The sequence below is a fragment of the Opisthocomus hoazin genome, chromosome 2 (assembly GCF_030867145.1).
Source record: "Opisthocomus hoazin isolate bOpiHoa1 chromosome 2, bOpiHoa1.hap1, whole genome shotgun sequence".
Classification (NCBI taxonomy): Eukaryota; Metazoa; Chordata; class Aves; order Opisthocomiformes; family Opisthocomidae; genus Opisthocomus; species Opisthocomus hoazin.
Window position 1 is genome coordinate 54,723,548 of NC_134415.1, and position 134,268 is coordinate 54,857,815.

General features: G+C 43.7%; 3 protein-coding genes across 5 annotated transcripts; 2 read left to right on the forward strand and 1 right to left on the reverse strand.

The window, feature by feature from the left end:
• Positions 1-6,198: 6,198 nt before the first annotated feature.
• LOC104334698 (plasminogen) lies at positions 6,199-38,374 on the forward strand. The gene is made up of 19 exons (XM_075413712.1): positions 6,199-6,298; positions 9,078-9,213; positions 9,859-9,965; positions 18,929-19,043; positions 20,133-20,296; positions 20,841-20,970; positions 21,091-21,209; positions 22,702-22,864; positions 23,772-23,893; positions 24,781-24,940; positions 25,280-25,470; positions 26,477-26,625; positions 27,068-27,161; positions 29,117-29,234; positions 30,674-30,748; positions 31,300-31,440; positions 34,852-34,958; positions 36,823-36,968; positions 38,073-38,374. Exons 1-19 carry the CDS (start codon positions 6,250-6,252, stop codon positions 38,229-38,231), a joined length of 2,445 nt encoding a protein of 814 aa, XP_075269827.1. The 5' UTR covers positions 6,199-6,249; the 3' UTR covers positions 38,232-38,374.
• Positions 38,375-48,120: 9,746 nt separating this feature from the next.
• LOC104334699 (plasminogen) lies at positions 48,121-74,496 on the forward strand. The gene is made up of 19 exons (XM_009940359.2): positions 48,121-48,233; positions 51,528-51,663; positions 53,820-53,926; positions 58,331-58,445; positions 59,318-59,457; positions 61,084-61,204; positions 61,329-61,447; positions 62,275-62,437; positions 63,036-63,166; positions 63,920-64,085; positions 64,822-64,988; positions 65,898-66,046; positions 67,516-67,609; positions 69,141-69,261; positions 70,008-70,082; positions 70,446-70,586; positions 71,740-71,846; positions 72,734-72,879; positions 74,102-74,496. The coding sequence occupies exons 1-19, from the start codon at positions 48,185-48,187 to the stop codon at positions 74,261-74,263; spliced, it is 2,409 nt and encodes an 802-aa protein (XP_009938661.1). The 5' UTR covers positions 48,121-48,184; the 3' UTR covers positions 74,264-74,496.
• A 307-nt stretch (positions 74,497-74,803) lies between these two features.
• On the reverse strand, positions 74,804-110,328 carry SLC22A3 (solute carrier family 22 member 3). Of its 3 annotated transcripts, XM_075413714.1 has the most exons (12): positions 110,096-110,328; positions 109,700-110,000; positions 97,073-97,176; positions 94,914-95,068; positions 91,711-91,876; positions 90,741-90,858; positions 85,384-85,481; positions 85,024-85,238; positions 81,845-81,953; positions 81,487-81,599; positions 80,011-80,110; positions 74,804-79,244 (listed from the first exon to the last, which is right to left on the reverse strand). In XM_075413714.1, the coding sequence occupies exons 1-12, from the start codon at positions 110,098-110,100 to the stop codon at positions 79,187-79,189; spliced, it is 1,542 nt and encodes a 513-aa protein (XP_075269829.1). In that variant the 5' UTR covers positions 110,101-110,328; the 3' UTR covers positions 74,804-79,186. The 3 variants fall into 3 exon arrangements, 2 of the variants coding, with proteins under 2 accessions (XP_075269829.1, XP_075269828.1); XM_075413713.1 differs by having other exon boundaries at positions 109,700-110,328; XR_012763148.1 differs by lacking the exon at positions 74,804-79,244 and having other exon boundaries at positions 80,024-80,110; positions 81,190-81,599; positions 109,700-110,328.
• Positions 110,329-134,268: the final 23,940 nt, after the last annotated feature.

Here is a 134,268-nt window from a genome sequence, read left to right on the forward strand (position 1 = left end):
CCACTCATGACCAGCTGCCAACTGGATTTAACCCCGTTCACCACCACTCTCTGCACTTGGCCATTCAGCCATTTCTTCATCCAGTGAAGAGTACACCCATCCAAACCACGGGCAGCTAGTTTCTCCAGGAGGATGCTGTGGGGAGCAGTGTCAAAGGCTTTACTAAAGTCCAGGTAGATGACATCCACAACCTTTCCCTCATCCACTAGGTGGGTCACCTACTCATAGAAGGAGATCAGGTTGGTCAAGAAGGACCTGCCTTTCATGAACCTGTGCTGGCTGGGCCTGATCCCCTGGTTGTCCTTCACATGGCCCAGTGAGCGCACTCAGGATGAATTGCTCCATAATCTTCCCTGGCACAGAGGTCAGGCTGACAGACCTGTAGTTCCCAGGATCCTCCTTCTGGCCCTTCTTGTAGATGGTTGTTACACTAGCGATCCTCCAGTCATGTGAGACCTCCCCTGTTAGCCAGGACTGCTGATAGATGATGCGGAGTGGCTTGGCCAGCTCCTCTGCCAGTTCCCTCAGCACTCTTGGGTGGATCCCATCTGGCCCCATAGACTTGTAAGCATCCAGGTGGCACAGCAGGTCATTAACTTCTTCCTCCTGGACTATGGGAGGTTTGTTCTGCTCTCCTTCCCTATCTTCCCTCACTGGGGGCTGACTATCCTGGGAATAACCAGTCTGACTATTAAAGACTGAGGCAAAGAAGGCATTAAGTACCTCAGCCTTCTCCTCATCCTTGTTGGCAATATTCCCCCCCACATCCAATAAGGGATGGAGATTCTCCTTGACCTTCTTTTTGTTGTTGATATATTTGTAAAAACATTTTTGTTGTCCCTTACAGCAGTGGCCAGCCTGAGTTCTAGCTGGGCTTTTGCCTTTCTAATTTCCTCTCTGCATGACCTAACGAGACCCCTGTACTCCTCTTGAGTCGCCTGCCCTTTCTTCCACAGGTGGTAGACCCTCCTTTTTTTCCTGAGTCCCAGCAAGAGCTCCCTGTTCAGCCAGGCTGGTCGTCTTCCCTGATGGTTTGTCTTGCAGCACATGGGGACAGCCTGCTCCTGTGCCTGTAAGACTTCCTCCTTGAAGACCGTGCAGCCTTTCTGGACCCCTTTGCCCTTCAGGACTCTCTCCCAGGGGACCCTCTCAACCAGCATCCTGAACAGGCCAAAGTCTGCCCTCCAAAAGTCCATGGTGGTGGTTTTGCTGGCCCCTCTCTTAACTTCACCGTGAACCGAGAACTCTATCATTTCATGGTCACTAAGCCCAAGACGGCCTCTGGCCACCACATCTCCCACCAGTCCTTCTCTGTTAGTAAACAATAGGTCTAGCGAGGCACCTCCCCAGGTAGGCTCACTTACCAGCTGTGTCAGGAAGTTATCTTCCACAGACTCCAGCAACCTCCTAGGCTGTTTCCTCTCTGCTGTGTTGTATTTCCAGCAGATGTCCGGTAAGTGAAAGTCCCCCATATATATGCACACACATACCTACATACATACATACGTTATAATAGACATATTTATATGTCTGTATTTGAAGATTATTCTTGTGTATTCCTCTAGTAACATAATCTCTAACCAAAACAACCCGCTTCTGTTCATTCTGTCTCATTTTCTCTGACCAACCCCACGCAGCTTACTAGCAAGTTCTGTCTGACTTGCTGTTCTTTAACTTGGGAGGAGTAAAATGCTTCTCTGTCAGACAGCCTCACTTGATTTTTCAGGTGTATGGATGAGGCCTCAAGTCAGAATTATTTATGAGATTTCAATATTTACCTATAGATTTTCAACCATACCTGACTCACAGCCTGAGAAAAGGATTATGCTTAGCACTTATGCCATCTTTTCCTTTCGACACCAAAATAAGCCTGAATTTACTAACCTCACAGAAGACAGGCACTGAAATATTTGCTGCCCTTGTTTTATAAATAGGAAACTTGCTGCAGTGTTTTGTCCAGGCGACGCTGCCGATGGGACAGGCGTTAACACGCAGGTGCCTCAGAAACGGTCCTGAGCTCCTGTTACATGTTAAGCAGACCCATTGCTCCAGGTGGGGGAGGCATTAGCTTCTTGCCTTCTTCTCACCTACTTTCTCACAGACACTCCCTCTGCTAGCTAGAAGTGAAAGCAATAGGCTGTTGTGTATGAAGCCAAGAGCTCATGTGCACCGATTTCTGAAGTGGGCAGGGCCAATGTGGATTTCTGACCAAGCCACTGCCTTGGCCATGCCATTTCACTTCTTCACCCCTTGTGTACTACCAAAGTAATCCTTTTAGGATTGAGAAAGTCTAATGTCTATCTTGAGCACCTAGTGCTTGGACTCTGATTTCAGCTGGAGGCTCTGATATTAACAGTAATCATCATCATCAGTGGCATCCTCTGGAAAAAATGTAAGCATCCATGAGAACAAGCAAATCATCAGTAATGGAGCCCCCAAAAACGAGGTACTGAAATTTATAAAAATGGTTTTCGCATGATGCTGATGAATGGAGCTAGGTCCTGCTCTGCACCCAGTGTATCTGAACGATGCCCTAATAGCTTACCCGATTCAGGTTTGTGTCAATGGACAAAATCTACCATAAAGTGGGAAGTCATTAGAGAGTTAGAAGACACTGTGCTCATTCCCCTTGGAAACTAGCTTGGGGTTTGGAATTCTGTGACTAAACATGGAAAAGTATGAAACTGAGAAATTAACAAATTGGCCAACTAATACAAAATCTGTACCACCTTACACCATCCACTCTATTACTTCTGGTGGCTGATCTCTCACTTGCTACTCCTTTCAATGTGTCTTTAACAGCAAAGGAAAAATAGGGATTAGAGAAAGTAAGAAGTACTTTAGAAACTGGTTCTTCAGAACATATTTGCATCTGATGAGGAAACAATAACTAATTTATGTTTCATGGAGCTTCTGACTCACATTGTTCAGCTCAGGAAAGTATAGAGAGATGGGTTTCAGAGGAATTTTTCTATTATTCTTTACTTGCAGAAGGAACTGTCCTTGAGGGATATTTGATTTCTCACTCACTTGTTTAGAGATGCATTCATTTGCTGTTCTATTCCTAGATTTGTTTTCCTCCCAAGAGTCTTTAACTTGATTTTAAGAATTAAAATTTGTACAAAGTCTGCCTAAAAACCCTCTGAAGTCAGTGGAGTGTTAATATTCCACTGAAAAAATATACTGAATCAGTGGCTGAAAGTATCTCCTTGATTAACTGAGAAGTCTCCTGCTCGTCACTTAAAGAAAATACACACTCCAAGCCAGTGCAGCAGAGCTGCTTGATGTTCCCTAGTGAAGATGTAGATTGAGCAAGTGTGTACAAATCTCTCTTTCTCCAAGCTGAAAACCTAATTGAAGTATTTTATAATTTGATGCTTGACATTCAAATTCTTTTTTGTTTTCATTACTGTGCAGCTCTATGCTTTTCCAAATTAATTTAAGAACATGAGTTTGAGCTCACAACTCATTTACTCATTTCATCCACATTTATTTTCATTTTCGAGGGAGTTGTTTCTTCTCCTTCTCATTTTTCTAACTTTGATGAAATCTGCACTATGCTTTCATAAAATTTTGGGTTTTTTTGTTCCAAATGAGTGCCTCTATTTTTCACTGCCTCATAACCTTTATTATGTTTTTCAGTATCTTACAGTGACAATGTTACACTTGGCTTTTTTCCCTCACTCTTTCTCACTCTATTTTTTCTCGGTTTCATGTTTGCATGCTTTCTGTCTTTCCTACATGGAATATTGCTATGAGAAAATAAAGCTTTTGAAACTATAAATATTATGTAAGTTCAAACCAATCACCTTTAAGCCTCTTGTATTGTGGTGGAAAGGAAAAGGGGGAACTGAGAAAGAAAAGCATTATGTATAAGACAAATCTTCTTATAAGCTAGTGCTGTGATATGAGCAATGAAATAATAAATCGCTTGGGAGTTTTTCACGTTTATGGACAGACATGTCCTGCCAATGTATCATAAGTGCTTACTGACACCTTTGCTTATGCTGGGGGTTTCATGTCACCTCCTTTGTCAAAAAAGTATCATCTGCTGCACCCTTCTGGGCATTACCAGGACAGCACATTCTCCAGAAAATCCCAGACAAAATCAGGTAGGATTACAGCATAATTTTAATGAGAAAAGATGTAACTTCCATTGTTTCTAATAGAAAATGGGCATAAACATCTCTTTGCTTTAGATTGGTCTAAGATTTAAGTCAGATCCAAGAGAAACAACTTTTGTATGCTATTTACTGGCTGATCTAGAGTGGCTTCAGACTTTTGCATCTATGGTCTATGGCATTTGCTATCTGAGGCCAGAGCAAGTAATGCCATTGGTGGCAGAACAAGGGAGACTTGACTCCGCATAGTTCATATCCCTGCTCATCATGTCCGCCTGCATCTCTTGGTGACCCCACCTCTCTCCTATATCAAACTGGGAAATCTTCAGGTTGTGCATGCTGTCCTCACTCCCAAATGGTCCGCTAATCCTGCTTTTTACCATTCACGTCCCCATAATCTCTCTGTGAGGTACTCCTGGATTCCATTAGGACAGCTTGTCTCTTCCATGTCCATGTGTACAAAGTGGATGTTTCTGAGATTCATTTATGCGTGTGCTGACATGCTGATTGGAGGGTACAGACCTGCTGACTGGCCAAGCAGAAGGGAAGGGTGTTTGCTTCCACCATGAGCGTCCTTATGGAAAACAAATTTTGGTTTGTTTTCTCTGTCAACCACTGATTTTCTGAAGACTTGTAGGAATAGGCTGCCCAGCAAAGCAGTGGAGTCACCATTCCTGGAGGTGTTCAAAAAATGTGTAGATCTGGCACTTTGGGACATGGTTTAGCTGTCATGGTGGTGTTGGGTTGACGGTTGGACTTGATGATCTTAGAGGTCTTTTCTAACCTTAATGGTTCTATGATTCTATGATTCCAATATCAGAGCTCCATCTCTCTGCCAGGTGTGGTGGAGTTTGAACAATATGCTCAAAAAGTGACTGTGGAGGTAGGGATGCAGACAAGCTGTGGATGTGATGGTACAGGGACACAAATGACCACAAAACAGTTACAAGGACCAACCATCTGTTTTCTTTCTGGCATAATTTCTTCTGCCCATCCTGACTGCAGGCTACACACTGGCTCCCTACTGAGAACCCTCTGTAGTGTTGCAGAGCTGAGGCAGAAAGGCCACTTCCCCACCACCTCCCCACCAGCCCAAGGTGCATTTCCCGTCAGTGCCCTGGAGGCATGTACCTTCTGACCACTGCTTTTACCCCAGGTGAGTCATCTAGTCATCAGTGCTCACAGTGATGTGGCTGCTGCACGTGGCCTTTCCAGAACTCTCATTATCCCAGCATAGAGGGGAATATGTGGGATTCCCACCTTGCTCTTAACTGTTGTTCTCCTGTACCCCACCAACCCCATCTGAGGGCCACACCAACTTGCCAGGCAAACCAGTTGAAACTCCTGAGGGCACTCTGGCTGGGAATGCCTAGCTGAGCCCCATGGGAGTGATGGAGGTAGTGTTGCTGAAATGTGTGGGCACCCTGCATGCACTCTGAGGTCTGGGCAGACCCAGGGTATCAGGTCTGAGAGATCAGGATCTTTGCCTACAGGGCGAGGACACATTATACACTGAACCAAAGTGAACACTGCCTCTCAAGTCATGAACAGAAAAAACCAACCCAGAAATGTGAAACAACTCACGGAAGGAAGCTTCTTTCCCCCAGGAAGGGCACTGGAGATAGCAGAAAGAAATTCTGATCAGAGGTAGCATTATCAGGGTCTGATTTTGGGGACTGGCTTACACAAAAGCATAAATTAGAAGCAGTTCCAAGCTAAGCAGTGTAAGTCTGTGGCTGAAAATTACACTGGGACCTAAAGGTGAATATACAGGACTGTGTAGAATTAGATTGTGCCTGGGTTCCCATACTTTCCATCCCCGTGATCCTCATCTTTACCTTAGCAAAGTGAGGCCAAGTAGTCTGAGAACAAAAACATGCCCTGCAAAACAAGAGATGCCTTCACATTTCCCAGCATCCAGTACGAATGACTGAGTCTGATTTGGCAATCCATCCAATTCAAGGTTGTTTGAATGGCCACGGCACGGCAAAGGGGGTCACAGCACGGGAGAATGATTAACTTCGCCTACCTGCCTTGTTTGTTTGATGCTGCCTTGCTCCAGTGTGAGTCAATAAAACTTTGTGCACCGAAACACACACAACTTCCAGCACCCTCCAGCTGGGCCAAAATGGGGACTAGCAAAGCCGCCTTCCTCTTTCTTTTCTTGCTCAGCTCAGGTAAGAGTCCTTTGCCTTCCACTTGCCTAGGTGAGATGGGGACCAAATGTTAGTAAGCTCCGTTTGTTGAAGGCAGGTCCCCAAATCTCTGTGTCGCCACTTACCTGGATGACGATGGATTTGAGTCTTGCTGGCCAGCGAGAGCTGCGGTCGAACAAAGTGAGAGCTGTGGAGGCTCCAGTGTCTGTGTAGGGAACAAATGGCTCCCTGCAAACATGCCTCATGGCCAGAAATGGGGGCATCCTGCTACAGAACCCATAGCAGTCAGTGCTCTGGTTTCAGCAGGCTTTGGATCATACGCTAAAGCTGTTCTTACTGCCAAGCTTTGATAAGCACAGTGATCCTAATTTTCATTCTTTATGACGGGAGTTTCAAAGGTTTTAAATGAAATATTTAGAACAAAATTAAAAATTAAAATGCTCCTTTATATTCCAACAATGTCACATTTTCTGTTGTCAAACACTTAAAAGAAAATGTCCCTTATTTTTCTGCGGATAGTAGGTAGAAATTTAGTCTTCAGTAACCCAGATCAACTTTTCCAGGAATAGATCTAGAATTGTTTTTTACAACTCCAAATGAAGATAGTGTTCCACTGAAGTTAATATATGAATTTCAAGCTCATCTACAAATTATATAAATGAATATTCCACATGTAATATACATTTCAGTCAGATTTCAATCATATATCATATTCTCTAGTACTTTAACATTGCATATCATTGTATGGCCCTTAAATGACCTTTGAAAAGTACAGTTAAAAACATCAGTACAGTTTGTATGATTTTCTAATAGCTCAGAAATTTTAAAATGACTGAATAACAGGGATGTATCATTGTATCATTGTGCTGGGTTAAAAAAGATAGCTGATAAAGTTATTTTTATTTGTGCATTGTTATCAGCCCTAACTCAGTTTCTCTGAAGTGGTGGTCCACAGAGCTGCCTTGAAAGTACTTTTTATGTCTTCTGGATTAGTAATGGTCGAGTCTGGAAAGATACATATGTAAAAGAAGATATGTTTATGTATGTATGTTTGCTCACATATATGTGAATATTCTGTTCAATTGTCATGTGTCATGTCTGGGTTTATAAAGACTTGGACTTTAGCCAGAATAATACATTCCCTGCTGCATTTTTTAATCTGTTGTGTCCTTTTTTAATGTTTACACTTTGTAGTGTTTTTCAGGCAACTAACATCACATTATTTTTTCTTTTATCTAAACTTCTGCCAATCTGTGCTGCTTTTTAGCTTATGCACGTCATCCAAAATCTCAAGTGTTCATTCTTAAACCAAGCAAAATAATTTTTTTTTTAATGGTCACTGAAAAGGCATGGTGTCTATAGTAGAGCTCTTTGAACAAACATATGGTTCTAAGATGAACCAACAAAGGTTGGAAAGTAATGTTTTCCTATTATGGTCCCCTCCAATTCTGAAACAGTGATCTCAGTTAGCTTAGGAAAACAGCCAGGAGAGGAATCACCTGTTTGCTGAGTCCATCAGGAGAAATAGGTAGGCTGTTGGTGCTCCACATAGTCCGACTGTAACAGAAAGATTTGATACTGGAGGCCTCAGTGTCAGAGATTTCTTAAGATATGCGGATTTTACAGCACTGCGCCAACTCTGCAAACAGGGGTGGAAGATGGCCCTCAGGCAGTTAATCATCTTACTTTCATTAGTGACCCAAATGTATTTTATTTTATATGTATACGTGTCAAGTGGAGGTAGGTGATGGATGACCTATATGTCATGGGAGTTAATTACACTGGAGTGATGTTGCTGTGAATTGAGACTAATATGGGTGTTTGCATAAAAGAAAGATTCATAATGTTACGTGTGAGAATGCTGTACAAGATTATGAATTCCCTATGGCTGTCAATAATAATCTATCTTGACAAGTGAAATAATTAAACCACATCACTTCTGTAACTTTGTAACCTGATGATGGATACAGAAATAAACTTTTGTAGGAATTATGAACAGAAACATAGAATCTTTATAGGCATAAAAGGAAAAAAGTAAATTAGATGGCAAATTCCATTGTGAGCAACAACATTTTCGAGCTGTTAAATGTGTTAGCATGTACACCATATACATCTTATGCACATGTAGCTTTCACATATAATAATATAACTGATTTATTAATTTAAAATCTTGGGTTAATTTGTTGCAACAGAGATGCAGCCTGACAGATTGATTAGTAAGTCTGCTCAACCCATTACAACAAAAACAATGGTGGTCATTGTAGAGGACTATATAGTCGTCTTACAATTGAGGTTTCTTGCTCCAGGGCAAGACATCTTAGGACAAACAACTATTTAGTGACCAGTAAAACTGTAGTGATTGCACCATCCACATAGGAAGTCATAATCTCACGTCCTCCCAATTCATGCTCCTCCAAAACTTTAATACTGATGTATCACTTTCCTTCTTTCTCTGATTGGTGCGTTTGATACCATTTAGTCCCTCTCTCGGGTCCCTCTCACTCTTGTTTCACATTTCTTGTTCTCAGATTCAAACCCATACATAACTCCATTTGGTTTTGCTTCTCTATGTCTCTCTTCTACTGGTTTTTCCTATGATGTGTTCCAGTCATTCAGCTGTGACTGATAGTGTCAGAAGACAGAAATTTCCTCAGAATTTATCATGTTTTACCCAGAATTACAGAAAATAAATGGTGCCTTCACCTGTCAATGCTGCATGAAAAATGGGACTCAAAGTCACAGATCTTCGTAACTGCAGCATTCTCATTTTTAATGTCTGATTCCTTTCCTTCCCTTGTAGTGAAAGGAGATATACTGGATGACTATTTAAGAACAGATGGTGTTTGGATACTTACTCGAAATAAACAGTCTTACAAGACAATTAATGAACAAGAATGTGCAAAGAAATGTGAAGCAGAAAGAAATTTTAATTGCAGGTAATTTCTGTTGTATCTTAAAACTATGTCATTGTGGGTGTCTGTGTATCAATGGCATTTTCCTACTCTTTCTCAGAACCAACATCCCCATGCTGCTGCAGCTCTGCCTGCAGCAGTGTCACCCATGCCTGTGCTTTTATCTTGTGGCTGATCTCCACTCATAAGTTATCACAAGGTCAAGTAAGGGATGGATTTACTACATATTACTCATTCTATAGTCTGTGTTCAAGTTCCTGCTCTTATCCAATGTCATGCGGAGAGCTGCTTACGCCTCTTTAGCTGGATGCTGTCTTGTTTCACAAAAGAAGGGTGAGATGTTTCTAATTCATTGTAGGGAAAAGCGCTAACCTGAGCAGCTAGGATGCTGTTGATAGCTTTTTGCCAGTGCAGTAACTAGCTTCCCACGCAGTAACTTCTTTGCGTAGTCATACATCCTGAAAAAGTCAGCCACTTCAGAGCAGTAGAAAATGTCAGTCTCTTACCTGGTGTCTCAAATACTGAGTGTAGTATCTGAAAGATAAATGAATACAAGATAGTGCTACTAAATTAATAATTTATAGAAAAATAATTGCAAGTTGAATAATTTGAATTGAATTAAAAATATCGCTTCCTATGTTAATATTGCTTCCTTCTCAATTTCAACAGGGCCTTCTTGTTCACCAGGAAAAAGCTACAGTGTTTAACGCTGGCTGAAAATGCCAAAATGACAGTGACGTTCAACAGCACGGATGCAGTTCTTTATGAGAAGAAAAGTATGTATATAGTAACACGGTACACATTTGCAGGTTAGGCCTGTTTTAACTGCATCATTGCATTCTCTGCTGCAGTGCTGGAGCAAACCACTGCAGATGGTGACAGTTTCAGTGAGGCGGGCCTGCACTCATGAACTGGGCTGAAACTGCCAGAGAATTTCGCGTATAGCATCAAGGTTCCTTAAATATGAACTTGTATTTCACTCCTTTAGTCATGTATTCTTGGAATCAGGCAGAATAAACATACTCCAAAGCAAAAACCATGCATTACTCTGCCCTTTAAGTATTTACAGTCCTCTCCTTCGTGGAGCTTGTGGAGTTCTTGGTCATACACGTGTTCAAGACTACAGGATTATCTACTTCTGTGTACCCAGTTCTGCAATGTTCTTTGTAATAATTCAGTCAAGAATTATTTGACTGAAATATTGTATTGACTTATAATTGTTTTTTGTTTTTTAAATTATAATCAATGTTCATGTTTGGTAAGCTGTTTTCTTTACACTTAATTCTTGTTTTATGCCAGGCTCAGATAAATGGTTTGGGTTTAAGATTATTTTTGGAATTAATTAATTAATGCTTTTCTAAGTTTTGAATTGATGCTATATAGCTGGAAAAATAAATATTTTTTCAACTAGATTATCTTCATAAGTTTTGTGGGAACATAGACAATGCAGTCACAAACACTTCAATGAGTCCTCTGGGAAAAAGAAAGCTATTACGAACTGATATGCAACATGAATACTGAATATTTCTTGTAAGAATGTTTCAGTTTGTTTGAAAAGACAATGATTTTCAGTCTTTACAATGCTGAAGCATTTGAAAGGTATACAGAAAACGGAAACTGCATGAACAATCATGTGCAGGTCTGCCTGGCCATGTCAAATTTTTAAAGAGAAAGCATTCATGTCCAAATTCCCAGCTAGTATAAACTGATACAATTCTGATTAATTTATTGATGTCTGCTGGAGATATGGCCCAAACATAGCAAAAAGCTAGAAGGTTAACATTTAAATGCTGTATCCTAATTCTTCTACTACTGGACTGGATAATGGGTTGCCAGGTTCACAGCACCAGGTGCAACTTGGTTTCTAACAGTTATCTTCAGTAAGTATCAGCTTACCCTCTAGCTGATTATTAGGCAGGAGCATTTTGTTCTTATGGTGCGATATGTGGTCCTTGGTGTCTTCTTCCTATGCTAATGAGAAGTGGATTTTCTCACTGATTTTCCTGAACTTGCAGTTTACGTTTAGCTCAGATGAATAACTGAAGCCTTAAAAGATAGAATTTGAAGCATACTGCTTGATTCTTCAGTGTTGTTATGGTCAGATTCCTTCCTGTTTTAACAGGCAAAACCACTGTTACAGTTGTTTTGATCGAAAGACTTTAGCTCTACAGTCATGTCCCCTCCTGTCCCAGTATCAGATCTCAAAAGACTAAAGCCTATGGAAAGCTGTTCTCCGCTTTTATTTTTCACACTTTCCTCATAGACCACCAATGTGTGAGTCACCAGTACAGAAGAATATTGGAGCAGGTTCAGCCAAATAATTTCTGGCACAAGTGAAACATCTGTAGAAATAATGAGTGTAGCCAATGAATGCCTCAACATTTAAAATGTGATTTTCTTTTACTGAAGTCAAAATTGATTGGAGTTTTCCTTTGAGGTTAGAACAGAATAAAGGACGAGTATGTATTCTGTAAAATCTTCTGCATATGTTGAAAGCAAGTAGACACATGCACAAGTCATTAATTATTGAACTGAAATTAGCCCTTCTAAGTGAATAAATAATTCTCATTGACCGTGATTATGTGCTGTCACAGAGGGCCAGACAATAACTCAGGCTTAAATTGGTAGAAATCAAGACAATATCCCTAACTTCATCAGGGCCCGTTTACATTGCTTGCCATTGTCCAAGCTCTTCCAAAACTGAAACACCTGAACAGACACATCTGATCCTTGTATCAGCAGTAAAAGACCTGATTTTATATCCAAGAGCCTTGGCCTTGCGGCAAAAGGAGAGAGCGCTGCTTGGCTTTTCTCCTTTCTTGTCCGCCTCCTCCAAAGCTATTGCCTGGAAGACAGGCCTCGTGCCTCCAGCCTCAGTGTTCATCCCAGTGACCTCCCTGAACACATTTAATCTCATAATTTAGTCAGAGCCTTCGGCTCTGCTGCTCATACCCCCACTGGAGCCACCTTTTCCTGCAGAAAAAAACGCCTAGCTTGGCACCTTCTCATGCTTCAGCATGATTTTGTCTTATTTACTTTTTAGCTTTAACTGAAACTGTAGGGAGAGATATGGGTCTGCTCCCCTCTCTCCTCATCCTCTTGGAAGAGAAGCTTTTCCTTTCTGGCCATGACCAGAACTGAAGGAAGTATTACCACATGAGTAAGTCTGCTGCAGGAGGAGACACTGTCTGGTTCCTCAAACTGAGGGACCACCACATCAGCCTGTAGGTGCCTGTCATGGCAGGGGGTCCCACATGAATGGAGACACTTGTCAGGGTGCCAGGCCCAGGACAGAGACATGTTAACCTGCTGTCCTCCTGCAGGATGAAACTAAGCGTCCCACCTGGGCATGGCGGGCAGCCATCTCTCTTGCCTTCATTGCCATCACTGTGTGGGCTGTCAGAGCAGACACATTCATCTGCAGCCCTTCTGCAGAGTTAGCAGTCCTTTGAAGTGACTGGGAGACCTTTTCTGATCATTTTAAAGCAGAGGCTGGCTCTTCTCAGCTCCCATTGCAGACTGAGCAGAAATCAAGTCTCCATCATATTTAGCATCTATTAATGTCACTGAAAGCTGCAATCAGGCACTGCCATAGCTTGAACAGTAGGTCATGGATACCAAATCCCTTCATGCTGGATCTGTTTCCTCTTTCCCTATTTTATCTTTGTGCTAATGTTGGTGGTTCTTGGAAACGATCCGACCCAGATACGTGAGCCTTAAGGCAGCTAGATACTAGTGGGGAAAAAACCATCTGCCTGACAGACTCTTCATTTTCATCTAATGGGTTATCAGGCATCATTTGCTCATCATCCAGCATTCTTGTGATCTGCACCAATTTGGGGACTGCCTACCTTAGCTTCATCTCCTGCCACCTTCTGCACTCTAGGAGACCCACCTTTGACACCTGGGACACACATTGCCTCCCGTGGCTATACCATTCAGCTCCTACGCTGCCGCTATGCAACACACTACCTCTGTCTTCTTAGGGATCACAGAATCAAAGAATCACAGAATGTTCGGGGTTGGAAGGGACCTCTGTGGGTCATCTAGTCCAAACACCTTGCCGAAGCAGGGTCACCTACAGCAGGCTGCACAGGACTGCGTCTAGGTGGGTCTTGAGTATCTCCAGAGAAGGAGACTCCACAACCTCCCTGGGCAACCTGTTCCAGGGCTCTGTCACCCTCAGAGGGAAGGATTTCTTCCTCATGTTCAGATGGAACTTCCTGTGCTTCATTTTGTGCCCGTTGCCCCTTGTCCTGTCGCTGGGCACCACTGAAAAGAGTCTGGCCCCATCCTCCTGACACCCACCCTTCAGATATTTATAAGCATTTATTAGGTCCCCTCTCAGCCTTCTCTTCTTCAGGCTGAACAGGCCCAGCTCACTCAGCCTTTCCTCATAGGACAGATGCTCCAGTCTCCTCATCATCCTCGTAGCCCTCCGCTGGAATCTCTCCAGTAGCTCCTCATCTTTCTTGAACTGGGGAGCCCAGAACTGGACACAGGACTCCAGATGGGGCCTCACCAGGCCAGTGTAGAGGGGAAGGACAACCTCCCTCGACCTACTGGCCACACTCTTCTTAATGCATCCCAGGATCCCATTGTCCTTCTTGGCAGCCAGGGCACACTGCTGGCTCATGGTTAGCTTGTCATCCACCAGCACTCCCAGGTCCCTCTCCACAGAGCTGCTCTCCAGCAGGTCCTCCCCAAGCCTGTACTGGTGCATGGGGTTGTTCCTCCCCAGGTGTAGGACCCTGCATTTGCCCTTGTTGAACTTCATCAGGTTCCTCTCTGCCCAACTTTCTAGCCTGTCCAGGTCTCACTGAATGGCAGCACAGCCTTCTGGTGTATCCACCACTCCTCCCAGTTTTGTGTCATCAGCAAACTTGCTGAGGGTACATTCTAACTCTTCATCCAGGTCATTGATGAAGAAGTTGAACAAGACTGGGCCCAGTACTGACCCCTGGGGAACACCACTAGTTACAGGCCTCCAACTAGACTCAGCGCCGCTGATGACAACCCTCTGAATTCGGCCATCAAGCCCACACTTCCTGAGCTTCCCTAGGAGGATGTTATGGGAGTCAGTGTCAAAAGCCTTGCTGACGTCGAGGCAGACAACATCCACTGCTCTCCCCTCATCTACCCAGCCAGTCATGCCATCGTAGAAATCTATCAGAGTGGTCAAGCATGATTTCCCCTTGGTGAATGCATGCTGACTACTCCTGATAACCTTCTTTTCCTCCACTTGCTTGTTGATGACCTCCAGGATAAGCTGCTCCATCACCTTTCCCAGGATGGAGGTGAGGCTGACTGGCATGTAGTTCCCTGGGTAAATCCTTCTTGCCCTTTTTGAAGACGGGAGTCACACTGGCTTTTCTCCAGTCCTTGGGCACCTCTCAAGTCCTCCAGGACCTTTCAAAGATGATGGAGAGTGGCTTAGCAATGACATCCGCCAGCTCCCTCAGCACTCGTGGGTGCATTCCATCAGGGCCCATGGATTTATGGGCATCCAGATTGCTTAAATGACCCCTCACGCAGTCCTCCTCGACCAAGCGAAAGTCATCCTCTCTGTAGGCTTCCTCTCTTACCTCCAGGGCCTGGGATTCCTGAGGGCCTGCCTTGGCACTGAAGAGTGAAGCAAAGAAGGCATTCAGTAACTCTGCCTTCTCTGCATCCTCCGTCACCAGGACACCCGCCTCATTCAGCAGTGGCTCCACATTGTCCCTAGTCTTCCTTTTGCTGCTGATGTAGTTGAAGAAGCCCTTCTTGTTGTTTTTGACATCGCTTGCCAGATTCAGTTCCAGGTGGGTCTTGGTCTTCCTCGTCGCATCCCTGCATGCTCTGACCACATTCCTGTACTCTTCCCAAGTGGCCTGTCCCTCTTTGCACATTTCATGGACCTTTCTCTTCCACCTGAGATTCGCTAGAAGCTCCTTGTTCAACCATGCTGGTTAAACCACCCCAATGCTGGTCTGCTGCCTCTTTTTCTAGATTTCTTTCTCAGGGGGATGCACTGCTCCTGAGCATGGAGGAAGTGCTGTTTAAACAGCGACCAGCACTCTTGGACCCCGCTGCCTTCGAGAGCCCTGGCCCATGGGATTCCTCCAATTAGCTCATTGAAGAGGCCAAAGTTAGCTCTCCTGAAGTCCAAGGTTTTGATCCTACTTATCGCCCTGCTTCCTCCACGCAGGATCCTGAACTCCACCATTTTATGGTCGCTGCAGCCAAGTCTACCTCCAACCTTCACATCCTCAACAAGTCCCTCCTTGTTTGTTAGTACAAGGTCCAGCAGAGCGCCTTTCCTTGTTGGTTCCTCCACCACTTGCATCAGAAAGTTATCATCAATGCTCTGCAGGAACCTCCTGGATTGCGCCTGCCTAGCTCTGTGGTCTTCCCAGCTGATGTCAGGGTGGTTGAAGTCCCCTGTGAGAACCAGGGCCTGTGACTGTGAGGCTGCTTGCAGCTGCCTGTAGAAGGCCTCAAGCAGCTGCCTGTAGAAGGCCTCATCAACTTCCTCCTCCTGGTCAGCTGGCCTGTAGTACACACCCACCATAATGTCACCTGTGTGAGCCTGTCCCTTAATTCTAACCCTTAAGCTCTCGACTCCTTCTTCATCTGCCCCCAGGCAAAGCTCAATGCATTCCAGTTTCTCCCTCACATACAGAGCAACTCCACCACCTCTCCTTGTTGGCCTGTCTTTCCTGAAGAGTCTGTAGCCATCCATGACAGCATGCCAGTCATGCGAGCTGTCCCACCACAGTTCTGTGATGGTGACTAAGTCATAGCCATACTGCTGTACAATGGCTTCCAGCTCCTCCTGTTTATTTCCCATGCTACATGCGTTGGTATAGACACACTTGAGCTGGGCTGTCAATCTCATCCCTGACCCTGGCATGCCACACCTGGGCTCATCCCTAGTGAGCTGGGCGAAGTCCCCTTCCCTCTTCGAACCTAGTTTAAAGCCCTCTCAATGAGCCCCGCCAGCTCGTGGCCAAGAATCCTTTTTCCTCTTTGAGATAGCTGGACTCCGTCTATTGCCAGCAGGCCCGGTGCCATGTATACCTCCCCATGATCAAAGAAACCAAAATTTGACTGACGGCACCAGTCTCTGAGCCACTTGTTAGCCAGGTGAGATTTCCTGCCCCTTTCAGTGCTCTTCCCTGCCACTGATGGGATTGAGGAAAACACCACCTGTGCCCCAATATCTCTTCATGAGAGCCAGCTTCAGCAGGAAGTGCCTTTACCTCTAGCAGCCAGAGAATTTGTTCCTTTGTTTTTTCAGGGGGAAGTTTTGCAGTGCGTGTTTTTTCAAAGAGAGGATGTAGAGTCATCTTGCTTTTATTTTTCACTAGCAGGAATACAAGACTACCTCATTCCTTCTGAAACTCACAGCTACCACTGCCAACATCTTTGTGAAGTCTCTGCATAATCCAAACGACAGCATTTTGTACCTGTAATAGCCCAAATCTCTGAAACCAGAGATATTTCTCATAGGGCTGTTAAAGTGCATTGTAAAACTGAGACTCACCTTCCTAGAAGCATCCTGATTTTCACAGCCAGCATCACCCAGCCTGAAGCTGAATTTGCAAATAAAGACATCTAGTGTTTCCTTAAGCCTCAGAAAGGTTTTCTGTCCTCACCATGACTCCTCAGCACCAGGAAACAGCTGCTGTAAAACTCCTTTCTGCTGAGATAGGATGGAATATGTTCTGCTTTGAGAAAGCAGACATTTTGTGACTCTGCCACTCCCTTAGGTTCATGGTGACTGTACAATCTCACCTATGCCTCACTCAGACCTTGGAGTTTGTAGGGAGCTGCTCTGGCATCAGTCTTTTCCAGAGCTTCCCTGGGATTGAATTAAAAATATCTGTACAAAACATCTACTTTAAAACCAAAAGTTTCATCCCTCTGTGAGCTTGTCTGGCTGTGCTGGACCACACAATGTTGTGCACTCACGTGTTACCCCACCACAGACACTTTGGGATCTGTATGCAGACCATACTCTGGATTGTCTATAGCTACGAAGGAAACTCCACGAGCAGAAGTCTGGCAGTTGCAGTTTTACTTTTCTTGTGTTAATGTCAAAACTCTGTATGAGGAATCCTCTTTTGATTACAATCTCCTTTTTAATAGTAGGAATAATCCACAAGGCACAGGTACATAGCTTTTGTGGTCTACGCTTACTACATTACGCTGAGTCAGATTTCTTCCCACTCACATCTCCAAGAGTGCCATTTTCTTTGGTTCTAATTGGCCTCTCAGAGTTTAAGAACCACGGCATTTTTACCAGCTCAGTGGCCATCTAGGACACTTGCCCTCTTGCAGGGGTAATAATTAAAGTTTTGGCACTTGGTCTCCAAAACATTTCTTAAAACTTGATTAGAGATTTCTCCTTCTTTACAGAGCAGTTTCCCCAGTCAAATCTTAATTTTGTCTTGACATATAGTTGGGCTTTTGATCCCATTCTTCTTTTGAGGAACACAGTCTATCAGGGCCTCTATCAGAGGACACCACACCAAACTCCTGTACAGGACAGAAAAGTGAAAGAGACTTTGGGTGTCAAGCAGAAAGAAGGTATGTTAGTAGAAATGCTTTTTAAGAGGGATCAAATACCAAGGCCTAATTCCATGGTGGTCTCCATGTGCAATTTGAACTGGGAAGTTACTTGCTTGTCTTCATTCCTGACCCACCTATACAGAGCCCCGCCCCTCCCCCCAGGTGTCAGATGTGTCCAGCTTTTTTATTTAGACAGGCTAGTATCCTTTAGGAAGAACCTGGCAACATCAGAAAGTCCAAGGGCAAGGCTACTGACCAGTGATGGTCGTGCTGGGACCTGCTGCTGGAATATCAGCATTGAAGCAGCAGTGACAAGACTTTCGGGCACTACAGTAGTACCCTGACAACTAGGCAGCAACTCCCACAAAAGCCCCTTTTGGTAAGACATGCAGCACAGATGTTTGTGGTCCCAGTCACACACTGTGATGGCAGTAACTATTGCAAGGGGTCCAAACAAGGCTCAGCTTTTCATATCACATTGGTCTCCTGTGCTTGCTCTAACATCTCTATTTTATATATGAGGACTCAGAGGGATTCTTGTGCAAAAAAATTGCTGGAAGGGGAAATGAGGGTCACCACCCCTCATAAATAACTGGAAATTTTTCAGTGCCTGTTGCCAATAAAAGCATCATCAACATGCTTTGCATTCTCTCTGCCTCAGAATCCCATTAGAAAGTACCTGAGAGTCTGAGGCTAAGAGGAATCAAAGGTGTGGGGGCCACCTATGTGACAAATGTATTCTGATAACTGAAAATTCTCTGGCTTGAAGGGGTAGTTGTATGATACCCATGCTGCGAATGTGTTTATGAACAATATATTTCAAAGAATCTCCAGGTGTTGGTGAAAGGTCTTCCTTTTTATTCTAGTAGTATGATAGTATAAGCATGATTTTTATACATGTCAAAAACAATTGTAACTTGTTATACCTATTTTATCTACTTGGTTTTATTAGCTTTATAAAAATGCTTCAAGAATTTTCCTCTGTAGTTGTTTAATAGTTGCTAACTAATTTGTCTTAAAATACCTCATGGAATCACATCGCTCTGCATGAACAAGAGGTGCAAAACATCAATAAAACATGGTTCATCCTGAACTGATGAACTTCAGAGTTATCTCTGCAGATTCTCAGTTTTGAGAGAGGCAATGTTTTTACACCATTGAATTAACAAAGCCAATTCCATTTCAGTTTATCTTCTACAGTGTAAAAGAGGGATTGGGAAGGACTACAGAGGAATGGAAGCCAAAACTTGGAGGGGTATTCCATGCCAGAAGTGGGCAGAAAAGACACCCCACAAACCGAAGTATGGCCTTATTTATATTTGTCTTTGTGTTGTTCTGAATCTTTTCCCAGCTTCCCCAACTTCATGTGTATAAACTACTTTATCGTGCACATTACCAAAGTCAGTTGTCAGGTGACTTTTTAAGACAGCTTTATCTTCGTTAGTTTTGTTACTTTTGACTCTACTCGCACAGAACTGCAGTGGTCTGAAGAAGGAAAGGGTGCATTGGCAGCTAGAGAAGTCGTGTCTAAGTGCTGGGCCTCTTAAGAGGACGAAATGCTCCTTCTATCAAGATGTGATGAAAATCTTGCTATCGGTGACACTATCAGGGCTATAATTTCTTTCCTCTGTGTGAGGTGTAAAAAAAAAACACCCAGTGGTATCTGTTCAGCTCTGTGATCTCCTGCCTGTCACCCAGAGACAGTCAAGAAGAAACATCCAACAAAGCATCGAAATGCAGAGGGGACCTGCCCAGGCAGAGTTTTCTCAGAGCTGGCTGCCACTGGGCTTACTGGAGCAAGTGTGGAAGCAGAGGGCCTGCTTTCTCTGATCTATGATGAAATTTTATCTGTTTATAAAGTTATTTTTTTATGTTATTCTAATGAAACTTGGAAGCACTTATTGAGATTTTTTTTGTTAAAAATCTGTTTAGTCTTCTCTGGGAGGACTGTTATACGAAGAAGCCTAAGGTCACTTGCTTCCAAGTCTCTGCAGATTAGGATCCAGTTTTGTTTAGTGAATAGTCTCTAGAAATACTCCATTCTTAAAGTAGCTGCATGAAGAAAAATATGTGACAGAGCCACAGGTCACAGTGAGCTCACTAGATCAGCTGGATACAAGTATTAAAGACAATAATTATCCTTTCAGACTGTCATAGTCCTTAAAGATTGTAAGTCCACTCATCATCAGCAACCAGGACCTAGCAGAAGCTACTAATAATTGTAGTTATAAAATGTTGTTCAGATTTCATTTATGGGTTATAGTGGGGAATCTGTTTCTCTCGTTTTTGCTGTGATTGAATAGAGCCCATGGCTAGCTGTGCAAGTTGGACATTCCCTTTCTGCTCCATTAAATTACTGGAATTAAAATAAAATTTTAATACTATTACAGTTACACACCTGAAAAACACCCCAATGCAGGACTGGAAGAAAACTACTGCAGAAATCCTGATGGGGATGCAAATGGACCCTGGTGTTACACAACAGATCCTGCTACCAGATTTGATTACTGTAACATCCCAGAGTGTGAGAGCAAGGTCACTCACACTGGAGAAGGTATATTTATTTTTCAGGGAAGGAGTGTTTGACTAGGTAATACTATTTCTGCTGTTTGTTCTTGCTTTATTATTGCAGACTGGTTTCAAACGTGAATTTACATCAAGCTGGAATTTAAGTTCTCAACACAAAGGTTGTTTTTCTAATTGGCTCCTGTTATCAAAATAGTTTTGTAAATATGGAGGAACTGAAAATTCTTAATGATTTGTGATATTGCCCTGTTCTTATCCCTAGCAATTTATTTAATTTTCACAAGAGTAAAGATTGACAGATCTGCTGTGTTACATACAGAACTTCTATTGCTATGAGTACACACAGATATATCACAAAGTTCTCCTTCCAAATGACATGTACCCCTAAAGCTTGATTCATTTGGCTAAGCTGCAATGCATGATCTTTTGGATTCCTTTCTTAATTAGCTGGAGAAAAACTCTTTGAAAGTTTCTCAGGTTTCTTTTTTTCTTTCAGTGTAGCCTTCCACAAATATATTGGGTTCAGAATTCACAGGCTGGTACAAACCTTGCTTTGTTTTCATTCTGCCTAGGCACTACAGTGGAGTGCGTGCAGTGTAATGGTGAAGACTACCGTGGAGAAGTTTCCAGGACAGAGTCTGGGTTTGAGTGCCAGCGCTGGGATGCCCAAGAGCCTCATATGCATGGATTTACCTTGAAACAGTGAGTCACACTTGGTGCTAAACTCATTCTTGTAGTGCCTGGGAGATCCTGCCAGTGGACAGCCTAATTGCTACAGCCCATAGCTGACTTACAAGCTTCTCTTTCATCTTCAATGTGCAGCTTTCCAGAGAAGGATCTGAAGATGAATTATTGCCGTAATCCTGATGGCGAACTTCGGCCCTGGTGTTTCACCACCAGCCCTACTAAACGCTGGGAATATTGTAACATTCCTCGCTGCAGTGAGTATGATATTCTGAGATCACTCCAGATAGTAGTTCTTCTCATTAAAATTATGTAGAGATGGGAAAGACAAGAAATCACAGTTCTGAGGAACCTGAGGAATCCTTGTGAACCAGGAAAAGTGCACATTAATAAGCAGAATCACTCACTAAATTTGTTACATAAAATCACGTAAAGTCAGTGAGGATGCAGGTGTTGCAAAGTCCAATAATGCCAGAGATGTTATGGGAACCCTAATTTATCTTCAACCACTTTATTTTTCAGTTTACCTGACAGGCAGGACATTCAGGTTAAATCAGGTGGTAGCTTTCAGCTGACCTGTGAACTGATGGAAAACACCTAAACCACCATGGCCATACTGTGATATTTCACCTGGGTCTGGCCAGCACAGCCAGCACTGCCATTTTCTTAGCAAGAGATGGATCCTGACAAATTCAGGCCTCAGGAGAAAAACCTGACTTACCAGTGAGCTAGCTTAAGCCATTAAGCTGAGCACACTAAATCTGGACATTTCCAAAGCACTGAATAATGGCATTAGCATTGTGGTTTGTAGAACTGGACTGCACTTTGAGAAAAAATTTTGTGTTTTCATCTCTAGAGCTTGCTCTCTTATACATCTGCACTTGCCAGTGCTCCAAGCAGCAGCATGTGCTTGCTAGATGTAGTTCACCTCAGCATGTTCAATTACAGATGGAAGAATAACTATTTATAGACCTCTGTAGGAGAAAGTAAATTGTGAAAGTTACAATAGCATCTCCACTTCGTGCTTAAAGAAAGTTTAAGGAGCAAACCAACCTTTTAGAGTCATACTTGTCTCCTCAGGAAATTCCATATACAAAGTATATATGATAGGTACACACTGCAGATTGATTTTCGCCCTGCCCTCTGCAGGTTCTGCACCTCTGATCGTTACTCTTCCTTTCTTTGCCATTCCCCTCATGCCAGACCAATTCACTTTCTTTCACTCCTCCTTCTGCCCCGCTTTCCCAATTCACTGACTCCAGAAGCTCATCTCTGAAGGCTGTTTTCCTTTCTCTCACAATTTCTTCCTGTCTGTTCTCCTTATCCTTTCTGCCCTTCCACCCTACCCATGTGTATGCTATATCAATGTGCTCCCTTCATCCCACTTGTTTTTACAGGACTCTACAGGACTACTTACTGCCTTTCCAGCTCTGCTCTCAGGGGACTGCAGGCACTAAGTCATGCTCGACTGAGCAAAGTTATTTACTGACTGCTATGAAGGGGCAGACACGGGACATCTGTCAGTCAGCATGACTGCTTGTGAAAATGTACACTTTGGTTTTGCCATGGCTTCAACCAATGCCACTTCTGCTGAAAGAAAAAAATGCATGCTTAACATTACAGAAAACAAAGGGAGTTTTAATATATTTTAAAGCATTGTCTAGCTATGGTTTTTTTCTTTTATTTTCTTTTCCTTTTTCATTTGTTTGTTTGTTTATTTGTTTGTTTGTTTTTTAAATCCTGTTACAGCTATACATCCACCAGTCTCTGGCCAGGGCTCCCAGTGTCTTTCAGGGAAAGGAGAGGACTATAGAGGCAGGATAGCCATCACCGAATCGGGAAATGCCTGCCAACACTGGAACACACAGTTTCCTCACAGACATGGCTGGATTCCTGACAGATACCCCTGCAAGTATGCTGAGCCTTGTCGTTTTAACAAATGCCAAAGGACATCGTTATTCCTTATTGATGCAGATGCAGAGGCAAGAGTAGCACGGGTTTTCTGCAGCTATGTTGATAAGCTGTTTTCTCACCTTTTGTCAGCTCTTATTACTTCTGTTCAGGTCTTGTTCTTAAATTTTTTCAGCATTCCTTTCTTTACCAACTGCTTTATTCTCAGATACTTGTCTCATCCGTCTCCTCCACATCCCACGGCAGAGTTATAAGTATTTACTACTTTTGTGTTAACAATCCCCTGGCTGTGTTTTCACATCCTTTCAATGTGTTACTCATCTGAAGAGCAATGCTTCAAGGTCCAAGATGCTCCAATATACCTTCATGATCAAAGGTCAGAGGAGCTGACTTTGCAGAGCACTATCAATGGACAAGGGTAGCTGGGACTGGCCAGGCTTTTAGCTCTGTATTTTGATCCTGTGGGCTGTGAATTGGATCCTGCAAGTTTTCCTGGGTGTGTAAAAGCCCATCCATCATCACAGGGCAGAGAGCAGCGTTCATCCATGCTCATATGCACATGCTTCCAGGATCAATCTGTGACATCCAGCCTTGCATGGTTCTTATCGTAATGGTCAGGTACGCCAATGGCTTGTGTTTTGAAGTCAGCTTTTACTGCTGTATCTTGGTCTCAAAAACAAGAGTAGAAGGTCTAAGCATTGGGAAAGTTCTTCATGTATCATCAGCATTTAGACTGTAAACTCAAAGGCTGTTGATTTGTCCCAAAATAGTGGTGCATGAGGTAATTCAACTCCAAAAAGAATAAATGTAACCACTGAGTTGAGTTCTGCATGCAGTAGTTGTTAATAGTCTTGCACACAACTCTTCTTAATTTCTATGAGTAGTTTAAACCGGTGTTTCTGTTTCAGGGGCTTAGAGGAAAACTACTGCAGAAACCCTGATGGAGAGAAGAGGCCTTGGTGCTACACCATCAACAGGAGCATTCGGTGGGAATATTGTGCAATTCCCCACTGTGATGCGACAGAACAAGGTATCACTGGTATGAATAGAGGAGCATACTTGAGATAAGGACTTTAAATAGTGAGAAATTTATTTCTCATTGTAAATGTGCTAAATCTTTTTTCAGTCACTTTGTCACGATTGTTAATGCAGTTTTTCTGCTTGTCATGTTACAAAACCTGCCAAATACTAGACTTTCAATGGTTAAAGAACTGCAGTGAAGGATATAAATCACCAGCTGACCCAACAGAAGAATTAAAGGATGAAAGAGGGTTTTTTTTTATATTAATTTTTTTTCCCAAAGGTAGGGCATATTTAGCAAGTTAGCTGACAAAAGAAAATACAGGTTTGAAGAGATGAAGAATTGCTAAAGCAAAGGAAGTCCCATTTTTTGGAAAATAGCCACAAAAGAGAGGACAGGAGCTTCCAAAATATTAAAAATCTCATCTGAAACATCCATTCATTTAAGCACAAAAAAAATTACAAGAAAGTCCTGTCAAACAAACAATCAAAAAGTGCAATCAAAAAGATAGTAGAGAGATTGAAGTTTAACATAAACTCCATTTTAGAAATATATCAGGGTCAAAATCACTAGATTCTAATCTTTAAGGATTTTTCATGTGAACTTTCTGATCTTCAATTCAAATATGTTCACATATACCAAAAATGAAACTGAGGGATGAGCCTTGCATTGAACCATATCTTGTATTTTCACAGACTGAGGGTAATCTGTGAAAAATGTCTGAATGTCTTTGGAAATGCTCTTCCACTTTTCAAGATGACCATGATGCTCTCACTGGACGCTGTCTGTACAAACTGTCATTTGTTTTTGTCATCCCCTGTGTTTGATGCTTTCTTGTGCCTGCTCAGTAAGAACATGAAATCATGATGCAAAAGACCAGTTTCTGTTCACTGCAGATGTGCCTGTGCAGGTTCCCTTGTCAGAGGAGTGCTACCGAGGCAAAGGCGAGAGCTATCGTGGCACAACTTCCATCACTGCATCAGGAAAGAAATGTCAGGCCTGGAACTCCATGTTCCCACACAGACATGAAAAAACACCGGGCAGATTCCCAAATGCGTATGCTTATCTCAACTTTTCTTGCTTTATCTGACAATGACAGTTGCTGATTGTATTATATTCGCACATCTATGCTTTAAAACACTGCCAGAGAATGTATCTATAAAAGAGAATTTTTCCAAGATGTGGAAACACTTTCTTGTAGTCTCATTTTTAAAAAATGTGTTTTCTTGTTATCACAGCCATAAATGTGTTTCCTGGTAATACGATATCCAGGAATAAGTAAAAAATTAAGAAATGTATTTATCTCTACATAGTACAGATCCACATCTTTTTGACAAGATACTCCTATGATTACTTTCAGTCTTATGCAGCTTGACTATTGTGCTTATTTTTCAGGGATTTGAGGGACAACTATTGTAGAAACCCAGATGGTGATAACAGCCCATGGTGTTTCACCACTGACCCCAGCACAACATGGGAGTACTGCAGTCTCAAGAGGTGTGAAGATCCTGCACAAGAGCCTGCACCAAATGACCGCCCTGCAATGACGGCACAAAATGTTGACCTGACTACACCCACCACGTCTGGTAACAGCTGACTATAAGTGTCACCTCCTGTAGAGTCTATGGGTAAAGGAAATAGTAATCTATCAGAATTGCTGTCGAGTAGGGCTGCAACATAACAGTCACATCTCTTCCCCAGCTTTGAGATCTTTACTGTTGAATTTTGCAGTTCATACTCTTTAGTTGGTTCATACTCTTCTGTCCGTTCATATCCTGTACTTTATATCATTTTACAGTGCATTCTGCAGTACATCTTTTTCATTTAGGGGAACAAGAGAAAAACAGACAAAATTTCTAGTGTTTCTGTAGCTGTGTGCTATCGAAATACAATCACAGTGAATGCTGTTGTTGCAGGAATTTTGCTTGTGCTGTGCTTTATGTTTTCAGGAGGTTGACCGTAGCTTGTTGTACTGTTCATAGGCAATTATGTGTTGCAAAATATATGCACCAAGAGAAACAGGTTTTTGCTCTATTCCACTGCATTGCTTCTTAATAAATAGTCCGTGTTGGTCAAAGAGGTGTGACTGTTCTGAATGTATAGTAGAGCTTTCCACAGGTTATGTACTTTGCAAAGCAAGGTGGCAGGGTTTGATGAAAGATACGTTCCTAAATGGAGCTGTGTACTCTGACTTGTGTGCAGCAGAAGAAAGTACCTGAAGCAATGTCCTTGGAAGCAAAAATTGCTCTTTCAGTCTAGTGGGCTGCTGCTTCTCTCATGGAAGGGGCTTACTTATACCAACTTAGCAAGAATCTTGGAAACTTTTCAGATGTTTGCAATATGTTACAGAAAATGTTTAGCCTGAAGTTCCCTGAAATTTTTTCCACATCTGTTACTCTGTACATCCAGGAAGACATCCACCCTGACAAACTAAGAGATCACATCACAGGGTACATTTTTGTCTTTCTTTCTGCTGTGGATGCTAGAGAGTGTGCAAGTTCTAAAGGTACTTAATCAGGCTTGTTTTTGCTTACCACGACCACATACAGATTCAGCAGCTAACAATAATTTCCTTTTGCTCTGTTTTCACAGACTGCATTAACGGTAATGGTGAAGACTATCGCGGCACAGTAACAAAAACTGCAAGGGGCAGGACTTGTCAGGAGTGGAGTTCTCAGAAACCTCATAGCCACAAATATTTCACTCCTGTGACTCATCCAAGAGCAGGCCTGGATAAAAATGTAAACAGCTGCTAATGCTAACACTGCCTCTGTTTGGAGCTGACCTGACTTGCTCTCACTGAGTCTAGGGGAAGACGGATTAGGCCAACAATAAATGTTTTAGTGCAAAGCACTAAAGTCATCCTTAGTCATTCTATGTCAAACTTCACTTCTCTTGAGCCCTAAAAAAGCACTAGAGCTAGGGTGACTCTTGGTGGATGAAGAAAATTATAGCAACTTTGTCATATATTTCTAATTTCACCGAATGGTTTTGAGATACGGGAAAGAAAGAATTTTGTGGTCAGAGGAAACAGAAAGCATTTAACACCCAGTGGAAAAGAAGTTGGGGGAAATAATTAAAAGTTTAAGTTTAACACTTTTTAAAAAACTTGCACTCATAGACTTCTTAATTCTGTGGCTAACTTTTGGAGTCTTCGTTCTCTTTTTTTTGTAATTATTGCAGTATTGCAGGAATCCTGATGGAGATGTAAATGGTGTTTGGTGCTTCACAACAGACCCAGGAAAAAAATGGGAGTACTGTGACATCCCACGCTGCTGTAATTATCCTTAAAGACTTTTCTGTATTCCCTTTCTACAACTTGCTATGATAGTCACAAAATGTTTTCAATCCAATCATACAAAAAACGGCAGTAGGCAATAGCTTAAGATTTGAATTTTGGTCTGTATGGAAGTTTGACAGAAACAGGCACCTGTAATAGCCAAAGTTTAGATAACTTGGTGCTAGGAATCAACAGTAATACTTCATAGATAACAACCCATGTGCTCTTTATTGTCAGTGAAGCTAAGCATTCAGAGTTGCTAGCTGAACTTGAAATGTCCAGTGAAGCTGTGAAGAGAGGTATTCCCTCCCTGGGCTCCTCAAACAGAGGAGAGGATTTCCTTGATAGTCATTCTAGTCTTTCCATGCACTTTACAGCAGGACTAATGCCTCGAGAACCTGCTCATACACTTTTCCTGTTAGTTGGGAGCACCAGAGATGACGACCTTTGAAATCCTTTTCATGCTCTGCTGATGTAATTTTTATTCTGATATGGATATTAAAATAATCTGTCCCTAGATATTTTGCCTTTCTTTTGGTGTAGGGAGTGAATTTTGTCCTGATTATTTTACGGAGATTTCCTTAATTCTTTTTTTCTATTTTGAGAAAATAATCAGCACACTGAGTAGGTGCAGATGCTTGCTCAAAAATTCAGCAGTGAAGGGTTTTTACCTTCTGTTGTGCCCTGGCAGGGGGCATCAATAACAGGTGTAATGTATTGGGAGCGCTGCTTGGCACACCTGGTAGTCATCTCATTTGCTTTGCTCTTCCTTTCCTTGCCCGCGTTTTGACAGATTTTTTTTTTAATATATCTGACAGGGATATGGAAAGTCTATTTCTTCTTCATCTCCTGTATTATTTTGACTACAGTAACATTTAGAGGCCAGGCCCCAGCTCTGGTGGACAATGTAGCAATGCAAAATTGTGGAGTGGTCACTCTCTCAGGAGTATGTGATATTCTTCATGGTGGCCATCTAATGTGTTCCTCTAAGCAACAATGCACTATGATTGTACACATTAATTTTGTGAACCAGACCTAAGAGCTGTACAGGCAAAAAGAATAAGGAATGGTATACAAACAACTTAATACCACAGCTGTGAACACCTGCTCCTTGGAACTGCTGTGGTGGAGCTTAACTTTGAGATCTGATCTCTTCAAAGCAGACTTTGACTACTACATTTTTAAATTGAGATGTAGGGGAACCTTACAGTCTCTTGCCTTTGATTACTTTATTAATTGTCTCATACTGGAACTAACAAATTTAACATCCATGGCAACATAAGCAGCTCTGGAAAGAGTTGCGTGGGTCCTTACTGAGCACCCAAGCTCAATCCATTTGAAAAAGTTCAGGGAGATTTGAATTAACAAGAAAGTAGAGTGAGCAATGTGAGGACAAAATTGGAATATTTTATGACAAAGGGGCAGTGACTCAATTTTATTTATACCTAGGGATTGGTTTGAACTCAACCAAGGTGTAGATCATAATGTTTTAAAGAATTTAGAAATTGTTAATATTGTCTGGGCAATAAACTCTTCCAATTCCCTTAACTCTCTTTTCGCTCAGCTTCTTCCACTTTCTTTAGCTGTCTTTCCCCTTCAACTTGTCTACTGATGTTCTTTTGGGGGTGGGGCTCATGGTAGTTTTAATTATGTTATCTGACTACATCCGGATACTTGACATAATTAACAAATTTCCAAGTAAATTCATATTTTGTCATGTCGAATGTGATAGATTATCCCCAGGTTTAAATGTTCACGGTAATGATAATATAATGGAGTATAAAGGTTCTGGTTGCTTCTTTACCTTTAGTTTCTATTAACTAATGCAAAGACTGAAAGCCTAAGAAAGATAAAAAAATATCTTATGCCTTTCTTTTTTCATCTGATTGCACTGTGGATGGCATCACAGGACTGCTTTAAAATTCTCCAATGTACCTTTTTTGATTCTGTAGCTTCTTCTGAGCACGACTGTGGAACAGTCCCAATGAGGAGTGAGCGAACCTGTGAGCAATATAACATGTGTGACGCACCTCCAGGGTCTTGGCCTTGGCATGTCAGTCTCAGGAGGAGGTACTGGTATTCCCGACTGTATCGCCATCCATGAGCACCAGGGTTTCACAGGGAACAGGCATTAGAAGGAGACTGACAGGAAACAGTGCATATGCTTCTGGACACTGGCCTTGGTTTCTATATAAAATGCCCTAGCATGTAAAATAAACTTTTATTTTTTTCAGTCATAATGTCCACAGATAGCTACTCATTAGGTCATTAATCCCAAACTCCCCACTTTCTACTGGATCTCTAGAGGGTAAACTTGAACTGCAGGCATTAAGCACACCTTTATTTACTGAAATGGGGAAGGAATAATTCTTACTGAGGATACTGACAATTAATTGCATTCTGCAGTGGGGGATTTAAACCCAGGAATATAGCAATGTGTATGAATGAATTTTGATCGTCCCTTTTCCCCAGCATCCAATCTGGTTCAAACATTAACAGAGCTGTCAAAGGAACTGGGGCTGTTTAGTCTGGAGAAAAAGAGGGTGAGAGGGGACCTTACTGCTGTCTACAACTACCTGAAAGGAGGTTGTAGTGAGGCAGGTGCTGGTCTCTTCTCGCAACTAACTAGCGGTAGGACGAGAGGCAATGGCCTCAAGTTGCGTCAGGGGAGGTTTAGATTAGGTATCAGGGAAAATTTATTTACTGAAAGAGTGGTCAGGCATTGGAACAGGCTTCCCATGGAAGCGGTGGAGTCACCATTCCTGGAGGTGTTTAAAAAACATGTAGATGTGGCACTTCGGGATATGGTTTAGTAGGAATGGTGGTGTTGGGTAGATGGTTGGACGTGATGATCTTAGAGGTCTTTTCCAAGCTATGATTCTATGATTCTATGATTCTAAATTCATACTGTGATCAGCTTAGTTGTGTTAGAAACCACAGGAAGACCATAAACTCTCAGTATAAAAAAACGATTATGCATAGCATTTCCATAGTCACAGTGAGAGTGGCTGAACAGGAGATGAAGAAGTGCTTACAGAAAGTCTATAGAGTTGTTGACATTCACCATAATAAATATTATCCCTAGAAAAGTTAAAAGTCCATTGTAAGGTTTATATAAAGAACTAGTCCAAAGCAACCTCCCAAATCAGAAGGATGTGTGCTTTTATTAATTGGTCATCAGGGCAAACCCATTACATCACAAGTGAAATTGTTAGGATATCTAATTATTTTTATTAAATTCCTGAAAGTAAGAGTGCCCTGTAGCAAAAATTTCACCTGGATGTCAAATTTATTTTCATGTTTCTCACGTTCTGGAGCAAATAAATCTTGTCCTCTGAAAATCTGCATTTAATTTCTCTTGCCATTGGCAAAAGACAAACTATGACTGGTAAAATCTTTGAATAAGGGGTATATTCCTAGTTTGCTAATATTTCCTGTTCTGCACAGCACAGGTGGTGGAGAATTGACTATGCAGTCTTAAATGAATGTGATTGTCTTCTCTATTCTAGTACCAACATGCACCATTGTGCTGGCACTCTGATACATCCACAGTGGGTCCTTACTGCAGCTCGGTGTTTGCAAGAGTGAGTATCTGCTAGAGTGAGTGACAGGCATTTCCTAAATCTGCATGAGAAAATCAACAGAGAAGCAAGAGTTACCCAGCAAGGCACTTTATCTACTCCTTATTTCCTGTCTTTCTTGCCAGCAAGCTGGTTTTTATCTTCTGCTCCTGTCTCAGTCAAAGAGCAGCAGAGTACAACAGAGGTTACTTCTGCCATCTGCCCTCTCCCCCACCCCAAAGCATGCCAAAAAGGGTGCTAATGATGTGCTCGTCCTAACTGCACTTGGAAAAACTGTGGCTAGCAGCTGACCCCCTAGTGCTTTAGGAGTTGTGGACACTGCAAGAAGGTGTCACGTTATTTACAGCAGGGATTTTTCACCATCTTAGAAATCAAGCTGTTAAAAATCCACATTTTCCTTCTCCTCAAGAATAAATGCAGGCACCTATTGTCAGAAGCAGCAGCCTGACCATCTTGTTAATCGCAGTTCTCCAGGGAAATTGCTGAATTTTGTAAGATAGGCATTCCTGATTACATACGTGGATGTATAACCTTGCCACTGTTGTTTCTTCCAGGTCAACAGAGCCTTCTTCCTACAGGGTGTTTCTTGGAATACAGAATCTCAATGCAGCAGAGCCATCCCTGCAAATCCAAAGTGTTCACAAAGTATTAAAGGAACCAAGTGGAGCAGACATCGCTTTGCTGAAGTTGGATAGGTACCTGTTCAACTCAAGTTTTCCACCCCTAACACCTTTATTCTGAAGTCCCAAGTTAGCTCAGCTTGGAGTTAGCTCTCAGGGATGATTGTGGGTGGTACAGGAGAGTGTGAGAGTCCCTTCAAGTGTTAGCATAGGCATCTGTTCAAGGGTGAAATTTGAGCATCTCTGCTGCTGAATGACCCCATTGGCAGAACCCATGTGAGCTTCTTACACAGTTTAGGAAAGGCAAGGGCTGGTTAGGATGAGAGGGTTTGTCATGGGAAATTCCCACTTGCCACCTGCTAGGCAGCAGCTCCACTGAAGCAGGGAGGGTGGGGGCAAAATAAAACAGAGTTGTGTCTGGAGGATGTTCTGCTTGAAGGCTTTTCTTGCTCTGAGGGCTGTGAGCCCCAGCTGAAGTTTTGGCCAGAAGGCATCACTGTTTCTGCATGGAGCCAGTAGAAGGGTCCAGTTTCCCTGGCAGTGCTCCAGGCCAGACCAGGCCACATGCATGTTTTCATGAGCTGCAGACTTGGCCAACAGCTCAGTAAAACCAGATCCTGTTTGTGATATAGTGAAAAAGCCTGTGCATAAGTGTAAGTGCCTGAAGCCCTCTTTTGTGTCCTGCTTAGATGTCTGAGCAGTCTGCGCTGAAATGTGTGCAATTATTTCAATGCTATTTTTTTCCTTTTGGAATGCTCCTGAAACTTTTCTACTTACTCATTGTTTCCCTCTTGTTCTTACACTCACCACACATGGATTAAAGTCATGAAAAGCTCATGTTTCACCTGAGAGGACATTTCTTTCTAAAAATTCATCATACAGCTTTAATGAACTTAGAACAATTGCACTTACATTTCAACTCAAGTTCTCTGGTGCTTGATTAATCAAAATCCCACTGACTTCAGGTGAGTAGAAGGAACTTGTGCTCCACCAGTTTTACTCTTGCTAATGCTTGTAATTATGTCATTCAATTCCTCTTTCACTGGGTGCTCTATGCACATTTGCACTGTAGATACATGCATGCTATAGCACTGTAGTCAGTTTTGCATCAGCAGCACTCACCATCTGAACACATTCTGCATGTGAGATGTCATAAATAGCAGATATGGACAGCATATCCTTCAGTTTCTGGTTCAGATCCACTTTGCTTGTTTTCAACTTCATTAAATTCCCTCTTTGCATTTGTCTTCAGCTTTCTTTGTGGACTTTGTTTTTTCCAAATCTTCACTGTCTGTTCATAAAACAGATTACCCAAAAAAATACGATGTGAGAAGACTGGTTGCCATTTCTATAACTGCATTTTCTGGCAATAGACAAGACTTGGCAGAGAACTTATGCAGGTCTGTGAAGATCTTGACAAAAATAATCCCAAAGGATGGCTGATCTATTGAGGAGGACCATTGGTTTCAGTGGAAGTCTAGTCCCAGGTGAATTATATGCCATGCTCCTGAGCAGGCATCTGCTGTCTGGGAATTTATACTTCCATTTCAATGTCATGTCGTCCATATTCTGGTACATCTTCTAAGGTCTTTTTCCCTGCTCTCCTGTTCATTTACCTATCCAGACATCAGAGGCCTCTGAGAAGGTGACAGTGTCCACCATGTGTTTGTTGTGAAGACCAGTTCCTTGTGCGTCAGCAGGTTTTTTAGGTGCTGTCTTATCTTAAAATGGATGTAGAATTTCCCTAATGCAGAATAGGAGCATAGATAGAAACAAAATTAACTTCTTGATATTGAGGAGGCAGAAGCTGCAATGCTCTACTGCTGTAGCTCAAAAAATGTTTGCCTGGCTACAGTCACACCAGCAAATCAGACACAAGCCAGAGTTGCTGTGAGGGCCATACTACCAGCAAAATTAGACCGGAGGTGCCAAATACAACCTTGAAAATAAAGGTCCTAGATGGACAGCACTAGAAACCTAGAGAAACCTGGAAACCAAGAAAACCCTTCACCAATCCAAGATTTCTCACTTTAATCTCCTCTTGTTTATCAATTTTCAGGAATTCTTTTGATAAAAATGGACTTTATTAAGAAGTGAATTAACTAGTTTTGGAAGATGCAGAACTGATTTCCATTCTTGTAGGGAAAAGAACTCACACAGGACTAATTTCATGGAATCATGTGAGAGTGGATGTTTGAGATCACCATCTTGCTCTTCAGAGGGCAGTAGGGTAGGGCTCAAAATGATGGTGATGGCATTGGCACAACTATAGCTTCAGCACAGGAGCTGGTTCACATCTCCTACCCTCCTGGACTGTTGCGTTCATGTTTCATTCAGATTTTTGTGGGGGAGACATCTTTATTTTAAGACAAGTGGGAGTCAGTCCCGCTTGGTCTCTCATTCTCTTGAATATGCTTGGGGCTCATGGCCCTGGCATGGCCTGATTAGGAACAGGGGGATTGGTTAGTTCCCTTTAATTGGACATTGAAGATCTCACTATCTATCACATCAAAAACTTTGAAAATCATTCTTGGCCTGAAAAAAGATTATAAATGTTCATGTTACCCTGACTGAGCCCCTGGAGTTCATTCAGGTCCTTCTACTCTCTTTCATAATCACAACTAACCTTCACAGGGTAAGTTCCTGACAGTGGTAGATCTCATTTAACAGCTTGTTCAGACATAGCTTCACTGTACCAAAACTGTTTGCACTTGTCTGACTGCTAGGGCCACTTCCAGAAGCCACCTCATCTTTTCACATCTACATCTGAGGGTCAAGAAGGGATCAGACAGTCTGAAGCAAAGATGTCCGATTGCAACGTTTTCATCTTCTGCAGAACTGCTTCCCAGAGCCATGTCCACTCCATATCGAGCTTTATTCCAGCACTGAAGGCTCCAGGCACAATGTTGTGATGAGGAAGAGTTTTATCTTGATATTTACTTTATTGAGGTACTAGACTTAGTCATGTGTGAGATACTGCATGTTGTCACCCGCAGTTCTGTCACCCATGTAACCAGAGAAAGGAATTTTCCACAACTTCAACTGTGTCTGCTTATTTATTCATTTATCCATCCTTCCCTCCTCCTGTGAAGTCCCTGAAAATATCCATGACCTCTGAGGCAGGGAGGATCTGAGATAAGTCAGGCTTGCTTTACTTGCAAGTGTTGCTAGGGCTGGGCTTGGGCTTGTTCATGTACCACTGCAGGGTAACCAGAGATCAGTGCTCTAACACTATACTCCAAACACACTTGCACTGTCACTGTGCCCATAAACACATTCCAGAGACTTTCAGTTGCTGTAAGTAACCTGGTTTTTTACTAAGTGACCAGGCACCACCTTACAATCATCTATACAGTTTTAAGGCACCATTACCTTCTCCACTCTTCCCTACACGATTTCCATGCAGAACCTTCTGGGTATGGAGGCTTAACAAGCTGATGATGAATTTTCTAAGGATCTTTTAATTATTCTTTGTTTGTTTTCCAGTCCTGTAACAATTACAGACCGTGTAAAACCAGTTTGTTTGCCTGAAACCAGTCTGATGGTAGAAAGAAACGCAGTATGTTTTCTAACTGCCTGGGGAAAACCAAGAGGTAAAGCATATTCAGTGTGGCTGAAACTTAAGAAGGGTTTCAAATCCTATCCCAAAATATGTGCACTTATGGGACCTGAAAAACACATATTTTACTTAAGGTTTAACTAAGTCAGAGGTTACCAGGGAACATTATTGGTTTTATTTCTTTCTCTCAGATCTTGATTTTTCCCTCTCATTGCTCACATAAACTGAATTCCTTAAACAAAGGAAAAGAGAGAGGAGAATTAGGCTTTAGACTTTACCACCTTTTATCTCTCTATTTTGGTCTTTCTTCAGCTTAGGTATACACTATTTTCACAAATAAGGACAATACTCAAACAATGCCCTTGCCTTTAGTTTCGACCTTCAGATACACATTTTTTTAACGTCTGAATGAAGCTTGTACTTGCGCTCCTTTAGTCTAAACATTACTGTCTGCATAGACTTCTGCAGGGACCTACATTCACTCCAGACAGATGGGATATATGGGCAAGCACGAGCCTTAAGACCTTGTATCTGAGATAAGATGGCATCCTGGGAACTGTGATGCCTTTGAGTCAGAGCATGCTCAGATCCAGCCACCTTTGGGGCACAGGCAAAATGAGTTCAAGCTGAAGGTTTTTAATGTCAGTAAGCCCCTTACCTGAAATTTGTTCACAATCCAGCATTAAAAACCAACCTGTGTGATCTCCTGCCCACCTCTCACTCCACCTGTGCTGAGGGCTGAGAACACCCAGCCCTCTTTGACCTGCTTTTTCTGCAGCGGGAGGCAATTCCTCATCCCCACAGCTTCCAGCAGTGATGCCGGCATCTGTCCTCATTCAGTTCCAGCTCCCACATAAATGTTTGGCCTTGCTGAGCTACACGCAAAGGATGCACTTCTCACTCCCTTTTCCAGAGAGCACCCTATTAATACCCCACCTGAAAAATGAAACCAATGCATTCCTCTTTGTGTGCACAACCACAGAATTAAAAAAAAAAATTAAAATTAACAGAATGCGTCCCTATCTCCGAGTTTCACTGTAAAAACCTTCCACATACATTTCAGTACCTTTTTCTCCTTCTTGTGTTGTTCAGCTACAAAATTGATGCTATGAAAATAATGCTTAAGAGTAATCACTACTATTAGTGTAACTCGTCAACATTGTCAAGAAACCCTTTTCTCCAGCATAGACCGTATTTACTGGATTTCACCTTTTTTTTTCTTTTCTTACCTTGCATTTTTTTTTCTTTTTTGTTCAGCTTGCCACACGGTGGCAGCTGCTTCCTATGTTCTAGTGATCACAGCCAAAAAAAAGTGGTACAGGCGGGATTCCTTCTGGCAATGCATTAGGATGGAAAAATCAACAGACTGTTGTTGCATTTTGGCAGTGGAAAAGAGGGTCCTGCCACACCATGCAACCAGTTAATGAAATCAGCAGGGGAAGGAGAGCAGAGCCAGAGCCCCACATCTAAATAAACTGTGTTTTGGGAAAATTCAATCTTGGCTTCAGGAAGATCCTTCTTGTCTGGAAAACACTATCTTTGGGCTTGAAAGAGTTCAAATTAATGTAAAGGAAATCCAGGCTAACATTTTTCCCCCCTGAAACAAGCCATTGCTACTGCACCATAACCAAAGCCTGCAACCTGACACAATAACTCAGAATACTAAGCATCTGGTTTTATTTATTTTGTAACACTTTGCAAAGAAGAATAACCTATGCTTGTTGAGGGTAGGTATGATACAAGTACAAAAGAGTTGAAAGATTTAACAAGGTTATTCAAGGAGCTCAGACACTATAGTAGAGCTGGGGATGATCCCAGTCCGTTCATTACTGAAGCTTCATTGGAGCACAATGCCCAGGCTACCGTTTATGACTGTTATACTTTTTTGGTTGTGACAGGTGCTGACACAGACAACAGATTAAAAGATGTTGAATTCCCCATGCTTGAAAACAGGATATGTAATCGCCCTGAATTTCTGAATGGAACTGTCAAAAATCATGAATTTTGTGGTGGATTTACTTTTGGAGGCATAGGTAACTGCGAGGTAAGACTAATCTAGTTTTGAGCATATGCAGGTCAAATGACAATTTGTACTTTCAAGGCTCAGAAATAGCTTCAGCAATTCAAGGCTTCTGCATGAACCATAAGAACTAAGGTACACATAGCATTTTTTCTTCACTCACACAGTCAACCAGAATAGCAGGGAAATAGCATAGGGTAATTTCACGTTCCTTTCAGAACTGCATGCTGACATATCTTGCTCATAGTAGCCTAGTGTTGTGAATACCCCATCCCACCTGAAATAAAGCCTGTGGTATACTACCTGGACTTCCCTTTGTTCCTAGAGACAGAGGGGAAACTAGTGATTTTTTCTGCTGCTGCCTGCAGTGGTACCACATGTTTATTTAACCCCTTGATTCAATAAAGCTTGAAGTGCTTCCAGTTTTCTAATTTTCACAGGTATATGGAAAGACTTTTAGAATGTTGTTTTCTTAATGGAGGGTATCGTGTTGGGAGCTTTTCAATAAAAAGCTGGTAGCTACTTAGTGACTGAGTCAGAAAGCAAATGCTGGTCTTTCTGAGCAGCTGTTCAAGCCTGCTGGTGCAAATGATGTCTTAAAGAGCGTGGACAGTGCATTCATTTATAGGCATACAAATCGCTGGACATAGGTATTAATCTCCTGTCATGCCTGGGTTTTAAGACACAGCATTGTAACAATTATATTCATTTTGCCTGGGATCAAGTAGGTCAGAGGGTGTGGAAAAATGAGAAACTTTCCTTTTTTGTGTAATTGGCTTCATGGTGATATGTGGATGTTCCCACAACCAGGACTGGTTTTTGGGTCTTTGTTCTTCAGATCAGAAAAATGGCCTAGGTGCTTGGAAACAACTTTCCACCCTCCCACACTTATTTCATAGAATCATAGAATCATAGGTTGGAAAAGGCCTCAAAGATCATCAAGTCCAACGATCACCCAACTCCAGCAGGTCTAATAAAACACTCTCACTCTCTCTACAACCCTTGCCTCAGTCATGTTTTGAGGCCTTCAGAGTTATCACTATATTATTCCTGCCAGTATTTTACTCTTTGCATGTCTAGTGCCTGCATCACTAAAGTAGTCACCATATTCTCTCTTCTTCTCCCTAGGCTGAAGTTGGAGGACCTCTGGTCTGCCAAGATACAGACAGATTTGTCCAATATGGAGTCACCTCTTGGGGACTGGACTGTAGCCAACCATCAAAGCCTGTTTTTGTCCGAACTCCAAATTTTGTTTCTTGGATCAAGAATGCAGTGGTTGCCCACTGAATCTGGATGCAGGCTAGCTTTTCTGGAAAGTAGTCTCTGTGTCTGAAACAGTATTCCAAATATGGCTATAAATTCGTAATAATACATAAGATTCTTAAATAAATATCATTACTGGATGAGCATAAGTAGTAATTGCAGAACAATAGCTGACCAACTATTACTGTCTGTCAGTGTGTCTGTATTGTGCCTGTCAAGTCAACCATGTTGCATGCGGCAGCAGCTCTAAGGTCTCTACTTTACCCCTTTCTTTTGAGATGTGCTCCAGCACATGAAAGTGGCTTCCTCTTGGTTCAGGCACCTGTTTTTCTCCTCTGTACACACAGGCAGCTGGCATATCTCTGTGTACAAGGTCTTCCCTGTGCAAGAAACTTTTTCCCAAATCAAACCTGTCCCTGTACCCATCACTGGCATCTGCTCCCCTTTCTGTTGCTGTTCCAGGAATAAGAAAGCAGCAACCAAACCCAGCCACTGCTTTGGGTAAGAAAAAGCCAAGCTAGACTGTGCCTGTTCTGCCAGGAGCTGGATGAAGGCCTTGTGGGGTTGCTTCTTCTTGGGGCTAATCCCCTCCCCCCCGAACACCCAAGCAGAGCTGTGTGCTGTGCTGCACAATCATCTGACCTTCCTGGGTTGGATGCTTGCATGAAAATAAGTAACTATCCACTCCAGTGGGCAAAGCAGTGATTGGATGGCATACGGCACGGTTAACATGTTTGAGGCATGTGCACAGAAATCCTGCTCTTACTTGTGACATCAACAGTTCAGCCCTGACATAGAGTTCAGGAATTGAAATCAACTGCTCTTTCAGTTTACTTCCAGAAGAGGCAAGGACATTCTCAAGTGAAGCTGAGTGCCAGGGTGCCGGTGCTTCGCTTATTGGGCTTAACAGCTCATGCTCCTGCGCCCTCTGTGACGGGGACATGGAGAAAGACAGGGCATCCCCAGGTTAGTCAAGCCTCCCAGAGCCACAGAACCTGCCCTGGTTGCCACCCAGAGCAATGGAAAAGGACTGCTATTGAAGCTGTGAGGAAAGGCTGGGTTAGACAAAGGCTCTTCAAGCAGGGCTGCAGCAACCAAAGGAGAGTGCTGAGTGGGACATGTTCCAGCAGTATCAGAATCAACAGAAACCCACCTATCCCATTGACTCCAAGTCAGCTGCCAAAGCTAGTCCCAGCATTTTCAGCTGTTGTTGCAATTTTCTGGGTATCACTTAAAAAGACACCATTTCCAAACAGTATATGTATTGACGTATATCAGAAGAAACACACACCTCCTATGGACGTGTAATCTGAACAAGGATTTCTGCATTTTTTTAGTTTTCCAGTTGTATGCCTGATTTAAAGCATACTATAAATCTATATCTAGTATTCAGGTACTTAATTATTGCTATAAAGAACTCTGCAGAGGTCCGACTATAAAATTTTGGTATTTTAGAAAAGTTAGATTTAAAAAAATAAAAAAAAATTTGCAGACTCTCTACTCACTCCTTGATCTGCTCTATCAATTCTTGGTTCCATTATGACTCACTCGTCAATCTCCTTTGCTCATCACAATACTGTTTGAATAGCTGTTCTTTAACCCAGTCTTTCTTGACAGCGTCTTTTTCTTGGATTCCTTTCAAATCCTGAACACTGTCCCCCTCCCTGAGCTCCTGCTCTCCTTCCATCCAGTTTGCCCTTTGTTGTGTACCCCCACAACAGCCGCAGGAACAGGACACCTTTTTAAAGGACGTGGTCCTTAGCACAAATTTTCTCACACTACCACAGACCTTCGTGCTCTGACCCACAGGAGCTGGAGGTGGTGGTGGGTCTCTTCCACTTTTTCCTGTGTGATTCACTGAACATGTAACAGGCTGTTACAGGGGAGCAGGTTTCAGGCTACAGCCACTTCTGAAGCCTGTTGTTACCATCCACCTCACTTAATCAATGAGTGAGACAGGGTTGAGAGAAACCTGAAGTGTGAGCACAGAAACAGAGCCTTTTTCTCTGTCACCATAAAAATGCACTTTCTAGTTGCATTTCTAGTTTTCTACTCAGTGCATCTCTCCCTAGTTCTCCTGTGGTAATGCAACCTCAAAGACTTCTTGAGTTGTATGCTCAGTAAACTTGGATGCTTTCAGAACCTGTTGAGCACAATGTTTCCTGGAGCACATGAAAGGCATCTGGCAGTTGCTTTTTATTCCCCATGCACTGTTGTTTTTGTGAGTTCTGCCAGTAGTGTTGTTCCTTCAAAAAACATTGGCATAAATTCTCTGTAATAACTGGCTAGACCCAGAAATTGTTCCTGTTTCTCCTGGTGTCTGTAAGCCATTCCTCAGTGCTGGTAGGTACTGCCTAATGGAAATTTCAGGTATTTAATACCATCTTTTGCTAGTAGATGCTGAACTGTGCCTGCTGGGGGTCTGCCAACCCAGGTGATACCATTGCCTGCAGAGGTCTTGCAGAGTCTGCCTGTAATTCACAGACTGAGGTAGCACAGACATGTACAGCTGCATACTCCTCACGGAACCCAACAACCCCACACATTTGTCACTGACATGCTGCTGTGGTTTCATGTAAACCAAAGACTATTGTTCTTGACATCAAGGTTTAAAAAATGCCATTCTCCACAGATGCTCTTTTTGGAGGTTGGAGTCCCTCTCAATACAATTTGGTTAGATTTGGGGTGACTGTGAGTGTAACTCTCCCTGGACACTCTAATAAATATGACAATTTTCATGTCCCTGTGCATCACATTTGGAAATCAGGTTTCTATCCCAGGAATACATGCAATTCATTAGGAGTCTGTCCTCTTGCTACAAGATGTTTTCAGCAGCTGAAGGCTCTCTTTGGCCTTCACTTTACAATATTCTCTGAATTTTCTTTGACTTGGTTCCACGGTTATTTGAGTCTTTTCTGGGTGTCATTTTGTGACTTGGGTTTTTTGTTTGGTTTTTTTTAGATTTTATGAGAGTACAGTCTGGAAATCCTGCATTATTTTCTCCAGCTGGGAAAATGACTGTGGTTGTAGCTGTTCTCTTGCAGCATGGGAATTCTTGATTTACTATCAGTCAGTTGTCCTGGTTTTGGCACATACTGATGCACTATTTCTGGCAAGGCTTTTTGCATTTTCCAGTCTTTTGATGTGTCTAAATAATAAATCTATTTTTATATTTACAGTGCAACTCATTACTACTAGGACTGTGTTAATACATTGTCATAGAAGTTACAACTCGGACCCTGATTCTAATAAGAACGCGAGCACTTTGTGGTTGGATGGCACCCTGCATCCTTGGCACACAAGTACCATCCTCTTCACTTCATCCGTGCTTCCTGGGTCTGCTTTGGTGCACTGTGTGTTCTTACTCTGTCACACTTGCAAATGTACCATTGTATTTTTTAATTTTCCTGTACCTTAGGCCTGTAGACAACTGTAGCACTTCATACCTTTCTGAGTGCTGGAAGTGCATTTTCTTCAAGAAGCTACGTGACACAAGATGTTACAGGACTAATGGGCAGTTTGTAGCTGGGGAAGGTATTGAAGACTTTTAAAACAAATTTGGAAAAAAGTTATGAAGGTAACTCTAGTTGCTCATAACATCATCTGTTAAAGTTTTCACCCTGCTTTCATCTGCCTTCCACCTTTTTTTTTTCCGAGAAATTTTAAATTTCTGCACTTTCTTGGCAAAAATAGAACATTATATGTTACAGTCTTTTGGATACATGACGTATGTAAATGGCATATCTTTCAGAAATTTACTTTGACTTGAAATATACTGATGCCCAGTAATAAAGCTGATCTGCAAATTTTCCATGATTTCTAATGCAAAACTTCCTCATCTTTGCTCAGGAGTTTACATGACTGTCAGGGGAGAAAAAAACAAACTACACTTCCCATGTTGTATCCAGCAAATACAATCTGTGGAATCTAATGGCAAAGTCTTTTTTCACAGGGACATAAAAATGATTAAAGAATAAAGTGTTTTATGCACTATCTATTAAACTAGAACCATCATAAACACTTCTATAAACTGCTTGTAAACAGGAATATGTTATTGTATGGTATAGTCACAGACAGAAACACACACTCACACACACACACACACACACACACACACACACAGAGTCTGCCAAAATATTAAACTAAATCTGAAGGTGATATTCTCACCTTGCTGAAATATTGTTGAAAATCTCATTGACTCAAGTGGCTTGAACTGATCGCATTCCATGTGGACTTGAGTGGAATAGAACAACATCATTTGCTGCCTTGCCGCTTTAGCATTTTATTTCAGATTGAACTGGTTAGAAGAACATCTTTCCTTTATGCAAGTTAAGGAGTCAAGAACAAGCATGGACGTAAACCTATGTATAAGTGACAAGCAGAAACTGCACTGGCAATTTCAATACATACATTGTGTGGAAAATGGAGGTTGCTTGCCCCTCTTTTCTGAAACTGTCATGGAAGCAAGGAGCTAAAAACATTCATCCTATCTCAGAGACTATTCTACACAGCCAATTTCATCACTAGCTGGAACTAGTGCAGGGATCTTTATATGTAACTGGGTAAGTGTGTAGAAAAAGATCAGAACAGCACCTTACAAATAGCAGGCATTTGCTGGGGTCTTTGGAGACACTTGGGCAATTGTTGAGTAAAATGCAAAATCTCTCCATGCATTCTGTCCTCTGCTTTTCTAACCATATTTGGAACAGTGGGTATGCTTCTTCTTCTAGGGAAGGTATCATGCCCCTGTGCTTAGCACTAGTGAGGCCTCACCTTGAATACTGTGTTCAGTTTTGGGCCTCTCAGTGCAAGAAGGACGTTGTGCTGGAGCGTGTCCAGAGAAAGGCAATGAGGCTGGTAAGGGGTCTAGAGAACAAGTCTTATGAGCAGCAGCTGAGGGAACCGGGGTTGTTTGGTCTGGTGAAGAGGAGGCTGAGGGGGAACCTTATTGCTCTCTACAACTACCTGAAAGGAGGTTGTAGTGAGGCAGGTGTTGGTCTCTTCTCGCAACTAACTAGAGATAGAACAAGAGGCAATGGCCTCAAGTTGCATCAGTGGAGGTTCAGATTGGATATTAGGAAAAATGTCTTTCTTGAAAGAGTGGTCAGGCATTGCAATAGGCTGCCAGGGAGGTGGTTGAGTCACCATCACTGGAGGTGTTTAAAAAACGTGTAGATATGGCACTTTGGAACATGGTTTAGCAGACATGGTGGTGTTGGGTTGACAGTTGGACTTGTTGATCTTAGGGGTCTTTTCCAACTGTAATGATTCTATGATTCTATGATTTTTTTCTTTGTTTTCTCTTCTACATTCTGCTCTCACCCTCATCCAAGGACTCCTCAGTAACTCCAACCATTTTGAACAGAGTGGTCAAAGGGTTAAAATGCTCTGTTATGTGTGAGAGGAAGGACTGATAAGAGTTCAAAAACCCTCCCCCTGCACGGGCTCCAGAACAGCAATCACAGCTGAGCCCTATTATTTGGGCAGTGGAGACAGGAACTGCTTGCCTGCTAAACCCAAAAAAGTGTAGCCAGGACTTGCAGGACACCAGTCTTTGAGGAGCCTGGGTGAAAACAGATACTCACTTTCTTACAGACGCTTCCAAGAAGAAAAAAGCTTTCTTATAGACTCTTCCAAGAAGAAAAAAATAGACATACGGGTTGAATTACAGGCCCTATTCTATGGTGCTTCTCCATTTCTGTTGTGCAGCCCCACATGTAACAAGTAACAGGCACTCACAGGCAGGGTGGTGATTGCGGTACACATATCAAAATCAAGAAAGGACAAAGTTGTGAGCAGGACGTGTTCCCACTATCATAAACATGGAGTGGGCTACAGCAGATCACTGCAGTGGTTTTACTGAACCATACCCCCAAGCAGTGCTAGTAGTGGGCATTACATGCTGGGACACTCAAGCAGGACTCAAAGCTGCCCACCGAGTCGCTCTGCTGTATGCCATCCTTTAGCTTAGCTATGGTTTCTCCAAAGCTCTCTGCCTAGGAAATGAAGAATGCTTTTGCCCTCCTACCTAGCAGTGACATGACGAAGTTGCCCCTCATGTACAAAGAGTTCTAGCACACTGTGTGCTAAATGCCACGGCTGCTGAACTGGGCACTGTTTCGTGATATTTACAGCTGATTTCACTCTTCAGCTGCTTACCTTTAAAGCAGGGAGAGGACTGCGTTTTGTCTTCATGGCCTCCAGTAAAGGCTGCTGTCAGATTCTCTATGGAATTAACACTCTTCACAGCTCTGTTAAAGCTGATTGCAGGGTCCTTGTTTCTTCCAAATATTTTTTCAGCATCACAGAAACCGCAGTAGCTCATTCTTTAGATATTTCTACTATAAAGATGACACTCAGTTTGCTTGTTTCCTAACCTCTCTGCTTCTCATACATCTGCCTGACTTTATTCTGCTGGTTTCTTACATATGGCAGCAGACAGAACAAATCAACATCTTAAAGACTGAAACTTTCACTGCTGGAAAAACATCCCCTCTGTGTCTCCTTACTGTCACCGTCACTTTCTTTGGATACATTAGAGTCTATGGCCAGAAATTGCAGATATGAACTTATTCATCAGGTCTTCTGCCGTCAGTGTTCCTACATGTGTAGAGCAAGGAGGGAATTTATTTTTAACTTGGCTACCTTTTTCCTTCCTGAATCTCTTCTGCTGTTAGAAGCTGTCCACATTATCCCCCTAAGGTTGCTGCCCAAAGTTCCCTCTAGCTCGGTGAATCTGGCCTATGTAAGTCTCTCTTTTGTCACTTGTTCTGGTTGTCTTTGAAAAGAAAGTAATAATACCTTCCTTAGTTGTCAGCTACCTGTGGATCTATGCCATAGGATTACCCTTTGGAGCTCTTACATGAGTTCCATGCTCACCCCAGTCTTGCGGTTATGCCCTTCCTTAGAGTTGCCCTTCCTTAGAGCTGCCTTTTGAGATCTTCCCTCCCAAGCAACTGAATCTTGCCTTTGATCCTTCTGCCTCTTAGCAAAAATCTTGTATATAAGTGGCTGTTTTCTGACTTTTTCTGATTCTGAAATTTAGGGAAATTATGTTTATGTGTATTTATTCAATAAGGTGTGACCTGTGTTTTGACATTGTAATTTCTTTCGCAGGGGGGTTTTCTGAGCTTACAGTAAACCCAATTTCAAGGGTCAACTTCTATTTAAAAAGCCTCCTACTGTTGTTTATATTTTAACCACTGTGCTAACGAATGTACCCTGACTCTGAAATAAGATCTGATAAACTTCCACCTACGGTAGGCCTCACAGTGGTCAAATAAATGAGAACAAACACTGCAAGACCAGAACTAGGGAAAGATTTAAACACTGTGTGGATCTATGAGGGAGAAGAGTAAAGGAGGAAAGGCGCCAAAGGAGACAGATAAATCACGAGTTTATGAGAGATTCTTTCAAATACGATGTCTTGAGAGTTCAGATCCTTGTCTCAAGACAGCAGTGAGGACTGCCAGTCTGGCAGATGAAAGACACTTCTCCTATTTTGACATTTTCTTGTGGGAAACTTGTAGAACGAGCATTTTTGTACCAGGATCAACTGCTGACAGTATCTCCAAGTCCAGTTTTCCCAGATCAGATCCATTAATACCGAGATGAATAGTCTTTCTCCGAATCTGCATTATCATCTTTGAAAGAAATGGCAATAGAATTTTTTCCTTTCCTTAGAAATAAATCAGGAGCATCCACACCGAGGCAGGAGCATTTTAACCAGGTTCAAGGCAATGAGACTGAGACAAGAACCAGATCCAAGCCTAAAAGTGGCAACTGCTATAGACCTGCAGGAGTGTGTGTGGACCTTTAACATGAGGAAAGCTTACAAGAGAGTGCTTGCTTACACAATGCAAGCAGATGTTCCCAAACTATCCTGAACGCATGTTAACACACCTTTGGCTACCATAACTAACTCCTTTGGTTTTGAAAACCTGTAGGAAAGGCTGATCTGGTCAAAATCTCTAAAACATAGTGTTTATCACAGAGTTTTACAAACTCAATTCACACTCAAGGCTTTTCAAACATCTCCATGCAGGAGAAACAGCCACATGTAACCCACTTTTTTTCTTATACTTTAACCGCCAGATGTGTACCATAACACATAAACCCAGTGAATACCTCAATGGAAATGGGAGATACAGAAGGATGGGGAAGGTGCCAGTGGTGCTGGGGAGTGCAGGGCTGTGTGGAAAACAAATTTTGCATTAGAGTAAGGAAAAAACCACTACTAGATAATATCTAATGGGAAGGAGGCACAGGGGTTGGTGACCACATGCTGGCTGTGGCTGGGGACAAGACAGTGACCAGGGAGTCAGAGAGTGTGGAGCAGGAGAGAAGGAACACAGGATCTGGAGAGAAAATTGAAAATGGGGTTAAGATTGTTAAAAATATGTGGGACTAAATCAGACTCAAGTAGCTCTCAAAAGCCTGCTTGCTAGTGAAGCCTACTTTGCATTCTGCTCCTTAATTTTATCCTTCTTTCCCAATGAGTAATTGTTCCTAAAACCCAATAAGCCTGGTACCACATATAATTGCACAGTATCCAACCTCTTCTCTCTATCACCCTTCAAGTGTTTCCCCAAGTTGAGTCCAGCTCCCATCAGCTCCTCTCTTGGGCCCATCTGCATTGTTTCCCTTGCCTAGTGTTGGTGCTCTCCCAAGCCTCTACAAATATCTCCTGCTTTGCTGTTGTTCCCAAGTTGCATTGAAACAGCCTCAAGCACAGCAGACAACTAGATAACATAGTATTACAACACCCTGCGGGAGTGAAATAGCACAGGACTACAAAAAGGATCATCTCTAGACTTTTCACACAATTTGTAAAATAGCAGCTAATCTGGTTCCCATATTAGAACACCTCTCTCACGTATTTAGTCCTGCACCCCTAGCTTTATCCCAAACCCTCAGTACAATGCAATTTCTACCTAAACGAAGTGGGACAACAAGGAGGTAGACAGGCACACTGGTTTTCAGAAGGAACTCATGATTCAATGAACTTTTTGCCTTCAATTGCAGTAGACTGAATTGCGTGACCCAGCCGCGCCCATTCAAGCCTGTTTTCCTCGTCCAGTACTCAGCCCCCTCCTGCCTCTGCTGAGTTGCTAGCACATTTGATTCAACAAACTGCTTTGAAGTAGCACCAGTGACCTAACATGCAAGGGAAGCCATGAAATGGTGCTGCAGTGCAACTTTTCCAAGGCAAAGGCCGCTTAGGGAATGCAGAGTGAGCTGATGTTGAAATCAGGATAACACATGGATGAGCAAAGTCTGACACCCTTGCTGGAGGTGTTTATGTATGCGATATGAGATTAAATGTCTGGTAGCGAAGAACACTAAATAGCTACCTATGGGTCTTAAACCTAAAGTTATGCTATTGAACTAAAGTGAACTCTAAGTCGTACTCCCAATAGAAGAAAAAAAGAAAAGCCTAGGTCAAGGAAATATAGGAGAGAAGAAATTCTTCAATTAAAAAGTAAAATTAAACTATTTTTCAGAATTAGTATTATCTGGATCTGGTAAAGGTGCTTACGCTGAGATTAAATGGAAATTGGTCCTTGTAAATCAATACAGGTATGCACAGCTGAAATTACTATTGGGACTATAGTGTCAGGTGGAATTCAAATTCCGCCTGGATACATGAGTTCCCATGCTTTCCAGCAACACTACCCCTGTCTGTACTCCAGCAAAGAAAGACTTAACCATGTGAGAACAAAAACATGCCCTGCAAAACAAGAGATGCCTTCACATTTCCCAGCATCCAGTACAAATGACTGAGTCTGATTTGGCAATCCATCCAATTCAAGGTTGTTTGAATGGCCACGGCACGGCAAAGGGGGTCACAGCACGGGAGAATGATTAACTTCGCCTACCTGCCTTGTTTGTTTGATGCTGCCTTGCTCCAGTGTGAGTCAATAAAACTTTGTGCACCGAAACACACACAACTTCCAGCACCCTCCAGCTGGGCCAAAATGGGGACTAGCAAAGCCGCCTTCCTCTTTCTTTTCTTGCTCAGCTCAGGTAAGAGTCCTTTGCCTTCCACTTGCCTAGGTGAGATGGGGACTAAGTGTTAGTAAGCTCCGTTTGTTGAAGGCAGGTCCCCAAATCTCTGTGTCACCACTGTCTGGATGACGATGGATTTGGGTCTTGCTGGCCAGTGAGAGTTGCGGTCGAACAAAGCAAGAGCTGTGGAGGCTCCAGTGTTGTGTTTGTTAGAGACGCCAGAAGAACAACAGCCTTGGTGTCTGTGTAGGGAACAAATGGCTCCCTGCAAACATGCCTCATGGCCAGAAATGGGGGCATCCTTGGAAAGCAGCCCCAAAGCTTGCTACAAAGACATGGCTGTCTCTGGTTTCGGCAACCTTTTATCCCAGGGTTGTTTCTTTTCTCTGTTACTGCCAAGTATTGTGAGCCTTATTTTGATTGTTTCAAAAATTGTAAATGCATTTTGAGAAAAAAATTACAAAGAAAAGGAAAAATTATTATATACATGTGAGTTTAAATCTTTTTCGTAGCCACAATCTTAATAGGAATTTCTTCATTTAATGTGATAGGGAGGACAAAATCTGCTCGGTGTTCGTTTTTGCAGTATTTTTGGTGTTGCAAGACTATATTTGTGGAAGATAGTACAAAATAGTTTGTAATACACAAGTAAGGTTCTTTTTTTTTTTTTTTTGCACTGAGTAAGATTCTTTATATATGCTTTTTTGGTGTTGGTAGATTAGTAGATCTCATAGAAATTTTGAATAAATATTTTCTGTCCTGAAAGCCATAAACTTCAGTGAACTGTAGGGTTCAGGTGGCACATCTTCCTTCAGGCCTTCTATATAACTGCACATCCTGTTGTGATTGCATTTAAAAATATAGTTATGAGTCTGTCAACACATATAAAAAAACACAATAAAATACATACATAGTTTTAAAATATAAAAAAGATGGATAGATTTTAGATAGAAATATTAGATGTGCCTCAGCAGAAAAAACTCTAGATACAGTTTAGTGTTAAGAATGATCATCTTTATTTAAAATCTAGTGTCTAAGGTTTGTTTTTGAGGAAGAACAGCCTCATTCAAATCAAATACACTATTCAAATAAGTAAGAATTTTATACAGGGAAGGAAAATACAGGATCTGCGTTTTTGTCTACATTTGTTTTGAAACCTTTATCAAATGGTGGTAAATATTTGCATTTCTGAATAAGGCAGTAATACATCTTTCTAACATGGAAAAATTCTGTAGATGTAGGAAAAATTGTAGCAAGAATATTTGCTCCATTTTAATTCAGTTTACAAGTATTGTCTTTTTTTTTTTTCTTTCTTGAAGTGTTATGTCCCGCCATTCAATTATAACAGAAAAGGGGAAAAAACATCTTTATGGCCAAAATCAGTTATGACCCTGTCAATATTTTAAAAATCAAATGCTGTAATTCTAATGAAAATATTACTGCAAAGTGTCAAAACAGAACAGAATTATGGTTGCATGGAAGCTGTACCATAATAGGAATTCTTTGCCTGTATTTTTTGTCCTTGTGGAGAGCATTGCAGCATCCCTATAATATTGTTTTAACCTAGTTTAATGTTTTCTCTCAAAACTCATTTCTTCTTGACGTTATTTTTGTTTCAAAATAACTAATGGAATCAGTGATTCCTATGCTTGTCACATGAAGTTTTATTGTATCATTTTTCACTTTATCTCTTTTTTTTAGCAGCTATCCTTTTCTTTCATGAATACTGTTAAACTGTCAACCCTTAGGGCCAAACTCTTTCCTAGTCTACATGCAGAAAAAAAACCTCCAGTAATTTCTCTGCTTTTTCAATTGTATGAGAGGAGTCATAATTTGGCTTTTGTGCCTATTTTATCAGTTCTATGTTGTAGATGCAAAATGATCTTAAAGAAAATGCTCAACTGCAGGCTGAGCTAGTACTCAGGTGAAGGAATTTAACTGTAGCAGGAGGCATATGACCCTGATTTACACTAGAAAAGAGCATTGCTCGGGAAAGGGAGGAGTAGACGCCTTCCTCTCCATGACAGATGTTTCACTGAACATTGCCGTGGAGCCCCCCAGTCACAGGCTGTGAGACTGAGTGGGATGAGGCTGCTTTCTGTCCCTCCTGCTGGCACTGGTCTACTGCCAAGAAAGAGGACAGTCAGAAAAAGATGAAGAAAGAAGTAAGTCCCTCTTTTCAGCATGGCTGTCATGCATGAGGGGGAAGCCAGGGTCTGGTTCATACCCTGTATGCCTTTTAATCAGCAATTGCGCAAAGCAAAGCACAAAACCAGGGCACAGAGTAGGGCCAAGATGTGTTGTAAAGACCAAGAGCCAGCTGTCTGTTTGGGATTGAAACCATAGAGATTGGTTCACTCCCAGAGCCAAATGTTTGTCAGTAGAATCATAAGCTCATCTGATAAAGAAACTGCAAAAATCACAGGACTCACTCAACTCCGTGACCCTGCAACTGGAAGTCACGAAAGTCACAGTTTTGTGAACTATAGCTAAGTGTGCAGAGATTGCGTAGCTGTAACAGGAAAAGAAAATCATAAATTGCAAAGTCCTTTACAAGAAGAATTGTACTTGAACATTTTTGGAGTTTACCACTAAACATAGCTTTACTTTTTAGCATCCTATATATTTCACATGCAGCTGTAGCTCAGAGGTTGTTGGATGAATTTATTCAAATGTATTGTGTGTAATTCACTGTGATGGAGCACAACATCTGCTACCTTGATTATTGAGTAAATTCAATACAGAGTTATTACAAAAATGATGAACTGAACATGAGCACAGTGATAACCCTGGTGACCAAGGATAGCTTGTTTCTGCAAAAGCCAGAGCATTTAGAAAGAGGCAGCTGTGGGATGGCTGATAAAGCTGAAGTTGTTCCACATGGGTATGTGTCAGCTATGAACAATCATCATTGTTTCACATCCTTCGAGTCCCATTTCTTCACTTTCTCCAAAGTATGGGCAACCAATATTTTCTTTCTGAAACACCTCACTATTTTTCACTCCTTGGTCATCTTCTCTGTTCCCATCACTTTATACCCTAGGTTTGTGTTACTTGTTATGACTTTCAGATTGATACAGCGTACTGTTCAAGCCACTTCTCTGTCCTGCTTTACATGGGGTTTTTGGTGACGCTACCCTTTACCATACTAGGAAGGCAACATTTACCCATCTTTTGTCAGCATCAGCCTAACCATTGCAGCAATTAAATGATTATATTACTCAACTAAGTAACAAAGAATTTAACATGAAAATTTGAAATAAATGATATCAACATTCACTTTTTTACATCTTTTTCTCTTTTTCCTTATAGTGCAAGGAAACATACTAGACAGCTATGTGAGAACAGAGGGAGCTTGGCTGCTCAACCCAAAGAAGCAAATTTATAGGACAAATAGTAAAGAAGAATGTGCAGAGCGATGTGAAACTGAAGAGAGATTTACTTGCAGGTAATTTCCACTGGTTCCCATATATATTTTTCATTGCAGATGATGGAGCAGTCTGCTTTATTTGTCATCAGTCTGAACTTCTGAGAGATTTCTTAGGAGTATGTGTGTCTGAGGTTTGCTGGAAAAACAAAAGATTTCTAGAAATAGAATGCTTGGAACATATAGATGAAGACAGCAAAAATAGAGAAATTAAGAAAATTATGTTGAATTTTTATTGGAAAACATTATGTTACCTTGGTGCACAGCTTGACACACTGAAACCCAACTTGACATGGTTTTATCAAGACTCTTGCACTCCTTTTGCAATAAAGAGGCAGAAGTAATTGCTTGGAAATTTAGAACAGCAACAATGGCATTGCTTATATTCATTGCATTACCTATTATCTTGTAGATACATCTATTATTCTGAATTTTACTAGAATTTGGACTTACATAACTTCTATTTACTTTGAGAAAGAGATGGCCATCTGAAACTTAATAACCCTAAACCCTACTTCCAGCCAAGCCCTCTCTCTGCACTTGTGTTTAACCAGGCCCAAGGGGCTAGAAAGCATGAAAGATGTTGACCAGTCTGTACCACTGGCCTTTGCTCAGGCTCCTGCCACAGGGGAACCTGTTGCTTTGAGCCTACCACTTCTGAGTCTCCTGTGCCAGAGCCTCAGATCCCAGTGGGTTTCAGTGGTACAGCAGGCAACTGGAGCAATGAGGAGAGAGATCTGTTACTGTGGTGGGAGGCTGTCCTCACATATGAGACAGGGAGGTTTTCTCTTCTAATCTTCATGAGTTCTTGATCTACCACTTCTGCAGCACATTTTTCTGAACTCAGCGGACTGTCTGCAGGCTCTTTCCAGCACTTGGCTCTCCATCAGGCTTTTATTCAAGGCAGGGATACCCTGGTGCTGGCTTTTTAAATGTATTTTATTAGTTTGTTATAAATCAAAAGGGAAAATGAGACATATTTTAAAGACGTGTAACCCCGAAGGGTGATAGGGGTTTGCTGACTGTGTGAAGTACCACCTGTTCCCTTTGATACTACTCCCCTTTCTGAAAACCACAGAGAGGGCAGAGCTTCAGTAGCACTCGGCTCAGGAGATACAGGAGAAGGCAGACAGGGCAGGTCTGTATGTTCAGATTATAAATTTACAGTTTGCAGAGGATTATTATTCTCTTTTGAGGCATATTCAGACACAGTATCATTCCTTATCCTCTCCTTTTGGTCTGAGCCTACCATTACCTGACACTGGAATAAGACCAGGGTTGTTTTGTTCTTGCCTCCATAATCAATTATGTGAGATCTATTTCAATCAGTGAAGAACAGATGCTGTCTGACAGGGAAGGATCTGGTGAAAGAAAGGAAAATGTTAGGCAGAGCTTCAAGACCAGGCCAGCGCTGCAGCACCCTCACATCCGTGCTTCAGACCAATGAGTTCGGATCGGTTGTTTGATCTGAAACATTTGATCTGCCTCAGACTTGTTATCTCACCTTATCAGTGTGTTGGACCATGCTTGTTTGCTACATCCCTAAATAAAACAAAATTTAACATTACTTAAAGTGGGGCTTGGATCTGGGGAACAGTCCCTAGCGTATTTTAGACCCAGGACAGCCAGCACTCACCAGACAACTCATGGACTCGGTTCCCAGCAGAGAGTCCAGATGTGATCCCTCTCCTTTGGGGAGAGTCTGCGAATTTACAAGTACAACCACACTGGGATCATGACAGTTGCTCTTGGGGCTACAGAATGGTCTTTGTCAGTATTTACATTCTGATATAGACCTACCTACTGAATGCCAAGTTACTATTGCTCTTTTTTTTTAGAAAAGCTAGCTGTAGAAATTACTTAGCCTGTCATGAGTTTTCCTTAGATGCTATTGTAAAGGTTACACAATCCACTCTGGTTTTGCACACTTACAGTCTAGGTACTTGCAGAAAAGACAAATGGCCATGTTTTCCAAAGCGCTTCCTGTATGATGACTCAGAACAGTTATCACAAGGTAATTTAAGGTCCTGTCTTGTTGTGTTTTACCTGTTCCTTGGTAACTGCTGAATGCTGTAGAATGTCTTGTTTCTTCACTGAACACTAGTTTTTTTGAAATAAGGTCAAGGTCATGTTCAGCTATCGTTTCTTACATTGCTCTCTCTTCTTAACTTCAACAGGGCCTTCTTATTCACCAGTAAAGACCAACAGTGTTTAACATTGTCTGAGAACACCAAAACAGCAGTGATATTCAGAAGGACAAACGCAGTTCTTTATGAAAAAAGAAGTATGTCTCTGTCTATGTCTTTTTCACATTATTCCATTGAAATATGCTTTCCAGTGGGACTCACATAACCCTATTGTAAATGGGGGCTAAGCCTTCACTGGGTCAGACAAAGTGGGCAGGTCAGCCCTTACCTAACACCTGCTTTTTGCCATATTGTTTCTATATCAGTGGCATTATTTTTTCCCCCCAGATTAGTGCTCCAGCATCTTTCCTGCTCCCTAAATCCTAGGGTCCACAAGGCAAAAAAGAACACTGTTGCTTAGCAAGCACAGAAGGTGCTGAGAGTAAAGGAGGTGCTTAAAGGTCCCCCTTTCCCCCCTCCTTTTAAACCAGCCAATAACCTACAGCTCCATCTCTCTATCTCTGCTGAGGGTACTATGAGGAGCTACTTCTACAGGTAAAGGTTTCTGAGACAGACCTTTGCCCACAGGAAAACTGATAGAAACTCTCAAAGAATTTCATCTGTATCACTAAAGAAAATTCACAGTTTACCTGGGTGGGGCTCAAATCAACTTTCTTTTAGCTGCACACTTGTCAGAAGTATTTGAGTGTTAACTATGCTTCAGACAAAAATTATCCATATTTATAGTATTTTGTATATCATTATATGATGTTTGTACTCTGCAGTTAATGAATTTGGTGAAACTTTTGTCCTAATATATATTTTCATGGTATAATTAATTGAGATGGTGAATTTTTGTATTCTTCTTCTGTATATGTTTGATTTCTGATCATTTTTGTCATAGATGAGGATTATTTGACTGAGGTGTATTTGATCCCCTATTCTTTCTGAAAATAGGAAGTGTGTCTGTAAGAAATAGCAACTATCCAATTTTTTTATTATCTCTTAAAAATCGATCACCTTATGTCAGATGCAGAGAAACGATTGTGTTTTAAGACTATTTTTGAATCACATAATCAAGTACGGAGCTCTTGCTATGTACAGGGGAGAAGGAATGTGTTTTATTTTTAATGTTACATAAGTTCCATTGTTTTGTTCTCTGGCTTTAGTAACACACAAGGAAGACAATGTCTTCTTACTGATCATTCAGACATCAGATAATGTGGTAAACTTTGAACAGAATTACTACTGTTCTGTGTTAAGTGACTTCAGGAACATTCGCTTTCACCATTTGCTGATTTGTAACCTTTTAAAAAATATTAATGCATTTGAGAATATTCAGAAATTGGAAACTATACTATCTACTAAGAAGCTGGTCTCCTTCAACAAAGAAACGTGCATGAAAAGGAAAAAATAACCAGGTTCTCAGCTGCTGCAGATCATGCAGTACGTTCAATAGGCCAGTTTCTAACCAAAAGTCAAGAATAGGAGTAACTAGACTGTAAATACCAATGAGCTCTTGAAACCTGTCTCCTTACTCCTCTGTTGACCTGCAAAGACCTCTAGGAAAAGATAATTCTATGTGTATAGCACCTGCAAGAAGATTTGATGTAGTAGCTCAATAGCTTTAGCTGGATTTCAGCTGAGAATCCAAATGAGATTTTGTTGAGACATTGTGGATATAAGGACAGTGATTTTTCACGGGAAGGGTGGGTAACCACTGGACCACATTGACCAGAAAGTCTGTGGAGCCTCCAACCTTGCAGTTGTTGACTGGACAAAGCTCTGAGTGGCCTCATCCAGCTCAGAAGCTAGGGGTTTGGACCAAAGAACAGTGAGGGTCCTTTTCAGCCTGTTATTTTCTGAAGCCTACAGCCAGCTGCCTTTTTTTTTTGTATGTATAACTGATAGGTAATTTAATGTTTTGAACAAAAGATTTTTTTATTACATCCAGAAGGTGGTGGGAATTTCCCTGAATCATGATTAAGTAACGGTAAGATATCTTCTGCAGTTCCTATTGTAGAAGGAAAACTGAATGGATCAATTGGCAAGTAACAAAGTTTAAAGACTGAACGAACAACTTAAGTGTAAATAATCCTTACTGATTTTCCTTCAGTACTGTGTTCAGGATCTAGACTGTGATTCTGGTTTATTTTTGAGACATCCTTTAGATTTGCTGAGGAACTGGATGAGAGTCCTGCAATATTCAGTAGGATTTGTTACTGTATCGTTTTAAGACTTTTGAGGTCATAGACATGGATTTTAGTTTCTTGAAGAACAGAACCCCATCAGTAAAGGTGTGAAAAACTGTAGTTTTACATAACTGAAATGTCCAAAACTTGCACATCTACCTACAGAAAACAAAAGATGGACCTAGGTGGCATGAACATCAAAAACACAGCCTAGGGTGTATGTGTCAGATGATTTCTCTGTTGCTTATCTCTTCATTTGCAGAGAGTCTCAAATAATTATGTGTCCGTTCTAATGGTAACATCCATTTAATCTGTTGTTATGGAACAGAATGGAAAATGTAGCTTTTACCTAGTCAGATCACATCACTGCCTCCAGCAGCTGCTGCTGACCTGATACTTCAAGGAAATTCCTTTTGCATGCCCAGATACTTTTGCAATACTGTTGCTGAAACCAACATTATTTTTTTCAGTTGAAGCACTTACTCGATGAGACATAATCGATCTTTATCATTGCACTTAAAGACAAGGATGAGAACTGGTATTAAATTCACAGTTTTAAAAAACAAATTTTCTGTTTTATGTGCTATAAAAGAGAAAGTTAACCTTCTCCGACTTATAGGAAAAGTAACAAGAATTAAAGATAGCATTTGGCGATTATTATCCACATATCTGTTTGTAAATAGTTAACAGGGACATGGGTTGAGTTTGCGGATCAAAGTCAGGTATTTGTCATCAGACAGAAAAAACCCTAAAGGTTATATAAATGGTCAGAAGTTTATGCAAACAAGTAGAGTCAGCACTTGACTGATTCAATGTACATTTATTGAGGTTTTTAACGTTAATTTATTGCAAAATTGCTTGAGGGATCCAAATGGCTTCCAGCTGAAGTTTCTAGAGTAAACTTGCACATATATATACACGGAAATAAAGATGTGCCTCAAGGTACACCTTTAAATCCAGATTTAAAATACCTATTGGCCTACAGAAGAGCTGGATCTTATTTCGGATTCCAATATTAGTTCTTTTCACTTTTAACGAGACAGATACATGTAAAATGGCATTATTTCTCCAGATTTATGTTACTCTTCTGCTTGTATGTCAGCTTTGGTACAACTCTGATGCTGAGAAAAGCTGATACAAAACTCCACAAATATCTGATTAGGACACTACTTAAAGACACTGAGACACGCCAGGTCACAACCTAAAAGACAGGTTACTTCATTGCAGCTCGAAAGAAGGAACTGGCTGATGAAATACACCCTGTGCACAGAGAAATGTTAAATGAGTTTACTGCTAAGTTTTCCAAGCCAGGGGATGTGTTGCCTTATGGTGACTGTCCCTTAACTGCAGATATAGAAGCTCTGAGGGAAGGTATCAAGGTCTGAGTTCCTTCAACCATGCCTTGGCAGAGCTGCCCCTTGCCAGCCTGCTCTCTGCTCACTGTCCCAGCTCTTTTCTGGGAAGGGTTCTGTCCTACCAGTAAAGTATTAAAGGCTGCAATGGGGTTATGGTTGCTCCCATCAACGGATGCATTTCCCAACGACAACACTGAGCTTTCAGTTCTCATTTAATTTAATGATTAATATTTTAAAACAATTTAATGTTTTTAAGGCTAGTGATACAAATCCTAGGCTTATTCAGTGTTACATTTCCCCTTGACTTCTATAAAGACAGGATTTCATGATTTATTCTTTCAGTCTTTCTTTTTCTTTTTTTCATTAAGGTGCTGTTAAGTTCCAAAATCTAAGAGTACAAAAGCATGTGTAATACGCACCTTCAGCCAACTATCCATTTTATCTTGTACAGCACAGAGTCATTGTTTTAGCATATCATGAATTAATTAAATCTTATTCATCACATGGTGACCTTTAATGAAACAATGTAATCCACATTTATATGAACTTAAAAAAAAGTGCTTATTTAAATTAGTCATGATTTTGTGCTGTTATCTTCTTCAGCTGAATTCAGGTGACTTCTTTTTAAGGTTTGATTTTAATTATGGTGCATAAATAGAGCAACATCATAGAAGGCAAAGAAAAGAGAATATGTCTCTATTTTGTTATGGTGTGTATTTCAATGTTAAAAATGTATTTTATAATTTAATTCTACTATAGTATGTTCTCAAAAGAATGGGGTTGCGTTACAATTATTTCTCTGGAATTCTGGTTTGGAAGTTTTTGGCTTTCACATGAATTTTTCAGTGCTTTTTAATTCCACATAGGCATTAGATAACTGGTAGGTTTATTTTTGATGGCATAAGAAAGTCAAAATATGACCAAATGTATTTAAATGGATTAGCATGAAAATGAATTTTGTGTATGCTAAAATCCAATGGACAAGTCAGGTACAGTTAAGCACATATCATTTCAGTTTATCTTCTAGAATGCAAGGAGGGAAAAGGAGTGGATTACAGAGGAACAGAAGCCAAAACTCGGGAAGGCGTGCGATGCCAGAATTGGGCTGATAATGCCCCCCATAAACCAAAGTAAGGCCTTTTCATGTATGGTTATATGTTTTCCTGAAATTTTGCTAAGCCATTTATATGTGTTAAGTAGTCTTATAAGCAATTTGTTTGATGTTCAAAGTCTTATATAGACTTCTTGTAAAGTATTTTTCTACACTTACCCAGAATAAGATGATTTTCTAATCTAAGTTGTAACTCAGAGAACTGCAATTAGGGTACATGATCAGTAGGGACATTGTCAGTCTTGACAGTTACATTTAAATTTTGTGGTCCTTACATGAGCAAAACACAAGACAGAGAAGCTCCTGGTCCTGCTGAAATAAGAATTTTCCATTAATCTCACCAGGGCAAGAACTTCTTCTCTTGGCTAAAGGTGTAACATGCGGCAGATGAGATACGGGTACATCGTTTTATCAGTGAATCCACAGATGATTAAGAGGGCAGTATTTCTTGTGTTTAATGAAAAACACCCAAATGGGTTTATTTAGTAACCTCCTATTGAGAAGGTATAGCATTCAAGTTACAGGCAACTCTCACATTTCAGCAAATATCTTCTCATTGCGTCTCCCAGGCAACATGTCCCAGAGGAGACTTTTCTCTATATGCTACTTGGTATCTCAATAGAGGAAAAATTACTGGAAATTGAATAGCTGGAGTAAATGCAAGCATGTCTTTAAGACATGGCTGGCTTTAGAGGCACCATGATTCCTGAAGTCTATAGCTATGGCACTTGTAACCCTTCAGCAGTGGCACACAGTAGCAATTAGGAGACTTCTAATGAAGAACATCTACAAAACGGTCCTCAGATAAAGATTTCATTTTTAGAGTCCTCAGCTGAACAATTGGGACACTTTCCCTGTTCTCTATCTAATTCCTTCTAAATTCTGTTCCAGTTACACACCTGAAAAATATCCCAATGCGGGACTGGAGGAAAACTACTGCAGAAATCCCGATAATGATGAAAAGGGACCTTGGTGTTACACAACAGATCCTGCTACCAGATTTGATTACTGTAGCATCCCAGAGTGTGAAGGTTATGATACATATATTGATTTCTTTTCCTTTTTGTAAGATGTGTTCAAGAATATGAAGTTATTCAGATACTTCTATTTTTAACTGAGTATTTATTCCAAACTTGAGTTTAGTACAACCCAAAACTTTCCAAAGACATTTTCAATACCAACAAGGAGGATATCAAGAATCTCACAAACAGCTATGTAAAGTCTTTTTTTTTCTTAGATAAAAAATGGTATATGAGTATATTCACATATCATAATCCTAGAATTGAACCAAATGAACTCAGAGGGTTGTGATCAGTGGCAGAGTCTAGTTGGAGGCCTGTAGCTAGTGGTGTTCCCCAGGGGTCGGTGCTTGGCCCAGTCTTGTTCAACTCATTCATCAATGACCTGGATGAAGTGACAGAGCGTACCATCAGGAAGTTTGCTGGTGACACAGAACTGGGAGGACTGGCAGATACACCAGAAGGCTGTGCAGCCATTCAGTGAGACTTGGGCAGGCTGGAGAGTTGGGTGCAGAGGAACCTGAAGAAATTCGACAAGGGCAAGTTCAGGGTCCTGCACCTGGGGAGGAACAACCCAATGCACCAGTACAGGCTCGGGGAGGACCTGCTGGAGAGCAGCTCTGTGGAGAGGGACCTGGGAGTGCTGGTGGATGACAAGCTAACCATGAGCCAGCAGTGTGTCCTGGCTGCCAAGAAGGACAATGGCATCTTGGGGTGCATCAAGAAGAGTGTGGCCAGCAGGTCGAGGGAGATCCTCCTCCCCCTCTACTCTGCCCTAGTGAGGCCCCATCTGGAGTCCTGTGTCCAGTTCTGGGCTCCCCAGTTCAAGAAAGATGAGGAGCTACTGGAGAGATTCCAGCGGAGGACTACGATGATGATGAGGGGACTGGAGCATCTCTCCTACAAGAAAAGGCTGAGGGAGCTGGGCTTGTTTAGCCTGAGGAAGAGAAGGCTGAGAGGGAATCTTATAAATGCTTATAAATATCTTAAGGGTGGGTGTCAAGAAAATGGGGCCAGACTCTTTTCAGTGGTGCCCAGCCATAGGACAAGGGGCCGTGGGCACAAACTGAAGCATAGGAAGCTCCTTCTGAACACGAGGAAGAACTGCTTTACTTTGAGGGTGACAGAGCACTGGATCAGGCTGCCTGGAGGTGTTGTAGAGTTGCCTTCTCTGGAGATACTCAAAACCTGGACAAGGTCCTGGGCAGCCTGCTGTAGGTGACCTTGCTTTGGCAGGGAGGTTGGACTAGATGATCCCCAAAGGTCCTTCCAACCCCTAACATTCTGTTATTCTGTGATTCAGTGATTCTGTGATGGCTGCTAGTGCGAAAGTCAATATACCATGACAGCAGCAAGGCACAGATTTTCAATTATAGCTTAGTAGTTTTAATTTAGCTCTTCGAAATATATAGTATATAATTTTGGGTTTTTTTAAATGGAATACTATAAACATAATCAACTAATTGAAGTCATCTTACCAAGAAAAATAAGCTTTCACTTTGCCAAAAAAAGACTGTCCATCAGCCTTGTGCGCTGATCAGTCTCTTGAGCTTCGTGTGAGATGAGTATGAGTGTTTACGCATCAGTTCCTCAGGGACTTTCTGCGTTTCTTGTCCTCATTCTGCCTTGCTTCTACAGTGGAGTGCATGCATTGCAGTGGAGAACACTACCACGGAGTAGTTGCGACAACAGCCTCTGGGCTTGAGTGCCAGCGCTGGGACTCCCAGCACCCTCACTCTCATGGATACCTCCCAGAAAAGTGAGTCAGGCACTGTGACGGATTGTTTACCATTAATGGTGGCCTGAAGACCACCCTGCCCCAGAGAGGATAATTGTTACAGCCGCTAAAGACATTTAAAAAAAAAAAACATTTTCTTGTTCAGTTTTCCAGAGAAGGATCTGAAGATGAATTATTGCCGTAATCCTGATGGTGAACCTCGACCCTGGTGTTTCACTACCAGTCCGACTAAACGCTGGGAACATTGCGACATTCCTCGTTGCAGTGAGTCTGACTTCTAGAATTCTAGACACAATGACATGTAGACAGCTTCCACTCAGGGTGCTGCAAGGAACTAGAGCAAATAGAAGAGGTCCCAAAGATAAAAGAAAGACTAAAAGACTGCTGACTTTGTCTCAAAGAAAAAACTAAATAACCTTGAAATGAACTTCTGATAGCTCTTTTGAGGCTAGACATATCTGTTATAGGCATTTCTAAAGATTTTGCCTGGAGCACATCTTCCTTCCTCGATGTGGTTTTCCATGACAAGGCATTTCAGTGGTTCTGATGTTTCTTCTGATGTTCATCTTTTGATGTCAAACAGTTTCACTCTTTCCTAAAATCTTTTACTTTTTGTTTTGCTCTTCCAATTCGATTCTCCACCTTTTCAGTTTCCTTTTCCCCTAAAGGCCTGTCCTTGCCAAGATGCTTTTCCTTGGGGTTTCTCAACAGACCTCATCCTTGCTGTCTCTAACTTTCACCAGTTAGAGTCCATCGATTTTGCAACTGCACCTATACCTATCACTGGTGGGCCTGCCACTTTCACCCCAGTTTTCTTAACAGTATTATCACTTGCTCACTTTCCAGCTTTGTTCTGATGTGGCTGCTAGTGCTTGGTTGTGCTGCATCCTGGCTGCTGTAAAGCGGCAGATGCAAATGCCCTTCTGGCAGATATTTTTAGATCTTTCCAAAGATTTTAGTCTTTAAACCTCACATGCAAAGAAAGCTAAAAATAGAAAGCAACAACCACTGAATTATAAAGCTCAAAGTGGTTTTGTTGTTTACTATATCTAGAAGGCACTGCTTAATTTCAGTTCCTTTTTCTGTAATAGCATCACCCCCACCAATTCCCACACCAGGGCGTCAGTGTCTATCAGGAAGAGGAGAAGACTATCGAGGCACAGTATCTGTTACTGAGTCAGGAAATACCTGCCAGCACTGGAGCTCTCAAACTCCTCACAGACATGCTCGCACTCCTGAAAACTATCCCTGCAAGTAAGTGAAACCTCACCATTATTCAGCATCCTTGAGAAGTAGCAAGGCACAGAATTACTTCATTTTTCTTCAACTGTATTGCAAAGTTCTTCCATTACACCAGCATTCATCACCTGCTGGATTCCATCTTTTTAATTTTTTTACGCATTTCTTTTTATTCACTTCTTTGTTCTTGGATACTACTCCTCTTCTGAATTTCAAGCTCTGTTTGAATGACTTTTTCCCTCTTCAGTTCATCCTTTTACTGTATTGTTGCTCAGGTGAAACAATGTGGAGTAAGAAAGTTACAATTACGGTTTTTTTCTTGGGACTAGATTCTTTCACCTATGTTTCTGCTATGCTGCTCTTGGCCTCGAAGTACTACATGAAATACAGTCTCTTAGTTCATTCATCAGTCTAGCAGGTGTCTGGTTTAGCACATCCAAAACACCAGCGCATTGCAATTATTCATCTAGTAAATGGCATCAGTATATGACAGCAGCAGTTACCCACCAGTAAATACAACAGTAAACTAGGCAGCAAAATACATTCCTCTGTTATTCACAACCTTTACTAGGCTTCCATGAGAGGCTTTTCTGAGCCAAGTTTTGTGTTTCAGGAGCCTAGAGGAAAACTACTGTAGAAATCCCGATGGTGAGAAGATGCCATGGTGTTACACCACCAACAGGACCGCCCGGTGGGAATATTGCAACATCCCCTCCTGTGATGGGACAGAGCAAGAAGCCCCTGGTAAGAACAACAGAAGACATCTGAAAGTGAAGGGTCCTCACAGTTTATTTTGAGAAATCTTGGGTGACTCTGCTCAGTATTATTGCTGTCACTCTTGGTATTGCTAAGTATCCTGAGCCTGGTGTGGAGCCTAGGCTGGCATGTTCACTCTAGTGGGTAAGTGCAAAAGACTTTAAGTCACCTACTGATCCAGCTCAGGAAAAACTGCAGTAACAGAGATCTTCTCCTTTTGCCAAGGGTGGTTCCCTCCACCTCTAGATTTTTAAATGCCCCATGGAAAAGTAAACTAGCTTTACATGCCATCTCCTGAAAAAAATGAATCCAAAACGAAGCCTAAGACAATTTAAGAGCACTGAAACAAGACTGCATAAAAAGCAAACAAAAGAAATTTCTCCTTACACAAGGCAGGCTTGTTCCACACAAGCATCTGTGGCAAAGCCACAGACATTCCCCTACCCTGGAGAAGTTTTGATCCATATGTGAACTATTTTGATCGTTAGCTGAAATAAATCCCCACGTATGACAGTAAAATTGATGTACAAGGTCTTTTAATCTGGCATATCATGAAATTTATACAAAAGTTTTTGGAAATCTTCCTTTTGATCCACAGTCTGAGAAGGATTCCATTACAGAGAGCATGCTGTGGCGATCACTGAGATACTCTGGTTTGTTGTTTTCTCTTGGCTTTCTGTGCTCATGTGTAAATATCAAAGTATTAAGATGCAAGGGACTGGTTTCTGTTATTCACTACAGCTGTTGATGTGCCTGAGCAGGCTCAAATTACTGAGGAGTGCTATCAAGACAATGGTGTGACTTACCGTGGCACAGCTTCTTTCACTCTCACGGGAAAGAAATGTCAAGCCTGGAGCTCAATGTCACCGCACCGACACAATAAAACAGCAGACCAGTTCCCAAATGCGTATGTGTACTTCCCATTTCCATGTTTCGATGAACAGTGGCCGTTCATGAACTCATTTTGATTTGCAACATCTTTACACAACAACAATTTTAAAGCTGGGAGGGGAGTGTACTTGCTAAAAATAATCCCTTTCTTTCCTTCTTTTTTTAATATGGAAACATTTTATATTAACCTTATCTTGAAACAAACCACAGTTGTCACTATTATGCTTTAGACTTATTAACTGTGTGTTTCTACATTGCTTCTAAAGGAATTTAGAGTTATCATAGGTTTTCCCCTTATGCTGCATTGACCTGTTTCTATTCTTGAGTTTAAGTCTTTGCTCCTAGTCTGCAATTTGTTAGAGCTTTGAGGAAGGGATGGGTTATTTTCTTATTCCTAATATTTACTATTTATTTATTCCAAAATGCAAAAAACTGTTTCTTCTTAAAAGCTATTAATGCATTTGAAAAAGTGAAAATAAATATGTCTTTAATATATGTATAAGCATTTACTTATCTAGATTTGTAAATGGTGTTCCACTATAAGTGTTAATCAGTGAATAACTATTTGGCGTATTTAAATATTCTGCATATGAGTCTTGATTCCTTTATGCTGGACAAAGGATTTCTGTCACATGATGTACATGATAAATGATGTATGCTAACTCTGTTGCAGACCTGCTTTCTGAAATGTTCTTTCAAGTTCTCCTCAGAGCGGTGGCATGGATGGGAATATAATATGCTTACCTTTGTAGGGACCTGAGGCAAAATTATTGCAGAAACCCAGATGCTGATAGCCGCCCATGGTGCTACACCACTGACCCCAGTGTGAGATGGGAGTATTGCAACCTGAAGAGATGTGATGGCCATGCACAAGTGACTTTACCAAAACCACCACAGACGACACTGGAACAAAATCCTGGTGAGAATACTTTCAGTTTCCCCCAGAAATGCTCATAATCAGCAAGCTGTTTTTTATGGAAACATCATCAGGAATTTAATGAGGATGAAATATAGGAATCTCTAGATGATTACAGAATTTAATATAATACTGTATCCACTCTCTTCATTTTCTGAACTTTCTTGTAGAATTTTATAGCAGAGTTTCTGTATTTGATTCTAGATTAATGTTGCATCTTTTACCTACTACACCTGGCAATACTGGAAACACAAGGAAACAGATGGCTAGTATTCTCCACACTGCTGTGGGAGGGCTACTAGCAGTGGCAGCAAATATAGAGGTGATGGCATTTTGCTGGCAATAGTTCCAAAAAAGTCTTTTCCTGTGCCATGCATTCACATTTCCAGGGCTCCATTGTCTGCCAGAGGACAGCTGGCTTTTTTAATTCATTTCGTATGCAACTTTGTTATGCACTAGATGGTTGGAGTGCTGCAGCTTTCATTTTTTTGCTATGACATGTTCTTCTGGTTAGAAGGCTAATAATTTTGGCTGAAAGTGTATTACTACTTTTTACCTACTGCAAAATGTGGCATTGGACAGGTATCAGTGTCCGTAAGGAAAAGACTTTATGAGTGCATGGTCTTTGTGGTCCTGGCTTCTGGAGTCACAGGGGGTCAACTGAATCTAAGCTTCTTTAATTTATGACTTTCATGATCATGAAGAGAACTTTTAAAATGCAAGGAAATTCAAATATGATTGTTAGCCATCATTGACACTACATTGTCCTTCTTTCCTTGTATACATGTTATGTAGGACATGTAAGTTCAAGTAGCATTTCCTCTAATTTGTTTCTGCTTCACTACCATCAAGTATGGACATGGCCCAATAGTTCACAGCTAACAATCATTTCCTTTTCTGTTTTCTTCACAGATTGCATTAATGGTAATGGTAAAGATTACCGTGGCACAGTAGCAAAAACTGCAAGGGGCAGGACTTGTCAAGAGTGGAGTTCTCAGAGACCTCATAGCCATGACTATTTCACTCCCAACACTCATCCAGGAGCAGGCCTGGATAAAAATGTAAGCAGCTATTCATTTAATATGTCCTGCCACTGAGCTTCATCCGTCTTCTTCATGGTCCTTCAGCAAGCATTTCATGCCAGGTCTTTGTAAATTGATTTATTTTCCTCAGTTCAATCCAAGAACATGTTCATGATAATTCTTATTGACATGAGCAGTCTGTACTTCTGTGGGACACACAGATGCCCAGAAACTCTGTTGAATGCTTCTGCAGCACAGCCAAGGGTCTTCAGATGGGCACTTGCTTCTCCTCACTACTGAGGTGGTCTGTGGGCAGCATTTCTGCCCCCTGTACCAGAAAGAGAACCTGGGGTCATAGATTTCAGTAGTAACAGTGACAGGTGAGATGGCAAGAGATCCAATGTTCAGTGCAAGTTCCTTGAGATATATTGGTGATGGATTGCAGCCCCCATTCCCTACTAATTCCCCCTCCAGCCCTCCAGCTTCTGCTGCAGCCCATCATAAACAGATATACATGCGTCTGATCCATCCTGTCAGCTATTCTCCATCTCTAAACTTCATCTTCCTAGTCCTAACACACTTGCTCATCTCTAGTTCTCTAGACTTGTAATATCCCATATATAATATCTGTCTGGTTTGTGACAAGCTCTGTCTGTGATATAAAGAGCTTGTTTGATGTTGCCAGTTTGAAGTATTTTTCCTCCAGGTACAGGATTTTAGAGCTTGCTTTAGCCAATCCCCTGATGGCATACAAACCCTGTACTGAATTCCAGCTCAGATCAGGAAAACTCCCTCTGAAAAGATGCCTGCCACAGTTTTTTGGTTCTTGCATTTGGCAGGGACTCTTGAGAAAGGGCAGCAAATACCTTCTCCTTTTTCCTAAGATATGGGATATATTTCAAGGTAGGGAAGTCAACTAGAGAAATGTCTGGTAGCACGTAGTTGTGTGAGGTGTCTGTGCTGAGCAGAGATCAGTCAGCACGACCAGTAAGACCGAGAGAGTGATTCAGCTAACCAAGCACCCCACATCAGGGTGGACACTGCACCCCTGTCCCTGGGACTCATAGGCAGTACCAAGTTGTGCAAGAGCAGCTTACACAATACCCACTTGTCCCAGAGTCATGCAACCGGAGTGGGTGTGAACAGATCTCAGGGCTGACCGGACTGCTCCTACTAACTGCAATGGAAGCAGGAGTAGACAGTTTAGTGCTTTAGAATATCACATCCTAGGTAAAGATCTACTTTTTGAGAGCTCAGAGGTCCAAGCTTGCCCTGCTGAAGCTTACTGTCTGAAGACAGTTGAAGAGGTTCCATCTTTATTATCTTTTTCTAAACTCAAAGAGCAAATAGAAAAATGAAACACATTTTGACAAAATGAACTGGAAATCACTTATCAGTAAGGAAGTAAAAAAACATTTCGCGTATTTAATTTTATTTGATTGTGAAGCATGTTTTGTAGGGTTTTTTGTCCCCTGGTTAATAGCTGGTGTCTTCATTCTTTGTTACAGTATTGCAGGAATCCTGATGGAGATGTGAATGGACCTTGGTGCTACACAACAGACCCAAGAAAAGCCTGGGAGTACTGTGACATTCCGAAGTGCCGTAATTATTCCTTTAAAGACTAGTGTCTCCCTTTCCTGTAACATTTTATGACAACTGGAGGACATTCAACGACTAATCTGAAAGATTGATCTAACGCAGTTGCAATAGCTTTAAATTGGAAACTAAGGCTGTGGGGAAGTGATGCTCAAAATCTGTGCCTGAAGTCTTAAGAATGGTACTTATGCCTTGGAAGCCCCAAACCCAGCTCAAGATGTATTCGGAGCCCACTGAAGCTCATGGGACTTTTGCCATGTATTTTGAAATAAGGGTGTTCCTGCAGTAATTTCTCCTGCTCCTGCCAGGTCACCTGGCATAACGGTGTGTGCGGGCAGGCTGAACAAGGGATGCTCTTATCCCAGCAAAATTTTTGCTCCCCCTGCTCATGAGGCTCTGGTTCTGACCTGGATGTAAAACAGATTTACCTTCCTCTGGTGTTGTACCATATCAGATGTCTGAAAAGTGCATCTGGCCCTAAGAATTTAACCAAATGCCCTAGTCTTTGTTACTAGTAATCAAGGTGTTCAACACTCTGAATGAGGTGGTGCAACAAGGTGTACAATTATAAAGTTTTACAACTTTTTGGTTTCAAGTCCTTTTCTGTCCACCACCACCAAAAGCTATGCCAGGAAGAGAGGTAGTTCCCACTCAAAGAGTGCTTGTTGCTCTGTCCTCTTAGTTGTGAGCAGCAGAAAATATGCTCTGATCAAAACCTCAAAACTGAGCAAACAAGGAAAAAAAATATGTTCTATAATATGCACATACCATAACTGTAAAAATACTACTGCACTGAAAGTGTTGGGCTGGGACTCTTAGGGGAAAAAATGGCATTTTTCACATGGCTATTGTATTCATTTTGAAGATCCAATTTCTTTTTAAAATTAGTGATTTTTTTGTTCAGTAGTTTCAGATAAAGAACAGAAAAAACGTGGCATTTGCCCTCAATATCATTAGTTATTTCCTTTTGCTGACAACAAATTCTAAATTATGTGTTGATAAGAGTCAGTTTCCCGTGGCTAAATAAGCACTATCTTTTTTTAATATCTCAGAGACATCTAAAGTACCAAAAATCCTGAAATAAGAGTGGGTAAAATTTTGTTCCACTGAGTCAGTGATTGAATTACACATGTTGTACCACCAAGATTAGTTTGAAAACAGCTGCCAGTGCAGCTTTTTGCATTGCTGACATCTGTAAGAATACATTTGAAGGTGTTGGAAGAATGTGGTTTTTTCTTCCTCTCCGTTTCCTTCTCCTTCCCCTTCTGTTTTTTCTATCTGACTGTAGATCTATTCATGTGTAAATTGCTGGTCATTGAGCAGTGTGTGTGAAAAAAACTTGCCAGGCTTTTTTAAGTGTACAGGATGAAGGTAGCCTATCCAAATATAGGTGGTGCATGGTGTAGGATTGCCTGCAGAAAATCAAAAGCTGAAGTGATAAATGTAACAGGTTCACCTTCTAGTTTTCCAAGTGCGTAGTGAATGCATAGCAAATACATTAAAAGTTCCTTATAGTGACTTTTTTCTTATTCTGTAGCTCCTGCCCAGTATGAGTGTGGAAAATCCAAGTTCAGACCAAAGCTGTGTGCTCAAAGGATTGTTGCTGGATGTATTTCGCATCCACACTCCTGGCCCTGGCAAATCAGTCTCCGGACAAGGTATGGCCATTCCCCATTACATTAGACTTTTGGTGTAAGGAAACTTTGCCTCTCATAGGATGTTATAGTATGTGGTTGCAGCATTCTAAACTTGATTTTAATTTTAAAATAGCTCAAAGCTGTCATTACGTGTGCTAATCTTAAAGAAGTTCATTTACACAATGAAGAATGCTCTGTTATGTGATAAATACCTATAGAATCAGTACAACTACTAATTTCTAAACCACTTTCACTAAAAGGCAGAAGGATTTTAAATCTGTCACTATATCCTACGGTACAATTGGTATCCTAGCAGTAGAAGCAACAGTTTGAAGTATGGCTAGAACAGATCTTGATCAGTCCTTCCGTGTAAGCGTTTGATCCTACTGGCAGTTATTAGCAAAACTAGGAATCAAGGCCAGTTACAGAGCTTTCTGACTATGATCAGAGCTAGGTAAAAGCCAGAATCTCTAATACGTTATACGTCATTGTACATAAGGTTTTCCAGTAAGAGAAATACTAGTTAAGAACAAAGATCTAGGTGTTTTCACACAAGGCCTTGTAAAAATGTCTATACAAAACTACCATCATAGTTAGAAATATTGTTCAAGGAAAGTAACATGTTGATTCCTAATGAAAATGGAATGGAATAATGTCTTTAGTTTATAAAGACATACATGTTATAAAGATTACCTGACCATTTGCAGCAGAATTAACTTCCCCAACTTAAACCAATGCCCATTTCATGTATTTCTGCTCTATTACAGTTTCGGCCTGCATTTCTGTGGGGGAACTCTGATAGACCCTCAGTGGGTTCTTACTGCTACTCACTGCTTAGAAAAGTAAGTATCTGTTATACCCTGCACCAGCATATTATTACACCAGAGAGAAAATCAGAGGAGAAACAAGAGGCCAAATAACCAGCCTGAGCTGTCTCTTGGCTCAGCTTGCAAACAGTTGAGAACTGAACCAAGTCTATTCATCATTCATTAAAGCAGAGTTTTGATTGAAGAAACAAAGAGTTACAGTGATAACTTTTGCCATCTTGATTTCATGTGCCATAATCAGTGATTAAGAAACAAGTTTACACCGAAGCTGGCTTTATTTTTCTGGCTTTGATAGAACAAGGTGCTCAATAACATCGTAAGTGGTCTACATGCTGGGTGTGTGCTTGTCAGCTCACCATGTGCAATCATTTCCAATAGGTCCTCACGGCCATCTGCATATAAAGTATACCTTGGATTACACAAAGAAAGAGCATCAGAGACATCAGTGCAAAAACGAGATGTTGAGAAATTGTTCAAGGGTCCCCAGAGGGCGGATATTGCTCTGCTGAAACTGAGCAGGTACCCATTCACCTGAAGCCTTCCTTCACTCTGATGGGACAAGTTGACTAAACAGTAGTTGCTGGTGTCATGGAAATGTGTGTTTCTGTACACACTGTGTTCATTAAGTTGTTTAAGACACTCTGTTTCTTCCCTTTCTGTAGAAGCTCTAGTGGAAACCAAGGTGATTCAGCTGCAGGGCTTCAGAAAGCGAAAGGGCTGCCTTGGGAGGGGAGGAGGACTGGGGACAGTGACCAAGGCTGGCAACATGCTGGGTGCCAGCTACTGGGAGGTGAGGCAGTGGCAGCAGGGTAGGAGGAGGTAATGCCTAGAGGAGCTTTCAGTCTGTGTTTCTGCATGCTTCTACTTTGATAAGGTAATGAGGATTGAAAGCTGCAATACCAGCATGATGTCACGCAAAATACTGTTTCTGTGATGTGGTGGGGAGATTATTTCTTCCAGCAGGTCTGTCCAGTGTGCAGGGAAACCGTATGCATGTTTGATACAATACCCTCTATGGCCCTTCTTACATATGCTTTCATTCATCTGAAACTCTCGCTGAGGCACTGTGCAATCGAAAGGAATAAATCCGTACAACTGCAAGTAGATGTGAATATATGGTGCTTGTGCTTTGATATCTGTGGCTGCAATGCAGGTCCAAAACAGATGCAAGGTCAATTAATATGACTTCTTAGTTGAGCCTAGCCTTAGGTGCACCCAAAGGCAAGCCAGACTGACTTGGGTCTGCTGTGTGCTAAGTGTCCAGTTTGAAAGTAATTTATAAATAGTCAGACTGGATGTGGACAGAGCAAGCTAACACCTGTGTGTTAAATGCCACAAATTCATATCCCTAAGCAGCTTTGTAATTAGGTTTTGTTGGCTATGTATTAGCCTAAGTCAAAGCATCCTCTTGGATTTATGTCAGAAATTTTAGTACCAAAAACCTCTAACTGTTCTCTATTTCAGATCTTTTCCTTTTATGTATCACATTCTGAGGGATTAGATCCTAAAATAACAGTGATTTTTCACATCAGAGAAACCCTTTACCTGAAGCTCAAGATTTCAAAGAAAAAAGGCTGACTGTGTATAAAATCTTCTTAGAAACCTGAAGGTGGTATCAGGGATAAAAGTGTTAATGATTGTCCTGCGTGAGTCTCTTGTTTGTTTCTTTCAGTCCAGCAATCATCAATAATCATGTAATCCCAGTCTGTTTGCCAAAAGAAAATGCTGTGTTAGGAGGAAGAGAGGAGTGCTATGTGACGGGCTGGGGGGATACAAGAGGTAAGACAGTGTTAACACATCATCCGAAAGCTCTGTGTTTGGAGATTGGTATATACTTGTATCCAAAGTGTATTCTTTTTGTGCCAAAAACATCCCACACACGCTTACATAGATACCTAGTTCATCAAAAATCATCAAGTACTGACATTCCACTGACTCCTTCTGATCTACATCATCCTAAATCACTCAGAGCCACGTAAACTGACCCCCCCTAAACCAATACTGGAAGAGGAGAATCAGAGCTAAAGATCTGCTAAATATTTTGTCTCAGTCCACTCTGCTTTTCCCAAAAGTTTTATGCAGACAGAAGGAATGTTTTTCCAGATTTAGGCTACTGCTTAATCACATGAAGGTGAGTTTCCTAATTCTCTTGAACGATTTTTTCTACCAACCAGTCTGGTTCAGAAGATCTCACACAAGCATAAACATAACTCTCATTTTCAAAACCTCCCACTCAGTCTTGACTGAGAAGGGTATCAGTACCTTCTCTGCCTCCTTTCTTCTGATCATCACACCATTTTCAACTGTCTACTGCCTACCTCCTTTCTTCCACAGAGAAGAAAACTCAGATGCAGAGAAATGCAATGGCTTGGGAATTACTCCCACAAATATCAGTGGGTACTGGATCTGTATGGATGTACTGTGGGAGCAGGAAGGTCAATCAGTGCAGCGTGGATTTTGATGGGTGGTAGAGGGTGATAAGTACCATGGTACTGATAATGCTTACTGATTTTGGTAGCGCTTCACATTATGCATGGAAAGTATATGCATAGTGCATAAATACTATGCTTATTTTGCTGCTTGTCTGTATCTTGATGTTTGTTTTGTGAAAATGTTTATTTACCTTTGTCATTTATTGTGTTTTGGCTTTGTTTTTATTTGCAAAGGAACTGGTGGTGATGGCTACTTAAAGGAAACTGGTTTCCCTGTAATCGAGAATAAAATATGCAACCGCCCTGAATTTCTGAATGGTAGAGTCAGAAACCACGAGCTCTGTGCTGGCAATATTCATGGTGGCACAGACAGCTGCCAGGTAAGAAAGACTGTGAGCACCAGAGTTGGTTGTAAGCACATTCAAATCAACAGTGCTTTGCTTTCTGGGCTTTAGAGGCTCAGAATTAGCCTTGGGGTGTGTGGCATATGAGCTGAAAAATGTACATGAATTCTGCTTTACTCCTGTTCCTTGTCTGCTGCTAGGAGGAAGGGCAGGTAATTTTTCAGATAAGCCTGAACTACAGAGCACTTGGGTAACACACAGCTGCCTGAGTCACGTGCGTGGAAGCCAGCTTAGAATGACTAAGGGTCTGCTTTTTTTTTCCCCAGACAAGCTTGCTCACCTCAGCTAGGCTAGCTCCAATGTCCAAGCCAGCTCAGTTAACAACCTGAGACAACTCAGCAGTCAAGGAGCAATGCGGTGCAGTCTGCCATATAGGCATACCAGGGGCCAAAGGACATCATAATTTCCAAGTGTCAGTGCCTGTGAAAATCACTCTGTGTGAGGCAAAATGCATGCTGGACTTCCATTTTGCTGAAAAGCAAGAATAAGGTTGGCAATAGCTCATCTCACAACTGTGGTATGAAGGCTTTCTCCAGAAGTCTAGGTTTTGAAATAGAATTCTTCAGTTTCTTTAAATACATGAAAGGGCTTAGAAATGCTTAACATAGTGAATCAAGCTGGAAGCATTCCTCCCTGAAAAGCTAGGGGTGACTCTGTAAAAAAGTGTGAAGACAGAAGACTGTCTGCCCCAGCCAGCAGGTCAACGCCATTGCCAACACAGCAGAGCTACCCTGTGCACAAGCACTGTGACAGGCAAGCAGGCCATTGAGGGGAGTGCACTCATGCCTTACGAGGGCAAGCAGGCCATTAAGGGGTGTGCACTCGTGTCTTAAGACACCTGGCTTGGCTACAAGCATTCACTTGGTCTTGGATCACCTAGGAACAACAGGAAGCCCTAAAGACCTCAGAGAAGAGACTGAGGGAGGAAGGGCGGTTTATATTACTAAGGGCAATCAGATTCCTTCTCACCAAATCCCCTTACTTCAAAAATAAATGTAATACCTGGGTGACAGGAAGAGGTGACTTTACAAAAGTGTTTAACAACATGCATAGAGAACCATTCTTTGGCTAGAGCTCCAGTGTTTTCTTATAACGTGAGCAGCCCTCTCATGATCAAGGTACTTCTGTTTCTGTGAGAAGGCCACTCTTGCACATGAGGCTGTCTGTGAAGGAATCATCCTGCTCTTTCTCTGTTTAGGGGGACAGTGGAGGACCTCTAGTCTGTCTGGACCAAGATAAATTTGTCCAACATGGAGTCACCTCTTGGGGCCTTGGCTGTGCCCAACCCATGAAACCTGGTGTTTACGTTCGAGTTTCCAATTATATTCCTTGGATTAAGAGTATAATGGAAAACAACTGATCCTGGGTATGGATTGCTCCTCCTGGAAAGCAGGATGCACATCAGAAATACAAGATTTCAAGTGCAATATTAAAGCCACAATCATTCATAAGAATAAAATAAATAAGATCATCAATTTTAAATTGCTATAAATTAACAGCTGTTGCCAAGTAACCCAACTGACAGTGTGTTACCCTCTTTCTATGTGTTCTGTGGTTTGCTATGTTTGACAATAAACTTACCCATCTCTGAAATACGTGTCAAAAATCCCAACTTCAACTATAACTGGACATCTGCATTTCAATCTTATATTAGGCTCTACAATGACTTTTTCTTCTCAGCTTGATTTTCTCAAGAAGTTGTGCTTCCAATAAATGAAGAAAGGAGGATACTTCTCATTTTCTATGAGTTGTCTGAGCCTTCTATCAATTTAATGATACAAACCAAAGCAGAATTTCACTGTACATATCTTGTATGCATGTGAAGCATTTATTAGATCTATCCAATAGCATTAAATACATGGGATGGAAAAAAAAGAAGCAGACGCTTTTGGCTTGTATTTTTGTGTTTTTTATTGCCATAGGAATTTGTGTGTCAGCAAAAGTACAAATGTTGCATCAAAAATATAAAACAGTGAATAAAAAATAGCCTCACCCAAAAGTTAGTCTATAGCGGAAACAGAAATAACTGTCAATCATTACAGCAAGTAATGACAATGCATTTAAAATATCGTAAAATTTTTTTGTCCTTAGTACCCATTTGTTTCACTATATAACTTTATCTCACTATACAACTCTTACGGGTACATTTTTCTTCTCTAAAAGAAAATGATGTACAAATGCCTGTCATTATAGGAGGTGAAAGCTTAGACCTTTAGAGATGCTTTCCAGAGAAAGCTTGGCTCACACTTGCCATGGTTAAACACTTGCTGACTATGAACCCCCGCTCCCATCCTGCACCCCTTGCACACCAGCAAGGGAGCACCCCACAGGTGCCTGGGGACCCCTGGCTCTGCATGGCCTGCTCCCTGCATCCCCAGGGTGTGCTGAGTGTACTTCAAGTAACACAGCTCTTTCCTGGGCTGGGGTCTGTCTGGCTCGCTTTCTGGAGTGCAGAGGTCCACTCCCAGGCATGCCAAGTTGCGTATCATTTAACTCAGATTGCCTTTTGGTTTTTGTATGCATGTACACACAAAAGGGATGGGCTGCATCTTTGGAGTTCTTTTTTCTTCTCTCAGACTTAAAGGGAGATAAGAGCTATAAAACAGAGTTAGGTGATGGGGTGTTTTTTAAGGCTTCTACACCAGGAGTCTGGTTCTGGGAGAAGCAGCGATCTCAGGGCTTTGCCTTCCTGAGCAGGAACAGCTCTGATAAAGCATTCCCCACCCACCTCTCTGGCTGGAAAGGATTCACCAGGCACAAATATCCTTCTGCATATTTTCTGTATCTATTAATTTGCATCATCAAGTCGGCCCATAAATCCACACAGTACTTTCCTAACAACAGAAATTCTGTGTTGCAGCTTGGTCTTTGATTTGTAAAGCTCTTCAAATGCGAACCCTTGCAGGCATGGTTAATAGCTGGCTGGCGGGCAGACAAATCCACCCCTTATGTCCTTACCAAACCCACCAGAAATGCCGAGACACGCCTGAGCGGCTACAGCAGTCCCACCTCATAACCTCTTAAAGTGTGTAAAGTGTTGTATTTTCCTTCTGTCTGAGTGTCAATGGCAATAAGAATCAATCACAGAATCATAGAATGCTTTGGGTTGGAAGGGACATTTAGAGGTCATCTAGTCCAACCTCCCTGCAGTGAGCAGGGACATCTTCAACTAGAACGGGTTGCTCAGAGCCCCATCCAACCTGGCCTTTAATGTTTCCAGGGATGCGGCCTCCACTACCTCTCTGGGCAACCTGTTCCAGTGTTTCACCACCATTACTGTAAAAAATTTCGTCCTTGTATCTAGTTTAAATATACCCTCTCTTAGTTTAAAGCCATTGCTCCTTGTCCTATCTCAACAAGCCCTGCTGAAAATATTTTCCCCATCTTTCCTATACGCCCCGTGTAAGTACTGAAAGGCTGCTATAAGGTCTCCCCACAGCCTTCTCTTCTCCAGGCTGAACAACCGCAACTCTCTCATCCTTTCCTCACAGCAGAGGTGCTCCAGCCTTCGGATCATCTTTGTGGCCCTCCTCTGGACCCACTCCAACAGGTCCAAGTCCTTCTTGTGCTGGGAGCTCCAGACCTGGATGCAGGACTCCAGGTGGGGTCTCACCAGAGTGGAGTGGAGGGGCAGTGGTCATACAACAGGTTACTGTCCAGTTCACAATCTTCATGTGGCAACCCAAAGTCTCACAGAGACAGGAGGATTTTCTGTCTTACAAAATCCCACTGATAGGGGTAGGGGGTAGAACAGGAGCCATTATCAAATACAAACTCTACCTGAAGTTGTTAAGTACTATCGTATTAGAAGTCAGAACACATACACAGGTTTTTTCCTGCTGTCCTTTACATAATGAATTTTTGGAAAATAAATACATCCAAACTTCTGACACTGCTCTTAACCATTTTACACTTATTTTCTCCTCTGAGAAACATATGATGCTATGCAAAAGAAAGAACATCCTGTAAGGTCAGAAACAAGTCTCTGTCTCTGACTTCTCAGCACATTTTAGTTGTCCACAAACAGCAGCAGCTGGCAAACAGTATTGACATTTCTCTGTCAAGCCATAGTTTTAAACAATGTCCACAGTCCTTCTCAGACTGCTGTAGTGTTTAAGAAACAGATTTAAAAACTTTAAAATTCACAAAGAAGAAACATTAAAAGGAAGAGAGAGGCTCAGTTCATGCAGCACCCCATCTGATCGCCTCACCTTGGCTCTCCAGGGTCGTGCCTGGGGTGCGGGCTGGCCGGGTGTGAGGAAGACAGGGCTGAGCTCTGCGGCTGGGTGCCTGTGCTCCTGCCCTGCGCTGGGACACTGCACCCAGCCAGTGCAAGCCCACAGCTTCCAGTTCAGGGCTGTTCTCTGACAGCCAGACCCAGCGAGTTTACAGATATCTGCAGAAGACCACGCTGGTGTAGGACGAGTTTTCTCCCTGCAGCAGCAGCTCCAGTTTTGGGTTGTCTTCTAGATAGCACCAATTAGACGTTTTTATTATGAGATGCTCATTCGATTTCATATCTTTCAGTCACTACAGACTTTTGCTAAGCATCCTATTGACCTTTAACTATGCCTCAGAGGCAGTTAGAAACAGCCTTGAAAGACAGCCCTTTATCGCTAATTGCTCTAAGTATGCAAACTTTAGACCGAGATTACCAGTAAAGGACCTGTTTTCTGCCAGCTGGGTTGGTGGTATGGGCAGTTGCTGGGAAAAGGCAGGGAGAGTCCGGAACTGTTGAAACGCACAGTATAGACCTCACCGTAGGAAATCCCCCTGTGCAGGCACCTGCCTGTATGTGCTCCTAAGATGGTGAGACTGGAGCAGTAGTCATTGAGATGCACTGACTGTAATGTTAGCACTGCTCATTTGTGGTATGAACCTTCAAAACTCAGTCCTATATTTGCTTATGCCAAATATGTTATTTTCTGAGTTTCTAAGGCCATTTACAAGAGCACATTGGCTTTCTTTTGCTTATTTAATTCTCTGTTGGTAACAGGATACCTCCTGAACACCACATCTTCTCAAGTCCTTTGCGGTAAGAAGTGTATTGTTTACCTGTCAGCGGCCAGGACCCAGTGCTTGATGAAGAAGGTCATACCGCTGAAAGGGAAGGCAGGCCGTCCCTGCTATCTGCTTGCAGAGCCACAGGTTCAAGCTATTCTGCTACACACCAGCTTGAAACAACCAGGACCTGATAACACTTTCCTCCATAACAAAAGCTCTCATCTCATCCCTGCTCCTCTTCCCAAAACAGCTTAACATCCCTGTTAACAACCCGAATAATTTAACCCGAAGGCGAAAAGATGAGAAATAATAATCATGGACAGAAGACAGAAATGGGGTGTCAGATTGGCAGTGGTCAGGGAGAGGGAATTTTGTTTGTAGGGATGGACAGGCAGCATGTTTTAGAAGGGATAATACCAGCTCTTTAAAGAGAGGGTTGGAAATGCACCTGACAGGGGAGAGCAGACAGAAGCCCTTCCTTCAGGAGACACGGGGGTCCCTGGCCAGGGGACAGGACAATGAGGTGTCACATGAGCCCCAGCCTGGTCTGGGGGGAGGCACCAATGGGCAGCAGGATGATCTGACCTGCAAAGATAATGCCCTGTGTAGGATGTGATGTCTACATAAAGCACTGGGAAGGAGAGGACAAGGACTGCCGCCACATTTCGGGAAGCACTTGACCAGGGAGGGAAGCGGGGCTTTTGTGGCTGAGGCTCACTGGGGAAGAGGAGCTGACCAGGGCGAGGGTCTCCTGCTGCCTGCCTCTGATTCCCATCCAGCCTGACCAGAGAGAGTACCGCCCTGATCAGCACCCTCATTCCCGAGCCATCAGATCTTCTGCTTGTCCAGATTCTCCAGTGGCAAAGCAGAACAGGTTAAAGTACTCATGCTGTCTTCCCCAAAGTCACTCAAATCTTAAACAAGCAGTACCATTTTCAACCCTTCACACCCAAAGGTATATGCTAACAATCAAAACAAAAGGTTCACACATATAAAGAAATAAATAAGAGCTCACTGAGCTGGATAGTTCATCTTTTTTAAGCTGTTCTGTTCTCTGCCAAGAACCACAGAGTGCTCCCTTCCTGCAAACAGCATACTCAGAAAATATGAATTTATTCCATATATATAGAAAAATACAATATTTGTTTTAAAAGTCCTTATGCTTAGAAGAACATGGAGTTTAATCCGTACTCTGCAGCAAATTTTGAAGTAGTGGCAGGTGCAGAACAAATTCCCAGTGTGGGAACAGGCTTCTTTACTCAGTGCCATCCTTCAAAGGTCAAATGTAAGAGTTGGTGTCCTGGTGTTTCCGTTTCTTGCCACATTTACCAAAATGACTGAAGAAACAGAAGGAAAGAGGGGTATAAGCATGAAAGAAACAGGAAAAGATGTAGTCCAAGTTGTAGTCCAAGCTTCAGCACTGAAATATTTACTTTCTGCATAGAAAATTTCCTCTTTCTTTAGCTTGTACATTGAAGTGGGCTAAAGTTGTTGATGTAATATCCAAAGCCACTGTTTGAAACATTAATGTATAGCACTAGCTCCTCAAGAAATTTAATGCCAAGCAAGCCAAAGTGTAAATGTCCCCTGCATGCCTGCAGTACAGTGAAGAGTCTGGCTTGCTGCGTGCCAGGAGTGGGAAAGCTGTACCAGTAGCTCTTCAGCTATAAATTCATCTTGTAAGTGACTTTTCAATGACTTCACAAATTGTGGAAATCCTCCCATGACCAAGGGCCCTTTCTCACAGGATGCTTGGTTTGAGATAGTGGCTAGTTTTCTTGAGCAGAGTTGCAGGCTATATTTTGCAGTATCTCTCTCGCACACTATTACTTTCTGCTTCTAGAGGTGCACAAGACAACTTTGTGTCTCCATGATAAAAATACAGATTCTATCCCCATGTATTTTCTTTAACAACCCACCATAGTGGTTTTGAAAAGTTCACATTTCTGTGAGGAAAATACCACCTGCTCATAACATCAACCTGACTAAGAAATTTGCTTTGACACGTGGAAAACATCAATCATATATGACAGCTGACAAGATTGAAGGAGAACACCCTCAGGAAACCTCATCCAAGTAACTGTAAGAAAACACATATCATACCTGGAAAGCAGCTCTACATCCTCCACTGTCTCTGGTAAGGAGATTCCTTTTGTCTCTGGTAAAAGCAATACTAACAGCCCGCAGACAACTGCCAGAATACCTACAATGGACATTGGAGGAATCGAAAAGCAATAAGAAAATTGTTACTTTTGTTATTTTCAAGGTTTAATCCACTGAAGAAAGTTTATTCAGATTAAGATTAAAGTGAGATTTTTAAAGAGCAACAGATATTTCTGATTAGCCTACTCTTATCAAACACCTGTATGCTACATTAATTTAACCATTACAAAAAACTTCAGGACTAGGGGTTCATTTGCAGCCTGAATTGCCCCAAAAGGGAGATCTTAGAAGTCAAAAACCTGAGATAAGTGCACACAGGCAAGTGCCTACAAACCAGGATGGTATTTCTCACATAAAACCAATCAGCCTTTGTTCAAGGGGCTTTATCACAAAGATACGTCTATGTTTCTTGACACCATTGAGATTTTCCTGAAATATTCTCTTTGTGTATCCATGGCCATAGTAGATCATGTGATTCAGAATAAAAATTCATCCTTGGGAAAGAGCATTCATATAGAGAGCCAATCCAAAATAGTTCATGAAGAATGGTTGTTTTGGAATAATTTTCTGCATAGATATAATGTAAAGAACCTAATAAGTTCAAAATAGAAGGGCTGGAGCAAAAACTAAAATCCCTGACTGCTGCACAATCCTCTCTGTTCCTTTCTGATTCTGCAGCGGTTTGTTCTATTCAGCAGCAGCAGAATTTCAGAAATAGATAATGTGAACAGTACTTCTATATAAATCTGTTCTTGGAATAATGGTAATTTTTTAAAATGTCTCTTGTCTTTCCATGTTTTCAAGCTAAAATTTTAATTAGCACCGGTTTTCCTTCTTATTCCATCCTATCCCTTTCACTTTTTTCCCAGTCACGTGTATCTCCTGGAAGTCTGGTTTAGCCACAGATTCCCACTTCCTTGTTAGAAATAACTAATTTTTTTCCACAGAATTAATCCACGGGGCTCATTTTGTCCAAATTGCAAGTGAGGAAAAGAGTTTGACAGGAATAAGTAGTTAGGGTTAATACAACATCCATAGTCATAACTGTATATACCAAAAAACCCAAACCAAGTACTTTTTAAATGACATTAACCTCCACTGTTGGGAGATTAAGCTTACTTCTCTGCCGTTACAGAACTCAGACGTAAGGTTTCTCAGTCTTTAAGCATGTCACATTGTTTCTTTTATGCTCCTTCAGCCTCATCACCCAAGCAGACCTGAGCTTTTCCATAGCGTGCCGTGAATTCACCCACAGTTCACCTATTTGCCATTCAGCCTCTTGCTCTAGGCATGAAGGTTGAGAGGGGCTGGTTTGAGGGGGAGATGAGGCCACTCACTACACTTTTTGCCCTGAAAGAAAAGCTTTGTTAGGAAGAGGATATTTAAACCGAAAGTCCATTTTAAATCAAATCTTACTGAAAATAATTAGAGGTAGCTCCAACCAAATGGCTGCTAATCGGAAAAGCAGGAATGGGGCGATGATCCCACCTAGGTCACACAAACTCGAGCACAGGGAAACACCAAAGTTTCTGCAAAAGAAAAAGTGTGCCAGATATTTGAGAGGTGCTACCAAACAGATGAACCATCAGTTTAAGGAGCAGAATGTAGACTTAGCTCCAAAACTATCTCGTCAGAATATACCCTCCACATTGAGCAGAGGCTATTCAGTTAGGAAACTCTGCAGAAAACTGAGTTTTACTAAAAAGTGGTCGAAATAGGGAATGGGAAAAAGCAGAGGGAAAAGTTGAAAGATTCGCAGGAGCTTTTGACGTACCTCAGTGTGGTAGGGTACAGTTCACTGTTCACAAGACAGACGATTTCAAAAGCCATCGTGATGCCCAGTCTTCCCAGCGTGGCAACCGTCATTTTGAGCCATGGGATATCTGTTCATTCAAAAACAAACCCGGGTGAGGCATGCTTTGCTGTGCCATTAGAACGTTTCTGAGAGCCCCAGGCCCTGTCAGCAGAAGCTACATCACAGAAACACTGGATCAGTGCAAATCAGACTGAATGGCCACTGCTGTAGATAACAAATCTGTACTGGTGTTTATTACTTTCTGGCATCATGTGAGGTTGCTTTGGAGAATCAGAAATCACTTCCAATCGATTGATTCAAGATTCTTGTGGGGCGTAACAGTGTGGGTGGGGAGTAAATGTTAAAAGCTTCCATGACCATGTCCAAATTGTGCTCTGGAAAGGAACATTTATTTACATAGGGATGTTACACTGTAAAAGACAGCATTGAGTCACCTTCCAAAGCTTGCTGATCACAAAGAAGCTACCTCTAAAGGTGCATCTGCAGCAACAGTAAAATAATTCTCCCTAGAACAGGCCAACAACATTTCATAATTTGTCTAGCCATTGCACATTAGACATGCTCCTAATCATGCTGCTCCTCGCCATCCTCCCACTTCCCCTCCCTTCCCTTGTGTTTGTCTTTGTAGCTGTCACAACTGGACCAGGGGTCTTAAACATGGCCCCAGTGGATCTGCCCAGCTCTCCTGGCTCTGCTTGAGCCCTGGCACCCAGCTACTGCCCCGCATACATCAGCGCAGAGCCCTTATACATCAGCAGGGACCACGATGGTCACATCCACACCACAGGGCAGAGCCACCTCGTCTTGCTGTGTGTGACCCCTCAGCGCTCCCTCTCTGGAGAGCCAGTGGCCTCTGGAGGAGTGGCACAAGGAGTGCAATAAGCACTTCTGCAATGCTTCTGGGAGAGGGCGGTCATCTGTATGGTCTAACCACGATCAGGCTGGTGGGGAGGCGAGTGAAACAACAAGCCTGAACCTGGCAAGAAGGGGAGCTCTGCCACTGGAGAGGGCTCTGGCAGTGACTGTGTTTTCTCAAAGCTTCAATATGAAGAGCAAGAAAACATTTCCATTTGCTCTGAACCGAAAAATTAGATGCTTGGGGTTATTTCCCTTCCAAAACAACCAAAGAAACCCTCATCAAATTTCATCCCGTGTTGTGAGACACTGCCTTTACCCTGCAAAGTTCTGTTTTCAAATATTTGCAAGCAAAGCAAAGGCTGGAAAGAACAAAACAAATCCACGTTGTGTCCCCAGCACTCCTTCAGCCCATCAGACCCCCGAGGTGGGGGTGACATCTGTGTGCCTCCTCCCTCTGCCAGGGGACTTGAACTGTGTGAGCACCCCAGCGTGACAGAGCTCTCATAAGCTGCCAGTGCAGCTTTTCCCATCTGTATAAACAGACTTTTCTGGAAAGAGGGACTTGGACCTAAGGTGTCCCATCTGCAAGTATCTTAATCCCCAGGACGTCCTCTCCTCACCTGGGCAGGGTTCTCTCCACACTTCACCACTACCGACAGCAGGCTGGTGACAGCATCACACTGGCCACAGGCTACATCTTTCTCCCCTCATTCAGGCCATACCAACCCCACAGGATGCTCCTGCTCCAATCCCAGACCTGCTGCACCTTGCCCAGAACACATGAAGGCTAGAAGCAGATGTCCTGCAGGAGTAATTCCCCATCGCCATTCTTTGTTTTCTCCTCCTGCAACAGCCCTAGCTCCAGGTGATCGGCAGTCCCTCAGCCCCGCTGTCCCAGTGGGACCTTTGTACTTTTTTGACAGGTGGGAAATGATGCTGGCAAAGCCAGCAGATGACATGGTGACCAGGCCCTCCGTGCCTGAATTTCTGTGCCCTGCATCGGGAAATCTGCCACAGGAGCACGGGGTAGCAGGCATCTGCTCATCGTGGGGTGGCTCTTCTGAGAGGCACACTGAAGTGGGGACAATCCACCAGGACAGCAGAGTCAGTCTTTGGAGGCTTCAGCGGTCAAATCGATAAATGCAAACAAGTGACACCAACATGACATCCCAGGGCACAATTGCGCAGCCACCACTGCCAGCACCAGGAACAGACTGTTGATCATCCCTCTCCCTTCCCCATCATTTTGGCTTCTATTAAAGCAATGCAGCTCCTCAAGCATACAGTATTAATTTGAAATACTTTTGGAGGAGTCCCTTTAAAGTGAGCTTAACTGAGACAGAGGTGAACTAACACACCTCTTTGAAGGAATTCATTTTGCACTCACCACAAACCTGCCTAATTTCATGGGCATATCATATTCTTCAAGTGGCTTCTCATGGCTCTTCTCTAGGAAAACGATTGCCCCACGATATAACTCAGGGAACTAAAACTTCTAAGGTGCGCCAGGACTGTCCCTTACTTTGACAGGAGCATCCCTGGGGAGCAATAAGCCTCTCTAATGTCCGTTCAGCTGCCAATCCCCAGCTACACTAAAGTAAATCATGCTGATATGGTAACATCCACTTCAGAGCACCTCCAAATGCTTCCCCAGGGATAAAAAAAATATACAGGAGGGAAAACAATTCAAAGAAAAGATAGGCATGCTGGGAAGCCTGTGTGCAATGTCAGACCTTTTAGCTGTCCTTGAAACCAGATAAGAGTGACTTAATCAAAGGCCATATCTTTCCTTCAACCCCTTAACATTGTTCAGACCCCTGTGAGGGTGATGGCAAGGCAACAATCTCCAGGTTGTCTGCCACAGCCCCTACAAAGTGTTGTCGTTTGTAAGGTTTTATTTGCAAATGAAAAGACCGCCAAGCTGCCTCTGCTAAATCACTGATTTCTTACATCATGAAGTGTATTCCAAGTCAAGGAATGTATTTTCCGTTTTTGTTTGTATACTTGCATTTGCCTTCAAAAACAGTACAGGGCCCTTATACATATTTTTCTAAGACTACACCCAGCTGTTCCTCACCACCCATCAAAGATATGGCCATTACGAGTCCCAGGGCAATTTATAAGCACAATAAGGCGTGTTGTTCCATGACTGTAATGCTGCCCCCATCACCAGACATTTTTTACTTTTATCTACAGTTTTATGTGGTCTGCTGCCTTGCTTAAGGGGGTTCAGAGAGAAGTCTTTGACCTAAAGAGCCTGATGCTGGGAAGCGAATTACCTTCTGGCAAGAAAGCAGTAACGAAGCATGCAATTCCAGCCACGATGTTGCTTATAGCAAAGGGAAGGCGTCGGCCAATGCGATCAATTGTCACTAAAATTAGGAGAGCAGCAGGCAGCTCCACAGCTCCTGAGATGAAGAAGTCTAGGTAGAGGTTTCCTCCAACAATTCCTAGGCGCATGACAAGCCCTTGGTAGATCAGGGCACTTGTGAACCTAAACAGCAAAGAGAAAAAGGTGTTGAGAGGGAAACAAATGACTGCAAGCAGCTGGAAAGACCCTAAACGTCATAAGTGATTTTTTCTTCAAACCACCACCCTCCCCTGCCTTGGTAACAAACTGGACTGATATGGACACTCACCAGGCGTACATCAGGATGAGTGTGTTCCTCCTCATCTGAGGAGTCCTCACTAGATCGAGAAAGGAGGGGTTGCTGACCTCCTCATTGCCAATAGTGATCTGAGGAGAAAAGTAAGCAGTAGTGTCAGCTGTCGGGGGTCAGGCAGGCACTGGGGCAGAGTTTCTATGTAAATGTGGTGCTCAGCAATAATCCAGTCCAGCGAGCAGAGGTACTGATGAGCCAGCTTGCTGCTTTTAGCACTCCAGAGCAGAGCGCATAACTTATAACTGGAAAAGGCTGTGGGCTTTCCTTAGTGGTGATCATACAAAAATCAGAAAAAAAATCCCCTATCTTGACTTGAGAGCGGAAAAATTATTTCCTTGTTGTAAACTGAGAGAGGCTGACCTGGAATTTCTTGGAAGGCAATAAGTGGTCGTTGTCACATCAGAGTCGTTGGGAACAGAGCTGCCTTCTGCCAGAGGTGACAGAGAGGAGGAGACCATGGCAGGAAGGGCAAAGCAATGGGCTGTGGGAAGCAGGGAGAGAGGGGGTAAGCAGCAAGCAATGAGCTTGGGAGCATGGCTGGTGGCACAACTGGGCAGCAGGAAAAAAAGAGGAGTGAGAGAAAAAGCAGACCTGTGAAGGTGTTTAGGTGCTACAAAATATTCAGCCGGTGAAATTCAGAGGATCTTAAAATACACAAGCACTGTACTGAACATGGCTTTTACCCTGGAAGAAAAAAACCTGCAAAGTATGAATTAATGGTCCTCATACTGCCTATGAAATATAATAAATCTGTTCACAGTTTCCTCCAACAAGTCAAAATGAGGGACTTGAAGAAATCATTAGTTAGAAGGTTTAATGATAATAGAAAAGGGCAGGATTTCACACAGCCCATGTTCACACGTTGGAGTTCACTGCCACAGGGTATTGTGGAGCCAGAATATTAGTGGGGCCAAAAAAGCATTTGGCACACTGATGAAGGCTGTTTTTGACTGTGGCCAGCAGTTTTTAACCGTGATGTCCAAGCCAAGTGGCAGCCCTTTTGTTCACATGTTCATTTTTCAGGTGAGGAAGATGAGTAAGAGAAGGCAGAGGTGGTTTTAGGCAGGGACAAACCATGAGACTGCCTAAGAACTGGCAGCCATGGCTGGGGTTGCCATCAGCTCTCAAAGCAGCTGTTGCAAACAGGGGGTTAAACCTGTTGTGCCCTTTTGAGGAGGATTTCAGGCAGCCTGGCTGCTTAGACTCTCGGTGATTGCCCTGCTCCTGAGAGGAGGCCTAAAAGCAAAGAGGAGCAAATCCTCTCTACAACTACAGCACCCTCTCCCCATGTGGGCAAAGGAACCCAAAGAAATTGTCCTGCCTAGCGGGGACACATGGGTGAAAGGATGGAGAAGCACGTGGGAACATGCAGATCTGTGATGAGAACATGGGTAAAGCCAAAAGCATCACCCAAGGGTCTCGTTGGTTCAGCCAGGGCTATGCCCAAATCTTTCACCCTGTATTTTTTCACATCGTAGGTAGCACAGATGTTTTATGGTGAGATTTGGCTGGATGTATTTACACATTACTTTTTCATAACTGAGTGACGCAAAAGTTCGTTAGTGGACAGAGAAAGCCCACAGTTTTTTGACCTTCCTTTCTATGCCCTCTTGCTCTTCTTCTGTAATCGCAGCCAGGAGTTTTCTTCGAAGCGCTGCCACTTCTGCTTCATGCCAGAGCCCTTTCTGGGGCAGGCAGAGGTTTCTGGGTTTCTGCCCTGCTCTTGGACTCTCTCATATTATGGTTATAAAGCTGCCATGACCATATTTATAAAAGCAGGCTGCCAGCCATCAGTTGTGACTTTGTGCAAATATGGTGCTAGTCTGCCAAAGGACTAAAGATAAATTCAGCATGGTTGCTACCATGTATTTTTATGTCTTAATAAAATCATAATAACCTCAAGCATGACTGAACATTGTTTATGGATGAAGAAAAAAGTGATTGTGGAAAGTCAACTATTTGTAGGGAAAAAAATCCTCTTTTTGTTCTTTGAAGTCAAGGAGAGTTTTGCTATTCACATCAGTGCAGTCAGGTATTCAATGTCAGGGCCCACGTTTCCAAAGATACACTATCTGAAAACTCTGGAGGAAGTTTTATAACCAATTTCCCTGGCATTTTTATGTCCCACCAAATTACATATCAGTTTTTCTGCAACGATTTTTTAAGATTCTTGTAAGATAGACATACAATTCTGCACATGCATAATTCTGCACAGGACAGTACATCCATGCATGTCTATAATACATATGTATGTAAGTTAATATATACTAGAAATATAGATGACTATGTGTGTCTATATAGTAGAAATATATATAAAGGGGAAGAGGTTTTTGATCCACAGCCCTCTCCAGAAGCAGCTCTTACTCAGCTGTTTCCAGTCCATTCTGCTTTTGGACAGAGACCAAGAAAAAAAACTAGCTTGAAAAAAACCCCACGCTAGGATAATTACAAGCGACTGGGAAAAAAATTTTTATAATTTGCAATTAATTTAATGAGTTCCGGACAGAGCTGAACTGTACCAGTGTCGTAACTCACAGAGCAAAAGAAGCAAATGTTTATCTGTTTTACAGATACAAAGGTCATCTGTGGTTTGCGCATGCCAATAAAAATGTAATGCTGCTACATCCAGAGCCATGTAAGGGACTTGGTCAATTAAATTGCTACAGACATACTGGAAAATCTTAGTAAAATGCATTGAAGGATAATGCCTGTCTCTTTTTCCTGTCCCTCCACACCTGCAGCACTTTGCCTGAAATTCTGGAGTCACTTTGTGAAAGCAAATTCTGATGTGAGTTAATGTGAGAAATACGCTTAATCTGCAACTAATGCACTTCCTGGAGATGCTCTCTCTCTTCTGGGCACAGCACCAAGAATTACAGACATTGTATGTTAAAAAGGTCCCAGGAACAGATCCAGCATGAATCTGGATGTGTGGAGGTTAATCTGCTGCAGCTGTGAGTGGCTTAGGGTCATGAAAAGGGACACTTCTGAAAAAAATTAAATATAACTTAAAACAAAAAGCAAGGAAAGACACACATTTCCATTTGGATGTGATGCTTTGAAAACGCTGATGTCCAGAGAAGGAAAGCGGGCGCAGGAACAGAGGGTTGAATATGGACGGGGAGCTGCATGTGGGCTACGTGTCTCGGGCCACACTCGGCGCTGGGTATGCTGACCAGGACGAGGGAATTTCACTGGTGTTTATGCCCCAGCCATAAAATAAAATAAATGTATTTACCCTTTTCTCTCATTAATCAGCCTTTTCAGTTTGTCTCCCATCCGTTTCAGTCTGCAGCCCTCCAGTTGTGGAAGATGTTACTCCAAAGAGATTAGCAAAGCTCATTCTGCATTGTGGGACAGCTGAGGGTGATTTCCTAACCTTGGCCGGTATCACAGAGATGCCTTGGCTTCCACTGGAAAAATGGTTCTCTAATTGCTGGCCTAGCTTGTTGCTGCTCATCAAAACTCTTTTTGTCATGTTGCTTCACTAATGTACAACAGTCTCCTCTAGTACATCTTTCTTGGCCAAGAAAGTTATATATAACTTGTTCCCCTGACAAACCCCCCTCCCACCATTAACCTTTGTGTGCTCCCCTGAGCAACATAACACTCATAGAAATGCCATTATAGCAATGTTATGGCACTTAAACAAGGTGCTTATGAATAAATCAGCTGGTTGTGGAAATATGTATTGTAGCATACCCATTTCTGCTGAGAGGTATAGTTTTGACTATACAAAATTGTTAGTCCAGAGTCACGTATCCTAAGAGGCATAGTATAGGTTAGGGCCCAGCTTCTCTATGGAACCTGTTGTGTGAACTTTAACTTGCCAGGACTGTTATTAACTGTCATTAGCATACACTTTATGAAGGGAAAGATAGTGGAATATTGGTATAAATCAACTGGCCATTTCTATACTACTTCTGTTGCCACATACCTCTTCCTGTGTGCACTTCATGCAAGGTCTATATTTATAGCAGAAATGGTCCTGAATAAGCAGAGCTGCTCAGGCTGGCTGGATGATTTATGGAGCCTGTTTCTCACCAGGTAAATAAAATCCTATCTTTGGGAACAGCTATCTGGTGTCTCAGAAGAGTGCCAATAAATACTGCCTGAGTTTCATTCAGAATGATACTCTAGGATTTTCATGAAGAAATCCCACTTTTTTGGATAAGCTGGTCTAAATTCTCAGGTTCTCCCTTGCTTAAGAAGAGCAATGAGAAATATCTAGGTAAGATATCAAGCTATGGGAACCCAGGTTGCCAACTACATGTTACAAAGCACACACGTCATGATGTCCTTTCCTGACAGGATAGAACACATCAGTCTCCTCCAAACACTGCCATCCCAAAGTTTTTGCCTTTGGTCTTAGCGAAAATTCAGTTAAAAGTCACACATGATAATTTGTATACGTATAGAAATCAATGTATATGCATATGCATGTATGTAGACATAAAGGATGCTACTGTGTAGTGATAAGTGGACATTTTATGTAGATCATTCCTTTTCAATAACAAAATCACAATTTCTTTCTGAAATACCTGTCGTGTGTTCAGTAGCCACCTCTGGGCTGCTGTGCGCTAAAAAATTGAAGATGTTTTCCTTAGTTCAAATAATGATTTCTAATATTACTAAAGCTAGCATTTAGGCTCCAGACCTGATTTGTTACAGAACAGGAACCTTGTCCACATCTGTTGTCGTCACTGAACCAGAAGACCAATGCCGTGGTAAACACGGAGCCAGGCAATGCTACCCAGCACAGAACAAGGCAAAAGCTGCAATGACACGATAGTGTCAATTCAAATGCATCACTCCTTTCCGTTCCATCAAGAGTACTTGTCAAAGGACTGTAATTCTAACATATATTGTCCTATTTTCTAAATAATGATCTCAGACTGTTCTTCCCATATTTCATATTTGGGGGCATATTTTTCCCCTATTAGGATGGAAGCAAATTTATACTTAAATTCCCATTTTCTACATCATCTTCTCTTTGAGTCGTAAAAGGAGGTTCTAGCAAAGGAGCCAGAGAAGTGGATCCTGCTGCCCCCACTCACTCTGTCAGCTAAAACAGCAGCTGCTGTGAAATAGCATTGACCCTCAGGCTAATTTCTGATATTTCCCACAAGTTTTTAAAGTATGAGTGTTTCAAATGAAATACCTGATTCATTGTTTTGCAAACTTCTTTTTTTCAGCCCATGACAATCTTGTTCTGGTGTAACACTTTAAGAAAGTTGTACATCACGTAAGGAGAATGCATTTTAACACAACTGAACCTTCAAAAGGTCAAGAAAGTTTAGAAAAACCCCTTTAGCTCAAACTGGTGACAGTACCTCTGAATAATGTGGTGACAGATATTTCCCATTGTGTTTTGCAATGTTGCGCATGATTTTTAATGCCTTCTCTCCCTTTTTGCGTGTCAGGAGCCAACGTGGAGATTCAGGAACCACCCTGTAAGAACACAGAATTCATAAATAAGGATTTTGCCCTTTAACATCACAAGTAAACCAAAGTCCTTTGCCTTTTGCCTGTGTTAATACACAACATGCTGATTTTTCAGTCTTTGGGATACAGAAACAAAAGACAATATTAAACACTTATAGTACCGAGTACAGGCAGACCAGGAAACTTTTAGCTGTACCATTATAAGACAGACACACACAGGCACACACTCAAATGTATACATATTTTATCAACTGAACACAAAGCAATACTACTGATTGGTGTTTCAGTTTCTGCTAGCCCAGGGTTAAGATGATTCACAAGTTCACAACAGGCAATGTTTAAGGAAACCATGTGCAGGAAGAGGGTATGTGGATTAGTTTCTTTGGATCCAGCCCTCAGGATGGCTGCACTCCACTGTGCAGATGTTCACCACAGCCCAATGCTCTACTTTCTCAGTAGCTGTACTGCCCTACTTATGGGACCTGTAGGGCAAGTTCAGGATTGAACTGAGTACATAATTGGAGGTAAAGGTGGGGTCCCATGGCTGACAGGAAAAGCAGACTTTGGTCAAGTTCACCAGATAAACAGCCACCCCCAGGCTAAACAGGAGCAGAGCAGGGTTCTGTGAAGGGCCAGCTGTGGCTGATGAGAAAGGTAAATCCTGGGCAGAAAAAGGAAATTAACGCATGCCTGCAATTCACTAAAAAAAGAAATAAAAATGCCAAAATCAACAATATGCCAAAATCTTCTTCCTAATCTACAACGTCTCGCACACTGGAGACTTGGGACAACAGCAGGAGTCTCAAGGTGCTCGAATAGCAATAGCAATAGTGACAAGAGCAATGACTGCAACGTTACCAGTAGTAGAGCAGGAAGAGGAAGTTGGGCAGTGAAATGGCCAGCTGGATCCCCTGCCAAGTGGGAACCAAGTACGCAATTCCAGGGAGAATCATAATTCCCAGGGTGAAGAATATCTGAATCACGATCCCAATGATCCGCTGGTCAGAACCAACGATCTCTGTCACTGAGCAGAGAGAAAGCCAAGATGAACAACGCAGAAACCAAACTAAGTCAGAAGAAAAATATTAGTGGTGGAACATAAGGAAGGATAGCACTGTATCAAGTCACAAAGTCTGTCTAGCCCGGCATCTTACCATCAGAAGTGTAAGAATGTCACGAAAGCTGTCCAGAGCAAACAAGGGTGACACCTCTTCAGCAATTCACCCACCATTGTGCAGCTAGAGGGGCCTCTGACTGCAGGTTTACTAATGAATTAAATAGGGTCAGAACAGGCGTTTGAGATTTCATCATGATCATGCTTAAGTCGTAAATTGTTAGCACTCTCCTTGGCCCAGTTTTGGCCCATGCCCTAGACTAGAGGATCCTCCAGGCAAGGACTGCTTCCAGCAGATAGTATGGACAAGGTGTCTATGGGGAAGAGAGTTTAGTCATACCATGCTGGTTGCTCTGAGGGCTAAGGTATGGTCTACAATTTGTTTTATTTACTAGAACAAACATAGCCTTTGGGTTGGTTTCTTTTAATCCTTTTGTGGATTTTTTATTTTGTGAAGGTGTCTAATCGCTTCTGAAATCCATGTAAGCCCATATTACAGGCAATATCCCATGGCCACGAGATCCACAGTTGAGATGAGCAATGCATGAAGATGTCTCTTGTTTGTTTCAAAACTACCACTGCTACCTAGCCTTCAGAGTAAAAGTAGAGGATGTTAGCTTTGCTTACAATACACAGAAAACACTTCTGTCTTTTTTTTTATTATTTTACTAAACAAGACACAATTTTTCAAGTAATAGTGATTCGTTTCAGCTGGCAATGTAGAGAGATATGACACCATTACTACTTCCATTGACTATTCATCATGTCTGCATAGCTCAGGGGCAACTCTATTGCCTAAAGGTAACTGCTCAGCACTGTCCCGGAAAGAGCCAGGTTCTGTGTAAAAGCAAATAGAGGTTCTTGGGGCAGTCTGTTGTGATTCTGAAGCACAGATCAGTAGTTTGGGAGACGTATTAATGGCAACCATCCTCCTGGTGCAACAAAACCAATGATCTGTATATGCCTCTTAAAAGATGTTAGGTTGGTAAGTACTCCAGGGGATCATGGGACATAGGAGTAGATACCTGAAGGGATTTAGGTCGAATCAGTCTCTCCAAGAATTAAGCACCTTGCTTAGGGCTGCGGTAATACACTGTCCCTCAGGATATCGTCTCTCTGAACCTTTCCCTAAAGACAGGTAGTCTGATCTGAGCATTGCAAAACGTTCCTTTCTGTTAAAACTTGGCCATTTTAAGGAAGCCATGGGTCTGTCATGAAATATTTTGCTGGTTAGAGTACTTGCCAAAGTTTTAAGGTAAGATCTCAGGCCACATGCTTGGAAGTGACGGGAAAAGCAGCTTCTGGTCCTTTCACTGTATCTTGGACCTGAGCTACTCAGCAGCGTAACTTTTCCCAGAAAACTTAGGTGCTTCTGGGCTTTAGATGCTGAGAGGGCTAGATGGGTATGTTTGCACATACATCAGCACAGTCTTCCCAGGTGTCACTGTAACTGTTTACATCTGGTTGGAATTCTGCTCTCACTTGTCTAAATTCCACTGGGCAGTTAAAAAAATTGTCACAGGCCTCACAGACTACAGTGATGGCACAAATTTTTGCACTATATAATGATGTTATCACTGTGTTTTGGATTATCATAGTAGACTAATGAATGGCTGATTTTCTTTTTAAGTAAATCTGACATCTCAAATCTAGTAGGATGTTTTCCCCAATGTCATACTATTTCATGCTCTAGAGAGGAGTTTCGCTTTCTGAACCTGGCAGTTATTCAAGGTGTCACAACAATACCCTTTTCTCATGAAAAATAAGCTTGTTACGCAAGAAGCTTCATCGCTGGGACATGACTATAACCTATCAAAGGGTCTGGATCCCTGCTGTTTTGATGCTATTTAAAAAAAGATTCCCTTCCTTTTCCTTTTCAGAAAATAATAATCCTCACATGGACCCATGTCAGAGAATAGTAGGGGTTGGAAGGGACCTCTGTGGGTCGTCTAGTCCAACCCTCCTGCTGAGCCTACTATTCTGTGATTCTGTGACCCTGTTGTCCACCCTGGCACTAAGCAAAATCTCCCAGCTAAAGAATGACAAGCAGCCATCCGAGTGTCTCTGCTCCCAGTGAGGAAAAGCAGTTAACTCCTCTGAGCACCTGTGGAAGATGCTCAGACTCTGCAAAATTAACCACGTCCCTGTTAGTGTATCTGGTTTAACTGGGGCTAGCTCTGTAGATATTGATCATCTTGGTGATCTTCTGTGTAATAAGACATATAGACATTCCGCTCCTTCACCTCTTAATTATTTCTATTAATTACTCTGCATTGGAATCCACAGATCAGACAGCCATAGAAGTCCTCAGATAACATCAGCAGAAAGTGTTGCTTTGCCACTGAATTACCTATGGCCAGCTGCTCACAGGCATATTCGAGTACCACAGTGATGGGCATGAAAGGAGATCCTGGACTGTTCTGAAGGACATGTTACTCTTGTTAGTCTGCCCTCATGTATTACTTCTTCCTCTCTCTTCTCTGTGGGATCCTGTGAGGTCAGGCAGGCACGTACACTGATGCTCATTTCCATCCTGTATCAGTACTGAATGCCAGAAAGAGTTTGCACTTGCTGCCATTCTCAGAGGCTGCCTCTGTACCAGCGAATTAGCAGACGTTGCCAGGTAAGGAAACATTGTACTGCTTAGCTGCCAGAGAGGTCCCCAGCATGGTCTGGACAAACCAGTGACTGCTTCCTCAAATATTCAGTTCAGGCATGAGCCCAGACCATGATGATGCCAAATTACAATTTGCATGCAGGCACCTTGTCTTGGAGGACAAATGCACTAACTAGAATGGACTTGGGTTATTCATTGCCTGCTGACCCCAGGACCAGTGCTTTCTTGCCAAGAAAAAATATTATCAGGAGCAGATGTATCCAGACTCCCTGTCCTCTGAATATTCCTCACTTTTCTTAACCAAAAAAGAAAGAAGATAACAGCTCTCACCTATCACATAGCATGTCATCCACGTTCCCTTGCCAAACACACCTTGGAGAAAACGGAAGATCAAAAATACAGTGAAGTTTGGTGCGAATGCCACTATGATACCACATATCCCAACTCCAAGACAGGAGAGCAGGTAGATGAGGATTCTGCCATATCTGTTGAAAAAGGGAAAGAAAGTGATAATTATGAAAAGACACAAAGATATTTTTTTTCCTGGCATCTCATTTTAATGCTAGATCTGAAAGTGCCTTTTTGAGATCGGCCTTGTTCCAAAGGAAGGCTGCCTGAAACTTTGTAGAGTTGGCCCTTGAAATACGGGTCTTTTTTCCCTGTGGTAGTTATCACTGCCTTTATGTTACTAATTTTAAAACTGGTGATGTCCTTAACAGGCCCCCTTTTGTTTTAGAAAACAGTTTGTCTTTTTGTATCTAAACTATGTCCCATAAGTTACAGTTCAGACTTTTGATCCAGTTGAAATAAGGGCAATTTTGTTGGGGATTTCTGTTTTCACATATTACTCTCGTAACAGTAATTACAGACAGCTCTGTGAAAGTAAGTAATTTCTTCTTTAATTACTGTATGTCATTTTCCAGTGTTTTGTTTAGGTTTAAATCACTTGTTTTCAAAGTCTGCCTAATGTATTCATGAGTCTTATTTTCCAGCAAAAAAACGTCATTATTAAAAGGTGTGCCCAAGGTAAGGCGTAATTAAAAAAAAAAAAAAAAACAAACAACAAAACCTGCCTGTAGTTTCATGGTAACTGTGTCCTTGGGACACAACTAGAATTTCAGTTTTGATCTCTTCTCTGTTGTTATTGTTGCTGTTTTAAGAAGACAAAAATGTGAACACTGATGCAGCTGTGTATCTTGCCAAAATGTGAGGGAATATTTGTTTGTTCATTTTTCGTTCAAAAGGTTTCATGAGAAGAATTTCGATGGGACAAAAATCAGGGTATTTTCAACCAGGTCTGTTCTTTTGAGTGCTGTCAAGGAGACAAGAGTCTGATGATCAGGCTGCAGCACATTCCCTCAATGCTATCCACATACAACATTCATAGTTGTATGGTAGTTACATTATGCTTAATACACAAGCACTCCTAGACATATTATTGTATTTTAATAATTAGCTGTAATATCGCTACTCTTACACAGTCTTCAGGTGTTAGTATCACAACTGCCCAGCCAGACACTGAGCAGAGATATTTTAAGTTAGCCAGTGCCATGGCATCTTTTCTGCCTCGTTTTTTCCCTTATTACTATATCCCTCTGAAAGATGAGGTTTTCCTTGAAAGTACTTTTGTTTGTTAGTTCAAAATTTGTTATCTAAGATGACACTCCAGATAATTCTGTAAGTATTCCTACCTACAAAGAAATCATACTTTATTATTACTATTATTACAGATACCAAAGAAAAATAAAATAGGCAGAAAGAAAGTATATTATGAACTGAAGAAATACGCTCTACCATTGAAATCGCCAGTGCTGCTCTCAGCCAATGCATAGGCTGACCACCATTAATTACCAGCACAAAGCACAAACCAGTCTCTGTCCTATAGTCTAAGAGCAAGCTAGAGGTAATGGGAGCTCCCTGCTCCCGGGCAGGTTGGCTGCTCAAGGCTGAGTATCACCCACATCTTTTCCTTGGTATTCATCCAGCGCTAATACAGTTGAGGACTGGCTGGAGGAAGCTATGACCTTGGTGGTAAGTGTGTGAGTCCAGCCTGTGAATGGAGTTACCATACTGAGTCCTTTCCTTCTTTCTTTGAGTAGCTGCTTTCTTCGAGTAGCTGCTTTCTTCATCAGTGATGCTATTAAACATCCTCCAGTAAACACCAGTCCACAAAATTCCTTTGAATGCTTCCTTTTCATTTCTGAGTCCTTCTGCCCTTCCTGGGTCCAGATGTGCACAGAACACATCAGAAACCACAAGGAAAGCTCTTTTCTTCACATTCTAAAGTCCAAACTGGATAAGTAAGTATGACTGCATGAAGTTTCCAGCCGAAAAGGAAGCGAAGATTACATTGGCTTTGGTCACCGGGCTGGGGACATTTATCCAAAGTGAATCAAACCTCTGTAGTGTTGACGCATGCTTATTGCGAGTGCCACTGCAAACGATTTTACCTCTGAAAACATCAAAGGACAGCAGCGCTTATACAGTACCTGTCTGCAGCGTAGCCCAGGGTGAATGCGCCGGCCAGAAACCCCAGATTGAGGATAGCCTGTGAGAGATCCAGCATCCAGGCATTGCCGCACACAAGGTTATACTGCGGGAACAAGAGAGAAGTGTAAAGACCCCAGGTGAGACATTCATTATCCCCAGGGCAAAACGTTGTGGAAACTGCATAGGACCAGGCGGGAAGGGGAAGGGAAAGGGACAGGGAATGCGAAGTTCAAACGTGCTTGTTCAACAGCATGCACCAGTGGGCCAGGGAAGGGCAGCCGTAGCAAGCACTCTTCAAGCTGTCGCAAAGATAGAGGGAGAGCTCCTTGCCAAAAGGATGCTGTGTTTCATACATCAGTTGCCCAGATACGGAAAGCAAATTGCTCTTTTGCAAACCAAACACAACTCTGTTAAATATGTTGCCAAGGCAAAGCCATGACTTTGTTTAGTGCAGAATAAGGGTGCGCAGCTACAGCCAGTGAAAACATCACCTTATAGAAACGGTTTAATTCCTTTTCTGAGTGCCTTCTAGATAAAAGCAAAAAACTTATGTCTTCTGAGGAAACTGAAAACAGATCTCAGATCGATTTCAGACACAATGAATATGCATTTTGGTGTAGCTTTCCCAGACTTTTCTCTTCTTTGTACTGCAGTAGCCATAACTCACTAACATGTTACATTGGTGCATATCTGAAGAATTCGTTAACAGGGATGGGGATGGGGATGGGGACAAGCAGGGACGAAAGGAAGAGGGAAGTGGGTGAGAGGAAGGAAGACAAAGGGACTGGGAGTTAAAACAAAAATGAAACTAAAAATAAAGTAGTTATCTGACAGCATGTATCTGGAAATTACTTTAGAGGTTCTTTGAGAAGACAGCTGTCTGCCATGTTCTACAGACCTTATGGGAGTCGAGTGAGAGGTTTCGGTCCATACCTGGGGTAACCTTAGGAACAAAGTGGCTTCAGGACCAAGGCAAGCCACAGACAACAGCAGCTGCCACCATTCACTCTAGAGAGACCCTTTTGCTTTCAGGCATGAGCTGAAGGAAGTCATCATCGCTGACAAGGTGCTGGTTGCTGAAGCACACACAGTGTGTCACATTTGTGCTCACCACAACGCATACCACAATACCAGTGTTTGAACGGGGTGGCCACAGGGTTGTTTAGAGAGAAGATTAAGAGCCTCTTCTGCCACTCACTATTCTCCAGACTCTGAAATTCAGTGCCATGAGCCCAAGCTCTGTCTTAGCCCATTTGCCTGCTGTAATGTCCAGCGAGTATTGCCTGAGCCTGAGATTTCACAGGTGCCTACACAGGAGATACAGAAGGCACCCAAACTTGGATGTCACTGAGCCTGATTCTGGACACACACACGAAAAAGTAATACTTAATTTTTATTTAATGTTTATTAATAATTAATTTTTTCTTAATCTTAAATATTTATTTATGTACCTAAATAAGAAACCATTTCTTTTAATATTCTGAACTCCATGCAGGTGCCATTCACACTCATTTCCCTGGGCTATTCTTCACTTTTTGAAATTAAACTCTTCAGTTTGGGTTCCAGATGTGCTATTAGCACTGTCACTGACAGTAACCACAGCAGAATCATTGTTAATTATGAGGATTTTCCTGGCAGTCCAGGATTTGGGGTTTTTTGCAGCTTTTTGTTCTTCTTGAAGTCTCAGATCTGGGAATTTTGTGGCTGAGAACTGCGGTTTCCAGCTCTCACAACTGTGAGGAAGAACTTGGCTAGTAACCTCATAGGTCCCCAACCTGATAGATATCCCACCCCTACTGACTTTAAACAAAGTCATGGTTTTGACGTCAACCCTGTTATTCTGCAGAGCCTGGTTGGCCACCTTTCAGCCAAGCTAGGCCATCAGCATTTGGCTTCCACTTCTGTAAAACTTGAGCAGGACCTGCAGAAACCTCAGCTTCCACCGAGGGGAATAAAACCTGCTCTCAGCTGTCGTACTGAAGAGCTATTGCAATGTGTTCCTAAAATAGCCTGAACATAGAGCAGAACTTTCAGACTTCAAACACTGCTTAACCTCTTGCTTCTTGAAACTATGACAACCCTGGCAAACAGTATCAAAAGTTGCAGCTTTGGGAAGCAGAGTTTTTTCATGAGAATGACCATTCAGAGAAGATTTTAAATGGCAATGCAGTCAACTGTGTTGATGACAGAGGTTTGGTCGCTCAAAGGAGCATCTGAAGCCACCTGCACAGGGCTCTACAGTTTACCAGAGGGCTAAAAACCAGCTAAAAGAAAGTATCAGCTTCAGAACTGTGCTGCTGAAAGGGAAATAACCACAGGAAGAGTTGGGCAGAGAGGGCAAGCGGGAAGAGTGGCTTCACATGAGCTTAAGGAAATTACTCTGATTTAACCAGAGCTGTACTGAGCTAGGCACACCACCAGCCACGTGTCTGGTGAGAGTCCCCCAGCCAGGACCTGTGCTGGACATGCTGGCCCTGCCATGTATGCACCAAGGGGACCGTCTGGATGGCTGCTGGGCTTGCATGTGCACGGAGAGGAATATGCATCACCCGACTGGGGGGTCACTTGCACAGCTCCTCTGGCCAGCTTGGCCTGTGCTTCAGGCACAGGTGATGCACTCGGGTACTGAATGTCGCTGCTCAGCCAAGCTTTTGCACCATGCAGCGACAGCTCTCATGGGACCTCAAAGCACAACACAGGTCTTTCACCCTCCTTGCTTGTCTCTTGTCTCACCACATAGATGCACTCTTCCCTGTGGGTTTTTGGTCAGACCGGTGCCAGCAGGAGAGACCCCACACTCTGCCATGGAGCTGACAGCTCTGGTGAGACCTCAGAGCCTAATACCACAGGCTGTTTCACAAAATGCTCTGTTATTTCTTGTCGCTTGCTACTGGTGGCTTCAGAGCTGGCTGTGGTATGCTGGCTTTTCCCAGCCGTCTTCCCAGGCTCTCCGAGAGGGGCTGTGCTCACTACAGGCTATAAAAACCCTCTTGTGTTTTCCTGTGGGAGACACTGGGGGCTGAGCACAGCCTGGGTGGAAAATCAGCATTAGGGAGCTGGTCCAGTGACTTCGCTCAGTGCTTGCAAATACAGACTCAGCTGTTGCTTAGGGTTACTCCTGCTGTTGCCCACATCTCCCGGAATGATGAAGAACTTTAGGTAGGAAGGGACCTCTGGAGCCCTCTGACCCAAACCCACACTCACAGCAGGACTTGCTTTGAGCTTATATCCAAATTCACATCAAAGCTGATTGCTCCAGTCCTTGTCTGGTGAGGCTTTCAGCATCTCCCCGGGTGGAGGCTCCACGGCATGCACAGGCATCACTGACCTTCCAGAGTCTCATCTCTGGTGGGGTCTTTAACTGCCCTCTGCTCTTACCAGGCTGAGGGCATTTCCCTGCTCATATTACTCTGGGTGTCACCTCTTTTTCAAAAATCATTTATAGCAATGGAGTATGACAGAGGCCAGCCTCAACCTGCATCTGTGCTCCAGCTCTGAATATTGTTTAACGTGAACCTTTGCACCATTATATTCTGCTTCCAGCAGACGCTTGTGGAGTGACCCTGGGACCACCACTCCCCAGAGAGGCAGAGAGGAGCCCTCACACCTCTCTGCTAGCAGTCCCCAGGAATGACAGACAGATCTGAGCCCATGCTCTGCAGACCGAGTTATCTTCCAGTGAAGGTTAAGCTCACTCAACACCTTACAAGCAGCTCGGTTCCTTGGAAGATCAAGACCTTGGAGAGAAATACCAGGCTGGTAGATCAGCAGGGAGGGCTTCGTACAGTACCAGGTTTAAGAGCCCTTCACAGAATTGCCTGAGTCAGAGAGCAAAGCATACTCCAAGACTTGTAATTGCTCCTCAAGAAGATGGTCATGAGAGAGGACTCCCCCTTATAAGCCGAGGAGAGAATGAGGAAGGGAGCAAGAGTGTTATTGCCTCACCAGAAACAGCAATAAATTAGAGTGAGAACAAAATTAAAAGATGAATGTAGTAAAACCATTAAAGCAATGTCAAAATGAGATGATGCTTACATAGACATAAAATCCAGAAATAAAAACACTGTAGATCACTTAAAATCCGCTCACCCCTAATATCAGTTGTCGATTTCAGAGACCAAGCTGCAAATTTCTAACACTATAAGCTGCATTGTGATTACAGCTCTCCCCCAGCTGACACAGCAGGTTTCCCAAGGCCCAGGAGGCTATCCCTGCAGCCCAGGTGATGGCACGGGGAGCACTGTCATTGGATGGCTGCCCCCCAGGAGGAGAGGCATGCTGCCCATTCAGCCATGGGATGGTGCCGGCCTGGCACCCTCAGCGCACTGCAGAGCCCCTCTCCCAGGAAGGGCATCTGTCCTTCAAGGACCAGAGGGAAATTTCCAAAGCTCCCAGGGTGGTGGTGGGTGGCTGCACCAGACAGCACTGGAGCTGTGCCCAGGCAAGTAGCCAGCCTGCCCCAGTGCCTGCTGAAAGCACTGGCCTTCAAGGTTTATACTTTTGATCTTTTTTCAAAGTGTATATTTATTTTTTAGAATAATTTGACCCCTCTTTATTATAAACAGGCAACGGATAAGGTGCCATGAAAGAGGGCAGGAGGACAAATATGTACCAGAAACAGAGAGGGGAAAAATATCTTTACTTGAGAGATCTCTTTCTTCTGAACAGCAATTTCAGATTATTTACGTGGCAGCTGAAGCTAGGTCTTGGCTAACAACATAGTCAACGATTTAAATATTCTCAAAAAAGGAAAATGCAGAAAATTTCTAAGAAACTATGAGTTCTTTCTGAAGATATTAGTGATAATACACTAACTGTACTCTCCTAAGTTAGTCCTGCGCTTCGCTATTTTCTAAGTATTTAAATAACTTCTGGTACAGATAAGCATTCTCAGACCTTTTCTGTTTGCTTGATGTAGCACCTAGCATTTAAGTCAATGCCCTGCAAATGTCTCGCTTTTCGTTTGCAAACATAACCTTTAGAGGAGACTGTAACCTTTGAAAGAGAATTGCACACCCTGCAGAGATCTTTTTTTTTATTTAAGCCACCCGACAGTGCCACGTCACCTATTCAGCTGTGACCTGGTTTGGTTGTGCCTGATAGTTATCCCCACTGGCATCATGTGGAGGAAAAGCTTCTGCATCTGCTTACCCAGGATTTCAACTTGTCTGCAGCTAGCCGGTAGTCGTCTCATATACCAGCCCCCCAAAACACCACCCGTGTTGCTTGCTAGCAGCCTCCACAGAAGGGTGGAGTGGTGCCTACTCTCTGTTCCTGAACAGAGGTCATATACCTGGCTGTGCATGGGCTCAAGTTTACTCCTACCACACAGGCTGCTCCTATGCCCAGGCAGATGCAGTCCATGTTGCGAGGGGCTCACCGACCAGCAGCATTTCCATGCAAATATCCGGTGGCATCAAGCAACAGAAGAGCTATCCCTGTCAGTAACCATCTCCCACTGCGAATAACAGGAGATCCCATTCCCTGAAAGTACTTGCTCTTCTCTTAACACACAAAAAAAATCCCAGCATATGGTCTTTAAATATCACAAACTACCCTCCCATGATGCAGCTTGGTTTCCAAAATTCGTAACATTAAGAACCAAAAACTCTAGGGCTCTCCATCTGTCTAGACCACAGATGTCTGACTGGTTTTCTTTGTTTGCTTCCTGAATGTTCCAGTTTGGCACCTCCAAGGAAGAAGAGCTATAGCTCACACCAGTTGAAAATAAGCTGCAGAAGAGATGTGAGACCAGCAGCCCATTGCTGAGCATCACACACCCCTCGGCGAGTTGGGACCCAGCTGAGGTTTCCCTTCAGAAGGGTCACCTCTACAGCTGCAACAGCACACCCCTGCTGCTGCAAAATTTGGGTCATATTCTGGAGAAATATTTTGGAGACATTGGAGCAAGGAGGGCTTACCGTGCTGTCCTCCTTGGGCATTTGTAGGTGTCTCTGTCCACAAACAGCATTCTCATAGTGTATGTCTATGCCGTAAAGTAAGCATTTCTGCTTTCACTTGAATTAGCTCACCCAGGACAGAACAGCAGAAAGCGAATGTCATTGTGTCCTGTGTTCAGTCCCCTTTCCTCCATAGACTTGAATTTTGTTTGCCAAAACATTTACTACAGTGTGGGGGGGAGGATACGGTAAAAGAAGGAAAAGCCTTAGGGGCTTTTGCCCCTGAACTTGGCCTATTTGTTGACCTCTGTAGTGCTGGCTACACCTAGACCTTGTTAAAACCTAGACAGCCAGATCCTCATTGCAATCTTCAAGCGGGCGAGCCAGCTCCAGCTAAGGGCACGTCCTCTTCCTCAGCATTGCCATGTTCCCTGCTAAGCCCCTCACCGCACAAGTGCGTGCACCCAGCACAACCCTGCAACTTGTCCGCATTCAGTGCCATGCTCACCTGGGTGATTTCTACCTGCTGTATGACAAGAAGCATTGTGTGCCTGAACACAGCCTCCTTCCATTTAGGGAGCTGACTGAAAAAGGTTGTGCTGCTCAAACTGATAAACAACCCACATCTGCACTCCTTTCCTCTTAGCCTTGGCGATGAGCTGCCATCCTAAGCAGAAGTGAGGTGCTGCCAACAGAGACAGGCAGCAGGAACCAGCTCCTTCGGGACATCATCCTCCACAGTGTCGTTAACACACTGGGGAAAATCAGTCCCTTCCACCCCGACGGCCTTGCAGCATGGGCAGCCATACACTCCTGCTTGGAAATATATCCCTGTGATGAAAGTTTTCCCACCCGCTTGAGGACTGAACGTCAACACAAAATCCCAGTGCAGAACTACACCAGCAGTGGTGTGGCTGGAAGGAGCTGCACTGCTGCACTTTGCTGATGTCTAAAGCAGCAGCAAACCACCTGAGTGAGATCTCCCTGGGAGAAGAAAGAGGTTTGGCACTGGGCCCCTGCAGTTCATTAGTGGAGTAATCTCTACAAATAGGAGTGGGAACAGAGACGGGAACAGAAGAAATGCTCATATATGACTAATGACTGGGAAACATGGGGGTTGTGGCAACTTCTCTTTTCTTCACAGCTTTGACAGAAGGCAAACATTTTCCATTTTAGTTTGACATGTAGACTAACCGCAGACTTGTAACCCCTTGTACCTGAGAGGTCTTTATGCACTGAACAAGTCACAAAATACTTCAGCACATCTGTCCCTGTACAAATTCATTGCTTTAAATGACAGCATGTCATTAAAAGCTCCTTAAAATGTAGCAACTTTGAGTAGGAGTTTGGAAGCACTTTAATGCCTCACAATTAAATTTCAAAACAATGGATGAAACTCCTTGGTCAATAAAGAGACCTACAATGATTCCTCACAATTACAACAGCATATTGAGAGCCCACACACAAGTTTGAAGTGGCATTTACACAAGTGGCCAGAGGCTGATGTACCTTTCCACTCCCAGTGACAAAGGGTTTAGGGCAATATTCATCATTTAAGGAAACCTGGGGAGATGCAGGCAGCTGCTGCATGTTCCTTATTTGTTCCTGGGCAGCGCTTCTCCATCTCTATTGTCCTCTGGGCTGTCAAACTGCTATCTTTCACACATCCTTACTGCAACAAAACACCCTCCAAGTGCATGCAGTGGAAAGGAAGAAATTACAATTTTTTTCTCTTTCTGTCAAAGCTTCTGTCAGAGTGCTTAATGGACTAAGCAAGGACACTGTCCTTCTCCGTGTCTTGTTTCAAGCTGAGCACTAAACAGGACAAATGGAGTCAGCCTTTACCCTGCTCCCAGGGCACTGTGGCTCAGAGCCTGAGGAATAGCTTAGCTTTGAAAGCTTTGGAGGATTCTCCGCTGTGTGTTGGCCATGGCCCAGTTGGTACCTTCACGTCCCTGCCACTCAGATCACCTGGACTCATTGAACCTCCCAGGACAGAAGACCTGTTCTGTCCCTTTTTTTTCTTATGTCTATTCATGGCCAAAGCAAGAGTGAGGCAGAGAAACTTACCATCTCTTGCAGAGGAAAACAGCAGCTGTCCTAAAAACAATCAGAAAACTCAAGGTTTTTATTTTATTTTATTGCTTTGCTTAGAGGTTTCTCTGTAAATGCTGGCTGACTGTTATGTTCTGAGACAGCTGGCAAGCAGGGGAGTAAGATTTATTTCGAGCAGGTGCAATAGGATCTCTTCAGATGATCATTTGTCCACCTCAGACCTCATGCTTTGGCAATAAATTGTTGCCAGCTCTCAAAATGACATCATCCATGGCGTGAAGGCTTGCTGTAGACAGGGCATATTGGAATCGGTCCCTTCTGCTGAACCCCTGCCAACAAAGGCTGCTAATAAGCCTGAAATACGCCAGCTGTGCTGTAGCTGCTGCTGACCATGTAGACCTCCTCCTTTCACCCACCACCACAGGCCAGTCAACCTGCATATGCGATCACAATGCATGCACATGCCTCTAGGAGTCATCACTGCCAAAAATGTCTGAATAAAATGGCTGTTGCTTTGCAAACTATCACCAGCCACCCTTTCGCTGAGTGCTAGACTTTCTCCACCAGGATGAAAGTGCACAGAGCCAAAGCCCAGAAGTATCACAGGTCAGTGACTCAGTCTTCAGCACAGTTTCCCAGGGAAATTCGGTTTATTGTCTTCCGTATGTACTGGGTAAGTTTGTCCCTTGCAGGGCTCACCCAGCAGGAATGGCAGGCAACAGATTTCTTACTTCAAGTGTTACGGGGTGCAGGAAGTGACCTGGGCTCCCTTCCAGACCCCTGGGCCAGAGCATGAGGCTGTGACCCCCCCGGTCAATCTCAGCCCCTCAACAGTCCTGCTCTTCCTCCTTCTCCATCCACTGCACAGAAATACAGTCCTTTCCTGCCCTTCTCCTCCTGAAAGAAGTGCTGCTGTCACCAGCCTTCCCCCCCCAAGCAGCACCAGCCACCTGCTACAACCAGCATCGTTTCAGATGGCATCAGCTGGCATGAGCCAAGAATGGATTTAGCTCGATAATTACTCCCTCAGCCTCCCTCTCCAAGCAAAATCTGAGAAGCCATTGGATCCCCATCCCGCTGCTGACGCACGCAGTCACATCTTCCAGTTTCACAGGGAGCTGTGTAAGACTTGCTCAAATAAACAGGAGCAGATTGCACCGGGCCAAGGTCCTCTGCGCAGATCCACCACCTACGACACCATTGCATCAGAGGGGTCACTGCCAAGTTTTACACATAGTGGAGGACTTTGCTGATCTCTTGAAAACTTTACGTCATCCTAGATCCAGTTTGCTTGACTCTAATTCAGGCATCATAGTGCTGGGCTGTGTGTGCAGCACCAGTGGACAACTCCTCCTCTGATTTGGATTACCCTCATGGAAAAGCCTGACCTAAAGCAGCGGAGCACAGAGACCCTTAGGCATGTCACTGCAGAAGTAGAGACCTGCTCTCAGTGCCCATTAAACATGAAAAGAAAAGGGAACCTTTAGCAGTGTTTTGTCACCTGTCACTAGACCAAGGTAACTGGCTTTGCCACGTGTTGCTCCTGTGAGGATTTCTTAATAGATTTCACTCTTCTTCTCAAGTCCTGAAGGAGGAAAGTCCTGGTATGTTCTCCTGGCACCCTGCTGTAGCCCAGCACTGAGACTCAGGAGTGCCACTGTAGCAGGTGATGCAGCAGGCACCTCAGGTACTGCTTACAAAGCAGTGGGTGCTTTTTATCAGTCCACATTTCCCCTTTTTCTTCCACTTCCTTCTGCTAATGCTACTGTGAATGCCTTTGCAGAAGATAGCTAGCTAAGATGAGAGAGCAGCCAGCAAGCAGCATGCTCCAGTCATGCACAAATCACAGCAATGAAGTCAGGTACTGCAACACCATTCATTTGACAGCTCCTCGTGAATCAGTCCCTCCAGCTGTATGGTTTAACTTCTTCAGGGTGCTCAGAACTGATTGCGATAGCCTGTGGTTTGGCTGCTAGACCTGCTCCATGATATGACAACTTTTCCCAGCGAAGGCTTTACATGCCTGAATTTGCCCTCTGCCTTCCCCGGCACACTGCAAATCCATGCTAGATCTGCGCTTGCCATAGGTCTGGAAGAACTCCTTCAGTATCCTGCCATTTTTCCTCCCCCTACTCTTTCTCCCAGAACATATGTCCTCAGATTGTCATGTAACTCACCCTTTTAATTTGGCCTGCCTGGTCACTTCCACTGCTGATTCAGCCAGAAAAAAAGTGCCAGAAATCTTAGGATAGTTGAAAGAAGCAGAAACATTTCTGCATACACGGACAAAATACAGTATTTACAAGTAGACACATGAGAAAAGATCTGTTTCGTGACGTTAAAACAGAGCACAGACCTGCTTAAATTGAGTCATGATTTGTCAGAGCCTCAGTTGAGCAAGAGGAGACTAAATGAAGTCTGGGATTTAAATTGTTTTTGTGGGATGTGTAACACACTAATAGATATCAAGGTCCTTTTAATAGCTGATCTCAAAGCAATTAAGCCAGGATGTGCATGCCACAAGCTTCCTCTTTAGTCGAAGAAACAGAGCGTCTTGGGATGTGATTTATCTGGCAAATGTTGCGAAATTAGGAATAGGACACAAGTGCCACAGGTCACAGCCCAGCACCCTCTGGCCGAGATGCCCCCGGCCAGCAAGCGTCCCTCTAGGAGCAGCAGTGACACTGATGATGCGACCTGCTGCCCCAGCACAGGGGCAGGCAGTGCCAGACTATTGCTGCTTGCAGGCAGTTACTCCCTGGCTTTCCCAATGTTTGCATTTGGGAGCACAGGTGGGGAGCATTTCCACAAGCATCCTTTCATCCGTTCTCTGGCCCGGGAGGGTTTCCCCAGGAGGAGAGGGCAAGAAGGTGCAGATGGGCAAGGTCTTTGCCAGAGAACATTGAACCTTTCACTCCCATTTATTGCTGCAACACAAACACTGGTTTCGTTTTCTTTTAGCTGTACCCAGTCGCTCAGTGCTGCTGGAAAATCACAGTGGCTTTGCTAGGTACACAAACTGCTGCCATAAACAGATTCTGAGCACAGTCTTATGGACACACTTACATGCTTTTACTTATAGCAAGGCGGAAGGGAAAGAAAACGAACAACAGAAGAAAAGGAATGTCTACATTTCTACTTATAAGCTCTGAGGCGAACGGCTATCACAGATTGCCCAAGTAAAAGACTCTGTGACCTAACCCCTTTCAAAGCCCCAGCAGAGGTACTTTGGAGGCAGCAGCATAACCTTCCCACCACGGCCGCTCCTCGCAATTCACTCCGGCGCCAGGCCGTGGCTCCTGGGCAGCATTCATCCTCCTGCCCACCCAGCCCTGTCTGCCACTGCCCGCACAGGCAGAGGTACGTCATTCCCAGGGACCAAAGTTTGACACCAGCTCCCTGCGTGTCACTTGTAGCCCTCCAAAAGGCCTTGATTTTGGTGATCATACATAAAAGCTTGTTCTGAAGCTTCTCTCTAGGGCCAGCCAGGTGCTCTGATTTACCTTCTCCTGACCATAGATCCTGGCTGGAGCTGCTCAGGTCGGATGCAGTGCTCAGGGCACAAAGCTGCTGCTCTGAAGAGCCTGGAGCCTGTGAGCAGGTCCAGCTGTCCCAGCTGGATGGGGGGAAGGATGGTGAAGTGAAAGGTCGGAATAGGCACCGCTTTCCAGCCCAGTGCTTGTTCAGGGCTTCGCCTGCTGTTCCCTGCTGCGTGTTTCGGAGGGCACGACTCCAGTGCAAGCACCTAGTTAAAGACCGTGGCAAGAGGCAGGTGAGACAGACAGGAACCAGAGCCCACAGCTGTGCTGGCACATTTTGCAGTGCACCTAGATGATTTCCTAGCCAACCCTCTAAGCACACTTCATGTTTTTCATCACTGCATTGGTGACAGTTACTGTCAGGATGAACCTTAAAATACACACTCCTAGGAGTGCAACCTCTGTGGTGGAGCCAGACCACAGCCCATCCACAGCACAATTACAGATTACACAGAGGATCTCCTAGCAAAGGAACTTAAATGGCCTTTCTCAGACTCATTATAAAGCCACTACATTTGCCAGCACTGTGGTATCAGTCTGCAGTTCTCTGACGTTTCAGGAAGAGCTGAATGATAGCTTTGGGCAAAAACGTGTGATTGTTTTTTTTTCTTTGGTAAGCACAATCATTTCTGCTGACTCCTGTCAGATCTCAGAAGGGCAGTCTGCCACAAGGTTTATTTATTACCTGCAGACTTTAGTGTTCCCTGCTGAAAATATAGAGTATGGATAATATAAAGTCATCTAGATCATCAAGTGGTATCAGCTACACTTGGGGTTTACACCACCAAAGTTTCTAGCCCATAATTGAGCACCAGAAGCCTCAGCTGCAAGGACTTCACTCTTTATTTTAACCTGACAGTCCTTTTATGACAGAGTAATCTCTGTGTGGGGTGTTTGGCTTTGCGTGGCTTTGGAGAGCCACTCTTCAGATCAGATCACCTTTCCCTAAAAGTTTGGCTCTGGCACTTGGTCATACTCATTGTCCCAATTTGCTTGTGACTCGGAACGAAACAAACCCAGGAAGGCAAACCAGACACCAAAGCATCGACCCTCGCAGCAGCAATCCTGTTTTACTGCCACAATCCCGCACGGTGACGGAAGTCGCTGGTTAGGGGACGGGGATTTTCCTTACCTCGCTGACGATGGATGAGTGGGGCTGTTTATACACCCAGTTCTCATGGCACGTGGCGAGCGGCAGTTTGCCCACGCTGTGATTGCCGTAGCGGGCGAGCGGGCTGCCGCAGCTGACGGAAGCATCCCACGCGATGTCCAGCCTCTCGCACTCCCCGCTGAAGGACCCGTTCCCCAGGCTCAAGGGCAATACCGTGAAGTTTCGCTCCTCTTCCAGCGTCCAGCCACATCGTTCGCTTAATTCAGCTGCCCCGGGGATCCTGCACCAGTAGCTGGCTGGTGCCTGCCCCAGGAAAACCACGCTGGTGAACAGGAAAGAAAAAGTTATGCCCGTCTGGCAAAGGAGGAAAAAGACCCTCTTTTGAAATCTTCCAAATTCCCCAGCTTCCTTCAAAACCTCATCGAAAGATGGCATTATGTGAGGCGGTCTGTCCACTCGGAGCACTCCAAAGATGACAGAGTTTGCTTTGACACTTCGCAACGGCTGCTGGCACTTCTTATAAATGTGACCGCCTCGCCTCCCCTCGCTCCTCTCTTCCCATGGGCACACACACGCACACGCAGGCAGGCAGACACACACACACACACAGGGACACGCAGGCGTGTAACGCCGGCAGCATGAGCGGAGCCGGAGCGGAGCAACGCGCCTGGGCACACACGCGGGGACTCAGGGCATGCCAAGTGGCGTGGGGCTCACACGCAGCCGGGGAGGAGTGCGATTTAAAGTGCGCAAACATATTGTAGGAGAGGAGGGGCGTGCATTTCCTATTCATCCCGAGTGTTAAACAGATTATGTAATAAACCCAGTTAACTCCTTCGGGGCGGGCGAGCCTCAAATGCCAGCTCTCGCCACGGCTGCGATGAATCAATAGGTGCAAGGATAAAGCAGGGAGTTAAACGGGAAGGAGCACAGAAGCAGTTGCAAAGAGCAGCGGTGAGTGATGCAGCCTCTGTGGGATAGCAGAGGCAGAAAGAAAGTTGTTTCGCAGAGAGCTATGCAGTCTTTCCTTCAGCAAATCGAAACAAATACTGCGGCAATGTTTAATTACTTCTCCAAAGCGCTGCTTCACCGTATGTACAGATTTAATTTGCAAGAGTCTTTCCTGTCTGTAGTGTGAATAAAGTGAGGCACACAAACTGCACCAGTCCAGAATCCAGGATTTTTTTTTTTAAGTTGGATCTACCTATTCAAGAAAGCTTTTATATGTTCTTGTTAATTTTAATTTCACAATATCTTCCAAATATTTAAAAGATAAATGACCAGTTTCCCTTCCTCAAAAACGAATAGAAACAAGTTATTTCATTTTTTTCTTCGGCTGGTAGTTTGAGTTCAGGGAGAAGGGAAGAGGGAGCCAGGACTGGGTGCATTTTGCATGCACATGAGCACATCTTATGCAGAACTCCCTGAATCATATCAGATATGCAATGGCAGGTGTTTCGCACTTTGTTCAGGATCATGAAGTCCATGGCCACTCTCTTCCCATGCGAGAAGGAGTGCAGGGATAGCACCTACCAAAGGGGTCTCCCGCAACCCCTTGTCTCTAGTTACCTACAGCTTTGACCATGGGTGTCTATGGTTTTGAAGAGAAGTATAATTGCTAAAACAGTTAGATCCAGACCAAAGAAGGCTTTGGTTACTATACAGACTATCTGACATGGACTTTGTAACAGACGTGAAGACTGGTGCTGTGGTGTGATCTTGGCAAGAATGTGGGTTTCTAGGTAGATGTGCTGCTGTGCTTGCATCACAAGGTGCTTTTGAGGGAATTTTGTTTGACTCCTGGTTACACTGTTTTGAGGTAATCAAGCTTAGAGGCCATGAAGACATCATCTTTGGGTCCAGGTCTGTGCCTGAGGAGGTGGGGCACTGTCTGATGGATGATTTCAAACAAGAAAAGCCCTTTTATCCCAACAGGGCTATCTGGAGATCAGTCATGATGAGATGTCAAAGGTGGGATGGTTTATCCTGACAGCTTCCAGTGACTGGGGAGGAGGTCGTCTCCAAAGGGACCACCATAGAGACAGATAAATGGGGACAGAGCCTGATAATCAGCCTGTGAGTTGCTTTCACAGCTCTGCTCGGGGGTGTATTAAACCTCCACTGCTCCTCAAGCCTTACCCCAATAAAAAATGTCATTTTTATCCCTATTGGCCATTAGCTTAATTTGGAATCATAAGTGCTAGCCCCCTGTAAGCCATGTACCAATGTAGCTGTGCTCAGCATTTTACCTGTTTCAGAACCCCATGGGTGTAATTACTGTGGCCATCTCTTAGCTAATCAGTGGAGCTAGACCAGATTCGGTACAGTGAGAATGCAGCCCACTATTGCAACATTGCTTCTGGAGCTACTTTCTTTCCCAAAAGAAAGCATGGTCTAGTAGGTGGTTGTCAAAATTTCACACGTCTTATCCATTATGCTCTTGTTACGCTGTGCACAGCAAGTGCGTTGAGGTCTGTCAGACCTGAAGCCAGAAAACCTAGCAGCTGGGAGAGATCAGTGCTGATGTTATGGCAGCGGGCATCTGGGAGTCTTCCTAACATCCTCACAGTTACACTGCTGGTCATAGAGGCGAAGATTCATTCAGCAAAATCAGTTTCACTCTCTGGCATAGGTGATGTCAAAGTGACCCTGTTTCCTCAGTGTTCACCTGTGTTTTCATCTCTCTGTCTGAAAATAGCTTATCAATATTTGCCACCATATCAGTGTGCTGCAAGACTCCAGTTTGTCAAAGAAATCTAAAATATCCAGTGACAGATACATGAGAGTGTGTATTGGTGCATTTATTTTACAGCAAGCAATTCCCAGCTTCCCCGAGGTTTTCCTGGAACTTCAGCTCCACGTGCTGTGAAAGCTGAACACATCTAAGGATGGGAAGATGAAGGGTTTGTATACAAAGCCGGTAACAGTAACCTCTTGAAGGAATGCTTTTCAACCTTTGAGGACAGATGTCAGGGTCAAACTGTCATTTTAAACATCTTATGCTATATATGCAGTAAAAAATTATGGTCTTTGATACTAGGAAAGAAGCAAGTGAACAAAGAGACAGGGAAGATGTTGATGGATGAAGAAGGCAGAAGCAGTAAAAATGGATGCAGAGAGGAGTACAGAAAAAGGGAGAGGGAAGAGTGGGAAGGCAGCAAGCCAGGGAAAGAGTAGAGACAGAAGTGGTGATGAAAGCGGAGCAGCAGAAAGAGATATAGAAGTACAACTAAATTACAATCATGAGCATCTTCAGTTGGAGCTCTGTTTAGAAGCCCAAATGTCACAGCTATTTCAGAACCAGAATGAAAACTATGTAGTCTAGAGGGGAGGCACATACGCTCCCTGTACCCTCATGGCACTAGACCACCGTTTATACATGCCTGGGTGACAGCAAGAGACATTTGGATCAATAGCTACTCTGACTGAATCCTGGAAAGTTATAACTTTACTGCAACACCCTGGATAACCTTTGCCAGCATTTCAGACAAACACTTTAAAATGTCAAAGTCCTTCTTTGGGAAACTATAAGCAGCAGGACAGTGATATCACCCAGTCTGCAGACACCTGAGGGCACCATGCTACTTAACAGCATTGTTTCCGTGATAAAGTTATTCAGAAGATCACGGCCTAGGTTTGTGATGCCTTACAGACACATGCCTCTTGTTAAATAAAAGACAGCCTGTGAACAAATTTGGGCAGCAGACATTCACCCTGCCTGTTATCTTGCTGCATGATGCAGCTTCGTACTTTACCAAATATTTCTCCCCCAGACAAATCTGCTATGGGCTAGATAGTCCTAAGCAGCAAGGGTGCAAACCAGTCAGCGTTACACCATTCTAGGGCCAGGAGACTGCCTATACCAGCATTTTCTCAGCTCTCGATGCCGAAGGAAGGGGCAGGGATTTCCACAGCCCTGCATCTGGGGATTACGTATACCTCTGCTAACTGGTGACCCCACAGCAGAGACTGCCACAAGGAACCAGGCAGTGGTAGCTCAAAGTACATTGCACAGATCTTAATGACAAATCTTGGTTCACAGCAGAAGATGGCAGGGCCCTTCATCATTCTTCACCAATCACTTCACCTTTCATGCACTTTCCAGCTGCATCCTGCAGGTTTGACTCTTCTGCTAAAACCGTTGCTCTTCCATGCTGGAGTGCAGAAGCCTAAAGCCAGCCCCAGAAATAACTGCATGTTCATAGGGCTCATGTTGTTACAACATGTCTCGTTAAGAAGCCAGGCTGGAAAGGATATAGGAACTTAGTTTTGGAGATTAAATAAATAGTGGATTTTTTAAGATCAGAGCAAGGAGTCTTCATGGGGCAATTAGAGATGTTTACACTCCCCTCTCCCACACATGGTATAACCACATTCCAAGTCGGGACACTAAATTACGTACAGCTTTTTCTCTGACAGTTCTTGTGTTTTGGTTTTTGCTGCTATTGGTTTTTTCCCTTCAATTTATTAATCTTTCCTCTTCCTCCCACCACCTGCTTTCATCTTCTTCTTTTATCTCCCCCTTCTTCTTCCTCCAGATTTCCTCTTTTTCCTTCCAAAAGGTGTCAGCTCTGTTCAATGCAGTATGTCCTTTCCCAGGCCTCCAGAACAACTTAGTGAGCTGCAGGATGACTTTGAGACATGGGAAAAGTCAATTTCAATCAACAGGGAGTCCACCTTTTGGCAATCCATGAAAGCAATGCACAATGCATTGTACTCCCCTCCCTCACTATTTCCATGGCCTTTAGGCTATTTTTACCATCTTGGTTCCAAGAACAAATATAAATAAATGTAGTTCTAGGAACCGTAGAGTACAACAAACAGGGGGATCTGTACTCATTTCTAGGACAGCAGCTGAAACAGCAGAGGAAAACGGGGACACAGGGAGAGAAGGGAAAATCCAAATGAGGAAAAAAAAGGTGGAGAGCGAAAGGAAGAGCAAAACAGGACCAAAGAGGGTCCTGTTTCTCTCCTCACAAGAGAGGGAAAAAAACCCCAAACAAACCAGACCAACAGTGACCACACTGGAGACACCCCATATCTCTGCCATTTTGATCACGTGTAGGTAAAAAACTTGCAGCAGGGGAGGAAGCCATCCTCCACCCGCAGCCCGTGCTCGTTCTCACACCCTCAACTTTTCCTCCTGCTGCCCCAATGCAGAGGGTGTGGTGCACACGGGGTTTAGGTGGGCACATGGGGTTTAGGACCTCGCAGCCCCTGGACTCCTGCAGGCTCATCCCCACCGCAGCCAGCAGCAAGGGCTCCCTCCCCGCTGCTCTCCTTGCACAGACTCTTTCTCAGGGGCAAAGTGTCCTCTGCCCCAAGGCAAATGGGATCTCGGTGGGTCTGTGTTTCCTGACCCAAACCCTGTGCTGGTTCTCCACCATGGCGCTTGCACACTGTTCTGCTCTGTCTGTTGGAGAAGCTCAGGTGCCACACATCTGGGTGCCCGCAGACAGCTTGTGTCTGTTCCCCACTGACTTTCATCCTACTCAGGGAAAGCAGCTCTGGCTCTCCAAGCACATCTGGAAACACCTGCTCGTCAGGATTTCAGCTCAGTATCTGAGACAGACGGACGAACTGAAATCAGCTTCTCCAAGGCCAGCTGAAGGAAGAGCAGCCAGAGGAAATGGGGCTCCTACACACACATTTTTATAGTCCATATGTGCCTTCCCTCATCCTTTTCCTCTTCACCAGGTCACTCTGGAGGCCAGCAGAGGGGCTGCACTGGGCTCTGCCTTCCTGTTCAGATAAGTAAGCCGTAATCCCACAGCACATTTGTCAGGACCCTTGCTGATGACTTCGAATAACTCAGTATTTTGGCCATGAAAGAAGACAAGCAGAGTTCACCAAAGGATATTTTCACAACGGAATGAACAAGGGATATTTCCAGAGAGGGATGTAAAGGCCTGATAAAATGAAAATGTCCCCCTGCATTATCAGACAGCTGTGAATCACAAGCTTTCTTTCTCTCTCTGTCGCACCTGCCTGAAATCCTGCTTAGAAAGATGGGGGAAATCGCATTGGTTTTCTTTGTGATTTCTCATGGTTGCACATCCCTCTCCCATGGCTCAGTTTCCATCATGATTGGAAGCAAACATTTCTAAATACTAAGAAAAAGGCTTTGCATGAAAGTTTCCAGCCCCATTTTGTGAGAATAAATGTGAAACACTTAAATCATCTCAAGGATGGTATCAGTGCAATGAAGACTTCTGCAAGTGCCACTCATTAGCTGCCTGCTTCTCTAGTTGTTTCTGAAGTGGGACTTTCATTAAAAAGAGAAAAAAACCCCACAAAATTCCTTGCAAAGTTTCTAACATTAGTCTTTTTTATCTACTTTCGTGCCATTTCTCAGTTTGCTGTTATATCAAATGTTCCCAACAAACCTTCTTTGTGACCTTTCTATTGCACCACTTCTATTTCTGAGACGTCTTAGGCTGTTTGAATACCACCAAGCTGGTCAGTGTAGCAAAACTGCTAGCATTCATACATATAAGAAGAAGGTAATAGAGCAATTCTCCTAGACCACCACTGTCCATCTTATGGGCAGATTTGTGTAGAAGCACCATAACCCTTCAAGGCCCTCTTCAATGCCCTCTTCAAGGAGCTACTGGGAGGAATCCCGTGGGCCAGGGCTCTCGAAAGCAGGGGGGTCCAAGAGTGCTGGTCGCTCTTTAAACAACACTTCCTCCATGCTCAGGAGCAATGCATCCCCCTGAGAAAGAAATCAAGCAAAGGAGGCAGGAGACCTGCATGGTTAAACAAGGAGCTTCTAGCGGAGATCAGATGGAAGAGAAAGGTCCATGGAATGTGGAAAGAGGGGCAGGCCACTTGGGAAGAGTACAGAAACGTGGTGAGAGCGTGCAGGGATGCGACGAGGAAGGCCAAAGCCCACCTGGAATTGAAGCTGGCAAGGGACGTCAAAAACAACAAGAAGGGCTTCTTCAACTACATCAGCAGCAAAAGGAAGGCTAGGGACAATGTGGGGCCGCTGCTGAACGAGGCGGGTGTCCAGGTGACGGAGGATGTAAAGAAGGCAGAGCTACTGAATGCCTTCTTTGCATCAGTCTTCAGTGCTAAGACTGGCCCTCAGGAATCCCAGGCCCCGGAGGTAAGAGAAGAAGCCTACAGAGAGGATGACTTTCCCTTGGTCGAGGAGAACAGTGTGAGGGATCGCTTAAGTGATCTGGACATCCACAAATCCGTGGGCCCCGATGGAATGCACCCACGAGTGCCGAGAGAGCTGGCGGATGTCATTGCTGAGCCACTCTCCATCATCTTTGAGAGGTCCTGGAGGACAGGAGAGGTGCCCGAGGACTGGAGAAAAGCCAATGTCATTCCAATCTTCAAAAAGGGCAAGAAGGAGGACCCAGAGAACTACAGGCTGGTCAGCCTCACCTCCATCCCAGGAAAGGTGATGGAGTAGCTTATCCTGGAGGCCATCATGAAGCAAGTGGAGGAAAAGAAGGTTATCAGGAGTAGTCAGCATGCATTCACCAAGGGGAAATCATGCCTGACCAATCTAATAGCTGTCTACAATGACATGACTGGCTGGGTAGATGAAGGGAGAGCCGTGGATGTTGTCTACCTGGACTTCAGCAAGGCTTTCGACACAGTCTCCCATGATATCCTCCTAGGGAAGCTCAGGAAGTGTGGGTTGGATGAGTGGTTGGTGAAGTGGATAGAGAACTGGCTGAATGGTAGAACTCAGAGGGTTGTCATCAGTGGCACCGAGTCTAGTTGGAGGCTGGTAACAAGTGGTCTTCCCCAGGGGTCAGTACTGGGCCCAGCCTTGTTTAACTTCTTCATCAACGACCTGGATGAAGAGTTAGAATGTACCCTCATCAAGTTTGCTGATGACACCAAACTGGGAGGTGTGGTGGATACACCAGAAGGCTGTACTGCCATTCAGCATGACCTGGATAGGCTGGAAAGTTGGGCAGAGAGGAACCTGATGAGGTTCAACAAAGGCAAATGCAGGGTCCTGCACCTGGGGAGGAACAGCCCCATGCATCAGTACAGGCTTGGGGAGGACCTGCTGGAGAGCAGCTCTGTGGAGAGGGACCTGGGTGTCCTAGTGGACGACAGGTTAACCATGAGCCAGCAGTGTGCCCTGGCTGCCAAGAAGGCCAATGGGATCCTGGGATGCATCAAGAAGAGTGTGGCCAGCAGGATGAGGGAGGTTCTCCTTCCCCTCTACACTGCCCTGGTGAGGCCTCATCTGGAGTACTGTGTCCAGTTCTGGGCTCCCCACTTCAAGAAAGATGAAGAGCTACTGGAGAGAGTCCAGCGGAGGGCTACGAGGATGGTGAGGGGACTGGAACATCTCCCCTACGAGGAGAGGCTGAGGGAGCTGGGCTTGTTCAGCCTGAAGAAGAGAAGGCTGCGAGGGGACCTAATATATACTTACAAATATATGAAATATATATCTGAAGGGTGGGTGTCAGGAGGATGGGGCCTAGCTCTTTTCAGTAGTGCCCAGCGACAGGACAAGGGGCAATGGGCACAAACTGAAGCATAGGAAGTTCCGTCTGAACATGAGGAAGAACTTCTTCCCTCTGAGGGTGACGGAGCCCTGGAACAGGCTGCCCAGGGAGGCTGTGGAGTCTCCTTCTCTGGAGATATTCAAGACCTGCCTGGACAAGGTCCTGTGCAGCCTGCTGTAGGTGACCCTGCTTCGGCAGGAGGGTTGGACTAGATGACCCACAGAGGTCCCTTCCAATCCCTACCATTCTGTGATTCTGTGATTCTGTGAACTCAGTATAGGAGACAATACAGGTTCAAAATACGCCGTGAGCCCGAAGAGTTAGCTGATCAAACTCCACATGGGAGAATCAATATACACCTCACATTTATGGGAAAAATTACTTCATTTCAAAAAATTCCTGTTTCTAGCTTTCCAAGATAATAATTTTTTTTTTTTTTTTTTTACCATCACTGAAAAAGAACTGAGATACAGCTCTGCAGATAATAAAAAAGGCTGCAGGAGTAGGATAATTTCAGAGCAGCAGCAGAGACCCAGTGCACCCCAAATGCACCAGCAAAATTTCGAATCATCCTGGAAGGATGGATGGGAACTAGTAATTCCTCTGCACCTTTCTCTAATCTCCCTGTAGTTGTTTTTGGAAACCTTTAGTGGTAACCATCTATTTATAGTTGGCTCTGTTTTTGTAGTTTATCTCTGCCATAACATTGCGTCCTTTGTCCTAACTGCACAATACCAACCCAAAGGAATTCTTTACAGCTGGGTTCTCACCTCTTGCTTGATTAGCATGCTTTATTACTAGGAAGAGCAACCAGGCCACTTTCATCAGGCCGCTTAGCCGGGCACATGTGTTCGCTGTTCACAATCCAGTGCCTAGCACACTACTTAAAATGGGCATTTTTGGATATGTGGACCTACCACAGGGTACTTCAATTGCTCAGTACTTTCAATTGTTTGAATGCTTGTTTGCTTTTAAATGTCAGTATATTTATTACACAGGATTTGTTATGTTTTCCCTTCCCAAGTAAATGTTCTTGAGTATATTTAAGAAAAAGGTACAAAGACTTAAAAATCTGTTGTGGAGATGCAAAGCAAGAATAATTCAATAAACAGTCACAAATCAAAGAATTGTTTACATTGGTTTGAGATCCCGAAATCCTGAGCAACCAGATGAGTTGAAACAAAGGCCAGTTCAAGCTGAGTGTTTCTGAAAAGGTTGCATCATTGTATCTGTTTTCCCATGAAACAATCATGCAGTGACTGGGTGGAAAGTCGAATACCTGCATCTTGGGAAGCTGGACCAGACAAAATAATGTGGATGGCAGAGTGAGTCCCTGGAATGGTTGCTGTGTTTCTAGGCTGAGATTTCAGTCATCAGAGTCTACAGTCCAACCCATACCTTAACAGAGGACCCTGTGTAAGGGGAGTGCAGTGATCAGGAAACTCGGACAGGTGGACCCTGGCAGTGTCACCATGATGCAAAGTATGGCAGCAGGTAGAAAACCCTGTGTGCCAGGAACTGGAAGGCTTCATCTCCAAAAGACCGTTCTTCCTACCGTGAGGCTGCTCCCCTTGGCAGCCGGTCTCAGCAGAAGATGTGCAACCCTTGACTCAGCCCTTGTAGCCATGCAATAGCCAAGAGCTGGGGATACGGAATGATGAAGGGACTTCATCAACCACATACAAGGGATGGGACCACAGCTCCCCTCCCCCAGCTCCATGCTGGACAGCTGCAGTGGAATAGGGAATTGGGGAGGTCTGGGAAAGTCTGGGGCAGTGTCATCAGCTACCATGGTGGGTAGCCTTCCCTGAGGGCAGGCCCATCAGTTTCCCAGGGCAGCCAGTACTTCCAGTCCCACCTATCTGCTCCTCTGCACTGAGATGAGGAGACAGGGCATGGACCAGCATCAGTAAACAAACAGTTACTGGACTAACTGCCAGCTCCTTGAAACTTAGATTTAGAAGACTAATCCAAAGATGAGCTTTATGAAAAGGTTATTTAGAGAACTAGTTCATATGGTATTTTTAGCAAAATGATAGCTGAAGAAAAGCAAAAGAGATTTACTTTGGGTTTGTTTAATAAATGAAAACAGCAACGCTACTATATCATTTCCATATATGCATCAGCACAGCTGCTGGCACCATCCTGACCCCTCAAATAACCCACACCCTCCAGCGCTGTGTACAATAACAAAATGTGCCTGGGCCAGCAGAGCCAAGGAGACGTTTATGCTCCTGCGCAGAGAGCAGGCACAAGCATGGACATCATCCGCTCCTCATCTTCAGCAGGGCTGTGGGCCTCACTGCCTTCCCAAGGGGGGGCGAGGGGCAACGGAGCCCAGCCCAGACCCACTACCCACCTGGCACAGGCTGGCAGAGCAGCGGTGCAGGTGATGCACACGTCGGAGTGGTTTGTGCAGCCAAGGAAGGCTGTCCATCACACACCTCATGCTTTGCAGGTCCCGGCTTTCACCCTCCCAGCCCTCATCCCGGCTTGATGGGGGCTTAAAGACGTCTTCACCAACCTCCACCTTCCTCACAACCGTTTTCCAAAGGGATGATTGCCAATTTTATACCAGACAAAAGCTGCCAGGGGACCCTTGGCACAACTAACACAGGAAAAACTCTCTCTCTCTCTCTCTCTGTCTTCCTTCCTTTCAGCAATAGTATTAAAATGGCAATTTGTTCTAAAGTACCAGGAATACCTCATTCACATTTTTCCTGGTAACAGCTTTTGCTCGGAGGGGTGGCACTGTGTCAGCTTTCAGAAAGGAAGCCTCTTGTTGATCTTCTGGAAGTCTATGGTCTTCCCACCTAATCCTTTGCTGATTTTTCTGTATTCAGGGAAGTTTCTCCCTTAGTTTTCGTATCACATCATGCTTTGTTTTTATTTTATTCTGCTCCACCTCAATTTTCCCTCCTCTGAGGACTTTTCAGGCAAGTCCAGTCTTCTCCTGGACAAATCAATATACTTGAAAACCACTGTGTACAATATGAGAAATCCCTCCTCCTGTTACTCTTGTTCCATAAAGCCATCAGACTGGGGGAAACACTGCCCTTGTGACCTACATAAGGAGGCCTAGGACCTTGCAACCACAGTCCCAGCTGTGATCCCTGTTGGTTCATACTGTGCCAAGATTTTTTAAAGATTCATTGACTCAGGCTGCGTCCAGCCTTCCGTGTACAGAGGCTGCAGAATTTTTGCCAGGAGGGGATTAAAGCACATTCTTAAGGATGTTTTAAGAGTCAATGGGCACAAACTGAAACACAGGAGTTTCCCTCTGACATCAGGAAACACTTTTTTACTGTGAGGGTGACCAAGTACCAGCACAGGCTGTCCAGAGAGGTTGTGGAGTCTCCATCCTTGGAGATATTCAAAAGCCTTCTGGACATGGTCCTGGGCAAATTGTTCTAGGTGTCCCTGCTCGAGCCAGGGGTGTTGGACTAGATCACCTTCAGAGGTACCTTCCAACCTCAACCAGTCTGCGATGATTATGTGTTTCCTTTTCCCTGCAAAGCTCTGAGGAACCACGACCTACCTTGCCTGTGCCAAGCCATTCCCCTCACTGCTGCTGGGAAACAAATTCAAGCTGAATTTATTGAATTTCAGCTCTGCTTTCTTATGCCTTTGTCAGAAAATACTGCACAGGTGTGCAAAAAACTGCTAGTGCCAAATAAGGAAATTTTTCCCTTCAGTTGCATGCTGTCGTACCAAGCCTGTTTCATTCACCAGGCCTTGGGTCTCACCCCCACGCTACCAACACCTGAGCTAGACTCACCCACGCTCCCCTCCAGGCTGCTATAGCTAGCTTGCTCTGTTGAGGCACGCAGGCAAAACGCCAGCCCTGACCTGTACCTACACAAATAAAATAACTGCACGAGAAATTATACGGTAACAACATGAGAAATGGCAGAAAAGTGAAGCATTAAGTATATGATGAAAGGGAAGCAGTAGCTTAAAGGAATTACTGAGCCAGGTAGAAAATATGGAGGCTGTCATACCACAGATACAGATACCACTGTAAAATCAGTAAAACTGGGGGCAGGGGGTTAAAAGCAAATGGAGTAGTCTGTTTGGGAGGGGAGAAGGCTGGTAATGGGAACGAGCTTGGGAGAAGAATGGTGTTGGCTGCTTCTGGTTTGCTCTGGTGCGGGCTGGCTGGCTGACTCTGCTCACCCTCACCAGATCTCCTCGGTATCTGCTTGTCCCAGGCTGGTATTTGCTGCTGCCTCGGCCTCTCTCCCTGCCTGCAGGTGGGGTTAGCCATCAGATGCTTTGCTGAGAGAGAAGAGCAGCTTGTGGAGCAAAGAGCTGTTTAAAGTACCATGAACCCTTGTAAGCTGGGCAAATGGAAAGCTGTGCAAAGCAGGCACAGAGGGAGAGGAAACAGGTTAGCTGGTACAATGACCATGCAGGGCCAGGTCCCCATGGGAGAGCTGCTGAGCTCCTCTGGTGGCCCCACAGCTCTGCTAGCCCCGAGGAGACATGGAAGAGCTGGGAACAGTCAGGGGGCAGGGACAGGAGAGAAAGCAGTGGCCACCACAGACAGCTGGCCATGCCTGGCTCTGTGGTTGGCATTGCTTCCACCTCCTGCCGTCAGTCCATGCGAGTGAACAAGGGCAGAGGCACCATTGTGCCACGTTCCCCAGAGCCATGGCAGCCACCGAAGGCTCCATCCTCACCAACACAGCTCACGTTGGCATCCAGAGGTCCTTTTCTCTGCTGCTGTAGCCTTAAACTCCTCCCATGCTTTGCAGATGTAGAGAAGCTGTATAGAAGCTGAGTGAGGTTGGAGCCACCTCTGAAGGCTCCCGGCAGGAGAATGGCCAGGGTTAGATTCTTGCCAAAGGGCTGGAGAGGAGAAGGGCTTCTTGGCTGGCTAAGGACGCAGGAGGCATCCCTGTCCCTTGGTCCTCCCTGGGGACAGCTCAGCAGGCAACTCTGATTGCCCATGTTGTGGTGCCAAGCCATGACCCCCGGGTAGCAAAAGTCTGTCTTCACCAAAGCTAGGAGTGTCCACGGGGTCTCTCCAGCACTGTCACTGCAGGCAATGTTTTGGAAGAAACTGGCCTCCCATGCAGGGAAAAATGACAGCAGAGATGCAGCAGGGCAGGTGACGGTTTGTGTGTGGAGGCCTGATACAAGATGAGGCCGGAAACAAAGATCCCTGTCTAGAAAACTCGATCATGAGGAGTGTTTGTAGAAGAAGCAGGAATGCAAGGCACTGAGCTTGAATGGGGACACAACACATGGGCAGTGTGACTGCAGGATCAAGGAGCAAAACAAGGACGCACAGGGAGGGTTGGAAAACCTTACAGGGGGGTCCTGCACACACAGGTGTCAGACCAGCTGGCACCGAGCCATGTCTAACAGCAAAACCTTTACCACATCACATCCTGAATTCACAGGGAGCTGCGAGGGTGAGAGCAGGGGTTTGCATCACCGAGTTTCACGGTGCTGTGGGTACCACTCAGGCACCGGCTCCTGCCGGCTGCCATGCCCTGGGAGCAGGGAGGTGCCATCCCCAGGAGGGGACCAAAAGCGGTCTCAGGAGTGAGGGGAAGCACAGCTGGTTTTTCAGTGGCTGTTGCTCTCCAGTACAGATTAGCAATGCTGCAAATCAGCATTGTCGGTGGTTGCAGAACCACCTCCACAGGGCATCCATGGGGACGTGGCATTCCCGCATCCATGGGGACGTGGCATTCCTGCGTCCATGGGGACGTGGCGTTCCCTCACCCTTACACTCAGCCTGCATGACCAATCACCCCCGGCACCTGCTTAGAAAATCTCAGCTCATTTCTTTGGAGCTTCTTAAATTTTTCAGACATTTTTTAGCTTCACACCTGCTACGTGGCAGTTTTATTTAGCAGATCTAGAGCCTCTTTTTCTAAGATTATTTTTTTATAGAGTTCACTGTGCCTGGAAACCCCAAGATAACCGCAACGCAGACTGAAGTTTAAACAAAGTTCTTGCATGTTATCATCTGACTTACTTAAAAGCTTTTCTCTTAGCAGTTGCCACCTGTAATTATCTAAGAGCACACACAAGTGTTACAGGATGTTCTTGATAAGATCAGAGTTTAAGAGTCTGCAGTGTATTTTTCCCCTCCTTGGTAACTGTCAGATTTGTTTTGCATTTGGCACGGCTTTGCAGTCTGTTGGCAGTATGGAACAGCCCGGCAGAGCACCTGTGTGTGAATCATCGTAGAGTACATCCACTCCAGGACCAACCCAGTAAGGAGTCTCTGCTGTGGTCTACATACCCAGTCGGACCTACCCTGCCCAAACTCATTGAAGCAGATGCACTCCCCTGCTGTGTATGGTCCTCGATAGCTGTATTTTTGCCTGCTATTCCCCTCACGCCTGTGGAGTTCAAGAAAACAAGAAGTGAAGCCACACACATCCGAGACACCAGACGTGCCTGATGCACGGGAGTGTCCATGCACTACCAGCAGCAATGGCAGACCCTGGTCAGTGTGGCTGTACGGCTCCTCCTAGTGCTGGCTAAAAATGATGCAAAACACTGAGCTGGCATGAACATGCTCAGTTGAATATGGTTTGTCCAGAAAGTATTGAAGAGACCTTCTGGCAGCATCTGTGCTGGCTGTTGGCTGAGGTCCGTCAGAGTCTGCTGGCTTGGGTATCACCTGTCATCCTGGGGCTGGCCTTGAAACCAATGTGAAAGAATGAAGTTGGCATAGACCCTATGTCATGTGCACTAGTTCAACAGGAACGTGTTGGCCTCTAGGCAATTCAGGTCAGCTTTGTGTGCTGTGTGACCTGGGAACCGGCACTGGTGTTACTGGTGTGGAACATTTCTGCTGCGGGTCACAGCGGAGACGTACCCTGAAATCAGGTGGAAGAGTTGAGATCACTGCATCTTCTGCTGTAAATGAGGGACAGATGCAGTTAAATGTTAACATTACTGTGATGCAGCTATGGCCTGGCCCCAAAATGTATGCGCTAGCACAAACATTATTGCACATGTGACTACAAACAGTTACTCACCTGGGTGCTCCCCACAGGTATGACTAACCCCCCTGCCCACCCAATTCCACTCTCAGGGACTCATGGAGACATATTTAATGAAAATCTAGGCTCACAATTTCCTGGTACACTCGTAGTCCACTTACTCGTCTATTTACGGGAGCAGGCCAGTAATTCAGAAGTCATTGGGAACTTCTTATACTGAATGAATGGCTTGCTCCAGAGCAGAGTCAGGACATAGATTTTACAAGGTCACTCAGTCCAAAACACCTCCCTGGAGAACAGCCTGTGGACTCTAAAAGTGCCCATGCTGCCGGCTCTGCTGCCTCAGCCTTGGGAGACCGGAGGGAGACCAGGGCTGGTGGCACAGCTGGCCACGCAGGTTGCGGGGCGGCGGTTTGTCCATCACCTGCTGCGTAATGCAAGACCCTCCCTGCACACACGCTCTGCCCCGCATACACACACACAGGGACACACTGCTGTTCCCGTACTCGTATTCATGGCTCCTTCTGTGAATGCTCCCTGCACTTTGTCCTTGCTTTTATCTCTATTTGACTTAGAGGCTGAGCATCTGCAGTCACTTAATTAACATGCTTGACTCAGTGCCTTAGTTTCAGTCCACCGAGAAGGGCTCTTCCGCAGGGAGCTCCCTTGTCTTCACTCAGACAATTCCTCCCAACTTGAGAGTGGACCCACTCCAGCTCGATAGTTTCCCCATGCTGGATTTGTCATTCAACTGTGCAAAGTGCCAAGTCCATTGACCTCGTTCCACCCACTCCCTTAGCTGTAAAGTAAGCTGTAAAGCTTCCCCATGGCTATTTCACCTCAAAAGCTGTTTGTTCAAGAGGCAACCAACACTACGGATGCTCAAGGGTAGCAGCATTATCTCACTGAAGCATTCAGGCAACTTCTTCTCACCTACCACTGCCCCAGACAGGATATCTAATGGTGACCGTCATTCTCCCATTGCTTCTCCCACCACCACTGTCCACCTGCTGCCTCATTTCTTACACCTGAGGCAGCTACCGAGGCACCTGCTGCAGCGGGGAGGTGAGCACCGCAGCCTGCTGGGCAGCACAGCAGGACAAGTAGCCACTGGGGGGGAAGACTCAACCAGAAAACATCGGTCTCTTTTTCCTAAGTCCTATTCCATGTGGTATACATTTGGCTTCAACCTTGCCTGCTAGCTAGTCTCCTTGCCCTTGAATCTGACTCCCCCTACTTCTCTGACCAGCCTCTTTTAATCTGGTTAGTCCCACTGAAATTTCAGCAGTGCAGGGGACAAAGTGAGGCAGGGCTGCCTGCTTTCATGATGGGTCTGCAGCGTTCAGCCCCAATTCTCCACCAAAGGCCATCTGCTTGTCTGTGAATGTTGGGTCTGTGTGTTCCCTTTGAGTTAAACTACTGATGTCATTTTGCCGTTGCTCCTTTGGCGCCTTTCTTTACCCTTGAAGACCCTCAGAGATTGTGTTTGCGTTATCTCATTTGTAGTTGCAACTGGATTTGTGCCATCAGTATGGTTCTTTATCTCCCTGCAGCGTAGACAGATGCCCAAATGTTCATGAAACTAATTTACAAGATATCAAAACCACAAAATTTACAACACAAGCTAAGATATGGAAATAAAACTTCAGAGCAGGAGCTCTCAGCCTCTCCAGAAGGGAAGACTTAAGAGCACCTACAGTGACAGATAGTGTTGGATACCCCCTCCTTTACTGGGGCATCACCTTGCTTGCATCTGTACAGTGTCAGCGGCAGCAGACTTGAGCATGGAAGCTCACAGACAAATGTGCAGTTTCTCAGCCACAAAAAGGACTGGTTTTACAAACAATTTGAACAGAAACAATAGCTTAATTCCCTGCTGAGCAGAAAGCCCTTTTAGAAGCATAAATACCAGGGCTAATAACAATTGTGTAAACAAACACTGACAAACTGCGTCACAGTTGTGTGCATATGATACTTGACTCCCCAAAGATTTAAGCTTACAGAATATATTTGAACTCCTGCATCTGGAAAAAGTATACGCAAACACAGAGGCAAAACAGTCTTTCACTAAATCTGTTACACTAATTGATCCTAAATTACCATTTTTCAAGGTCAGTTTTAACAGCTTCACTGCTCTTTTTAGTAAAGTGCTGTGTGTTTGATTCCAGGTCTTCTGTCATGTGAAGAGCAATTTATAACCATGCCAGAAGAGATGGGTGTGTTTACTCTTTTCACAGAAGTGGTAAAATGGTGTTTTAACTGAGGACTGTACAGAAAATCCAGGAATAATCTGCATAACAACACTGAAGCTGAAGTCTTCTGGCATGGTATAGGTGGGGTATTCTGTAATTGCCTGTCTCTCTTTAGACAGCATTCACACCAGCAATCCTAACAGCTGCGTGGTGGTACACAAGCAGCAGGGCTGTCAGAAATTTAGAAAATTAGGTTTCGTACTGTTATACCGCTTTTTATTCTGTTAGGGTTGGCGTGAGACAACCCAACGTTGCAGGTAATGGTATTTTGCTGCCTTAAGGATCAAATGGTATTTCAGCAGGGGTGAGGCCAAGGACAAGGGCTGCAGGAGGATTCAGGGGGGTGTCTGCCATAGGATGAGGCAGGGCAGAGAGGTGAGTTTGGGGTCTTCAAAGAGGACCAATTGGTCTTGAAGGACAACGGCAGTCTCTCCCCATGCCCTCCTGTTCCTCTCTGTCTTCTCAGGGTCAGAACACTTTGCCCCAGTGCAGTCTTGTCTGATGAGACAGAGGGTCACCCTTTCCTCCATGCAGCCATCTGTCCCTCAAAGAGGTGCTGTCCCCACTATGTAGAGGTGGAGAAAGGAACGGGCCAGGGCAGAGCTCCAGAAAGCATGAATCTGGGGCCCCCTGACACTGGAAATAATGGTGGGATGTGCTGCTCCCTTGTCACCTTCGCTCTCCTCCCAGGCTGCCCAGGGCAGCAGCACTGGGAGCCGAGCCCTGCAGAGGTGGGAAGGGGGCATGCCCTGCTCTGATCCCTGCAGGCAGGGCAGCCTCAGCCCTGACCACCACTTTCTCCCCTGCTCTGATCCAGGCTGAGGTGCAGGGGGTGGCTCCATGCCTCACATCGTGCTGCGCAGCCATGATACCCTGCCTCAGCACAGCAGTAAGTACGTGATTAATATGTGTAATCTAGGAATTAATGAAGCAGTCGCACCACCTGAGACCTTACTGCAAAATTAAATGCTTGCAATCAACTATGTGTTAAAGTCTTGATGAACAGGGCCACTTCTCTATACATTTTCTTTGTAGAAACGTCAATGTCTTTTGGCTGTCCTGACAGCAAACCTGCTTGCTACTTGCCAGTTTGCTTTTTCCTATGTTTTTCCTTCCTCACTTTCAAAATCACGGGCTTCCTTTAAGCTGTGCTTCACCTGAAGCTAACTTAACTCACCTCTTCCTTCTTACTTAAGACACAGAGCAGCTCCCACTACTGCAGGGCTGCCAATTCAAAAGCAGCATCTATGTGCGGAAAAGAAGGAGTAGGTGTGTTTAAAAAACACTCCAGAATTGACTATGCCCAGGCTGAGAACAGTGAAATCGGCACCACCTCAGCCCTGGCCAGGTAACTACGGGTACAGTTACCCAGTATGTTGTCTCTGACAACAAAATTTGTCTTCACCACCAGAAGAAACATACGTCATGCTGCAGCCTCAGTCCCCAGGTTCACTCCATCCTCACCTGTTTATCAGATCCCTCGTGTAGGATCTGGCCTTGTAATACCTGTGCTGTTTGCACTGCTCGTCTCACGTCAAGTCCTGCTACCCTTAGAGCAGTTATCAGCGGTTCAGCTACGCAAGGGAAAAAACAAACCTAGGACTTCCACTGCAAGTCTTGACGATGGGGCTTGTTCTTTCCAGCTGTACATGGTCGCTCACCAGGAAGCTGAAGCCCTGGGACCCCGTGCTTCCCAATCTCATCAGTGGCTGTGACGGCAGGATGGGTTGAGACTCAGGGATAACTGCGGACGCCCTGCGTTGTACCTGTGCTGTACTGCCCCAGGGCTGGGAAGGCTGGTCTGCCCAGGTCCAGCCTTGGCTCTGCTGCTGGATGTACTCACCCCCCTCCAGGCAGCTCTGGGGGAAGTCCTGTGTACTGGATGGGTGGGTAGCCTCAGGAAAAAGCTCTAATCCTCATTTAACAAAATGTGTGTTTTTATTCACTAAGTGCCTAGCACACCCTCCAGGCTCTGTGCCGGCAGTTACAGCGCTGCCTGGACTTGGTAACCTTTTATCACTGCCCCCTTTGATAAGAGCGGCTGTGCAAATCCCAGGCGCATTGTGGGGTGACCTTGCCATCTCCTTGGGAAGTCAGAGCAAAGTAGCAGGACCCTGGGGATCATAGCACAGGTTCACAAAAAGCCAAGCTGTCCCAAGGCCGATTCCCTTTCCCCAGGCAGCTTGAGCATCCCTCATGTCAGCCTGAGCAGCTCCTCACAAAGCGCTCTGGCAGCTCACGGACCCAAATACCAGTGGCACAGCAGCTCAGCAGCGTTCCCACACTTGGAAAAAGCCGTGACACCTTGGGACTGCACAAATGAAACATTCAGAGAACAAAATCGAGCAACACATTATGCTCTGTGCCACAGCGAAAGCCAAGGAGTGAGGACTGTGCACTGAGCTGCCTTCATCATTGAAGGAGATATTCCCAGGTTGCTCAATACAAAGTGGTAATTAATGTTCAATGAGGAAATGAGCTCAAGCTGTGACTTTTGGATCTAGATGCAAATAATCAAAACCTAGAGGGTTTTGCCAAACATAGTGTGACTATCATCTAAGAAAAATGTGTTAGTAGTATGTGAGCCAACCATAAAGTACACTTTGTTTGTCTCAGTTTTAAAATAAGTTCTCATGGTGCAAATAAGTATCAATTGCAAACACATGTTATTTGAAATACATTGAGCAGCCTGAAAACAAGGTGCGTAGGCTCCCTCTATAGTCAGCTCTTAGATATCTAGCCCTCAGTGCTGATCAGAAGAGCTGAGATCCATGACGCAAAGCACTGGTGTATGACTGACTCTTTGGCAGTCCAAATTTGCCTAAACACTTTTTGACAGGCACCTTTCTCCCAGCAGGATTCACGTGAAGTCGGGTGTTGTCTGGCCACCTGCCCCACTGTGAGCTCAGCATTATACACCCTGATTAATTTGTCAGAAATGTCCCCGTGTGTCAACACCTTGTCCAGATTATCTGTGTACTGCGGGGTGCTCCAACTGCTGTTAACAGCTCTGGGTGCACAGATCTGCTATTAACCACTGCTGTAGGCTCCTGCTGCATATGTGGAACTATGTTTGGAGGCACCTGTCCTGCTCTATTGACTGGACAAGCCTGGACAACAGGTGTAGACAGCTAGCTCAGTCTAGATGCTTGGCTTCTACATGGCTGACATTAGCCCAGGTGAAGGCCTACTGAAAGCTACATGACAGCTGGTTTTCCTGGCACCACAAGGAGGACATCCTGCTGCTTCCCTCTCCTTTCCAGCTTCCCTCTCCCAGTTGCTCTCAGATGTGTGGTTCTGTCCTTTCCCTTGTGCTGGTTCGTCCTCATCCCTGTACTGAGCCCCTGCGACGGATTAATGCAGGATAAATCTACCCAGATATTTGCTAGGATCAGCCTCCGCCTGCTTAGCGAGTTAACTCAATTCACAGACTACAGACCAACAAGTGCTGGAACAGGCTGTAGGAAAGGAGATGGGGTGTGGGACTTTCATACCAAGAAATCAAACTGGCTCACCCTGTCTTTAAGCATTGTGCTCAAAGCTCCTAAACATGTATGCTCTTGTCATACTCACAGAAAACAGAGCTATGGTAAGGTCCATATGCATAGGTAAGCACCTAACCAAAATCATCACTAAATGGTGTGGATGAAAGAATGACTCACTAGAAGGAAATCATTCAGAAATGTCTACTCGTGCAAGAAGGCTTGTAGGAGAACACCTCAGTAGGCATCTGAGTGGAAATGTCTGTCTGAGGAACCTTCATTAAATCATTGTAGCCTAAACTCTCAAAGACCTGAAAACCAACATCTCTGAAGAGCTATCCTGTTAGATCTCTCTGCCTCAGTTTCTCAGTCTTCAGAAGTGACTTCATGAGAGGATGCTTTCAGATCTTTGAATCAGGGCTGTTGTTTGACAGCCGAGGTTATATATACTATCATTATCAGTACGCAATGTTTTTATGGATGGATTAGATCTGCCGTGTATCTGTAATTTTTTTACAGCAGTGTTTTAGGCTTTGCTTTGTTCACGTTTCACCCAACCCATACATCTAAAGCTCAGGAAGGTCAGAGTACAGGAATGTTTACCCCAGCTTTTGGAAGGCTGACATGTTTTAAAGTAGGCATGGTAATGCTTCACTATTGTAAACCGAAGGGATTACTGATTATACACAGTAAACCTGTCACATCTGACACTGTTTCATGAACCCGTTACTGCAGAGCAATACAGGTCTTCTGTCGGAGGCACAGATGCTCTCGGCCAACAAAGGAGCTATGGCTTTGTTTACTTTGCTCCTCTGGCTGCCTTACACGTTATATGCTGATTGATGTTGTGCTGCATCTGAGCTAATAAATGAAATGGGCAGGCCCATTTTTTAATGCTGGAGGCATAGGGCACAGCATAGCTTACATCTGTGTACACCATCCCCAGCTAGGGTGATCTTTTCCCTCCTGCCTACCAGAAACAACCTGTCCAGTGTCACCACCCCAAACCTGCCTGGGCGTTGTGAGGACTGTAATAACAGGAGCCAGGCGAAACAGTACTAGGGAGGGTGGTAAAGATTAAACAGTGTGGATATGGAACAGTGCTTGAGCCCATACACAGTCCCATTTAGTGTCTCAGGACAGATGTCACCCATGCAAGTTGTCACATGCCCTTCGTTCACGTGCACTTAGATCTACCAGCAGAACTACATGCATACTCACTCCCTGCTCCGTCCCCAGTGAAATGGAAAAAACCCTGCTGCAAAACATCTTAAAGAGATCATGCTGTCCACTGTAGGACAATACTTCACTTACTGGTTATACAACAGAACAGCCAAGTGACACTGCAGGTTTTCCAAGAGAAAGAGCATCAATTTACCTTAAAAGTGGAGCTACAACCTTCTGCCAACATAACTAACATATCATAGAATCATAGAATCATAGAATGGTTTGGGTTTGAAGGGACCTTAAAGATCATCTACTTCCAACCCCCCCTGCCATGAGCAGGGACATCTTCCACTAGATCAGGTTGCTCAGAGCTCCACCCAACCTGGCCTTGAACACTGCCAGGGAGCGGGCAGCCGCAGCTTCTCTGAGCAACCTCTGCCAGTGCCTCACCACCCTCATGGTGAAGAATTTCTTCCTAATATCTAATCTAAATCTGCCCTCTTTTCTTTTAGAGCCATTCCCCCTTGTCCTATCGCTACACACCCTTGTGAAAAGTCCCTCTCCATCCGTCCTGTAGGCCCCCTTCAGGCACTGGAAGGCTGCTATAAGGTCACCCTGGACCCTTTTGTTCTCCAGGCTCAACAGCCCCAACTCTCTTAGCCTGTCCTCATAGGAGAGGTACTCCAGCCCCTCTGATCATACTCGTGGCCCGCCTCTGGACCCGCTCCAACAAATCCATGTCCTTCTTATGTTGAGGGCTCCAGAGCTGGATGCAGTACTCCAGGTGGGGTCTCACAAGAGCGGGGTAAAGGGGCAGAATCACCTCCCTCGACCTGCTGGCCACACTTCTGTTGATGCAGCGCAGGAACTTATGAACACAATAACTGCATTGGTCTTCCTTGTTACTCTCCCCAGCATGAAACTACACTGGACAGAATCAGGAGAGGGAGTAAAGCACATTTCCAGGATGCTTTATGCACTTTTTGTTGCATTTAATTCAGTTTTGGTTAACCCAAGTTTTAGCTGTTAACAAACGCATCAGATATGTGCACTGGTGAGCAGCCTGTGTGCAGGTGGGTGCAAGGTTTAAAAGCTATCAGTGCAGTGCAGTGCAGTGAGGTCCTAGAGCATTAACACGGGCTACTTCCCTGCTTCTGATGTAAACCAGACCTGAACAGAGATAGCTAAACAGTTTAGTTGCAAATGGTCAAAGGTCTTGTCTTTTCTTGGCTGCGAAAGATGTTTATTGCAAAGCAGCAGTCCCATTTGTGATTCACGGCAGTTCCTAGGTACGTCGGTTGTGTTAACTTAACAGGGCTTGTTATTAATAGACCTTTAAAATATAACGTTACTTATCACCTCTGTTTCCCTCCAAGGTTCATCATTTAGTTTAGCACTTCATAAAACTCAGAGGGGTCACCGAGGACCCCTCTGGGCAAAAATTAACTCAGTGACAGCAGCCTGCTCAGGGATTCCCTTCAGAAGCACTAAATGAGCTGCAAAGTCATTACAGTCTGGATTAGAAAAAGGGGTAATAAAACCTGTCTGCAGAAAATTTGTGGGCAGAAGTCTTTGCCCATAGATATTTTTTGTCCAGATCCACACTTTTGATGCTGAACTGTACTGAACTTCTCCAGTCCTCCATCATTGTTTACACCATTTAAGACAAGCTAATTGTTTACAGGGTGGGCAAACAGGGAACAGCATGAAAGGACCTTATGCAACCGTGGCTATGGGAACACGACATAAATCACCCCCCTCCTAGAAGAAGCTGAGGACGTCTCCATTGCTTAAGCACACGTTTACTCATTAGCATTGTCTAATAAATTCTCATTAAATAGCTGCAAAGTGTTCGTGAGGCAAGGCTGTGATTTGCAGCAGCCTCTGCCCCTGGGAGCAGGGCAGGAGGCAGAAGACAGGGTGGGCACACGAGGGCTGCTGATGGGTCTCAGGACCACTCTCAGCTCCCTGGGTGCGGGGCAGCTGCACGTGAACCTCTGCAATTTCAGTCTGGGCAGCTGTGATTCAGAAATGCCAACTCGTACTGCAACTGCAGTAGTAGTAATAGGTCTGCTTCCTATTTGGGGCACAGCATTATTCTTTAGTTATTAGATGCCTGAAAGAAATCTGCCCTGTTGTGTCTTCTTTGCATTGTCTTATTCTACACCCCCAAAGCAGTATGCAAGCGGTCATCTATATCCAGTATAATTTTGAGTTAAGGTTCTCTGGTTG

Bases quoted from the DNA above. Each gene is read 5' to 3' on its own strand.
- SLC22A3 (XM_075413713.1), bottom strand. From the start codon at position 110,113: ATGCCATCTTTCGATGAGGTTTTGAAGGAAGCTGGGGAATTTGGAAGA. The intron at 85,482-90,740 runs GTACTGTCACCA...TTTTCTCCTCAG, and splicing joins TGTCACCACATTATTCAGAG to ATCACTATTGGCAATGAGGA. The intron at 85,239-85,383 runs GTGAGTGTCCAT...TTTGCTGTTTAG, and splicing joins CTCATCCTGATGTACGCCTG to GTTCACAAGTGCCCTGATCT.
- LOC104334698 (XM_075413712.1), top strand. From the start codon at position 6,250: ATGGGGACTAGCAAAGCCGCCTTCCTCTTTCTTTTCTTGCTCAGCTCA. The intron at 23,894-24,780 runs GTATCACTGGTA...TGTTCACTGCAG, and splicing joins CTGTGATGCGACAGAACAAG to ATGTGCCTGTGCAGGTTCCC. The intron at 29,235-30,673 runs GTACTGGTATTC...TCTCTATTCTAG, and splicing joins CATGTCAGTCTCAGGAGGAG to TACCAACATGCACCATTGTG.
- LOC104334699 (XM_009940359.2), top strand. From the start codon at position 48,185: ATGGGGACTAGCAAAGCCGCCTTCCTCTTTCTTTTCTTGCTCAGCTCA. The intron at 58,446-59,317 runs GTAAGGCCTTTT...ATTCTGTTCCAG, and splicing joins AATGCCCCCCATAAACCAAA to TTACACACCTGAAAAATATC. The intron at 72,880-74,101 runs GTAAGAAAGACT...TTCTCTGTTTAG, and splicing joins GTGGCACAGACAGCTGCCAG to GGGGACAGTGGAGGACCTCT.